The sequence below is a fragment of the Aythya fuligula genome, chromosome 1 (assembly GCF_009819795.1).
Source record: "Aythya fuligula isolate bAytFul2 chromosome 1, bAytFul2.pri, whole genome shotgun sequence".
Lineage (NCBI taxonomy): Eukaryota > Metazoa > Chordata > Aves > Anseriformes > Anatidae > Aythya > Aythya fuligula.
In genome coordinates, this window is record NC_045559.1 from 97,471,021 (window position 1) to 97,575,267 (window position 104,247).

At 47.8% G+C, this 104,247-nt stretch overlaps 3 protein-coding genes across 8 annotated transcripts; 1 reads left to right on the plus strand and 2 right to left on the minus strand.

Moving 5' to 3' along the window:
- Positions 1-880: 880 nt before the first annotated feature.
- On the plus strand, positions 881-29,379 carry BCL9 (BCL9 transcription coactivator). Of its 5 annotated transcripts, none has more exons than XM_032205066.1 (9): positions 881-924; positions 14,741-14,823; positions 17,840-18,146; positions 19,693-20,009; positions 20,932-21,121; positions 21,590-21,689; positions 22,126-24,355; positions 25,688-25,948; positions 27,192-29,379. In XM_032205066.1, exons 3-9 carry the CDS (start codon positions 18,094-18,096, stop codon positions 28,307-28,309), a joined length of 4,269 nt encoding a protein of 1,422 aa, XP_032060957.1. In that variant the 5' UTR covers positions 881-924; positions 14,741-14,823; positions 17,840-18,093; the 3' UTR covers positions 28,310-29,379. The 5 variants fall into 5 exon arrangements, with proteins under 5 accessions (XP_032060957.1, XP_032060949.1, XP_032060977.1 ...); XM_032205058.1 differs by lacking the exon at positions 881-924 and adding an exon at positions 1,640-2,006; XM_032205086.1 differs by lacking the exon at positions 881-924 and adding an exon at positions 1,640-2,006 and having other exon boundaries at positions 27,228-29,379.
- A 5,603-nt stretch (positions 29,380-34,982) lies between these two features.
- ACP6 (acid phosphatase 6, lysophosphatidic) lies at positions 34,983-42,123 on the minus strand. Its single transcript, XM_032208026.1, has 10 exons — positions 42,091-42,123; positions 41,645-41,773; positions 41,415-41,545; positions 40,703-40,782; positions 39,807-39,894; positions 38,147-38,279; positions 37,280-37,380; positions 35,830-35,925; positions 35,444-35,609; positions 34,983-35,156 (listed from the first exon to the last, which is right to left on the minus strand). Exons 3-10 carry the CDS (start codon positions 41,507-41,509, stop codon positions 35,016-35,018), a joined length of 900 nt encoding a protein of 299 aa, XP_032063917.1. The 5' UTR covers positions 41,510-41,545; positions 41,645-41,773; positions 42,091-42,123; the 3' UTR covers positions 34,983-35,015.
- Positions 42,124-57,962: 15,839 nt separating this feature from the next.
- On the minus strand, positions 57,963-76,241 carry GJA5 (gap junction protein alpha 5). Of its 2 annotated transcripts, none has more exons than XM_032180860.1 (2): positions 76,200-76,241; positions 57,963-60,184 (listed from the first exon to the last, which is right to left on the minus strand). In XM_032180860.1, exon 2 carries the CDS (start codon positions 60,139-60,141, stop codon positions 59,032-59,034), a length of 1,110 nt encoding a protein of 369 aa, XP_032036751.1. In that variant the 5' UTR covers positions 60,142-60,184; positions 76,200-76,241; the 3' UTR covers positions 57,963-59,031. The 2 variants fall into 2 exon arrangements, with proteins under 2 accessions (XP_032036751.1, XP_032036739.1); XM_032180848.1 differs by lacking the exon at positions 76,200-76,241 and adding an exon at positions 70,112-70,248.
- Positions 76,242-104,247: the final 28,006 nt, after the last annotated feature.

Here is a 104,247-nt window from a genome sequence, read left to right on the forward strand (position 1 = left end):
AGCCCGGCTCCTGCGGGGGCAGCACCGCACCTCGCCGCGCTACCCGCAGCCCTGAGGGGAGGGAGGGAGGAAGGAAGAGCCGTGAAGCCGTTGGGGGGGAGCGGCTGGCCGCGGTTATTTGAGCCCGCTGCCTGCCGAGTTGCACAGTCATTTATAACTGCTGCGAGCGCAGGGGGATGGGGCTGGGGCTGGGGGAGGGGAGGGGAGGGGAGCGGCAGCAACCGCAGCGCGGGGGAGCCGGGGGCCGCGCGGGCTCCCTGCGCCTCGCCGGGGCGAGAGGCGGCCGGGGGAGGAGGGAGGGAGGGGGGCGAGGGCGGCAGCCGCTGACGCCTCACGGCTCACGGCGCCTCGCTGCGGGTGCTCCGCGGCTCCTCGGGGCTGGGGCGCGGGCCGGGGCTTCCAGAGGCGCCTCGAGGAGCGGGGCGGCGGGTGCCCGGCTCCTGCGGGCCCCGGGAGGGTTCCCGGGCGGGCAGCGGGGGCTGGCGGCTGAGGGGAGCCGCCGAGGGGAGCCCCGCGCAGCAGCGCCCTGTCAGGGGGCTCGCGCCCCGGCCGTTGGGGCCGTTACGGGGCGGGCCCGCGCGCCGCCGGCAGGGGGCGTGGCCTCCTCACAGAAGGCGTGGCCTACACCGCGGGGCGTGGCCTCGCGGAGGGGGCGTGGTCTCGGCGGAGGGGCGTGGCTTGCCCAGCGCCTCCCCTGCGGCTGCGGGGGGCGCCGGCGGAGGCGGGCCTGTCTCTTTAAGAGCCCGGCCGCTACCACTGCGTAGGCGGCGGGGGGGGAAGGAGGGAGCTGAGGGGAGGGGGGGGGGGTCGGGTACGGCAGCGCCCGCCCCCTGTGTGGGGAGGGGCGGGGCGCGGGGCCGGGCGAGCCCACTGCCCGGCGCGGGGAGCGAGAGGCGGTCCCGCCGGCGGAGCGAGCCGGGGCCGGTACCACTGCCGGGGCGGGGCGCGGCGGGAGCGGGCCGGGAGCCGGGGGGGGGGGGAGGGAGCGAGCGAGCGAGGCGGGGGGGGGGGGAACGGGCAGGGAGAGAGGGAGGGAGAGGGGGGGCGGGGGGGGCTGCGGGGGGCGGTACCACGCGCGCGGCGGGCAGGGGGGGAGGCGCCGGCGGACAATGGAGCCTGTGTGCGTCTGCGGGCGGGGGAAGGACCCGGCGGCGGGGGCACCCGGCGCGCCGCCCCCGCCCGCCCGCCGCTGAGCCCGCCCGCGGCCCCCGGTGAGTGAGGGGAGGCGGCGCGCGGCCGCCCCCCCCGCCCCCCCCCCCAACCAACCGACCGCCCAACGGTCGCCCCCCCCCCCCCCCCAACCGTCCCCTCCTCAACCGCCGCCCGCCGAAAGTTTGAGCTGAGGGGGGCTGAGGGGGCCGGGGGGCGCGGGGAGCGCCTGGCCTCGGCTGCCCCGAGGGGCTGCGCCGGGACAGGTGGGCGCCGGGCGCCGCCGGGCTCTCCCCGAAGCCCCCGCGTGGACGCCAGGGCGAGGCCGCCGCCGGCCGGGATTCGGGGTGCAGGGGGGCGGCGGGGGCAGACAAAGCCCGGCGCGGGACGCGGCGCGCTCGGGGGGCGTCGGGGCGTGAGGCGCCGCGGGGGGATGGCGGCGTGCGCGGTGGCTTCGTAGTAAACACACCGGGGAGAGGGATCGGGCAGGGAGCTGGCACGCAGCGAGGGAACAAAGTGTGGGATAAGCAGCAGCGCTGGGGAGCTGGCTGGGGGGCGCGGTGAGAGGTGCTAGAGCTCGCCTCGGGTCCCAAAGTGGGCGAGGAGGAACCCAGAGCCTCGTCTTGGAGGGGAGCATCAGCACTGGCCATGGAGAGCAGCGGCTTCCCCCGGGCTGGGGCAGCTCCTCACCTCAGCGGCTCGGGGCAGAGGAGAACAGGAGGCTGTGCCGAGCCAGGCTCGTCTCGCTCAGCCCTGCTGCGGGTGACTGTCGCTCTCCTGTCAAAACAGAGTTGGAGGAAGCGGGGGAGACAGCTCTTCCAGTTCTGAGGGGTTCCAGGAACGGTTTTGTTTTCCTCGTAAGTATTTCGTCCTGGATTTCTCCATGAAAAGCCCACACAGGCAGCATAGGAGCCGTGCGTGAAGCATCCTTAAGTGTATCGAGCTTTAAAAAGGGAAAAAAAAAAAAAAAAAAAAAGCGAAGCGTATTTTTTTCCTTGTTTTGTTGGAGGTTAATATTCAGTCAGCGATTGCTCAATGCATTACAAAAACAAGTATCGGGAAGCTAGGCAATGCACTACATGGAATCAAATAAAAAAATCCCAGGGAACAGAGGGAGAGAATTAACATACCTAAAGAGCTTTAGCCCTGTCTTTTGGTTTACCTCTCTCCCGCTTCCCGCTAGGGCCATAAGGCCTGGTTGCTGCCCGTGGGGGTGCCACGGTGTGGGACTGGTGGAGCTGAGCAGGGCTGAGGGGCAGCAAGGGCTGGCAGGCAGTTGTGCCTTCACCCTGCGTGTTCCCATATCCCACTGCAGGCCCATTGGCCAGCTGCTGGAAAGCACGGGGGTAGCTTTGGTGTGATTCTGTAGCCATTTCGGACCGGTTGGGTGCTGGCTCTGGGGTTGGGTTGGGTTTGGTTTTTAACAGCGATCTCCAAACAGATTATTTTCAATGAATGTGGCCTTTTTTTCTTACTCGGAGCATAAAAATGGCTCAGGGGCTCATATTCTTTCCTTGTCTCCCTTGCTGGCTCCTCCTCAAACAACAAAAGAAAGGCAGCTTTCTTTTTTAAGTTGGAGTTAGCAGCGATGACAGTTTTGGGATTTGGGAATTTTCCCAGTAAGGTGGGGTTTCTGGTGTTTGTTTGTTTTTTTTTTTTCCTTGGGGGGGGGGGGCGGATTTTGTGGAGAAGGGGGTCTTGGGGTCTGCGGTCTCACTGCACTGTTGTGAACTCTTAACACCTTAATTGAAGGGGTGGAGATGCTGAAGCACTAACAAAGACCTCCTTTATCCAAAATGTTAATCAATCATTGACGTTAAATAAGTGTGAACAAAACCAACTAAAAAAAAAAAAAAAACGAAACAAGTTTTTGTCTAAGTCCCCCTCCCATTCAGTTGCTCGTCTTTGGTCAGGTTAACGTTGGGAATTCCTCTGGGGATGTATTTTGTGTGTACGTAGACGGACTTGGTTTTGGCAGCGTTTGGTAAAAGTTCTGTCGCTGACTTCCCAGGATACGTTTTTTTTTTTTTTTCCCAGGGCAGATTGTTCAGTTCATAGACGCAATAAAGATGTTTTGAGAGAAACCGTGATCTGCTGCGGAGCGAGGGAAGTAGGGAGAATATGACAATACTGTTGCAACCATCTTCGTGTGGGGCAGGGGTGTGTGTAGAGGGGTTTTGTGGCTTTTATTTTATTTTATTTTTTTGTGTTTTCTGGGGAGGCGTCTTGCTTTCGGCTCTTGTGATCAGTTAATTTGTTTATCGGTCAACACAGTCTTCTAAGCTAGGCAAGACCTGAATTTCAATGTGGAAGAAAATAAATAGGTGTCTGTGCGTACAACCAGAAACTTTGTGGATGTCTTCTGTATATTATGGATACAAAGAGCGCGAGCTCTTTCTTCCCCGTGCTTCCCTCGCTCTCTCCCTCCTTCCCCATCTTGCGTTTTCATCTTTGCAGTTTGTGCACTTGGATTGTTTTCAGTTAGGGTTAGGCCACAGCCAAAGAAACTGCATTTGTCACTGAACACCCAAATATAGAAAGTAAGGCGACTATAAGCCACACGGCTAAAATCTTCATATGCAGCGGCTTTTGTGAACAGTTGATGTGTTCGAGGGGGATAAGAATGGACTAACCTTTGATCCGCATTTCCTGGCGATTCAAAGACTCGCTGCTCTGTAATATGTTGAATTTCCATTCCTATTTCTATAGGATTTTTTCTAGAGGGTTTTTTTTTTTTTTTTGCCTCTCGAGTTCCTGACACACCGTGTTGCCTTGCTAACTGTGCGTGCGTCTTAGGAGTTTTGTTGGTCTTTAAAAATTCAGTGGAAGAAAAGAAAAACAAAACCTGACCCCCTTATCTCAGGGAGCAATTGACACTCAAGTGAGTATCGAAACTAATTCACATCCTAAATGTCAGCTGTGTTACTTAGCAGGGTTTGATCTCTCCCACTTTCTAGAAGTTTACCAGCATTTCTTCAGAGCAAGGCAGGCAGCCTTCGTAAAATCCTACTATCTGGTTTGCACGGCCTTGGACTTCACAGAAATCTCCGTGCCTCAGTGAGGTCTGTGGTCTGTTTGCATAGATATCAAGTCCTTTAACCCAGCGAGATTTGCTGTAGGCTAGGATTTCCTGCTTACAAGCTCTGCTGGAGTCCCTCTGGTCTTCCTGCTGGCAAAATGAAGGTGTTAACTTGGGTTTTGAGAGCATTTTGTGAATGGAAGGAGATCTTACTGCTGATCTGTTCTCTGAGCACTGCTGTGCCTACCCCATGTGAAATGGCTTTCCCCATACCTTTACTCCTCTGTCGGGTTTTTATGTCCCTGCTTTAATTCTCTTGGGGCTGGATCTCAGCTGTGGTAGGGACTGTGCCTGTGATCAGGGCTTGCAGGTGATCTTGACAAACTTGGGCAAAAAAGCCATTCTGTAAGGAAATTTTGGAAGAGTTGCCTCTAAGACCGCGCCATCTTACAAGCCCTGGTTAACTGTCACAACAGCAAAACAGAAGGTGATGTTTTACTGCCTGCTCAACCCCAATCTGCTGCTCCGATGTTGACTTCAAAATGAGCGTTGCTGGTGTTTTTGAAGAAACAGGGTTGCATCTGGTGGCTGTATCCTTAGCTGTAGGAGCTGCGATGCCCGCGAGCCTTTCTCTGATAGAGCTGGTTTTTGGGCGGTCCTCAGTGCGTCGTCCCCTCTTGGGCTCTGCAGCAGCCCTCCCTTTGTGCCGGTGCTGCTGCTCGAGCAGCTGTGTGCTGCAATGGATCAAGGGGCTGAGCTGGGTTATAAGTAGCCTGGCAAAAGAAAAGGTTATATTTAGCCTGGGTGGGTTTGCCAAACTCGTTCGCTGTTTGGCCACGCATGCGGTTGTACCGGCACATCAGACAGCGTGGTGCAGGGGTGGAAGTAAATATTGGTAGCAGCAGTCTCTTCAGCTGGCGTTTCTGCCAAGGGGAGTGCTCATCGAGCTGTACCTCTAAGAGTCTGCTAAACTTGCTAAATGTTTTTTACACCTATTTGTTACAGCTTCCCTTGCCTGAGAGCAGCTCCTTCGGTTTACCTTCTCCTTTTTGCCAACAGCGTTTCTCATCCCCGAACATGCGCGCGATGCACGAAAAGAGGAGCCCTCTTTAAGCAGCTTTATAGCGACTGCAAAAAGAGGAGCGTGCTTGTTGAGCTGTGGAAAAGTTTCTGCTTCTTCAGGACTGTCTGGTGATGCAGAACATGCAGTGTAAACTGATGGCAGAATATTTAGCGTGGTTGCAATTAAGCAGTGAAACTCATGCTGTGAGAATCATCAGGAGCAAGGATTCAACAAGAGTTAAAAAGGATCAGATGTCTGCAGGGATATGAAGAATATCCAATTATCCTAATCAGCGATAGTAGAAATTTTGGAAGGAGTATTAAGCCCGAGGTCTAAACCTTGATTTTATTGTGCTCTAACAGATGTGCTTCTGTGTTTGGGAAGGAGAGGGAGGGCGTAGCTTGTTTTACCTGCGTCTTCTGCAAGGGTCTTGCATGAACTTGACTGGGACTGGAGTTTGACATGTCCCCTTAAACTGCCCGGGCTTCTGCCTCGATCCTAGTGACCCGTCCTGAAATCCAGTCTGAGATCCTGAGCCGTGGCTGTGGTGCAAAGCGAGCTGCTGCTGCCCAAGTCCATTTGTGGGTTTTGCTCCTGCTTCTGTGCGTTGTTACCTGCGCCTCGGTGGTTGGATCTCAGCGATTCGGTTTTGATCTACCTTGACAACACTCGCTGAATTTATTTTAAAGGCTGTTACGAAATTGCAGTTTACTCTATCTGCAGAATGAGCGTTATCTCTTTGGGGTGGCTGAACACGCTCCAAGATCCCCCTTTTTTCAGGGAGACTTAAAAGCAGAGACGAGCTTTTCCTTGTTTGCCCTCTGAGGAGGAGCTGGTGGAACGGGGAAGGGAGATGAAAAGTGGCACAGTACGGTGGGCTGTTTGTTTGTTTGCTTGTTTCTAAAGGCTTGGCAGAATCAACGAAATGCTTTTGAAGCAGGAGAATGGCAAGTATGCTTTACATGTGACATAATTTCTTCCAACAAAGCAGGGCTGAGAGGTGCCGGAGTGATGTCCTCTGAGAGTTCACTGAAATTGGGTGCTGTAGCCTTGAAAACAATGCTGATTTTAAGTGCTCCTCAGTGGTGCAATCTGTGGCAAAAAGAGCGCGTGACGTATGCAGTGGTTTAACCGCATCCAGGATCGGGGGAGAGCTCGTCTCTCTCGGTATTCAGGTCAGCGTGCTTGTGATTCGGGCACCGAGAGCACTTGAGCAGTTCCTCTGGGCTGGGCATCTCCGTGCGCACCTTCTGAGCGGAGGGGGAGTGTGGGAACCTGCTCAACCCAGGCAGCTGGAGCCCACGGGGTTTTCTCCAACCAGGTCAGTTGGATCTGGTGGCGAATTTGGGAAGAGAACCCGGGTCTACAAGCAGCAGGCCCTTTTCCAGCTCGCTCAGCTGGGCTCTGCGTTTTGCTAAACTGCCTTCCTCAGGTGCCGCGGTAGCGCTGCTCCTGCGCCTATGAAATGGCAGTGCTTTATCTCCGCACCGATCTGCTGCGCTGTTTGAGGATTGATTAGAAGCGTATTTGCAGTGTAATATAAGCTGTGGCTGTCAAAGCGGAGTGGCCACAGCTTCTGCAACTGGAGCTGTTGCAGCAGGGAGTTGAGGCCATCGTAGGTGCGTGCAGAGGAGCTCTTCTCGCGCTGCTGGGATTGAATTTTTCTGCAGTGTTTTATGCGTATGGATGAGAAGGGAGCAAAGAACTTCAGGCCGAAACGGCTTGACAGCTTGTTAGTGAGGAAACACTCGCTGCTGTCTCAAAAAAAACACCCTTAACCTTCTTGTGGTTGGGGATGGCAAGTTGAAACTGTCAGGCAAATAGCCACTATCCAGAAGAAACGCTTCTGAATGTTCCCGTGAAAGGTAGCTTTGATTTGACAGTTACGAGGCTTTGAAAACAGCGCTCTGTTTATACAGCATGGTAAATAATCTGAGGTACTTTAGGCTTTGCTGTACATGCCCCGCTAACGAGAGAAGTATTAAACGTGTACGTCTTGTGTTGAGTGAGAGAGGATCCTGCAGCAGTTGGGATTGCAGGCGCCCAGTGCTTTTATGAGATCACGTCGAAGCGGCAGAGGACATAATAGGCCTGATCATGGAATTGCTTAATTTTGTGTCAAAATAAGAATTTTCCATGCGGTGTTTTGAGATCTTTTAGGTGACCTCGCGTTAGTTATCAAATGTCAGTTTTTCATCCCAGCGGCTTTGATACGATCATGTAGCATCCTGGAGTGCCGTGTACGCGCAGTCTTTGCTTGCTAGAGGTCTTTGAAGTGATTTCCTCCTCAGAAGAGTCAGTGCTCTGCTGACGATCCGACGTTTAGCAGCTAGGAAACCAGCTCACAGACACACAGCGCCAGGTCACCAAAGGCTGTGCCACCTGTGAGGCGCCTATCGTGGGCACAGCGGCACAGAAACGAGAGGCTGAGCGCAGCCAGCAGTAAGCTGCACGCGAGGGCTGGAGCATTTCTTCACTGCTGCCACAGGCACTCATGTTTTGCCTTGCCGACCTCCCAGAGTAGAGAGCCTGGCGTCAGAGAGCTGCAGCAGGGAGCAGAGCAGGGGGCAGCTGGTGGCGACGGTCCTGGGTGAGAAGTGGCACTGGCAGGCAGTGCCACGGGGTGCTGACGCTTAGGGGAGCTGCAACAAGCTGCTCGTTTGCCTGAGCGAGAGGCTGGGTGCCTGTTCGGCGAGGGGTAGGTGGAGGAAGCTGTGGGGTTGCCCCCAGCAGTTTTGGACCTGGCATGTGGTGCCCCCTCACAGCGTGCTGTGGGGTTAGGGCTCGCCGTAGCACTGGGCTTTCCGTGGGTCTGTCCGGTGCGGTCCCGTCCTGGCCCTGTTGAGCTTATGAAATCTGACAAGATTGCAGCCTGGGGTGCTTTGCCTGAGGACTGTTTGATACCTTTCATTCTGGAAGCCTCGTGAGGGGATGCCGAAAGAAAAAGAGAAGAAAAAAGAGAAGAAAAAGAAGGAAAAGAGAAGAAAAAGAAGGAAAAGAGAAGAAAAGTGCTTCTCCTTTTTCTCAGTTTTCCTCATGCTGAACTTTCTCCCAAGTCTTCTACTTAAGCAACATGGCGTTACTATATATTGAAGAGCAAACTGGGGTCTCTTCAGCCCTGTCTTCCTATCCACTGCGTCCTGTTTGTTCCCCCCACTGCTTCCACAGATTAGTTTGTGAAGAATGAGCTCCTGACAAGCTTTATACGGGCTTCTTTTACCTGTGGTTGTTGTTCATGCTGATGTCACTATTGAAATTTGTGAAAAAGTAAACCCAGAGGAGCAAGAGAAAGGAGATTGCCTCTGGCCCTGAACATGTTACCTGCTTCCCTAAAAAACAGAAGAAATTTTGACAGGAGGCAAAGCTATGAAGTGGGCTGGTCGGAAGCTCTAGCGTTATCCGCTGGACTCCTGCACGTAATGTTGACTGGTGCTGGGTCTGTTAACTGCTAACACGATGTAGAAAGCCGCAGAAGCCTGTCATATATTAGGGAAATAATGTTAAAACATTTCTTGAGAAATCCCTGATTGCTAAAGGCTTTTGATCTTTGCTGGCGCTCACAGTAGTGGGAACTCCAGAGCAGCCAGGCTGCTGCTAAGGTAAGTTACGCTCCACATAAAGTGCTAAAAGCCCTGGCCGTGAAGTACACCCGCTGCTCCTGGTGTCCCTAACGTAGGGGGAGCTGAGCTGGAAGACACTGAGGCCAAGCTGATGCTAGCGGGATGTCACGACACAACACGGCGACGTGACAGCAGCCTGGCCGACCTGCAGCTGTAAGTACCCCTCGTGTTGGTGTAGCTGAATTGGTGTTAGCAGCAGCAGGAATCGGTCAGCCTCTACAGAAGCAGGTAGCTGTAGCTTAGGCTTCGGTGCGTGCTTTTTTGGATTGGTTTATTCCCCCAAAAACTGGCTTCTGGAACTGTGTCAGAATATGCCAAGAGACTGTTCTGGTCCTATGTGTATCAAGTAGTTCAGTTTTATACATAGCAGAGGAGAAGTTGAAAGGGTCTCCAGGTGTCTGTGGACAACTCGAATCTGCTCACGAGTGTCCACAAGTGTCTGTCTCCTCTGCTAATTTGTGCAAGGAGTTGTGGAAAGAGTTGTATGAAACCAGTAACTGCCTAGGAAAGGCCATCATCCTCTTTGTACTAATGACACACTGAAGTACTGTTAGGGCACCAAAAATAAAGTTCAGTGGACTCACAGTAGTCTTCCAGACACAAAGTGTTTGCAGTGTTACAACTTGTAAAATTATGGTTACAAGTGTAGTGGGCCACATGTCTGTTGCAACAGAGTATTTTAGAATGATATTGTAATACCCCATGAGTAACTACTTAAACAGCCTTTACATCCCTGCTGCTGTTGGTTATCCTTCTGCTTGTCAGACGGAGGAGGGAAGTGAACAGTCAGAGGAGATCACACTGTATGAGGGCACGGGGTGGTTGTGTTGGGAGTGTCATGAAACACTTGATTCTCTGAGCCTTTGTGTCTCTCATCCTTTGTCACTGATTGTTTTGACTGCACTTTTTTAAGAGTGGAGAAGGGAAGGTAGGACTTGCCCAGAGCAGCTGTGGATGCCCCATCCCTGGAGGTGCTCAAGGCCAGGCTGGATGGGGCTTTGGGCAGCCTGGGCTGGTGGGAGGTGTCCCTGCCCATGGCAGGGGGGTGGAAATGGGGGGGCTTTAAGGCCCCTTCCAACCCAAACTATCCTATGGTTCTGTGACTTTCTGTGGCTGTCCCTGTTCTGAGTGGAGTTCAGGAGAGTCTGGTTATTTGAAAAATGTTCATGAGTGTGGTGGTCAGAGTTAGGGGGGAAAGTGTGGGAGGAAGAGTGTGAGTGCTGTTTTACCCAAAGTATGCGGGCACAGACACAGGCCCAGAAGAGTTGGATTTGTGTGACCACAGACACCACGTTCACATGGAGGTGGTTAGGTGTGTTCTTGTAATTTCAGGGATGTTCATCCCATGGTCTTAAATTCTTACATTAATCTGAGCTACTCAAAGGAACCTCTTTTCCTTGTAATGGCATAGTCTCGTGCCTGCATTTTCCGTGTCAGAGCTGTAAATTTTCCATGTACATTAAGTGTGTTTATCTTTGCTCAGCCCCTTTCTGTGTGCATGGAGTGAGTTCTGGGCAATAACCTGCCTGTGTTTTAGCAGGTAGTGGAGTGGTGGACGCACACTATGTGTATGAGGAAAGATTTCATCAGGCACTTAGTTGCAGTGAGCCTGGTGAAGATTGTTTGGGTCCCACATTCATGTAGTGAAATGAATTTAGGTGGCAAGTTTGGGATTCTTCTTTTGATTGAGAGTTGCTGCCAGCAGATTATCAGCAAAGCAGTAAGGCTAGGGAAACTTCTCTGACTTGTGCCTAAGGAGTTTCTTAAGGCTTTGGGAAGGCATGAGAACCTAGTGTATGGCATCTTTTTTATAGCCAGACATAAACACGGCAAAGTCTGTGCTGTTTCAGGGTAAGTGCTGGCCATCTAGAAACTGGTGGCTGGCTGTGTGTTGCTGTCCAGTCAGCCTTGTATTAGCAAGGTGGCTCAGTGATTCTGAACATCTTGAGTTGGAAGGGAGCCACAAGCACCATCGAGTCCAACTCCTGGCTCCACACAGAACCACCCCAAAATCAGACCCTATGTCTGAGAGCGTTGTCCAAACCCTTGTACTCCAGCAGGCTCAGTGCTGTGACCGCTGCCCTGGGGAGCCTGTCCCAGTGCCCAACCACGCTCAGGGTGCAGAACCTTTCCCTAACCCCCAGCCTGACCCTCCCCTTTCCCAGCCCCGTGCCATGCTGAGAAATTGATTTTTGCCTTTCTGGCAGGAGGAGCACATCAGCACGGCAGCTGGAAGGCTTTGGAGCGATGATGGTGTAGTTTGATTAGAGGAAGAGGCTCGCAATCTCTGCTATTGAAAAAGCCAGGGCAGTAACTGGTCAGGCCAGCTGCTGATTGCTTGCTTGGATGGGTGGTGTTATGCTGGGTCCACATGATGTGTATTGATCCCGTGTCTTCAGCCCCAGGGGTTCTTTAGGTATCCAGTGTGTTTTCTGCCTATGTTTAAGAAAAAGTGCAGAGGGAGCAGGCAGGGGAACAACAGCAGTGTATTTGAACAACCAGCTTGAGCCTGTCCACTCCTGTACCACCAGTCGCTGCTGCCTCCTTTATTGCAGCACCGGTGAGCGTGTGGCCACTGGGTGGCTGAAAAGTAATCCTCTCTTTTCCAGAGGCAGTTTTCAGCCTGGTCACAAGTGCTCATGGTGGCTGGAAGCGAAAGGCTTGGATGGCCTTAGGTTGGTGGCAGTTGGGTTCCTGGCTCTGGCATGTGCTGGGCCTGCGGAAGGTAAGGCAGCATTTTGACAAGCCCCTCTGAATGCTGGTGGGTTCACCACGAGTTGTGTTACAGGCACGTGCTTTACACTTTCCTGGGAGAGGATGAGGAGAACAGCCTTTTCTAGGAGGTAGGGGGCAGATATAAGGGTACAGTTACGAGCCCTGCGTATGGGCCATAGCTGGAAACTGGGGCTGGTTCAAGGGAATGAAGATTGCCCCGTGTCCCCATCTCCCCCAGCGTCACGGGGAGATGTGCGTGGTGTCGGAATACTCATGTCAACGTACACAGTCGCTTACACACGATCTTAAAGGCCTCTGACTGCTCAATAAAAGCGTTGAATAACACTTCCCGCGTCCTCCTTGTTTCCTGGTTGCACTCTTATCGATGAGGTGTGTGACCAAGCACCTTGTTAAGCAGCCGCTTATTAAAAAGTAACGCGTGCTGCTCGGCTGCAGGTGTGCAGCAAGGCAAAACTGGTCCAAGCTGCACGGGGCGAGCCCCTGTGGTAGCTCTGCGGCTGTCCCGGGTGCAGTGGGGTCACCCCCTGCCAGTGCTGCTGTTCTCCCTCACAAGCGGTCGAAGGAGGGTCGGGGAGATGGGACAGGCCCTTCCCAGCACAGTTGTGCTGAGGGAGCGCGCCAGTTGATTCACCGCCTCAGCCCACAACCCACTCACACGGGGAGCCCGCTGCTCCTGTTTGTGCCCTGCTGCCGGCACCACCGCTCTCCGTCCCTCCTGCAGCCGCTGCTCAGGGTCTCACTCCACCTGCTCCCTCCTCTCCTCATCCCGCTGCTGCAGCGCCGATTCAGGGTGCTGGCTCTCCTCGCCTTCAGAGTCACCGCCTGCTGTCTGTAGCAGCACATTTCGAGGCTTTTTTCTTTTTCCCTGCTGATGTTGGGCTCTTGCCACCCTCGGTCCGGCACAGACCGACAGTCTTGGAAAGGCTGTGGGGGGAAAAAAGAAGAAGCATGCTCTTTCTTGTACCCCAAGAAAGAGGTTTCTTGCCTTTAGTGCTTTGTGTCGCAGTAAGGCCAGAAGTTGGATACTTTTATCTACTTGGTCTGCCTTCATTTCATCTCTCCACATTCTCCTCCTCAAAGAGGGAGAAAAGACTGAAGCGAGTCAGTGCTAACTACGGCTGCTCCTGCTGAAGCAGCCCTAATGCTGTGCGCCTCCGTGTACCCGGCCACTTGTCACTGCCAAGCAGTGCGAGCGCCGCTTCTGTGGTGCAAGGGCATGGAGAGGGAATAAGCTAGTTTGGGTGGGCTTTTTTAATTTTTTTTGACTTGTTTGCATCACAGTAATAGGGTGGCTAGTTATAGGAGATGGCTCATGAGCAAGTTGCCAGTGGGTAAGCTCAGCTGAGCGTGTATCGGTATCTGCCTGTGTGCTGTGGGCCAAGACTGTGCGGGGGCAGCAAAGATGGAATAACATCGTGATAGCCGGGTCTGGGCCGCCACAGCGGTGCCTTGTGTCTGGTTGTGTCCCTCCTGTGGTCCATGTTTTTTTTTTTAAGGCCATCTTTCCCCAGTGCTTTGCCAACTGAACCTGACCATTCCCTCCGATGGGTTCTCCCCACTGCGCTGTGTGCTGGTGGTGGTGTTCACCCTCCCAAGGGAGCAGGCGAGTCTGTCACTGCCCGGCACAGGCACGCCAGTCTTGGCAGTGACATGGCACAGCCGGTGTCGTTTCGGTGGGTGGGGTGGGGGAAAGGGGAGAGGAGCTTGGCTGGGGAATCGGGCGCGGGGCTGATGGGGCCGCTGCGGGAGGTTGTGCCGGCTGAAGCAGCTTGTTGCGATGGGCGTTTGTTCCAGCAAGGGCTGCAGGTGTGACCTGGCTAGATAAGGACGGTCTATCACGATGAGTTCATTGTTTGATTTGGCTGGACTGGGTGGGGAACGGAGCTCCATTGTTTGGGCCTGGCTTTGTAGTTTGGTTTTGTTGAGGCGGATTACGCGGCGAGGTATTGCCCCACTGGTAAGGTGAAGCTGCAGGAGATAACAGTTGGAGAACGTCGGAGGGAAGAGAATACGCAGAGGGTTTCACAACGCGTAGCTAATTGAGCCTTCCAGCAGCTCCTGCCTCCCTGCTGGAGGGATCTGGTCAGCAGCAGGCACGGAGGCTGCACGGAAAGCCCCTGGCAGCGCTTGGGGAGCCATCCTCACAGTGTAAACAGCTGAGCGCTCGGGGACCGCGCCGGCCCCGACAGCCTGGATGCTGCCTGGGCTCTGGCTGCTCTCACAGCCTCACCAGTTTTCAGTGGATGAGGTAGAAGAAGCTGGCAGGTAGCTGCTCTTTCTTTCTCTCCTGACCTCAGATTTACCGCTGAGCCGTGCCTCAGTCTGCCTTTCCTGCTATTGCTAAGTTTTCAGGTGCTTGTGTCTTTCTTTTAAGATGTGACCGAAAGTTTTTGATGCAGGGCTGTCTCCAGTACTGAAAGTGTGGCTGATCCACTCATGGGCTACAAACTATTTTGGCCTTACAGGGAATAACTGTAGGATAAGGGGTCCTACTCACATCTGCAGCTCTCTCGTGAGCAAGCTCGCAGGCTGTCTCACTCAAGGTTTGCAGTTGGATTCCTTTCTCCCCGTAGCGTAGCACAGTGACGTGCAGTAGGGGCCGACAGAACAGCAAGGAGCCCGTCTTCCTTCCAAAACCTGCCTGGTTTTCCCCTAGATGCCACTGAGCAATTGCCTGGCTTTACCTGACGCTTGATGTTTTTATTTATAGCTTGTCTGGCTGTGGAGGAGGCTGTGTGTGGAGCACAGGGGTTTGGCAGATGTTGCTGGGCTCACAGCGAGGGGAAGGCGAGCCTTTGAAGAGGCATGGGCGCAGGGAAGGGGAGGTTGCTCGGGTGAGCTTCGTGCCAGCTTCTCAGAGCACAGATGAGCTCATGGGAATCCAGCAAGCTCAAATGTGGGAGTGCTAAAGCAGGTCTGAGCTACTTCCCCTCCGCACCTCCTCGCGCTGCCGACATCTTCAGACTGTTCTGGCCTGATGCTGGTGTTTTTGCTGCTGATGAACCTGGCCAGCCTAGGCAGAGGCTCCCTCCTGCCAGTGCTTCAGAACGAATTTTGACTCCTCTGCTCGCTCCTGGGGCTAGGAAGGAGGGGCGGCAGCTGGCTGGGCTGTGGTTCCTGCTGCTGAAGCTCTGCTTCTCTCCTTTTTTTCAGGTGATCATTGCTTGTGAGAGGAGTGGTTCGCACCTCATGGCCTCCACAATGAGTACTGCTGTGTCGTGACGCCAGGGGTCTCGGTAAGCTACTTGACGGGAAGGGGAGGGCCTGTCATGTCTCCATGAATGTGGGTCCGTCTCTCTTGTCTCTGAAACTGATGTTTAAAGCCATTCTGTGCCATCCAAACTGGGAGCAGCCACCGAGTTGGGTGAGGCTACTTTTCACCTGTTCTCACCTCCTCCTTTGAGCTTGCAGTGGCACTGATGTGGTTGCATCATCAACCAGATCAAGGGGACTGATCCAGCTGAACAGAGATTTCTCCTGTTTTCCTTGGGTTGGTTCCCGCTTGGATCTTCCCCTGATCTGGTCAGGAGAGGGATGGTGAGAATGAGCAGATTGCTGAACCACCCCTCTTTCTTTTCTCCTGTGTACCTTCAAGCAACCCTGCAAACACAGCCCCAGAGTCAGCTTGCCGAAATGCTTTGGGAAGTGGCTTGACCATTCATCGTCAACGAACCTCCCTCTAATTTCAACCCAATGATAAGGGCTGTGCTTTGGCAGGCAGGCTTCAGCTGCAAAAATACATTTCTCTGGAGATTTTCCATTATTGAACCCCAGATTTCCAGACAGACATACGTTAGAAGTGCATTTAGAAAAATCATGAGGCATCCCATTTCACATTATAAAAGACGGTGTGTTCCCAGTGTGCAGAAATGAGAAGCAGAGGAAGGTGAGTTGCTGTTCTTCCGATATATCCAATGAATATATTGATGTGTCCTTTATAGCTCTCTCTGTTAAGAAGAAATTTAAACTGAGATTGGAAAACAGAATTCCTTGCAGAACGTATCAATTCCAGCAGCTGGAAGATACGTGTATATATAGCATAAAATGCATGGCTAAAAAATGGGAGGTTTTTTAATTTGCTCTGTGAAGTACTTGGAAGTTTGGTGCTGTCGGAAGTCCCGTGCAGAGGGGGTGATCTCGGTTCTGTTCTTCATGTTTTCCCACGGCACTGTGCAGGACTGGGTGTCTGAGACAATTCTCATCTAGTAATTTGTGAAAGGTAGCATCATAAGGCATAAATAGCAAAAGTGGAAAAGCAGAGGAAGGAACAAGTAGAATACTGGAGTCTGTCACACAGGCGCCCACGCAGTGCTTTTAGCATTGAGCTCCACTCTTTAATGCTATTGTTCCTGTTCTCTGTTACCTGAAATTCACTCTGTTTTCAGTCACGCCTTCACCTGAAGTGAGGATTCTCTAGTCTCCCTGAGTTACACTGATTTTTACTGATGCCTGAGTGTATTTTGAAAAGTGTTGTAATTCAGTGCAGTCGATAATGTTACAGTTTTGTTGTCGAACAGACAGAGGAGTTGAATTTGCATGGAACGTTGGGACAATTTAGATGTTTAGGAAAATGTTCTTTTTTGTCCTCAATGTGTCTGTGCAGCACCAGCTCCAATTACAGCCTGATAGTGGTAACAATAGGAACCCAACATTGTTCTCGGAATCAATGGGATAACCAGCTCACAGCTCCAGCGAGATGTAGGGATCCTGTGGAGCGTGTGGCTGGGACTGGGGTTCACCTGATCGTGCCAAGTAAGAGGCAGGACAAATGAGGCTGTTACTGCAGAAACATTCCCCTCGTTAATGGGGTTGTGCAGCGCAGTGGAGGTGAGCATATGGAGCAGGATATTCCTCTGGCTTGCTGAGGAGGTACATGGTAGAGAGGAGGTGATGTTTGGGAGGTGATACGCTTCATAGAAGGGCTACAGAGGAAGGACTGTGGGGTGCTATCCTGTTAAAGTGCAGTGATACAAAGTCACTAAAATATGTAATGGCACCACAGCCTCGTAATATCATTTTGGGGAACCAGAGAACCAGCTGCTCGATAATGCAGGTTACTGAGAACTCTCCTTGGCCAGAGGTGGTCATAAAGTACACGAGTTTCTTAGTCCTCCGGTGTCAACACATAAGCAAAGCGCTTTTTCCTTTTTACAAACAATCCAAACAGTTGTCTATCCATAATATTCAAGGCGCTCCCAGTCCGATGAGATTTATTTTGTTTCATTTGATACAGACAGGAAGAAACTGCTTCTTCGGTGCTGAGGAGGAATACCAGGAATATTTACATTTGAATAATATTTAACTAGCATTGCTTAATACATTAACAATAAATCTTGGTTAGATTCTAAATTAAGTGGATTTGCATCTGAGTAGATGAGATGAGCAGAAGAGATTCTGTTGAAACATAAACAAGACAGAAATTTGTTCCAAAATAATTTAGCCCAAAGGACATAAACAGTAATGTTCAATAGTTTCTTCCCCCAGAAACACTTGTAAGTGTCGTGTTGCCTGCATCACACATATTTGTTTATTAGCAAGAAGCTGAAAAAAATGCTTATTTTGTTGTGCGTGTTTTTTTATTATTCTTATTTTTTTTAAGGTCTTGATAGTTTGTACAGTGTTGCTGAGCAAATTTAGAGGGGCAGCTCTCTAGCGATCTCTTGGCCTTTCTAATAGAAATAATGACTGACTAACCTCTCTGGTATTTACAGAGTAATCACAGCATAGCTGGTTGCTTACAGGTGGTCAGGAAGGCATTTTATTTTATTTTCCTCCCTCTGTGCAACTCTTAGCACACATCAATGAACTTATGTCTGGTTATATTGGACCAAGGAGACAGAAAAGATTTGAGCAGAGTTTATGTTCTTAGGAAATATCAGATTATGGCCGTTCACGGGGGAATTCTGGATAGCTAAGTCATGTGGGGGATTTGTCATTTTGGCTTCCTGCTGACTTGCTGTGAGGTGTCTTCAAGCTGAGCACAGACACGGAATCAAAGCTTCCAGGTATGAGAAGCTTCCCCACGCAATTTAAGTGGCTGAAGGGAAGCTTGGCCTCGCCGCCTGTAAACCGAGCGGCCAGCCGGGGCTGCCTCTGCTTTGAAATACGCAGCTGTGCGGAGCCATCTGAGAGCTCTTCTCCTGCGTCTTCGCAGTGACGGGCAAGGACTGCCATGTGCTGCTTCGCAGACGCGTCTGCTTGCAGAGTTCCTCACCAGATTTCTCTTCTCTTCTTGTGGGCTGGTTTTAACAGTGTGCCCTGGAGATGCGAGACTTCCCCTGGGCAGCAGGAGGCACGCGTCTAGAGAATGCTGGAGCTGCAGGAGGGAAGCGCCCCGTGCAAAACCAGAGAGGAGCAAAGAGAAAAAAGGCAAGCAGACAGACAGCGCTGAGAGAAGCGGGTGGCAGGAACTGCTTCAGAGCTGCCTCTGGTGGCACAGTCCCCAGAGGAACTTGACGAGAGCCCATCTGCCTGCGTGTGAGACTGTGAGCTCAGGATTTCTGTCAATGCATTCCAGTAACCCCAAAGTGAGGAACTCCCCGTCAGGCAACACACAGAGGTAAGGAAAAGAGCCAGCAGCGCGTGGTGCTGCCCCTGCTCTGCTGCGGTGCGAGCCGAGGACAGGTGCATGCGACTTACCGAGCTTCCTCTGCGCTCCTGTCGGGTGTGCTGGGTACCTGGGCGCTGGCTGCACGGTGTGGATGAGCCCCCATGTTCGTTAGGTTCGGGGTGAGCTGAAAGAGCTCTTAACCTGTGGGGTTTGGCCTCTCCGTTCCTCCTGCCCTCCTCCCTTCCACCAGGTGTCTAAGTAGGTTGGAGGAGAGCGAACGTGCCGTTTCTATCCGTTTGTGCTCTTCCCCTCAACCCCTTCTAATTATCTGTTTCCCCGAGGGGTAGTTGGGCAGCAGAAGGTCTCTGTCTGTACTTCCACACAAAATGCTTCCCTCCCGCTGTGTGCCGAAGCAGCCTGGAGAACTGATCAGCCGTGCCCCAAGATCATCCGGATCGTTCACCTGCCAGTGCAGCGGGTCAGCATCTCTCCTCCGCTAAGCTGGAAGGGGAAAAATCTGGAAGTGAAAAGCGTCCGGGGACGCGCAGTGGTCTGACTGACAGCATTCTCCAGTTCGATTATTTACTCCTAGAGGTCACCGGGAGCTGGGAGTGACTCAGAGGGAATGCCTCTGAGGCAGATGCCTGTCCAAAGGAGGAGCTGGCACGCGCCAGTCCCACAGCGAGGATGCTAGCGAGCACTGCCTGCTGGAAGCAGTGGTGATGGGAAAACAAAATGCAGGAGATCTGGTAGCAATGGAGTAACTGGATGCTGAGGAGGACAGGATGCCTGATGTGTGTGCAAAACCCAGGGGAGCGAAGTATTTTTAGGATGCAATCGGCTGAATGAAGGAGGGGAGGAAAGGATTTTGCATTTCCTTTGGCAAATGCAAGAAGCTTCATCTGCCCCATTTTGCAGGAGCGTGCAGGGAGATGGTATCCTTCCCTTTCCTTCTTCAGAGGCAGGTTGAAGCTGGTTTAATTGTTTTCACGGTCAGAGGTTTGTGTTTTCCTGGCAGCTCGCCCCAACGTATGATGAATGCCGCAGTAATGCTGGGTTTTCCTTGTGCTCCCTGTAGAACTGGATAGGGAGGAGCAGGGGGGGTCTGCTCAGATGGGAGCTGTGCTGTGTGATTTGGGTCCGGGAGAGTGGTGAGGTGAACTTTATTGTGCCGCCTCTGTTTACTCTGAGCTGCGCTTGGTGTGAGGCGCTTCTCTGTGCACATAGAAACCGTTGTCTTTATTGACAGAAGCCCCAGAGGTAGGTCCTCATGTGACAGCAGTTCCTGGGATCTGGCAGGTCCGCAGCCTGCCCTGGTGCCTTCTTGAGCAATGAGATCCCATCTTGGATAATAACCCTTTCAGGGCACGTTCAGAAAAGCACCTGGATGACTCCAAGCTTGCAGGCATTTCTTATTTGTCAGCAATTGTCTTCGCTTGCAGAGGTGGCACTGGTTGTTTCTGCTTTCTCTTCCCACAGGGTTGAATGAATCCATGGAATGATTTGTCACTTTCTTTTCTTTCCTTTTGTTTTTTTTTCCTCCCTCTGTCCCCAGTAGCCCCAAATCAAAGCAGGAGGTGATGGTCCGTCCCCCTACAGTGATGTCCCCGTCTGGCAACCCCCAGCTGGATTCCAAATTTTCCAACCAGGGCAAACAAGGGGGCTCCACCAGCCAATCCCAGCCCTCTCCCTGTGACCCCAAAAGTGGAGGTCACCCCCCCAAAGTGCTCCCCGGCCCAGGTGGGAGCATGGGGCTAAAGAATGGGGCTGGAAATGGTGCCAAGGGGAAGGGGAAGAGAGAGAGAAGCATTTCGGCAGACTCCTTTGAACAGAGGGAAGCCGGGACTCCTAATGACGACCCTGAAATCAAAGGTACGTTTGCTAGGGTACGGGCACAAATGCAGGCAATTAGTAGGTGTCCTCTGTGGGATGGAGAAGTGCTAGGCAAGCGTTAGCGAAATGTTTCTTTGCCTCTGGTTCTCTAAGTTCCAGCCAGCGATGTCCAAGGGTCTTGAGGGCAAGCAAAGAGGGGAGGTTGTCGTAGCTGGCATCGGTAAACGCGTCTGTTCTCATCATGTTCAGTGGACGTGCAGGCCTGGCTCTGGTGGGAAAGTTCCTTTGTAACTCTGAAACTCCCCCAGAGGATTTGAAAGTACAAATGCAACCTGTTGGTTTCCTTCTGGCCTTTGGCCTTTCAGGAACTGCTCTGTTGTAACTGGGGTTTTGAACAATACGCAAGCCTGTTTTGTCAACACAGATACATAACCCGGAGCACCCTGGCTGGTAGCACAAGGCAGAGAGTTGGGATTTCTGGGTTCTGTTCCTGGCTCCAATATTGCCCTTGTGAAGCGGTGGGAAAACAGATGAGGTGGGCAGTTGTCCATCTCTCGTTTATTGCCCATTTGCGAGGTCTCCTGGCTAAGGTGGCTGAAGAGGAGGGGAAAAAAGCTGGGTTTGGCCCAGTGTGTTCTCCTTAGATGCAGACACTTGTATATTTGGACGTCTCCGTGTCTAGTTCTCCTGCTATTCTGTGTGACCGTTAGAGAATGCAACGGGATCGGCTCTGGGAGCTGCCCCTTGTCTCCAAATGGGACAGGCTGAGCTTTCTGCCAGCAGGGCCTGTAGCAGCATGGAGGCACTGGGGGGAGGGTGCGTGGCGTAACGGAAGAATCGCTTTTAGCAGTGCGTGAGGGGGAAGCGGAGGAAAATCTCTGTTTCCAGATATGAACCAGGAATGGTTCCCAAAGAGCTCCCAGGATAGTGATTCCCCTCTTTCCCTCTTTCGCCCTTCCAGACTGCAATTCTGCCGATCACGTGAAGTCCCAGGATTCTCAGCACACCCCACACTCCATGACTCCTTCAAATGCTTCAGCCCCGAGGTCTTCCACACCTTCCCATGGCCTGACTGCTACTTTGGAGCCAGCAAGTGGCCAGAAGACTCCATCCAAAGTGGTTTACGTCTTTTCTACTGAGATGGCCAACAAGTAGGTAGATGCTTGAATGCCTTCAGAAAGCAAGGCTTAGACCTGTGCTCCCTTCTTATGAAATTCTTGTGTGCTCTTCCTCCATCCGGTGTGTTTTTGTAGCAAAAAGGCATTTTTAATTGTTTTGGAGATGCCGAAAGGGCTGGAGTGGGGAACATCACTGCCTCTTGCCCTCCAAAAAGTGATTATTTAGTCCTCGGAGGTGCAGTTTTGGCAAATGCTGATAAGATACTCGTTTGCAGTCCATGCAGCGAGTACAGCTGGGGTGACTTGAACCAAGACATGACCCCTAAATGGCGATGAGTTTGTAGATGTGAGCATTTTTCTCTTGCTACTCATCTGGAGTCAAAATATGTGTGGTTGAGTCTTTCTCCCTTCTGCCAGCTGAAGGATAGAAGGGAGGATGGTTAGGAAAATTTGGTTCTTAGCTTCACCTGGATATGTGCATCTGTCTGTCTGTCTTTGCAGGGCTGCAGAAGCTGTGCTGAAGGGACAGGTGGAAACCATTGTGTCCTTTCATATCCAGAACATCTCAAACAGCAAGGCGGAACGAAACACTGTACCCTTGGTAGGGAGTTACCTGCATGTGGGTGGGAAGGGAAATGGTAAATGTGCTTGTGCGTGTGTGATTCAGAGAGAGGGATGGTTGTTTATGCTCTGGGATAAATTGTAGGATGGAAAAGAGAGGGAGAGTTGGCCTAGCCTTCCTCAAATAAATGTCTTGGATTATCCAAAGAGGAGTTTGAGTCTCGCAGTATTTGGGTGGTGTATTTCCAACCCACTGCTCACGCAGAGCCTGCACAGAAGCAAGGGGTACCTGCTGTAATGTGTGTGCAAAATCTCTCTCGTATTGCCAAGATGCCGCTCCGTAAAGACTGCGTGGAAGCTACCCTTCCTTGCGGAGCGTGGGCTGGGGGGGTCGGGACAGGGCATTTCATTGGCACCTCTGCTTGTGTGGCACAGCCGTGAGAAGAGGAGTGATGGCGTGTGCCTTTCTCTTTCAGAACCCCCAGATCTCTGCACTTCGGACTGAACCCAAGCCCCTGCCGCAGCCGCAGCCCCCCGCCGCCCAGGACCAGAACCCTCCCCAGAACGCCAAAATGCAGCCGACTCCACCCGTGTCAGCACCGGTGTCCAAACCCACTGGTCCCCCGTGTCCCATAGATCAGGACAGCCCCAGCGTGGAAAGCAAAGTGATGTCGGTGGGCAGCCCCGCCAACTCCACCCCATTGCAGACGGAAGGATTTGGGCAGAGTTCAACCCCCAACAACCGTGCAGTGAGCCCGGTGTCCCAAGGTAGCAATAGCTCCGCTGCAGACCCCAAAGGTCCTCCCCAGCCGGTGTCCGGTGGGGACCCGTCCAGTCTGGGCGAGAATCCGGACGGGCTGTCGCAGGAGCAGCTGGAGCACCGGGAGCGCTCCTTGCAGACCCTGAGAGACATTCAGCGCATGCTCTTCCCCGACGAGAAGGAGTTTGCGGGAGGGCAGAGCGGGGGGCCGCCCCCCAACTCTGGGGTGCTGGATGGTCCCCAAAAGAAACCCGAAGGGCCGATACAGGCCATGATGGCTCAATCCCAAAGTTTAGGCAAAGGGTCAGGGTCTCGGACAGATGGAGGGGCTCCGTTTGGCCCTCAAGGACACAGGGACATGCCCTTTTCCCCAGACGAAATGGGGCCGCCACCAATGAACTCCCAGTCGGGACCCATCGGCCCCGACCACCTGGACCACATGACTCCCGAGCAGGTGGCCTGGCTCAAGCTGCAGCAGGAGTTCTACGAGGAGAAGAGAAGGAAGCAAGAGCAGGTGGTCGTGCAGCAGTGTTCCCTGCAGGACATGATGGTCCACCAGCACGGACCTCGCGGCGTCGTGCGAGGCCCTCCCCCCCCCTACCAGATGACCCCAGGGGAAGGCTGGGGGCCCGGGGGTCCCGAGCCCTTCCCCGAGGGCATGAACATGTCCCACTCGCTGCCCCCCAGGGGCATGGCCCCTCATCCCAACATGCCTGGGAGCCAGATGCGCCTGCCCGGTTTTGCGGGAATGATGAACCCTGACATGGAGGGCCCCAACGTCCCAAATCCCGCCTCCCGGCCGGGGCTTTCAGGGGTCAGTTGGCCAGACGACGTGCCAAAAATCCCAGACGGCCGCAACTTCCCTCCCGGCCAGGGCGTCTTCAGCGGCCCCGGCCGAGGGGAGCGGTTCCCCAACCCGCAGGGCCTGCCCGAAGAGATCTATCAGCAGCAGCTGGCCGAGAAGCAGATGGGCCTCCCCCCGGGCCTCAACATGGAGGGCATCCGGCCCGGCATGGAGATCAACAGGATGATTCCCTCCCAGAGACACATGGAGCCCGGGAATAACCCCATCTTCCCGCGCATGCCGGTGGAAGGGCCGATGAGCCCCTCCCGGGGGGACTTCCCCAAAGGAATCCCCCCCCAGATGGGCTCCAGCAGGGAGCTGGAGTTCGGGATGGGCCCCGGCGGCATGAAGGGGGACATGGGCATGAACGTCAGCATGGGCTCCAACCCACCCCTGGTACCTCAGAAGCTGAGGGAGGCGGGAGTCGGGCCGGAAGAGATGATGAAGCTGCGGCCCGGCGTCTCGGAGATGCTCTCCTCCCAGCAGAAGATGGTGCCGTTGCCGTTCGGGGAGCACCCGCAGCAGGAGTATGGCATGGGTCCCAGGCCTTTCCTTCCCATGTCTCAGGGCCCAGGAGTTGGCCTCCGAAATCTCAGAGAACAGATGGGGCCTGACCAAAGGACTAACAACCGGCTCAGCCACATGCCGCCACTACCTCTCAACCCCACCAGTAACCCCAACAGCCTCAACACTGCTCCCCCCGCACAGCGCAGCCTGGGCCGCAAGCCCCTGGATATCTCTGCAGCCGGTCAGGTGCATTCTCCGGGGATCAACCCCCTGAAGTCTCCCACCATGCGCCAGGTGCAGTCTCCCATGATGGGGTCTCCCTCGGGGAACCTCAAGTCCCCCCAGACGCCCTCCCAGCTGGCAGGAATGCTCGCGGGCCCCACTGCCGCAGCTGCCGCTGCCTCCATTAAGTCCCCCCCGGTCTTGGGGTCTGCTGCTGCTTCTCCTGTCCACCTCAAGTCTCCGTCTCTCCCCGCACCTTCTCCGGGATGGACTTCGTCTCCAAAGCCTCCTTTGCAGAGCCCCGGGATTCCCCCGAACCACAAGGCGTCTCTCACCATGTCGTCTCCGGCCATGCTGGGGAACGTGGAGTCGGGTGAGTGCCCCCTCCTCGTCCCAACTCTGTCTTGTGCCCTAGCTGCTGGGGGTGAGGGCTGGTGGCTGGGAGGACAGCGAAGTAACGGGTTGGGTGTAGAGGTACGAAATGCTTCGGAATAAAAAGTTCCGACAAAGACATGCAGAGCGTAGGGGCCAGTCGTGTGTCCAGGTGTGGTTACAGCTTTCCAGGTGTCCCAGCCCAGATGAGGAGATGTGCTAACGTTTGTTTGGGCTTTGAGCGCTTTGGAGAGAGCTGAGCAGCCAGCGGGTGCTGTATGATCCCCCTTTGCTAGCAAACCTGAGCCCTGCTGTGACCTGGGACCTTGGCACGGAGGTCTGAGAGCCCAGCCTGCTCCTGAACAGCTTGGGGCTGTTCACCGTGGGTCTCTCCCCACAGCCAGGCTCCAAGCTCCGGAGCTTTCCGGCCTGGGGAAACCTCTGAGCTGGGAGAGGTTTGCCCACGTTGCCCTCTAGTGCTGCTGCGGGTAACAGGCAGCGCTGGGGGGACGGCGCCTGCCTGCTGAGAGCAGGGGAATCCCAGCAGTGGTGCCGCAGGGAGGCTGACCCCTTGCAGTGCTGAGCAGGGTTGCTGGCCGGGCTGTGCCAGCACTTCAGCATTTTTTCTTCAAATGTGATGTGGAGATCGTGGCTGAAGGACAAAGGAGGCTGGAGGTGCAGTTACCTCTAGTTTGGGGAGAGAAGGATTATGGTAAGCTAGTAAGGGCAGAGAATTCTTCTTTAACTGGATGAAGCAGTAAATACATATATGTAAAAGCAGAAATGAAATTAAAACAAGGAGTTTTGCTTGTAGCTTCTCTGATATAGCTCGTCAGAAATCTGCCCACATGTCTCAGTGTAATATCTGCTCCAGCTTTTCATCGCACCGCACGCATCTTTTGTGTTCGCTTGGTGCTGCTTCAAGAAAAAGGGAAGGGAGTTGCAGTTGACATCTGGTGGGCGCAGGATCAGTTAACTGACTGTGTATTTATTTGGATTTTTATGGCTAGACGTAGCACGTATGTGTGTCTTCAGTGCGTGGAAAGTGAACTGTAGGGTTTTCAGACATACCTGGTGGTGTTTTCTGTAGATTTGTACAGGCTCCTGAGAGTTCCAGAAGTGCAGAATCCAGGATAACAAATGTTTACCAAATCTTGACCAACAGGCTTATTTTTCTGGTTACTTTTCACAGGCGTTGGCTGTATGAGTCAGATGGTCCCTTGTAATAAAAGGGTTTTAAAGTTTTTGAGATCTCCTAGGAGAAGAGGGTGTGATTTAAGGAGAAAAACGGTGAAAAAAATAAATAATTTCTCCTTCTTTTTCCCCCTCCAAGGTGGTCCACCTCCTTCCACAGTCAGCCAGTCTGCTCCTGCGACTCTCCCTGGAAATCTTCCCTCTAGCAGCCCTTACACAATGCCTCCGGAGCCAACCCTCTCCCAGAACCCTCTGTCCATCATGATGTCCAGGATGTCCAAATTTGCCATGCCCAGCTCAACACCGCTCTATCATGATGCCATCAAAACCGTGGCCAGCTCAGATGATGACTCCCCTCCGGCACGCTCCCCAAATTTGCCACCTATGAACAGTGTACCAGGTAAGAAACTCAAGGCAACGTAAGCCCAAGCTTTCGGGCAGTACAGTGAGAGTGATTGGTGTGGAAGCTTCATCAGATGAAGGTGGTGAGAGGGGAAACATTAAAGGATATATAGTCATGGGGTGTTTTATGCATGGGAGAGATTCCCACTCTTATTCCACAAGCGGGATAACTGGCGTGAGTGAAGGCTGTTCATGGGGATAATCATCAGACCTACAATGTGTTACCTAGAAGAAACCATTCTTCCCTTGTTTTCAGACAGTGTCATAGAAGCACCACGAGGTTTCTTTTTTTTATTGACACTGAATCATCTGGTCTTTTCTTCTCCACTATTTTTGTGTGTTGCCTTTCTTACAGAAGAATGTTAGCAGACTTTCTCAAAATGTACATTTTCTGGTAAAGGGAGGAGTGTGTAAAGGCAGGTGACCTCAACTGGGATTGAGGCAAACTGTCGTGGTCTCTACTTCAGAAAGTGGGAGGAAAGGCAAAATAAAATGCTGGTTTTTAGGGCTCTCTCACAGAAAAGTGTGCTCATACGATAAATCCAGTTTCTGCTGACAGTTTAACATTGATGGGTAGACCTGTATTTAATATAAAAGTAGGCTGTAGGCCCTCCGCCCGGTTGAATTAATAGTGGCAAGAGGGGATGACTAGATGTTTGAAGAGAGCAGCAACTGGTAATGAATTCTTGATGAGTTTACCTGTAGCTTCGCTATCTGTTTCGCACACTAATGATAAGAGTTGCTGAATATACCTGGGAAAGCTGACTAATTGAGTAAGTTGGATGCTAGCTCATTAACCTCGCCAATCGCCACCGCCTAGGCTTATCAGCGTTACCTGATTCATCGCTTCTTAGGTTTTGAAAGGAGATTCAGTCACCTCCCGGTGGACAAGTGTCCATGTGCTGATAATCTGCCACAGACTTGTTTGTCACTGACTGCCACGTCTAGACTGCCAGGAAAGTAGCAAAGGTATGAGCTGGGCTGAGATCCTACTTACAGAGCAGGCTTTAGGCCCTTTTTGCTAGAGCAGTGACGAGCTTAGGGAGGCTGCTGTGCAGGTGGCATCAGCTTTCTGGTTCAAATGGCGCTCTCCAGAGCCACTACTGTTGCTGTCTTTAACTAGCAGTAATTGAATTAATTTTTTTGGTGGATGTGGTAACCTTGCAGAAAGCTCTCTGCTGTTTTCCTTGTTTGCTTATGCTTGGCCGTTACCTAAATCCGATTCCTTGTCTCTTCCCTAGGAATGGGCATTAATTCTCAGAATCCTCGAATTTCAGGTCCAAACCCAGTGGGTCCAATGCCAACCCTTAGCCCAATGGGAATGACCCAGCCTCTTTCCCACAACAACCAGATGCCCTCTCCAAATGCTATGGGACCCAATATACCTCCTCACGGGGTCCCCGTGGGACCCGGCCTGATGTCACACAACCCGATGATGGGGCACGGTTCCCAAGAGTCTCCAATGGTACCTCAAGGACGCCTGGGCTTCCCGCAGGGGTTCCCTCCCGTACAGTCCCCTCCACAGCAGGTGCCATTTCCCCACAACGGGCCGAGCGGCGGGCAAGGCAACTTCCCGGCGGGAATGGGCTTCCACGGAGAAGGACCTCTGGGGCGTCCTACCAACCTGCCCCAAAGCTCGACAGATCCAGCACTTTGCAAGACTGGAGGCCCTGGCGGTCCGGACTCCTTCACTGTTCTTGGAAACAACATGCCTTCGGTTTTCACCGATCCGGAGCTGCAGGAGGTGATCCGTCCCGGAGCCACGGGAATACCCGAGTTCGACCTCTCCCGGATTATCCCGTCGGAGAAGCCGAGCCAGACACTACAGTATTTCCCTCGCGGGGAGGTGCCGGGCCGCAAGCAACCGCAGGGGCCCGGGCCCGGCTTCTCCCACATGCAGGGGATGATCGGAGAGCAGACCCCGCGGATGGGACTAACGTTGCCTGGCATGGGGGGCCCCGGGCCGGTGGGGACTCCGGATATCCCTCTCGGGACGGCCCCGTCCATGCCGGGCCACAACCCGATGAGACCGCCGGCCTTCCTGCAGCAGGGCATGATGGGGCCGCACCACCGCATGATGGCACCAGCACAGACGGCGATGCCCGGGCAGCCCGCGCTCATGAGCAACCCCGTGGCCGCCGTGGGCATGATCCCGGGCAAGGACCGAGCCCCCGCGGGGCTGTACAGCCACCCGGGCCCCGTCGGGTCGCCGGGCATGATGATGTCAATGCAGGGCATGATGGGACCCCAACAGAACATCATGATTCCCCCCCAGATGAGGCCCCGAGGCATGGCTGCTGACGTGGGCATGGGAGGATTTAGCCAAGGCCCTGGGAACCCAGGGAACATGATGTTTTAAGCTGCTACCGTAAGACTGGATGTTCTGATCCTTGTGAAGATGAGATTCCGAGTCCTGAGGGCTTTTTTGGGAGCTTCAGGAGTACAGTTTGGCCATGCAATAGGTGAAAAGAGACCAGAGGACGCTTTGGGAAATCTCGAATGTATGGAATTACCTGAAAAAAAAAATTATTCATTTTAACAGGTTGTTTTTTTTTAAGATTTATTTTTTAAAAATTATTTTTGTGGACTTGGGTATCCCGTGATGGCACCTGCTTTGAGAATCTGTAGCTGTATTTTGAGAATTGCCATTTGTCACAAGTTGCACCATTCTCTGTATGTTTACGTCCTTCGGACTGGCTTCTCCCAGGACTCTCGGTTATTTTTGGGGTTTTTTGTGTACTGTACTATATTGTAAAAGGGATTTTAGCAGAGACTTTAGTCTTTGGGGTGAGAGGAGAATGGGATTCTAGGCTGTTTACTTTAGGTGGAGAATCCATCTTCAGAACTTCGGACTATTTTCCTTCAACTCCAATGTATAGAAAAACCAAACTACGACCTCAGAGCAGAGTATTAATGAAAAGCACAAAAAGGAACTTAAGTTCAGTGAGGGGAATCTTTTAAAAGAAATAAATAATAAGTTAAGGACATATTTTTCAAATTATGGCGTGCTGTCCAGCACCTTCTGTCTCTCCCTCCCACTCTTTATTAAATAGGCTTCTCTCTCTCTCCGTCCCCCTTCTGTCTCCTCCTATGGCAGCTGCAATACATTGTGTTATTTTGGGGGGTAAACCTAGGAGCGCCTCTCCTCCTGTGGGGACTCTTCCCACTTTTAGGAAGGGGCTGGACTTGGACACTGTTACATTCTACAGTAGTCTCTCTCACTGTTTCCTATTCTCCTTTTCTTAGAAACCCCAAGTGATTTTATTAATGTGGGAGTGGAACAGACACTAAAAGTTATCCAGGATTTTTTTTGTGGTTATTTTTTTTTTCCTCCCCAGCGTAAAACGTTCTGTGTAACCTCCATTAAATTTGGTACAAAACCACTCGCCAGGGCTGTGGTGTCAGAAAAATAAAATATATTGTTTCTTACAAAGATGAACTGTCTTCTTTATCCAATGCAGCTGTTTCCTAAGTGCATCGGATGGCTGGCCAGATGACTCTTTGCTCCCAGAGATGATCACAGGCAGTCTAGAGGCCAGGTGGGGCAAGCTCCAGCAGCTCATAAAAATTGGCTCTGGAGGCAACCTTGCGAGGCGCTTCTCTTTGCTTACTGCTGGACAGAGCTTGGTTTTCCTCAGAGTGAGGTCTTGCTTCTGAACACCCCCGGGGATGGTGGTTATGATCTTTCTTCCTCAGTTTATCGAGGGTCAAGGAATAGCTGAAGCCCGTCGTCTCTGCCGCTTCCTCTTGGCGAGCGTTCGCAGCACTACAGGTACGTGGTTTGGAGCTTCCCCGCAGCAGCGACGTCTGCCTGCCGAGCGCTGGAATCTTGACACTGTGCAGGCTGCTGGGGCTGTGTGTCCCCCGGGGGCTGCGGGCTGGTGGGCAGGGTCTCTGACTTCTGTCGCTCGGAGGCTGAGGCAGCGGGGAGCGGATGAACTTAAATCACAAAGGTGAGGGAGAAGTCGTTGGTGAGATTTTTATCAAGACAGCCCTGCTGAGTAAATTGTTGCTTTGCTGCGGTTCTCATCGATTGCTTTCTAATCCCCTGTCTCTTCAAACTTGCCTTCTGAGAGAATTTCAGCAAGCAGGTTTTACGGTTTTGTCTATGAGGAGTGAAAGACTGGATGCTAGAACATCGATCGCGAGTTGAGCCCCGCTCCTGGAGAAGACCAGGAGGTGTCAGGTCTGCGGGGAAGGGAGTGGATGCCTGTGCATGAGAGCGTTTGGGAGTTAACTGATGTTTAACAGGTGGAAAAAGAATTGCTGTCCATGGCCAGCTTACCGAAGTTTTTGTTGCTAGTGTTACAAAATGAGGGAAGCCGTGCCCCTTTGGAGGCACTCAGTCCTCGAAGCATTCCCTTGGCTGCTTCTGAATTCACCTTTGTGCTGTCATGCAAATTTAAAATGATTTTGGGTGAGAATTACTCTTTTGACAAAGTGTAGGATGTGTGTTGTGGTGCTTCCCTCTAATAAGACAAGCAGCGTGCCTGAAGCACCGGCTTGTCAAGATATCAGAAAGAGCTGACAATGACACAGTAAGTGTTATTTCTGTACAGAGGAGTTACCTTTTCTTTAAATGGTTGCACAGCTCTCTTTTTAGCACCTTGCACGGGAACTGTCACAGTGCAACCTTTTTAAACGTTGCCGCTTCTGCCACCACATCTGACTATTTTTACCATGCTGAACAAAGCAAACTTGATTGACGTAGTAATAAGCTGGAGTTTTTTAAATAATCTTCCTGGCTGCTTCCTGTGCGTGTTGAGGTGTTCTGAATAGCAAAGGATTTGAGGTGTCTGCAGCTTAGTGGAGAAGAATTAGCATAGGAGGGTCACTGTCTCAAAGCCAGTTGATAGCGAAAGGATGCATTTTTAAGATGCTGGGTAATTGAAGTTCTTTTTCTTCCCATCTAACTTAAAATGCTGGCATTTAGTATCTTAGCTTTTTCCTGCAGAAAATGCAGAAGATTTGGGTTCTCCTGAATCCGTGTGGATGCGCTTAACCTCAGGGGTGTTGCCTGATTCACACCAGGTAACTGACAGGAGGTTCAAAGGCTTTAGCTGGATTCAGTTGGAAAAACAACTTGGTAGATGGAGGCTGAGCTGCTTGGCTTTTCTCCGATCCCACTTTTCCCCTTTTTGCTTCCCAAATGCAAAGGCTTTCTAGCTGCCCGCCTTGCAAATTCACCTTGGGATCTGTAAGTCAGGCTCTGCTCTCTCCTGCTCATTTATCTCCCATAGTAGCTGTGACTCAGCTCTGGTAGCCATGGTGCGCTTGTAGATGGAAAGTGGGGTTGCCATTTTTAGTTTTCTTCCTCTCCCCCTCCTCTCTCTTTCTTTTTTTTTTTTTTTTTTTAAACTTTCAAATCCTCCTCCTCCACCTTTGTTTGAAAGAATGAAATAGACTTTATTCATACATGCTTGGCTGCTCTTCCTCTCTAGTAGCATGGGAGGAAACAGTCTGCTGTTCAAATTATCTCATCCCAGATGGCTGCGCAGCCGGAGCGCGGAGAGACTTAAAAGGTAAAGCCAGCAGATGGTGAACTTCTGAAACGCAAAGTAATGTGCCTGCTAAATCAAAAGTTTAAAATATTTGAAATCTGCTTGTTTTAAAGTAGTAGACTGTTGCGAACCGGTCATCTGTGAAGTATGCTGGCAGTCTTAAGCACTGCCCAAATGAATTTGAGCTTTGTACCTGTGGTAGCTGGCTAGCTAATCTACCAAGGAACGTTACAAGCAAGTCGCTGGAATTACCAGTTAGTGCTGACCTCGTGGCGGTACCTAACAGGTAATGTTTCAGAAAACAGACCGATGCGTGGAGATCTGATCTGCATCAGTCTTGACTGGGATTTGAACGCTGGTGGTGCTTCTGGTACAGCCTACATATCCTGGCTTGGAGTAGATGTGAGTAACGGGCTCCTCCCGAGGAGGATAAACGTGCACCTGGAACGCTCCTCAGGCTATCAGATCTTAGCATTTGTTGTGCCAAAGTGTTTGGGCTCTTACAAATACGGTGTAGACACAACTTAATTTTGTAGTGGGTGCTATGTTGACTGTCTACTATGCTGGCTTTACTCTGATGGCAGAAAAGGCTACACTTGGTGGCTTTCTTCTGCACTCAAGGTGGTATATACATTCCTCACACAGCGTTGGCAGGGTATTGGCTGAAACCTGTTCCCTATTTTGCTATTTTTTGAGGAGAAATGAGCAATATTTGATGTAGGCCAGTGTTTAGTAGAGTGTGCTTCACTGTACTGATCGCATAGTAATCCTTAAGCTAAAGTCTTGCTTATGTGGGCTGGGTCATCTTCATGGTGGGGTGACCTCTTGGTGAAAGATTCTTCAGTCTTTAGGCAGTCCGTGTAGTTTTTGTTAACGCTGTTCGTTGTGATAGATGTGAAACACCTAGCTTTATCGTGCTGTTTCTGTTTAAGATTAAAGCACTTTAACTGGAGTGGTTTTTCAGGCCTTCTACTCCAAACCCAAAGTGCTAGCTTTGCTACGTTGGCCTTATTGACAAATGTACTGAGCTCGATATCCCCTTGATCTTGACTTTGAAGTAGCAAACCTTCAGTGCTCATGGTCCTTCACTGAGAGAATTTAGGTCCTCATGACTTGTTATACACTTAGGCTTTAACCTCATGGTTGGTTTTGTTCGAGTTGGAGCACGAGGCAGGAAAGAAAAGCAGCACTGTTTTGTCTGGAATACTGGAAACCTTGTGATAGGTTCTTTTACACGAAGTGAAAATAAAACCCTACCTTTAAGTTGCCAGCTTTGCTGCCAATTTCCCACTATACTAACCTGGCCTGAAGTGTAACATAGTACATGAGGATAAGTTTGCAGTGCAAAATGAAGAAAGGCCTTTGGTTTGAGTTGACTGACCTGAGGTAACTGCATTGGATTAAAGTAGCCAGGGAGGCCAACTAACTTGGGTTACTTCAGGTTTATAAGGGAACCCAAGGCTGAACATGTTAGCTCAGTTCAGCACTACTCTGAGGGAAGTAGGCCTGTTCCATAGAGATGCATTGGTTCCTTAGGAAATTATGGATTTCTTGATCGTAATATATATGTTATCATTATAACTCTAACTCTTGATAATTATATATATATATGTTTAATTCCATGTTTTCAGAAATGCCTTAGCTCTTCTGTACTTGCAGTTTGGCACTTGACCCTTAACTGTGTCCTGTGGTCTTTGAACTCTTCCATTGTCCCACCAATCCCACTTCCAAAATCATTACTTGGGCCTGCTTGGTCAGAAACGCGGCTCCTTCATACTGGGGACTGCTCAGCAGGCTTAGACCAATGCGTGGTCTGAGCAGTTTCACACCAAGGCCGAGGTGGGTGCAGAAGCAGCTATGAGGCAACTATGAAGGAACCTGTTCACAGAGAAGGCTTCTTCCTAGCCACTGCCAAGAAGCTGGCCTGTTTTTCTGAGATCTTCTGTTGGTACCAAAATGTACGTTATTCTGCCTAGAGCGATTAGATTATTTTAATGGGGTGAATGCAATGCCCTCTCATAATCTTGTTTGGGCTTGTGCTGCTCAGTTCAAGATCCTGAGTTTCTAGCCTGTTTGCTGTTCGGTGTTGCTGGGGTGTGCTTGTGGCTCTTGTTTCAGAAGGGATGTGAATTCCTGCTTCCTACTGATACAGCTGAAGCCTCTGGTGATGTTCCCCCATATCCCCGTTCCCAAGCCATCCACACCTTGCAAATAACTTCCAATTGTATACCTCATGTCTGCATCACGGCTCTTCAAATACTTTATACCATGCAAAAGAGAGAGCTTGACTAGAGCAGAACACGCTGTTCTTAAGCAAGGCCATTGATTTTTCTATAATGGCATTATGTTTTTAGGCTGCATAAAGAACTTGGTGGAAAATAACAATGTTTTGTTTGCTTTTTTGACAGTTTCTAATAGCAGTTCAGTGAGACCTCCAGTGATGTATTTAGTATTCAAATTATTCTGTTCATTGTGCACAGTGTCAACATGTAATTGTGGTGGGGGCAGTCTAATGAAAGAGTAGAGGTAAATCCAGCCCACGCTTCGCAGGGAGAAGGTAGTCTACTGCCTGCAGTCACATATCCATCAACGACTTGCGCTTAACATCGCTGCAGTCTGTTTTCTCTAAGCGAGAAGGGGTAGTGCAGAACAAAAACCGCAGCACCATTTTAATGAGTGGCCCCCCCATATTTTTAGCCTTTATAAATCCCACAAGTAGGATCCAAGTTTTATTTACTGTGAGGATTTTGGCAGCATCGTGGTCCTTAGTATTGTTTTATAGTATAAAGTGTTGGCATCTCAGCTAGAAGTACTTCTGTTGGCTCTGTTGGTAATATTCCTGTTTCACCAAGTGCAAAACAGACGCAGCACTGCCCAAAGCTGCAGACAGTAGCAGCTCCCTGGATTTTCTCTTTTAAAGCACTTTAAGCAGAGTTCACCCCAAGTGCATGTTCCTGCACTGAGCCCACTGTGGTTGTTTTGCATGTTCACAGCAGAATTTCCATAATTACAGGAGTGCAGGGAAGAGCTTTGGAGGCTTCCTGTCCCTTTGGAGAGGTTTTGTGTGCACAAAAATGCCTTTGAAAAGATGGGGTGGCTAAACGCTATGCAATTTGGGAGGTTCATCTGTATGCGGAGTAAATCTCCGATGTGACAAAGGGAAGGGAAAGGCAGAGCAGCTTCTGCAAACTGCAGAACCTTCTGTGAACTGTCACGTCAAAGCTCTTAAGTCTGGTAGCACAGAGTGAGCTGGGCTTCATCCCACAGTCCCTGCATATGAGGAGCAGTCGCTTTCTGGTACTCCTGAAGCAGCAGGGCAGTTTAAACAGGGCTGTTTTCAGACTCTGTGCCTTTGGATGGCTATTTCAGAAGTGAACTCGAGCCATTCTGTTATGCAGCTTCCTTCCTCTAGCTGCTAACGGTGAAAAGTGACACTGTGCCACCCTGTGCCTGGTCAGAAAAAGTTCCCTCATCTGAAATAGCTTTAGAATAGGGAAGGCTAGCAAGAATATAAGGAAAAACAGTCAAAGATTGTGACAATAAACCGTTTAATTTAAGAACTATTTACGAGTCACTTTGCTGATTCTCTTCCACTTGAGAGCACAGGTTATTGTATTCCTCTGGACTGACTGAATACTGTGAAAGTACTTCTAGAAATTCTTCCAGTGGGCAGAGACCTGCTCTACATCCTTTCACCACTTGCTCCTGCAAAGGCAAAGAGACAAAAATCACAGATCTTTTTTGTTGTTGATCCTGATGCATTCTTCAGCAGGGAAATATGCTAGCCAAGGCACGTCCGTGCATAAATTCGTATTGGATCTAGAGCCAGCTCACCAGAAGAGATGCCTTGGCTACTATGGATGAGCTGTAGGTGTCTTACTTTATCTGGCTCCATAGCATGACCAAAACAAGTCTCGTTTGACAGCTTTACACAGATGTGTGTGAAAACAAAAGCTAAGGACATGTACAATGGGCTTCCTGTGGGACCTTACCTCCCCGTGGTAAGACACGCGAACAAACCACTCTTTGGACTGCCGGTGCTGATACAGTTCCAGGGTCACATCCGCAGCGTAAGAGGGCCACTTGTGATCAAAGGTGCCCAGGGCCACCAGGAGAGGAATAAGGGTAACGTCATGAGAAGCATAGAGAATAAGCTTTCTGATAAAAAAAAAAAAAAAAAAAAAAAAAAGAGGAGGAAAAAAAGAAAAAAATCCTAAAAGGTTTGCTGTGTTTCTGTGGATAGCCAGTATTGCTCATGCTTTCCCTAGTCGAACACTCATTCTCTTTACTCACGCACTCAATATCTTTCTGAACCAGCTTTTCACACTGGCAGCAAGTTGGAATTTACAACGATTAGAGGGAGAGATCTGCCCTGTACCTGGCCTTTTCAGCTGGAGATGAGGAATCTGCTGCTTCTGTAATGTTCTTCTGTAAGGTATAGAAAAGGACACCAACACACATCTGAAGAACTTCTCTATAAAAGAAGCAGAAATAAATCTACTAGTTTTTTAACCTTTGAATTACTTAATTTCAAATGAACGCCTGGAAACCTGCTTTTCCCTCGCAAATTGTTAATGTGTATTGAATGTGGCTAAGAACTATTAAATGTGATTCCTACGGTTACTTTTTATTTCAGCAGTTGCTTAGTCACCACTGAGATTCCAGCGCGACTGCAGATTGGGAGGGGAGAAGTGCTAACAAGCCAGTCTCACAAGATGTGGTCCACATAAAGGAAAGGCCAGAAACTCCTTGATGTTCTCTATCCCATTTTGCTTCACCTAGTTGTGATCCTGGAAGCATGGATTTCAGCCAAGGAAGATGACTGTAGCTGACTGTGAGTGGCCAACCGAAGTGCCTGGAATCCTTGGGGTGGGAATAAGAAGAAAGCACCTACATTTACAAAATACGTATTTTTATCTCTGTATCAAACAAAGAGGAGATCTTTTTGACAACTTCTGGTGTGAAGAAACTCCCACTAATGAATAACAGAAACTAATGAATAACTTCCTAACTGGAAATGGAGTATGGTTGTGACTGTGGCTCTCTGGGCTGCTGTGGGACCAGGGGAAAATCAGTCATTCAGTACCTGAGGTCTCCAACACAAGTTAAAGAAAAGGCTAAGGCCAAGTGTCCTAACAGAAAGGGCAGTCCTGTGCCACCACCTGAGAAGCACATGTGACTATGGCAGCTGCGAATAAATCTGGAAAGCAAGCTGCTGCTAGGTTAGCAACTCAGCCACCTTTACAAATTACTGTGAAGTAATTAACTGCATGTAGCAGCAGATTCTTTTGCAAGTCATTACACGTGTGCAGGGCCTGGCATCACCTTTTCCACTAGCATCAACACTTCTCAGCCCAGCTGTGCAGGTGCCAGGCCTGGGATAAACGTACCTGGGTGGCGTTCAGACTGTAGTTGTGTGCCTGTAAGGACAGCCTTGCTTGTGCAGCCTCAGCACTCAGGCTCGAAGCATCTCCCATGCTCTTCTGCTTTTGCCTGACACAGGTTCACTTGAACAGCTTTGGCAACTGAGGCACTCGCTGCTTACCAGTGACTTCGTACTGTTCCTCGGGCATTACTCCTTCCACAGCTACCAGCAAAACGGGACATGAGCCCACATCTTGGCCTCCTCGCTGTGGACTTCCTGACTCAAGGCCTTGCACTGAGATGGCCAAGGCACAGACCTCACGAGGGAGCAATTACCTCTGGTGGGGAAATGGGGCAGACTGGGAAGGACTTCTGAGCTCTGCCACGGTAAGCTAGCGTAGCTCATCCACCCCGAGTATGCTAGGACAACCCCGCAGGCTGGAGGCACGGGTACAGGCAGTCACCTTGAACCGTCTTCCAGAAAGAAAAGCAGCGAGTCAACGGAGCGGCGCTCAACTGTCTGCTGGAAGCTCTTCAGCACAGGGCTGCTCGGCAAACCATGCGCCTGCAAGGAGAGGAGGTCATGTAACAACGGGCTCGCCCCTGTCTGAGCCAAGCCCGAAGCCACACCAATGACAGCCCGCAGACACTGGCTGTGCATGTCACAGCAGCTGTACCACTGCAGGCACTGCAGTATGTGTATCAGGAGTTCTTTTATGGTTTTTAAACACACGGACTCGCTCCACATACCAAAAGGACCCACATCTTTTCTTGAGGCTGTGTGAGGTGAGTAAAACAGGCCTTGAGCTATTCAGCTGACAGCTACACCAGCAAGCCCAATGACACGTTTTTGCTGGAGCTAATGGTATTAAGGGGAGGTACAAATATGCCCAGCTCCCTTCCAGTAGCAGAGGCAATCTGGCTCAGGGCCAGCATGCCAGAACCAGGATTAAGATGATCCTGTTAGGTGCCGACTGCCAAAAAAAGGGAAAGCACTTTGCCATTACAAGCGCTGTAATGGTGGTAACCAAGGCCCAGCCACCCTCTGAGCTCTACTGTGTTACACCTGAAAGAGATACTGGATTTCAAGGTAAGAACATAAACGCAGGAGGTAAGTCTTCAACCATCCTAGAAGAAGGCTGGCTCTGTATCTTGCCTTTTTAAAAAGGCTGTGCCAATTCTATAAACTTTCTGAATTAAATAGAAAGATACCGGGATACCCAATGGTATCAGTCGGCATTGACTCCTCCATTGTTCTCTCCATATGCACGGGGACAGGGCAAAAAAGGGTATTTCTTTCCGTAACAGCGTGACAATGCACCTCAGCTCACCTGCTCGGCATAAAGGTTATCAAGGAGAAGAAAAAAGTCCACAGACTTATCACAATCAATACCCATCTTCTCCTTAATTGTTTTCAAGTCATCGGAGATACCTGGCTGTAGCAGAGCATTCTTCAACTTCTGCCTGTCAGGGGATCAGGAAAAAACACAAACGAAACAAAAACTTTTCACACATCAGACTTCCTATCCCTCATTTTTTTAATAACCCCCAGTCCAGTGGAGATGTCTCACAGGGAGGAGTGGGAACACCGCTGGATACTGAGGGATTCCTGATGTTGGGAGTCTCCCTGGCAGAGGTCTGGGTTGGCCTCTGCTCTCATGGATGTGGGGGAACAAAAATTAAGATGAGATAGTAACATCTCCAGAGAGGAGGTTCCTGCAAGCAAAGGCTCTGTATTGGTTAACAACCTCTCCAAGGCGTAGCCTTTAACTGCCTCATGGAAGGAAAGAGCTGTGAAGCTTCGAGATGATTTCTGTATGGTGTGTGAAAAGGGAAACACCTAGGTACTCACTGGTAGCTTAAATTCATCCCTGACTTGGTTAGAAGCCACCTGCCCTCCTACACTGATTTGAATTTTATTTTTAAGTGTTTAGCTGAGACTAGCAATGCTAGCCAGATACTTCGAGTTAGGCATTTTGCATGTTTGTTTTTTTTGTCTGACTCTGGTCTGTTGGGGAAGAGGTGAGAGAAAGCATTTGTTTAGGAACAGCTTTAGTTTCTGTTTTGAAATCAAATTCGAAAAGATTCTGGCACAGGCAGACCTTTAGGCTGGGTCTGTGCTGCTTAATGCAGCTCAAGAAATCCACCACGACTTGGTTGCAAAATGTGCAGTCAGGGGGATGGAGGGAGGGAGCAGAAGAGCTGGCAGTTTACTCTCCTTTGGGCAAATCTGAATATCCTTTGGCTTCCCCAAGCTGCTTCTGTGGGCCGTCACCTCACTGCTGTCAAGAGCAACCTGTTGCCTGCAGTGTCGAGCACTATGTAATGAGCTTTTACAAAGGAATTCCGATAACCCTTAAATAACTTTGGACAAAAAGACACTAATGTATCATCCAACCGAACTGCAACACGTCTGTCTTGTCTGGTTTCCACCTGGTGCCCAACCTGGCATAAGCATTTATGGAGTGGCTGATTCCACAAACACGAGCGTCCTTTTTGTGGAGGATGTTTTTAATTTTATTTCAATAGTCTTTGTTAAAGGTGTCAAGGCTAAGTATATTCCTGTTTCTTGAAGGTATAAGCGTGGCAGGAATGTTATAATAATCCCCAGACGAGAAGATGAATTTAAAAAGGAGGCCCAGTGTGTTCACACATGAAAGGCATGGTAAAGGATGCAGATGACATTGATGCTGGCCTGCAGCAATGCCACAGAATAGCTGTACATTACCTAGTAATGAGTGTTTGCTAGTCGTACGCTAAATTAAATTACTCTTTCAAGAAAAAAATGTTTTTTTTCTTTCTTTCTGGTGCTACTGCTTGATATGTGACTCTGCTCACCTAGTGTTTTACACAACTGGCTAACCATTCCCAACAAACAGTAAGTGGCAGGGGAAGAAATTGAGAAATGAAAAGAAAATGTGCTGTTTTAAATTACTACTGCTCAAATGAAACAGCAGTGAAATCATACGGGGAGGCACGGCTGGCAATTACCTGCTCAAGCATTTCAGGCGCTGGCAGTTGTGGTAATTGGGGTAGAGGATTTCTGAGCTTGCATCATCAGTGACAATGACAACAGATCCTGTGGAACGAGAAGGAAGCTTCTGTGATCACTAGTGCATCTGCATGTCTTTAGACCGCTTTAATCACTCCCCCAGTCTTTCTGCTCAAGCCTACTGTTGTCAGCTAGCAATTCCCACTGAGCTATCACCTGCAGCACAATCCACTCTGCTGTTTCTGTTCACTTCGCGTTTATTTCCATAGGGCTGTCTGCTGTGTACCTTATAACACTTCCTAGTTGTGTGTTCATTTCTTTCCTAGTGTTTGCATGTGCCAAACATCAGTTCCTGTGTCACGAGGTGTAAGGATCTCTAGCAACATCACTTTTGGTATCTATTCCTGAGGGAGCAGAGTTCTTCAAAACCCAGAGTGTATTTCTAGGACATACAAGTAGTTGTCAACTGTTGCATACAGCTGAAAGTTACTCCACACACTAAACTTGTGAGGGATCCTGGTACTCCTATTGCCGAGATACTCTGATTTCTCTAAGAAACTTTCCTCAGATGTGGCAGTGCATCTTGTGAACACTGGGCCTGGACACTCTGCCCTCTTGATTCTGAAGTGCGGTTAACGCAAACCTCCTCAGCAGGTCTGAACTTGCAGCACAGATGGCAACAGATCCAAGCTGAGCATCGGCAGTAAGCTACGCAAAGAGAGGGAGCAAGTGACAAGTTGATAAAGAACACACAGGACAGCACGAGGAAGAGGGCCAGGAGCAAAGAGCTGATGAAGAAGCAACAACCGGGAGCCAGAGAGAGTCGGGATGTGAGAGGTGTGTGCATCTAGGGAAGACTGATTAAGGAAAGGTACTGGTCAGAAGTCTCCCCAACCTTCTTTCTGCTGTTGGTACAGCCCAGCCAGCAGGCACCGTGTGGACTCCAGGTTCCGGAAAATATTAGTGGAACGGACGCTGAAAGAGAGAAAGCAGCCTGTGAGGTAGCACTTTCTCCTTCGCGTGGACAGGGCTGCAGCTGGGGTGGACTTGCTGGAACTGAGAGTTCAGATTTCACTCTGGCTTTGGAAACCTGCGGTGGGATTCATCTCGCCCTGCTATGGATACCTTAAATACAGACACCTCTCTCTGAACTACCATTTAACTTCCCTTCAGAGACAGTGAAAATGATGAATGGGCACTTATCTGTGATTTTATCTCATCCTAATCCAGACACTCCCAGCATTACTGATGTGAGCAGCGGGGGTGCACTTGATCTCACTGAACTTTAGTTATTTCATCTACAGCGAGTTCAACTGCGCTCCAGAGATGTCTGTTCCTCTTCAGTCACCACAAAAGGACATAATGTCAGTGGCTAAACCTCGGTGCAATGAATCCATCCCTAGCTTCCCTCCCAGGACTGCCGGGAAATCAGATGCTTCGTGTCATGAGTGGGATCTCACGCTGGGCTCTGCAGACTGACCGGAGATGAAGGCCCAGTCTGCTATGCGAGGGAGAGATGTCCGCGGTCAGGAAGCTTCCCTAGCGGAGGGGTACTTGCCAGGAGGGAGGAAGCAAGGCGAGGTCCAGAAAGGTACCGAGAGACTCACAGGACTTCAGCAGGCTTAAAGGTCGGCGAGAGAAAGTTGGCTTCTTCCACGTAGCTCCTCCTCAGCCTCTCCCCCAGGGCAAACATCTGCTGCATCCCCACTGTCGTCAGCTGCCCCGCGATCGCGCCGCCCTAGGTACAAAAAAGAGGAAGGGTCGGCGTCGCAATGGGGAAATAAACGAGCCTGGGGCGGGTTGGAAATACACAGGGGGAGCACTCAGAAACCCTCACCTTGAACGTCGTCTTCTTGTAGTTCTCCTCGTAGGGCGAGGGCGGCCGCGGGCCCCCGCTCAGGTCGGTCACGGTGTAGTCCAGCCGGGTGCGGGCGGGCACCTCCAGCAGCCGGGGGTGCCACTCCACCTGCACGGGCACACAGCGCCTCAGCGGGGCCACCACGAGCCCCGGGACCACCACAGCCCCCGTGGGGGCCACCCCAAGCCCCCCCCGCTCGCCCCCTGCTCACCGGCGCCGCCCCCGGGAGGGGCCGCAGCGGGGTGCGGGCGCCGTGCCGGAAGAGCACCTGCACCAGCCGCAGCTCCAGGGCCCCGCTCTCGGCCCCCTGCCCCTCGGGTGCTGCCCCCTCGGGTGCCGCCCCTGCCCCCCGGCGCTGCTGCCGCGCCCAGAGCCCCAGCCCGCCCGCCAGCCCCAGCCCGCCCAGCAGCCCCAGCCGCCGGCACCAGCCCATGGCGCCGCTCTCCCGCCGCCGCCGCCGGCCGCCGCGGGGGGTGCCGGGAAGCCGAGTGCCCCGCCCAAGGCGGCGGGCGGCGGGGGAGCGGCGCGGGACTACAACTCCCAGCGGGCACCGCGCCACCCCGCTCCTCCCTCAGGGAACAGACCCCCCCCCCCCGCCTTATTTTTCCTTTATTTAAAATAAATAAATAAATAAATAAATCCTGTGAGCGTGTTGAAGTTCTCGTGTCCCCGTGGGCTGCCTCACCAACTGTAGGGAGCTGTGGGGACCACATCTGGGGACCACATCTGGGGACCGCCCGTGCATCCCCCTCGGCTCCATCACTGGCCGCCCCCTAACAGCACTGAGGGGAAGGGGGTTTGGGGCAGATGGTGCCTTGTGCTCAGGTCTCTGGTGGCAACGCTGGGGTCCTTCAGTCAGCTCATAGCGTGAATATAAGGGGAAAAGCCCCGCTGGTAGCGCTCCTCAAATGGAGGCACCTCACTGACAGAAGGGCTCGGTACCAATACTCCCTTGACCCCACAGCCTTGCCAGCTGAGGTCTGCGGGCAGTGCTAAAGATGATGCTCCCAGCTTGTTGGTGGTGCTGGTTAAAAGAAGGGATTTTTCCACAGTGAGGGTGGTAAACAAGTTCTCTTTAAGCATAGGTGCCCAGCTGGCACCAATCGAGGTACTCCTGGAAGAGAGCAGTGGTTGCTGAGGCAATCGGCTGTGCTACTTAGCATCTTTTTAGCACAGTAGCTAATAACTGGTAGATGTGGGAGCTAGACAGCTGTGTATCCACAACGCCTTTGTTGGGCTTTATAAAGCAGCAACCAACAAGTTTCTGTCTCCTCCATTCCTATGAATCTCCAAGTTCAAGTGTTTGTGGTGACATCACTCTGACATAAGTAATATTTCTACCAAGGAATAAGCTGTTTACCTGTTTCTTAGACCAGATCTATTTGGCTTTGACTCATTAAGGTTTACTGTGTTCCTCCTCATGCATCCGTCCTGCCTCTACATGTATGCTATGGGCCCTGATATTCCTTTCCCCTAGGCTTACTCTACTTTATCCCTACTTTACCCAGCTCCTCTTTCTTTCCCAACTTCTTTCACGCCTACGCTGATAGCTCTTGATGCCCTCCTTTTCCTGGTTGCCCTTCTCCTTTGTGTCTCTCCTCCCTGCTTCTCTTCCCTCTTTCAGGGTGCCAGCACTTTAAAACACCTTAGAGTTTTAAACTCCTTTTGGACTCTAAAGAGTTTTAAAATCAGGGATATTTAGGATCAGGAAAAGTTTTACAGAAATTTGTGATGTTCGTGAAAGCTATGAATCAGTTACTTTATTGTCTGTAAAGATCAGTTCTTTAACTTGTCCATAGGGAATTGCAGCCCTGATTACAGTGCGTTCACTATCTCCTTCTTTTAGATTTTCCCATTTGGAAACAGGCTTTGTCTGTGGGAATTGGTGGAATGTGGTCTTTGGAAGATCACACATGAAAAAAATGCTGTGAAGACTGGGCCAAAAAAGGTGTTTTCAGTAAACAAGGCCCTAGGGAAAGTTCCTGACTGGAGATTGATACCAGGAGGTGTTGGTGTCTCTGGGACCTCCTAAAGTGTCCATGGTTTTTGACAAGGGTAAAGGTGTTCCTTCTGTGCTCCACTGCTGCCCTCCCTTTCTTTGGGAAGAGTCTTGCCTCCTCTGTTTCCAACGCTTTCTATTTCTGCTTGGTCTGAAGTGATCTGTTGGCTTTCTGCTGTTTGCATGCTTTCTGCTGCTTTTCCTTTGTACTATTGCCAAGAGCATGCCCCAAAGGACACAGGGCAAACAGCATCAGAAAGCTATGCCTAACACTTAACATCAGGGCCATCATCGTGGCTGCTGACCAGGTCCATCTGACCGGGTTTGCTTGGCCACGTTGAGTTCAGAAGCTCAGCAGCTAGTGCAGGTGCTGCTTGTGTTGTCTGGGGCCAGCTAGGACTGTGAGGATGAGAGGACCCAGTGGACCTTCCTGCCCCAGCTACCTCTCCCTGGCTCCCAGCTGTCCCGCTCTCTGTTTTTCCCACTGAATGCAATTAAAGAAATCCTGGAAAGAGACACAAGATTGTTTCCCTTGGGGCTGACCCTGAAAGAAAGAGGAGCCGTGTGTGGATACACGTGGTATAGGCGCCAGGCTGGGAAAGAAGCTCAGTGCGGGCCGAAGGAGGGTGTCTGTCAATGTCTGCTTGGCAGGCCCGGCATTTCCTGCTCCCAGGGGGACCTGCTGGGAAATCGCATGTGGCCCCAGTCACCACCACAGCTCAGCGCTTGCCAGATTTTAAAAGCAAGTATCCTCAAACCAAATGACATGATTCAGATGGAAACCGAAGGCAAAGGCAAATAAATAATTTGGAAGAGCTGGGCATAGGAAATCCCCTGGGTGTGAATTCTGAGGATGCCTTTGTCAGTTCCTGGGGGTGATCCAGGCACAGCTCGCTGGCCTTCTCCTGGGCTGGAGACTGGCACATGCAGGGACTCACGCAGCTGGCACGTGCAGGGAGCAGGGCTAAGGAGCAGCAGGAGCGAGCGTGGAAACCTGCACAAAGGGCAGAGGGAGGAGGCGCTGCAGGCAGCGAGGGTGGCACAGCCACCAGCTCTGCCATCCCTCTGCAGGTGGGGGAATTGGGTGATCTTGGTGGTGTCTCAAAGCAGTGCTGTTCCTAAAGGGTTACCTGAGTTTCCAGAGTATGCAGCTTGTGAAGCAGAGGAGCATGGCCATAGCAGAGATGAAAAGATTACTGCAGAAGCCAATAAAATAACAAATGGAGAAATCAAGCCTGAATTGCGTGATGTGGGGGGTGAGGGAGGAAAAGATGCTGTGTGGAGAGGGAATAGAAAAGGTAGTTAAGAGGGGGGAAAGAGAGGGGAGAGAGAGAGATGACGTGATGTAAATGAGCAGAGGTGGAACAAGGGAAGAGGCTGGCAGTGCCTTTATTTGCATTCCCATTCTAACCTTACACTGGAAGAAAACCCCAGTTCCTGTGAAGCTGTGAAGACTGGGACTGCGGTGTCCCTCCTGGGGGGATTTGGCTGCTGCCAAGCAGCATTTCTGTAGAGATGTATTTTAGAATACACCATGCCACAGCAGGCGTGTGCAATTAGAGGAGAGCTCTCCAAAATAGCAGGCGGCTGTCGATTTTTTAGCAAATGGTGTTGCCCCCTCCCCTTTTTTTTTCTTTGTCCAACTGTGTAGAAATTTATTCTAAGATGCATCATCTTTACAGAAACATTTTCAAAGGACCTGTTATTTTTACCCTTCTGTTGCTTTTTGTGACCAGATGAGGAGCAGAAGGCTATTCCAATGACCACTGTGGGTGAGCTTCGTTTCTCTGGGGGAAGTTAATGAACTCTAACAAATAAGCAAGTTTCAGGAACTCGTGCTCTCTGAAAGCAGAGTGCAAATTTCCTCCTGGCTGGAATTTAACCAAATTATGATGATTGCTACCTTTGCAAAGTATTACTATTCCTTTCATTTGCCTTTTTATAGTGCTCCACAAATGGATCGCATCTCAGAACACTCCTGTGTGGTAAACTTGCATTTACATCCTCATTGTCTTGAAAATAAAAGTGATTCGTAGTGAGTTTCAGTTTGACCAAACCACACAGTCATTATGTGGCTGATACATGGATAAGTTATTTACTCTGTTGTTTGCTTAAAGTTCAAGACCAACAATCATGATTAGATTTTTTTTTTCTCCCACATTGTGCATTGAAATTAAGAAGTGTTTAAAAGATACCCACCAAAGAAACAATTTAGCCTGACAAGTTCCAGTGTTTCATTGTTTCTTGGTTTACTGAAAACCTGAACAAATGGCTAGAGCTGTTTGTGGTGTAAATCAGAGATACCACAAACAATCCTCATGGTAGAAACACAAAGAGAATTTGGACACCCCTCAGGTAGATGTTATTTCTTTCTTTTATTTTCTGAATGGTAAGGGTCAGAAAATAGTCTTGCATTGCCTCTGGCTTCTCTGCTTCCTTTCCAAGAGCTTTTTGCTCAGCAAGGGGAGCAAGCTGGAAAGGTTCCCCAGCAGCTGTGAGCAAGCACGGGCTGCAGCTGCACTGGGAGCGTGGCAGTGAAGCTGGCTGCCACAGGAGGGTGATGTACCCAGGCTCGTGTGAGTGTCCAAAGCCAACCACAAACAGCTAATGCCACGTGTGGTGTCCCCTGCCCCAGTTTTGTGGGGCACCAGGAGGATCTGTGTGCAGCAGAAAGGGTCAAATCTTACTGTGGGTGTTTTATTATCCTGCCCAATACGCCGTTCCAGCAAATGTTTGCATGGCTGGCTCTCCAATTGTGTACAGAAGCGCTAATTTTCTCTCTGGTGTCTTGAAATAACAGCAGCTAATCAGATCTCAGGTGCTGTGACCAGCAGGTCTCCTCTGTTGTAGACAATGATATGTGCAGTATTCATGTTCAAAATTACAAACCTCTCTTTACAATGCAGCCACAAGAGCCTTCACCATATGCAACGGTGGTGCTAATGGTGATATCTCTGTCCTGCGAGGATCAATGACCACAGCATCTATAATAAGCTAGTCAGTCTGGGCATGTAAGTCTGTTGCATTCAAAAAGAGGGGAAAAATATTTATAAATTGTTTGAGTATGCTATATTGCTTTCCGTGGAGCTATATCACTCTTGTCTCTGCTTCAGTCTGTCTGTTGTTGTAAACCTTGCAGCCAGCTGCTTGGTGAGCAAGGCAGCTCGGGAAATGGAAAGAATGTCTCCACTCCTCATTTCTGTGACCCTTTGGGGTGGAATTGGCAAAAATAAACTCCTAGATGCCGCCACAGACCGAGCCCTCCCCACAAGGCATGGTTCATAGTATAGCCAGACCCAGTACAAGCATATGGATCTATGCATCTCATCACTTTTCCTGCATGCTCTCACATCACCAGTTTACCTTCCTTGTTTTGGTCAGCAGTGAAATGGTGTGTGCTGATGTTTGCAGTCATTGCTTTAGTTCTGTATTTGGGTAGGTTGTTTGAGACACTCCTGAAAGCTGGAGTCACAGTATTTAGAGTCAGCATCATAAGGGCATTTTCAGAGTCGTTTTTTCTCTAGGTTCAACAAATAGCATGTCAGACAGTCAGTTTTTTCCATGTGCCTCTTGCACGGGACCATGTGATTTTTCCTCTCTTTTCCTTATAAGTTGCAGGCTCAGGCATTTGGTCATTACGAGCAGCAGAAGCCGACTATGCTGGGTGGCATGCTGGTTGTGGAGGGGCTTGTCCTCGGTTTCTGTAACCTAGTGCAAAAGATGCGCTCCCTGCCTTCTGTTTTTCTTTTGTTCGAACTTTGTCATCCTAAACTGGATGGCCTGCAGCCATCTGCTGCATTTGGTAGTCTGCGGGATCATGCAGACTCAATTATGCGCCTCTCTGGCATAACAGCAGGACAGTTTTCTCGTCAGCTTTAAAAGGGTGATTTCTCCATGGAAAATGAAGGCTTAGATAAGGAGGAACCTCCAGCAGCAGGCTCAATAAGCTGTTCCCAGCTGCATCAGATGAAGTCTCTGTGCTTGCATGGCAGAGCTGCCCTGGGTGTGGTGGGAGAGCTGCCAGGCACTCGCTGCTGCTGAGCTGCTGCATCCCGAGGCTCAGTGCTCTGGCACTGCAGCAGATGTGCTCTCCTGTGGCAGCACTGAACTGTTTGGCATTTTTAATCTTTGCCAGCTCCTTTGCTTTTTGTGAGTATATATTACATCAAAAGGTTGGGGATGATATGAAGTTAAAGGAGATGGTGTAAGTATAGATGGTTCTAGTTACTTTTTTTCTAAGCAACCAGAGGAGAGGGGCTACAAAGAGAACATTTTGAACCTTACAGTGCGTTCCTAGCAAGTTAAGCTGTTTTGTTACACTTTCATACTCATACAGAAGTGACCAAACAGTAGGATTTGTGTGTGTGATACAACCTGTGATGTGTCTTCCACCTCTTGCAGGGTGGAGAGACCTAACTGGAGCTGGGGTGAGATGTTACCCACTTGTAGTGCTGCAAGCTTAGGTTAAGTTTTGAGATTCAAGGGCAGCTTCCCGTTTTCTTCTTAACCTTCACTGCAGGTGGCAGACCTGCTGGGTTTCAACATGTGGTCATCCAGATTGGATGTCTGACTCCTTGTAGGTTGCCCATAGCACCCCAGTCTCTTTTCTCTTTTCAGATATGCTCCTCTTTGCTATCTGAGGATGGGGACCAGCTCAAGTGGTGGGTTTGTCAGCTACAAGAGGGGAAAAACCTCGTCTCAGGGACCCATGCTATTTACATTCAAGGCATTTCTGGTCCCACCAGCTGTTCTGTGTGTGTTATTTTCAGAAGGGCAACAATCTGTGGGAGGTCAGGAGGGTGGAATTGTGTGAATTCAGCGGGTGAAGGAGATCAAAACGCTTGGAAGTCCTCAGGCCTCATCGTGACAGAGAGTCAGGATCCCAGATGATGATGGCTTACAGACTGGGAGAATTTAAGGAGAGCTCTGAATGTGCTGCTTGTATGGCTAGCAAGGGCTGCCTCGCTGGGTGTTTTTTAGCTGTTTTCAAGAGTCATCTGTGTTTACACTGCTGGCAGGACCACCTGTTATTTATTGAACAATAATATATATGTGTGTGTGTATAAATTGCTGCATTTCTGCATTTATTTTTAGCCCTTTCTAAAAACCCCCAACAGGTTTCAAAGATGCTGTGGATTGTAAGTGGTGCCTGACAGCATTGCTCACATTGACGGTTGTCAGAATTTTCCGTGATAAATCTCTGCTTTGAAAGGCTTATAACTCATCCTTCTATTCTTGGTCTTGCAGCTCTCATATCCTGGGAAAACAAACCTTTTTTTAAACTGTGTTTTTCCACACAGGTTTGTGAAAATCTTTTTTTTTTTTTTTTTTTTTTTTTTAATTTGGCCTAAATGAGACCTTTTCCAAAGCAGATATCGTGTCTTGTCACTTTATTTCTCAGTGCCTAATTGCAACTGTGTGGCAGGTCTCTTTAATACATTTCATACGGTCAAATGGAAAACTATTTTGCGTATCAGACTGACATAGACATTTGATAGTGTCTATCAGTAAAGAGGCAGCAGCAGTAGGCTCCCCGCACCATCCCTAATCAAGCACAAAACCAGCTGCATTATGGCAGAGGCTGGGCAGCCTCTGGATGTGGTGTTGCAGAACTGTAGGGTGAATGCTCCTGGAGTACTAGCAGAGGGATGAGTTGTACCATGTTCTTTATATCCTTTAACAAAGGAGGTGCATACTACTTATTATTGGAAGAGAAATCCGGTAGGAATCAGCAGCTGATGACTTTAATGAAGAAATACTGTTATTCCTTATTAACTTTATGGTTCATATGTTCATAGTGTCTTCCACCCATGCAATGCAAAGCAGTTCTCAATTGTAAATCTGTACCATTCCCCAGTGAAGTCCTGTAATTATGAAGTGAAGTCTTATAATATGAAGTCATTATGATTTCTAGTGCACACATAGAAAAGACAGTGTTGTGAGGAGATCTAATGATTTGTCCTGGTGATGCAGCAAATCCATGGCAGACAGAGAACAGCACACAGGAACCTGAGTCATGCAACAGTGCTGGAAGGAGTGAATTGTATCTCTTGTGAGGGTGTTCACAGCTTTTTGAAAGCTGTTAAAATGTTAACTGCAAGTAATATATTTGCTTGAAGATTGTAGGTGATAATTCAAACCATGAAGGTAATGAACTTGAAACTGGGTCCTGACACATTAGGAGAATTGTGGAGGGAGCACTGGGAGCTTGAGCTGAATCAAAGTTGATGTAATTTCACATGGAGTGTTCAGTAGGCCATTCAAACACAGATTATTTTTTGGCACACAGCAAGGAAGGCTGTGAGGTAGTGAAGTACATGCAGAAGGGCTTGTATGTGCAAAGTCTCAGCTGTTTCTCCAAATATGTTATTAGGTATTTGAATTAGGGATACGATCTTTCTTCAGGTCTTGCCTGAAGATGGCCCATCATGGTTGCAAAAATGTTGCTATTACAAAATGGAAGTAGTGCTACACTGCTTTTGTGCAAAGTACACAAGTACCTGCACGGTGCCATATCTGTTTTTTATTGCAGCTCCAGACATGGGGTTTAACCTTGGACATTGTCCTATTTGTCCTGCTTCCCTTGTCCATCTTTCACCTATCTCAGGCCATTGCATTTCAGTAGGATCTCAGCATCTTCTTAGGGGTAGGCAAGGGCTGCATTTTCCAGATGGATTTCAGGCAAAGAAAGGTTTATTGTCTTGCTGGTTGTCACACACACACATCTTGATGGAGTAGGGACCGGAGGGTGCTCTCCAAAGTTTTAGCTGGGTGTCTGAGCCTCTTGTTTTGGCTCTGTGTTATCTCTTGTTGCCATTCTGATCCCATGTGGCTGTCAGCTGTACCAGTCACTGCTTCATGGGTATTTGCACTGCTACCAGTTCTCATGTCTCAATTGGGAGTCATTTGATGCGAGTGACTGAGATTCCTTGAAAGAAAGAATTTGAAGTATCCCAGACAATGGTATGGCTATGTCTTAAGACTTTTTCAGTACTTATTTTAAGGATTGTTGATATATATGAGTGTTTCTAGGGCTTTGGTATCTGTGGTTTCAGTCATTAAAGGGTCAGAAGCAAAGCAGCTTTTGTGCTGGAGTTTAATATCCTCCCCTTGTAAGATAGTAGGGTAAATGTGAAGAGAAGCTTTTGATTTAATAACTTCAGTGACAGTGAGATCATAAGGAAGGGCCAGCAGAACATTTTTCAAGAATTGTTCAGCGTTTCTGAAGAAAGATTCCTGGTAAAACATGACTGCAAGTTGACAGAGTCAACAAATGAGTCAGTGAGGGGAATGTGACAGGTCTCCCTTACTAAAAGACTTTATTACGCGATCTCTTCCTCTCAATTACCCTAATTTGAAGTGGGGAGCTAATGAATATTGCTAAATGGATTGAAACAAACAGCAGCGCTGTGGACAGAAAATAATCATTATGAACTGCAGTGCATTGACGGCAGTGAATTTGTCACAGACGTGTGGGCTGTGAGGCTGGCGTGACTACCCCGGCTCTCTGACTAGCGTGGGGAGCGGACCAGGCCCTGAGGGGCTGCGAGCGCATGGCGCCATGAGGCAGCGCTGGCCTGCGCGCCGAGGCCTACAGGCACGGGGTGGTGGCAGCCCCCATCCTGCTTGTGGGGAGGGCGCTTGGGGAAGCGGTGGGGTGTCTGTGCTGTAGGAACTGGGCTGGTCACCCCGCAGTGGGTGTGCATGGGGAGAAGAAAAGGGTTGTTGAGGTGTCGCCGTGTGGGCTTTTGAGGACCTTATCTGTCTGTCGGGTAGCTCCCTGTGTGGGGAGCCTGTGGTGTGTTTGCTCAGACAGAGATGCCTGACAGGAATTAGTGAGGGTTATTCTGAGTCCTTTTTAACATAAATAACTTCTTTATTGAGGACTTTGAAGTGGGTACTTCAATGAGCTTTTCAGAGAGTCCTCAAATTTGACACATTGGAAATGCCAGAGACAAAAGGAAGCATGGAGAAACTAGAAATGTGGAAAGGAACATATAGCTGTACCCTAAGAAAAGACAAGACCACAGAGGGGTAAAAATAATCCCAAGTCTCATTTCAGAGGGGAAGAAAAGCTGAGAAAAGAGGTCTAGTGATCTGGGAGGGGAAAGCTGATTGGAAAAATAGTCCGGTTTTCAGTGGAGTATCAGTTACAAACCACATGTGCCCTTGGGTTGTTAGTTCATGTTAGGCAGTGAAGGTGACAGCAATTTCTGCTGTACCTAAGGCTTTCTTGAATGTGGGATGAATTAGAAGAAAAGCCAGGTGGAAACTGAGCATTATTTAGCAGTGGCTAAGTTGAGACATTTGTTTCTGAGACTTGTTGCCCGTAACCTGGCACCCATCAAACCGGTTCTGTTAAGAGCACTTTTCAACCTCAAACCCTGTTCCCAGGCTGAACAGCTGGCATGGCATTTACTTAAAAAACAAACCCAAACAAATAGCAGCAAGTTTCTGACCTCAAGCTTGCCTCTCCCTGCTAATCTGATTCCTTTTAAGGGTAGGAGCTGGTGGGTAATGTAATTTTTAGTGAAAGCCTGTGTGTAGCTGAGTATGAGAGTGTCGGGTTTTACTGGGGGTGCTGTTAAAAATGGCATGTCCTAGCAGCACATATCCAGTTTCTGGAAAAATCACTAGATGTGACTTTTGCTCTCTTTATATTGTCATATAGCTGACCACCATGGACATGCCTTTTTAAGGTTAGGCTCATGTCCAACGTGAACAAGAAAATTTAACTCTCTCATGGGTCCCCAGCCGTGCATACTGATGTCTGGCTTGGCTGCATCTGCCCCTGCTGTCTAAATTAACCTTATGGTGAAGAGGAGCTACTGTGTGTGAACAGTGAGTCACAAGACCCCACTTGGAATAATCCCTGAGCGCTTCCCCACTTTGGTCCAGCCCTGTCAGATGGAGATATCCTCATGAAAAGTAACAGTGGTCCATGGAGAGCTCTTCTTGCCTAAGGATGCATGAGAACAGCAGGACAGCAGAGTACGTGGCCTGAGAGAGTGGGAAGAGGCAGGGTGTCTGCCAAATTCCCTGCCGCCCACTGCCCTGTTCCTGCAGACAGAGCCTCAGGGGAGCTCATTACGTGCCAACCGAGCAGGGGTTGAGGCCAGAGTAATACGGAAATGAAAAAAGAAAAGGATTGCCTAATCCACTAGTAAGATGTAGCCACTTTGAGGGAGGAACATGGCTTAATGTAGCAGTCCTACAGGCCTCGGTCCAGAAATAGGTTTAAAGGAGTAAGTAAATATATTGCAGCTGCTCAGAGTTTTGCTTCCCAGCTTGCTCTGGGGGAATACTTTTTGCTAGCAAACACAGCGTGATTACTTTTATTCATCCAGAGACCGCTGCCTTTGTGTGAATAGGTAGGCTATGAAGCCCTGCGTTAGCTTGGCAAATTGTGTTAGAGGCTGGGGAGTGTTTTTATGCCTGAGTGGCAGTGCTTTTGCAATGCTTCTGCTATATTTTGTGCTTGCCAAGTGTAGGGGCTTGCAAGGATGCTGTGAAGCCCTCTGTGCAGGATCACAAAGTGGAGAGAGTTGCTTGCATTAAGAAGCTGATGGAATATTCTAACCTTCTGGTAGGGACTTTGTGAGCAGACAAGAAAGTGGGGTCTTCTGCACCCCTTGTGCACACCCCTCCTTCACATGTGGGTCCCACACAACTCCCAGCCATGCCTCGGGCTGTGCCTAGGGCCCAGCGAAAGGCAGACAAATATGCGTTTGAGCTAACTTCTACTTCCACCAACAGAGTATTAGAGGATTACAGGTCTCTCAGATGTTTGCTCTGACTGGTATAACTGTCCTTAAAATGTGTTCCGGTGTGAATTCATGGCATGTACTCTACTGTGGAGGTGTGTTGTTTGGTTGGTTACACAATATTGTTTGTGCTTCCCAATGGCTCGAGGAACACACAGCTGCCTCTGGGGTGAATATTTGTACATACGAATTTAAAACTTAGTTTCCATGGCTGACATGCACTTTCTGAGAGCTCTATTGCCCGTCAAACTCAATCACTCAAATATCTGTGGGAAAACAGTGGTGGTATGTGAATGTGGCCTCAGCAAATCCATTTAAAAAAATGTAAAACAATGTTCACTGCAGGAAAAATGAACAATTTCTGCATTATTTGGCTGAAGTGGGTGTTATAAACTCATTTGATTTTCTTTCTTTTTCTGTCATCACATTTTCATGGTGATGTAGTATCTATCTATATGAGTGTGTGTGTGCTGCTACAATTCCTGTGGTCCCCAGAAAGATCTTTATTCATCTAGCCCATACAAGCAACAAACACTGAGGACAAAAGCAAAGCTATTAATTTCACATTTTGAAATCACAGTTTTTCCCCCTAAAATGTGTGTCTTAAGAAGCTGCCTCCTTCCATCCTCGTTCTCAGGCCGTCTGCACATCTGCTGCGGCTGGCAACCTAATCACCAAAACATTGTGCTTTATTCACATGTGTGCACGTGCGCAAAAACTGGCATAAGCTGTGGGTACCCTCCTGTAATCCCTACTGGGAGGAGGTTCCAGAAATCCTTGGGGGAGTTAGTGGTCCTACTGGGAGAGAGGGAGGAGGCTTTTCTTCCTGCAGCACAGCCTTCATCACAGCTGGAGGCTCCTCATAGCGCTGCCAGCTCTTTCAGCATTGAAAGCTGGATACGACATGAACTTGCTGCCCATGTATTGTGTTTTTTTGTTGTTGTTATTTGTTTGTTTTAAACATCTTGCAGGTTAGTAGTGTAGCCTTGCATAGGGCTGCCTGCTTTTTTTATTTTTTTTTTTTTTATTTGCTTATTTATTTTAAATGCCATTTGTAAAGACAGTGTTGCCCTTTTCTATCATTGTTTTTGCCACGGGGAGATTTCTGATTTCTGTGCACGTGATGGTAGTTCACCAGGTCAGAAGAACAGCACCAGATTTGCCTGTTAACTTTAGTGAGTGGAGGAAAACAGGAGTGGGATATAATTGAAACAGTGGCATTACGACCCTTCAGCTGCCTCTCAGCTTCATGCCAGTTTTTGAAGTCATTCTTCCTTGCTCGGATAAGTAGAAAATTGGGTGCCAGCTGCTCTTGGGGCCCAGAAGAAGAGAGACCACTAGCTGTCCATACCTTCATTCTGCTGAGCCCATGCTTATAAAGACTGGGCACCCTTTTGGCGAGACTGCGTTGTTGCTGAGAGGGAAGGGAGCAGTGGCAGCAGGGGCTCCTGAGGACAGTAGTTCCCTCCGGGGACAGCAGTTGCCTTCGTAGGCCCAGGCCAATGGCTGGGCAGCCTCCACCACTCCTGCTGGGGCTCTTTGCCATGTTACGCTGACTTCTGGGACAGTGCATTTCTATGGTCTTTGTGCTTGAGGCATCTGTGGTCCAGTCAAACATGTTCTCCTTCCTATGAGCATGCAGTGTGTTTATTTATTTATTTATTTGATCTTCCTAATGCCTTGGCCTCCACTATTTTGTGGAAAAGTGTTTGAAGGAGAATAGTGTAGTCTGGCATCTTTTCACCTGTTCTTTTTTAACAGTCTTAAACATTATCTTTGTGTTTGCATGAGGATTGCCTTGTGCACATATTCTGAAAGAAGAAAAAACTTGCTCAACCTGCATGCTGTGCATCAACCATTATTTTTAGGTATCTCTCTCCTTTGTCTCTTCCTTGACTCAACTGTCTCGCTGTGTTTTTTGGAGAGATGAGAAGGACTACAGGAGTGAACTTGTCTTGATTCATTACTTTGTTAGTTTTGGCATTCTATATATTTTTAAATATAGCTTTTCCATTAATAGGTTTAAGTCTTTCTGTTTTAAGAGCTTGGTGAAATGCACATTTTCTGTTTTCACATCTTAGACTCGACAGCTGATTAGCAAACAGCTGTAGGATAGAACTGGCTTCTGACTCTGAAAGACACCAGTTGGAGAAGGCAATGCTGGAATGGTTTGAGGTGTGCTCATGGAGGAAGATGGGGGACAGTATTTCTGTTAAATAGCAATTCCAGTGCTCATGGGGAAAAAGCAGTTTTCAGAGGCTGAGCTAACCCCAGCAGGTAAGGCTCTTGAGAAAAGAGGGATAAATGCCGAATAAAAAGTTCTTAGGTGTTTCCCTTTTTTCTCCCCAGAGCACTGTCTTTGTAATGATGCCATTTAAAGACTGACTGCCTATCCCAGTGCTGAATTTAATATATGATGTTGATTTAGGTCACAGCTAAAAGATTGTCCATCCATCCATCCACTGGGGACAAAGCAATAACTACAAACTCTGTCTGAAATGACAGGCCAGCCTCTCCGCTTACTGGCTGAAGTAAATATGCTCCTACTGTGGTGTGACAGCCTGGCTGGCCTTGGCAATGGATTCCACCAGTCATAAGTTTATGGTCTGTCAGCCAGTGCAAACATCCATCCATCAACTATTGGCCACTTGTTATACCCAGAAGACAGGTCCGGGGAAGCATTAAGGCAGGAGTGACAGAGGGAGACTACCTGCTTTGATGTGTGTGTAGAGCTGGGCTGGTGTGGTTGTCCTCCTCTGGTCTCAATGATCACCAAAACCCGATGTTTGGATCATGGAGGCCTGGAATAGTGTAGACTTTTTTAACCATCCCTTGCTCTCCAGCAAGGAGTTGCTACCCCTCTGAGTGCTTGCAGCACAGGGCTTTTAAAGTTTGTGCCACTGCGTGGCATAAACTGAGAATAATTTATTAAACAAGGCCTGTGTTAGTGCCTAAATGGCCCCACAAAGCAGCAATATCACTTAATAGCCAGGTTTTCCAAAGGGAAATCCATGAATATGCTTAAATAAGTTCCTGGCTTATTAAATACATCTCTCCCAGCAAGGTAGCACCCTAAGGGACAGGCACAACCGGAGGCTATACACATGCCAGTTAATGCTAGGACTGAGGACTAATCCTGCCTCCTTGCTGCATTGCGTGCCAATGGGGGCCTATGTGGTATCCTCCTTTCTGGGCTGAACACCCCCTGCTGCCCCCAAACAAGGTTCCTCTGATCCTAAAGGGTCCCTGCTGTTTCCACCAGTTAAAGGTCTTTGTGCTGGTGTCCTCGTGAAATTTCGGTTTGGTTCTTTATGCCCCTGCTGAGGCCTAGTACATTACTGGTCTCCAGCTTCCCAGTGTGTGGAGTCCCACGGGATGGGAGATCGTGAGGCGAGAGGAAGGAAGGGCACTTCCTCTGGGTGGACAGAGGGACCCGAGGTCAGAAAAAGGGAGCCTGTGAAAGCCAGAAAGTGGGAGCAAGAGATGAAGTTCAGGCTGGGCATGGGAAGGAGAGGCACAGGCTCTGGGTGTAAAGGTGTGCCGGGGGCCTTCCTGTCACAACAAAGCCAGACAGCTGCTCCCTGGCCAGCTCTTCCTGTTCTTCCTTGGTAGTGCAGAGGGAGCTGGAGGGGTTTTCTGCTAGCCAGTCAATCAATCATTTCCCAGTGTTCATTATTTATGCCCCTGGCTGAGCTCTCCCCTCATCCCTGCCACTCTGGGCAGTGGGAATCTTTGTGATCTCTGAGCAGCAGAGGCTGGCGGGCAGCCGGGTCAATGCTAGCGGCTCCTTCTCAGCCACATGAGAGGCAAAACACCAACACGAAGAGATGGAGTTAGAACTTTATTAGGAGAAACCTAGGCACAACGGACTAAAATCTCATGTTAGGGAGAGCGAGCACACAGGTCTTTTCAGGATTATAAAATACGTGTTTATAAAATACCTTACAAACAAAACAAAAACAAGTTCTCACCCCCCTCTCCCCCCAGTGTGTGGGTGTGTTTGTATACGTACAGAGAACTGTACCAAAGCTATCTGTGTAATGGGAGCAAGGATTCACAAACTTTTTCAGCAGCTGCTAAGAGAGGGAATGGCTCGGTCCCCTCACAAGCTGGTCCCAGGCCATTCATTCACACAGTCCAACAGCAGGGTAAATAACAAGGAGCAGTTTAGCTCTGTTTGGCATCCCTCTTTAAAAGGGGAAAGTCAGCTCTGCAGTGAGAAAATGTATCTAGGGTGGGAGCTGCCTGCAGACCTCACCCACCAGGCTCACTGTGCAGTGCTGGGAGCCAGTGGCTGCTTTGGGAGGCTGTGGTGGAGGAAAGAAGTGGTCCATCAGTGGTTCCTTACACCACGTGAACCAGAGGTGAAGAAGATGACCTCATGGCAGAACAGAGGTTTGCCAGGAGGACAGATATAATGGCTTGCAGTGGCTGGCAGGTTTGAGAGAGCAGCCAGGAGCTCACTGATGTGTGGGACCTGGAGGGGCCTCTTGCTCCTTGCAAAAGATGCTGAAGTGTCTTTTTTTTTTTTTTTTAGGGTAGTAGGGAGAAGACACAGGCCGTACCTCTTCTGCAGGTAAACAGAGGATGTTTTTCTCCCGAGTTGGCAGCTGTCAGCACCCTTTCAGCAGCATTCAGGTTGCTTGAAAGATGAGCATAAGAAGGGGAAAAATCACTTTGTTTCCACATGATGATTCCTCCTTTTTTACTAGGTGGACGTCTGTTCTCAGAGGAAAATCTCTATTTCTGTTAGTGGATGCCTTGCTTAAAATTGCTGACATAAGTATGTTGAGAAAATTCCCTAGTCTTCGTCCACTGATTGTCTGAGCGATATCCCAGGGGCCAGCCTGCTGTGCTGCCGTAGGAATGAGGAAGGGAATCCAAAGTTAGACACCAAGCAGCTGTGCATGGGGGGCCGTGGCTGTCCTTATCTATCTATGGGAACAGTTCTATGCACAGTGTCAAAAAAAAATTCAAGTAGAGTTTATCGTATAGGTAAACTGGTATAAAATATCCGGGCTCAGGTAGAGAAAGGGAAGGTTAAAAAGAGAGAGAACAAAGAAGAGAGAGTCTTTCTTTCAGAAGGCCCGCTGGTGTGTTTCTGCTCCCTGCCAGTGAGAGAAGCTTCAGCTCGGTATAATTGCCCGGCGCTGTAGCGAGTGTTGGGCAGACATCAAAGGAGATGCGAGGGGGCTGAGGGGATCGAGGTCCAGTCAGCCTGCTGGATGCAGTGTTGCAGTGGATGGCTGGCCTCATGTTTGGGGCAGCCAGGCAGCCTCAGGAGCCTGCTAGCCTGTGCTCTACCAGTCTGTGGCTAGGGATGGCGAGTCCCCAGTCCCTGCGGGTCCCGTGGTGAGAATATGGCTGAAAGCTTCACACCTCGAGATTGGTGCTTCTTCTCAGCCTCCAGGTGTGCGGCATCCAGTGGCTGCCCCTGCCGAAAGCTGTGAGAAGTGTCTGCAGTGTGACAATGACGTTCACCGAGAAGGAGCAAGAGGGCATTAAAAGAGAGAGAGGTTAGTGGCGAGAGTCTGCGGCCCACTTTGCAGAAGTTTTACGAAGTGCTGAGACCACTCCTTCTCCTCATCCCTCCCGGCAACGGGTCACACGGACAAATCATCCGACCTCGCCTTGCTGCTGGCGCGGCTGGTCTTGCTGAAGCGGCGTTTCTCGTTGAAGTAGCTCTCGGGGAAGGCAGGCGCCGCGCACTCGTTGGCCACCTCCGGGCTCTCCGTGTAGCTGGACTTCACGAAGGGCCCTTCACCAGCAGCATCCTCCTGGCCGTGGACCCTCTCGGTGGCGAAGTTGGCAGTGTTCTGCTGGGAGGCCATCTTGTTGCTGAAGGGGCTGATGAACTTCCCGTTGGGACTTGCCAAGCACTGATTAAAATCTGGCGGGGGAGTGTACATCTGGGCCCTTTCCACTTGCGGGGCGGACTCCAGTCTGCCAGGAGCTGTGCTGGGGCTGGGTTTGTAGGCCCGGGAGCACCTCTCTTTGGCTTTCTTCCAGCCCAAGTGGTACAGCTCAGCCAGGCTGAGGAACAGGGACAGCACGGCCACGGCCAGCATGAAGACGATGAAGACGTTCTTCTCTGTGGGACGGGAAACGTAGCAGTTGACAGGGTGGGGGCAAGGTGCCCGCTGGCAGATGTACAGGGTCTCCAGGAAGATCCCGTACAAGATGTACTGTCCCACAATGAAGGCCACTTCCATGGCAGTGCGAATCAAAATGCTGTAGACGTAGGTGTTCAGCAGACTGCCCCTGAGGATAATTTTGCCTCCCGATTCATCCCAGCAAGATAGCTCGGCCTTCTCTGCCGCGGGACACTTCTGCTGGTAGTAATTGTCACCGCTGTTCTTCATCTCCTGGGCCTCTCTTTCTGCCTCCTTCATCTTCCTCTTCTCCTCCATACGCACCGTGTGCATCGCATGGCCCATGTACACCAGGGACGGGGTGGAGACAAAGATGATCTGGAGGACCCAAAAACGGACGTGGGAGATGGGGAAGGCCTTGTCGTAGCAGACGTTCTCGCAGCCGGGCTGCTGGGTGTCGCACATGAAGTCAGACTGCTCATCCCCCCAGGAGGACTCGGCTGCGGTACCGAGCACCAGCATCCGGAAGATGAAGAGCACAGTCAGCCAGACCTTCCCCACCACTGTGGAGTGCTTGTGGACCTCCTCGAGGAACTCGCCCAAGAAACTCCAATCTCCCATTTCTGCTCACCAGGAGGCTTGAAGGCAGAACTGGAGACAGCCTCTGTGGGTGAAAATAGACAGAAGAGAGGGGTTCTAAGGAAGGTCAGGAAATGCCCAGCTGGGGATGCATGGAGTGGAATAATTTGGCTTGTGTCAAAGGAAACGTTTTGATTTGACTTGAAATGAATGAGTTTTGGCTTGCTGAAAACTTTGTTTCACATTTGCCAAACCCATTATTATTATTATTATTAATAATAATAATAATAATTTAGCACAATCAAACTACAACCTGTTAAATGGGCTGCTAAAATTTTGAGGGTGAACCATGTTTTTCCTTGGTTCAGGAAGTCCTTTCACTGTGGTCTGCATACTGCATCCTCTGAGGACTGTGTAGTTAAAGCAGTAGGCATCCATTTGCAAACTGCACTCTGGGGAACCCTTAAATGGATTGATCCTCTGGGATCTGGGGTGTACTGCTTGGTCCGGGCAGCGCCTTGGCCCGTTCACGTGCTGCCTTTGCGTAATATCTGCGCTGACACTTGGAAGGTGAAGTGCTTGCAGCTCTGAGCTTTGTGCCTGAGCTCAGTGTCACCACTGAAAGAAAGGCATGGAAAGCGTCCCTGTTGCCCACCTGCACCTTGCACATAGGTTTTGCTTTGGTTTTGCAGTATCACCACTTACAAGCATTTTATTTACATGTTTAAAATGTTTCAGGTGTGTAAAGACTTTGGTGAGCTGTGCCAGTCCTGTAAACCTAATCTGCTGCCACTCTGCCATACCTCTTAAAATGGGAACTGCTGCAAAATCTACATTTTTTGCAAGGATCTTGCTCTCACCTCTTTTCTTAAGCCCTGAGACAATATTCACTGCTCAAATGGCATGGGCAAAGGAAACAAGCCTCCGTTGAAATACCTCCCAAGGACCAGCAGCTCCTGGTAGGTGGTCTGCTGAGAGGAAAGGTTAGATGGGCTGGTAGTAAGACTGCAAGCTCAGGATGTAGGAGAACCTGCTTCAGTTTTGTTTCCAACTCTGGCAGACTGTTTCTGGCTAAGTCACTTAACCCTCTGGATAAAGGGAGAATGATGGGCTTAATTTGTGGGGCTCTGTGGGAGTACTTGGGCGATCATTTGATGCAGTTATGCTCGCCATACTGACCTTCCCAGGGCACTATCTTGTGCGTGGGTTAAGGGCTGGGCACTATGAAGTATGCGTTATTACCTTGGAGATAATGTTCTCCCACAGTCATTCCTTTTGAAAATGCCTTTTCAATAAATGTATGCAAAACTTAATAATCATCATAATGAAATACTAAAAGCACTAGACAAGGTAAATCCCAAAGCTGCAGGCACCAAAAGTGATAACTCTCCTCCCTTGTTTTCCCTCGTCTCCTCTTTAAAAGCCAATTGTTTTTACTGTGCAAAAATGCCTGTGGAGAGTAGATGCTGTTAAATGCTGAAAATTTACTGCATCGACGATGTGTACATTTCCTGTGAGCAAAGGCTGGAGACCATACGGTTGTTGAGGGAACAATACTCCCTCCTCCGGTTATGTAACTGATGTAATTTATTGTAGCAATGCACATGATGATTTTTTTTTTTTTTTTTTTTTTTTTACCATTACTTGTCTGTGTGCAGTGTCAATCTGTGTGGCTTAATGGGACAAGAATGAAAGTGGGATTCATTCTTAAGCTCCCAGTGCTGCTGAGGTCTGCCCCAAGGACAGGTGAGGATTTCCCAGGTGAGGAGATGGGGAGGTGATCTCTTGCTGCCCCACTGCCTGTTGGAAGCTGTGTGAGGAGGGAGAAGGGGCACGCCAGCAAGCCGAGGGTGGGCTTTGGCTCTTTCCTGGCAGGCATGCTGCAGTCGTGCTAATGTAGATCCTGGTGGCTGCTGGAGTATGCAGAAGCTGTTTCATCTGCTGCCAGCTGAGAATCAGAGAAGCAGCAACACAAAAAATTGTCTTTCTGATTCTCTCCATCCTTACGCTGGTAAAACTGAAAAATCAGAGGGTTTGTCTGCTGAAATGGCTTTGGTGCAGTTACTGCATTTGGGAGGAATTAACATATGGCTTTGTTTTGCGAGCACCAAGAATTAAATACAGGCAGTTAATTCAGTGATGGTTTTACAGTAAGCTGCACTGAAAACAGGATTTTTATTTTTCTTTTTTTTTTTCCAGAGTGGTGACAAAGCTGCCACCAACCTACAGTTCAGTGTACAGGTGTGTCCAAGGTCGCTAGGGTGTAGCACAACTGTACCACGTGGAATATCACTTCCCTGACAGCATGAAGGGCTGTGGGTGTCCTCATTTGTCCAGGTGAGTGTGCGTTGCTTGCAGGTGCCCCTATGGCTCCTGCTGTTGCTAGCTGACAGCCGCCTTTTCTTAATTCACCTTGCGTGTTAGAGTAAAAATTAAAACAGTTCTCCCTGGCTGTGCCAAGGCTGAGTTTTCTTTCCTGCTATGTGTATGTGCACTCACAATCTGAGCACCTCTTTGCATCAGTTCTACCATGTGCAGGTAGATTGAGGTTTTATTATGGTCCTCTATCCCCTGGTGAAGGCTACTACACCTAGATATTTGCAAACTTAAGATCAATGTGTACAGAAATGAAGTAGGCAAGTGTAAGTGCAAGAGGAGTCCAGGAAAAAAAAAAAAGGAACCAGATGTGAGAGTAACAGTCCCACAGCACTTTCCCAAAGGAGGTAGATCTGAATGATCCAAGGTTGGCAGCCACGAGGCTTGGACTAGACAGTAGGGCCACTCCTTCTGTCCCTCCCTGCTGGCTGCTCCCTGTGCAGGCTGTCTGATGGAGGGGCTGCCCAAGGAGCCCTACACCTCCTGCTGTGCCTGCTGCAGCCCCAGAGAGCCTGTGGCTGCTGCGAGGGGGTAGGAGGACATGGGTGCTGGATACCAAGAGAAGGGGGGGGGTCCTTCCTAGTGCAGCATTTTTGGCTTAGCTGGTTTTAGTTATCAGAGAGCTATTCTTGCCATGCCAGCCCAAGGACCTCCGAGAACAACAGAAGAAAGCATCTAGTTCTGTGCTGCCAGCGAGCAAAGAAGAATTTTTGTCACCTCCTGACAGCTTTTCCTGGCTATGCAGGACTGTCTCTGACACAGCCTGTCTCCCCAGGGCTTTACTATTCTTGGGAATTTTCCATATAGTTCCCCTTCCTCATTCCCAGACTGTTATCCCCACACACTTTGGCCTCTCAGCATGTGAGCATCTGTGGCCTTTTATACTCCTGCTTTGCACTTAATTGGACAAATCTCATCTCTCTCCAGTGTGACTCAGCGAAAAATACCTCTGGGTATCTTCCCGAGGTCTCGGCACCTGATAGCAGGCTGTCTTGACAGCCTTCGTGCATATTCATGCAGAGTCTCGGTCCGTGCCACCACGCTGCCCTGCTCTTGGCTGGCAGCTTTCTGCTGGAGCGGCAGAGGGGCTGTGTGCAGTCACGAGGTCTTGGCAAGAGGGAACGTGTATGTGACAAAGCCCAGTGCAGCCCAGCACGAACCCAGCGCCGTGGCTGCCCTGGCTTCATCATCACCTGGAACGCAGTTAAAGCTGGGAAAAAACAAGTAGCAAAACCGCAGCCCAAGCGTGGCTCCCACCCAGCTCAGGGCCTTGTGACTGCCAAATGCCGAGATAAAAATACCCCAGCAGGGATGGCACCTGCTAGTGCACCAGGCTGCCTCGCCAACAGAGTGCTGCTTTCCACCATCCCGTTCTTGTGCTACCTTTTTCTGTGGGAGGGGACGTGTTGGGAGCTCTCGGAGCAGCTTTGCCCTTCCTGTTTATGATGCCACGTGCTCTGAATGACAGGCAGGCACGCTGCATCCCTGCTTCTTGCTCTGCTGTGTGGTGTTGGCCTGGGCAGACTCGCTACAGCTGCGGGGAACTGCTAAGAAACTCACACCAAAGAGGCAGGAAGGTTGTTCCTGCAGGGTTTTCTTCTCGATGAGAGGCTGTTTCCCCAGGAGTTGCTAGGAATTCACTGGTTTTCCCCTCTTTAGCAGACAGGCAAGACTATCAGCAGTGATATAAATAGCCCAGCTCCACACTTCACACTAACTTTTCCCACAAGGAAGGTGACAGGAGGTCGACATCTCTGCAGGATGTTTCTAAAATAAAGTGGAGAGCCTGATTATAATACTGTTTCTGCTCTCCCTCTCTCAGCTCACCTCTTTCCCTTGGCAGGTCCCAGGCAGGCTCAGAGAGACTCTCTCAGCAGGGTGCGTTTGTGCAAGGGAAGTGAGGTTCCCAGGGAAGGGAGAGAGTAATGAATGCAAAGTCACTCTATTTTTGCCCAAGGCCATGCAGCAAGTCCCCCATTTCAAGCCACAGCCGTCTCCTCTATGCTCTGGGAAGTGTCAGCCCTGTTCAGGGGAGCATCCAGGTCAGCTGTGGCAAGGTCAATGCCTAGGAGTTGCTTGTGGCCTGCCTTCCTCTGGCTGTGTCACCTCCTTCCAGGCCCAGGCAACACAACACATAGCTACTGCTGAGGCATTCAAGCGAAGATCTTTTCCCCTGCAGTAACAACTGGCAGGCTGTGGCCTGAGCTGAGTGGTCCCAGCCTTGCAAAGCTGGCCGTTCACACCTGCAGACACTTCCAGCTCTGCACTGGAGGGTAGGGAATGCTCTCACCTGGGGGTCTCCAGCCCCCCAGCAGCAGTAATCCACTCTCTCAGCATCCCACTTAATACAGCTGCTGACATTTTCAGGCTGGCTTTTCAGAGCTTTGGGACATAAATCAATGCTAAAGCCCACCTCAGGATGTATCTTTTTATTCATTATTAGCTGGCATTGGCTCTTTCATGTGTATGTACAATGGATGAGCAGTGACACATCAGGCATTGCCATCCAAACACCATTCTCCCAGCTTCATATGCACACACACGTGCTTATGATAAGTTTCTGCCTGAAAGAGGCCAGTTCTTTAGCCAAGTTTGTAGCTCTGGTCTGTGCATGGATCTGCACTAAATAGGTTCATATTCCTTTCTGCTAGTTCCTTGAGTTCAAAGTCCTGTAAGCTGCAAGGAGATTGACTTTGACTTCTGTGCTCAAATCTCATGGCAGAGCTCTGTGTTAACAGCTCCTGTCCCAGAGGACAGCCGTCCAATGTTTCTCATCTCCCTGCTCCTCCTGAGTTCACTGCAATTTCTGGAAGGGTCATGCTGGTATCCAGACCACTGGCCCTGCTTGTAGTTGCAGACAGCTTGTTATTCCTTGATGAGGTGTGCTTTCCCCCTCTCCAACTGTGGAAAATCTCAGAGTTCACAAAAAAATGAGAGTGGGTGAGAAGATAAGGGAGCTGAATGACCTGTCACCTCCTGAACACACACACACCCTGACGCACACAGAGACACAGACAGAGGGAGCTCACTCAACACCTCCAAGTGTGTACATCAGGGATGTGTTACACACACAGATGACAGCATTACGGAGAATATTTTCATCTGAAGTGATGCTGGAAGCTGCAGACTTCCATCGTGCTGAACTGTTATTGCTTGTCTATACAGGACATCTATTTTTTTTTTATTTTTATTATTTTTTCCCTTGGCTAGGGTCAAATTGCGTTCTTATGTTCTTATATATCCAGACATTAGGGCCAAGCTCTGTCTGATGTGGATACAGGAGACCAAGAAGAGAGAAGACCTCGAACACATCTGAGTCAAGCTGAGGAATGATTTTGTCCCTCTGTGTTTGAAAAGCCTGCTTCAAATAGTTACGTGGTATTGGTATCCAGGCTTATAGTTAGCATGCAGGGAGCACCCTCTAATTCTCTTGGGATTCTCTCTGTGCATTGCAAACATCAGCCCTTAGCCAAACAAATGCAATAAAACCCTAGTCTTAGGATAAGCTAAACAAAGGCTCACATATGCTTTTTGCTCGAAAAATAAATCAATTCTCTCTCTGATGTAAATGCTACAAACAGGCTAATGGATATTATCCAGCCTATTCCTCAACTAACAGGTTGAAGAGCATCCGGTTCAGGATGACTGAGCTTGGTGCTCTTGACAGTATACTTACCTCTGTGGCGAGAAGCTAACCTAGGTGCATCTGCAGCTGGTGCTAAACTGGGCAGTGCTGTGTACAGGAGAGAGGACAGCCAAGCAGGGCAGAGGGAGCTCCAGAAGATAGAAACATGTCGATAAATTGACTGCCATAGTGAAGCAGTTCCTGAACTCTGCTGACAGAAATTGTTTTTAAGCACTGCTTAGACAGTGGGGGAGGCTGGTATAAGGAGACACAGAGGTGATAGTGGGCATCGCATTGGGCCTGATACAGCAGTAAAATACCTACTTGTGATTTTAGGCTGTTTCACAGGCTGCATGAGATGCAACTCAGAACAGCATCAAGATAAAACAGACTGGAGAGGTAACAGGAGAAGGAAAGGGCTCTAATTCAGATTTACCCTATCCTCTATTCCCCCTTCTCCCTCAATGTCTCTCTGCCTATCCCTTCTTTGTTGCTCTCCCACAGTCAAGCTCCACACTGACCCTTCTCTGGAGGGTCAGCTTTTGGGCTGTTTTGACCACTTAACTGTCTACAGTACCCAGGTTGCTAACGCTTTCAGCTTTAGAAAGGGGAAATTTTAAGCAACTGTCTACTTCCCACCTACTTATACCTCATCAAATCTCATTTCTTCTTTCTGTCCGAAGATCCTTAGGATTCTCTGCACACCCCAGCCTCAGTGTTGTAACCTTGCTTCTAAGTATTTAATTTCTCATCCAGGGCAAAGTTTGGCTATAGCTTGTGAGTGGATGATTCTTTATACTCAGCATATATTCATACATATACATATATACGCCCTCCTCCCCTTTAAAAACAACTAATATTAAATTTTCAAAACCGAGCAGTAGGGAGTTAGCAAATGCTAGAGTTACTTTCCTAAGCAATCTTAATTCAATCTCTTTGTGCCTGTGCCTCCTAGCTATGAGTCTTTAACCACATCCTCACATTGTCACCTCATTCTTTGCACAGGATGCCTGCCTTATTCCGTGCCAGCCTGGCTGGGGCTTTCTTGAGCAGCAGCTATTCAATGTTTTGTTTTCTCCTTATTGTTCAGTGGGTGGCCTGTGCCTCATTTACTGTACATTATTCAAGTCCTGTTCTAAAGACAGAATTATTAGTTTCCTCATGGGTTTTCCTATGGCTTTCATCACAACGGTATCTGATCGCTTCACAATTATTAATTTACTTATTTTCATTACCATGTGGAGGTGAGGAGATGGTATTACATGAATTTTGCAGCTGGGGAACTAAGGCAGAGGGAGATTAAGATTAAAAATGTTCGTTACTTTTGGAAGCTGTGTGGAGATGTTGCTAATCTGTTTTCTTCGGTGTGCTTAGCACTATGTAACATATGTTTGAAGCAGGGCTCTCCTCGGTTAGCGCTGGAGCAGGAGCATTTATCACTTCCACCAGTTAGACCACATCTAAGAGGCAGGCATCCAGAAGACAAGAGGCACCACCGAGGGGCCATTTGTGAACAAACATGGTTTAAGTGATTTGCCCCATCTCTGCATAGGAAATTGGAGTAAGTAGCAAGAACAAAAACCTGTCCTTTTGGACAGCTTTGTGTGATTTTAAATTGGAGACAGCTTTTCTCCCATGCTGCTATTCTCTCCCTTTCCCACCAGGCATCCAAATGCAGTGTAAGACCCTGGAGCTCTGGAACAGTTACCCTGGCTGGACTGCTCAGCTTCGTGAGCCACCGTGCCCTTACAGAGGCATCTGCCAGCTTTCCCACATCTAAGGGAGAAGAGCTTCATATGGAAATTCTGAGCCATTCTCAAGGCATGTCCATTATGACAAAGATAACGAAGAAAGACAGAAATGTAAGTGTAACACCCTTAGTTCTTACATTAAAAACCACTGACCCCACTTTAATGATACACTAGAGATACTTACAGGCATGAATCTCAGCTCATTACTTACTGTATGACATGAATATTTCTTTATTTCATGAAAAAGCTGGCATATTAGAGCATTGCTTATAGAAATCTATGCGTTGTTTATCAATAAGCATAAAATTGATTTCTTTTCCTCTTTAAGAATTCCTAGCACAAAGATTGAAGTTTCTCTTGTGCCTCCTGGGAACTATTTCTAATTTTAAGCCTCTGTTCACGTGCTTCATACAACAGCACCCGAGGTGTGGAGCAGTCTCTGAAATATGCTCCCTAATGACATGGTATAGTGCTGAGTTACTCATTCCTTCTTGTCTATTTTCAATGCTTTGAGATAAGTCAGAAAACAAGGACAAACGTGCAGAATGTGTGAAATCTCTCTGAAGGTCAAAAAGAGAAGAGAGGCTAGGGTAGGAAGATCTATATTTCCTGACAAGGTTTAAATTTTTCATGTGAAAGTCCAAAATACTGAAATAGTGTGATAATATAGAGTGTTGAGTGAAAAAAAAAAAAAAAAAAAAAAAAAAAAAAAAAAAAAAAAAGCCAAATACTTATAGTAGCAGGAATACTTAACATAGTTCCCAAGCAACCAGAGTCTGATGAGTATTTTAAATCCCGAACCCTCAGGAATTCTCCTAAACTAGTGTTCTGCTCTCAAGGAAAGGGGGAAGAAAGTCAGGAACATTCTGCTTTCTCAACAGAGTACATTTTGAAAAGACCAACAGACGCAGAGTTGTTTGGCGTCTGGTACAAATACAGCACCGGTGTGAGAATTTTGAGTAACATTTTAACCCACTCCTATCTGCACACACACATGCAAACATATATTACATGCATCAAGTTTTTTAGCCTTAAGGAGAGGTTCACATAGACAGCAGTAGGGGAAAACTTTCACATGTGCCTCCTCATCAAGGTTTTAGCATGAAGGAAGACTTCAGCAATTAAGGCTCATTTAGCCTGTTACTTTTTGTGCCTGAGGTTTATCCAGAAATGCTACTTACATAATCCTCTGGTGGTTTTTACAGTACTTCAGGGACAGAGGGACAGAGATACTGCCTCAGTTTATCTTAGCTGTTAAAATCAGAATGCCACAAAGCTCATTAGACACTGCAAATGACCACTAAAATGACCCTTTGGGAAATCAAAGGGGTTATCAAATAAACTACGCTGGATCAGAGGTAGCAATTACCAGACAACTGGACACTGTATTTTCAAGCTGGGCTACTCTTTAAAACATGCGGTTGCAATGCTGGAGATATTAAATTATGGAAATGTAATCGAGTAATTATTCCAAATGCAAATAGGGGAAAAAAATAGGAAGGCAAACAAGAAGAAGCTGCAAGCGGGAGTGGGTTTTTGTCCCTCTAGATCCGTGTGCCTCTTTGCTGAGGCTGCTCTGAGCAGTGCCGGGATGGAGAATAAAGGCATTCCACCCGCGGTGCGTGCTGCACATATGATTGGGGCACACGAGCAAGGCACTTCTCCACATTTGAGTTACGTTCCCAGGGTCCACATCACAAACTGGCCAGGATACAATACTCCCAAGGAAAAGAAATGGAGATACTTTGAAACTATTCTGCGTGCTTTGGAATATAGGCAGTTTACACAGACGCTTGATAAAGCACTTATACCTTGGCAGCTTCTCACAGGTAAGAGTTCCCTTCGCCACCCTCCCTAGGGCAGCCTGACAGCATGCAGAAATGGGATCCAGCAGAAACTACAATTTGCACATTATAATGTCTGAGGATACGTGTGGCTTCTATTCTGCCATCCGGTACATTGCAATCTATTGGTATCCATGTTTATTGCAGGGAGGTTCCCCTGTCAGTTCTGTGTAGCCACCCATGGTGAAAATGGTGTAATTTTTAAAATGCCCCAAACCCACCTTGTTACTAGTGGGAATGCTTTGGATAAAAATTGAAAGAAAAAGTAGAATTCTTAAGTTGTTTTTGGCTGTCCTTCTTTTCCTGCCTCACCAAGTCCATCTCTCCCCTCATGCTGTTTTACCCTTGAGTCTAACAGCTTGATCTCCCTGTTGATGCTCCTGCAGTTCTGTTATTTCCCTCTCATGGTTACTTACCTGATTTCCAGAGTCTTTTCTTCTCTCTCTCCTTTCTGTAATTGAGTTGGACTCTTCGTTCTTCTCAGTTGCTTGGTTTTATTCCTTTAGTATGGTTCTCTCTCTCTTCCCCTCTTTTTTTCTCCACCCCCTTTCTGTGTCACTTTCTGTCTTCCCCACTGCCACTCTGCCTTTCCCCCTCTTCTTTCTTCACCTACTTTTCTTGTCTCTCCCACCCCCTCCAGCTTAATCTTTCTATTTTCAAGCCTAGTTTCCTGTTGTTTTTCCTTTAAGGATCACGGGTCTTATTCCTCCCTCTCCATGCTCAGTCTCTCTCTGTGCCACCCTCCCCATACTGACAGGATGCACTCACTGCTGCCTTCTCCCTGTCCCTTCCAGTTGCTGCTGCCGCTGCTGCTGTTCCTTGCACCTCCTCCCCCAGATAACACGCCACGGTAAAAGTAACTCTTCCTTAATTGAAAAGAGACGGGGTCGCACCACAGCTACCCCAGCCAGACTCTGGGAAGGTTATTCCACACAAGACATCGATGAAGGATATTTTTCTGACTCATTCAGTATTAGGCAAAGCAGAATCCATGTGGAGCAGGGTCCTGCACCTCTCCAAGTAAGGCAGGACTTGCTCTGCTGGCTTGGACCAGGGCCCCAACATAGCTGTAGCCTAGTCCCAGGGGGCACTTGATGCTTCCCAGGACGGTGTCCCAGGCGCCCTTATGGATAAACAGAGAATAACCTGCCTGCCAGGCAAGGTGCGTTTTGACAACCTGTCCCCCTCCCATGCATGCACACACACTCACACAGTCTGATGCATGAACATTTGGGCCCTTCTTAAAAATGTTGCGTGAAGGTCTTATATTTTATGTATGTGTCACATTGAGACTCTCATTCTTGCACATTGGGCCAAGAGATGAGGGTGAATCAGAAAGGCCTTCCGGCTTTGATAAAGGCTGGTCTGAAAGAACCAGTGCCAGTAGAGTGAGATTTGCTTAAAAAGCTGTGGTTCCCTGAGAACTGGCTTGCTGCATACAAGCTTTGGCTGGTGTCCCTCCAGCAATCCTTCCTGGGCTAGTTATCTCTCATCCAGAACATAACTGTACAGTCTCTGTGCAGCAGCTAGTGTAGATCATGAAGCAAAAGTAGTCCAGAGACTAAAACACAGGGCTGGCAACTCTTCTAATCTAATCATTGTTCTACTAATTTAGTATCCCCTTTATTTAGAAGATACACAGTGCTGTGCAGAGGTTGCTCTGGAGTCATGTCCCATGTGGACACTTTCACGCTGAAGTTAAGAGTGCAGCTCCTTTTCAGGAGGGCTAATCTCCCACCCACTGAATCCTCACTGGTGATTAGTACAGGACATGCAGTACATTCCCATAGCAGCTCAGAAAACTCCTAGGATGGGGAAACCCATAATCATTTGCCACTTCATTTCTAACTTTATTGAAAGGCTTCCTTTGTCTTCAAAGAAAATGGGAATGTTTCTGGAGTTGTTTTTCTCTCCCCTGCCTTGCAGTTTTATGCCTGTGATGAAATTCCACAGGAAGGAGAATATCAATGTTTTCATTAGTCTTTCTGAAGAATTTTCCGCTAAACATTATTATTTAAAGTTCTGTTGATTTTATGCCAGTGAAATTGTCAAGAACTTCATCATAGAAGTGTCCAAGAAAAGGTGTTAGTAATACAGATCTAACTCACAGATGGCTTTGGGATAGGCTAGCTAAGGCTTGTCAAGTGTTTTTCATGTGCTACAGAGAGGCAATTCCTGCAAGTAAGCTGTCTGAAATGTAATATCCCCACCCTGTCTTACACTCACAGTGATCAGATCTGACTTTCCATGATCAATCCTTTGTGTTTCTTACCCCAGCATTGTCCCAGAGTGGTATACTCTTTCTCCTACAGAGTTTATCTCTGTATCCTGCAAATATGCTGGAGTTCTATTGAATGAATATGAGGAGAAGCTTTCAGCATCATGTACATGAGGTAACTGTTCTCAGCTCTCTCTTTTTTTTTGGCATTGAAGGAACTACTTGAATTTTGATGCACAGGAGGGAAATGGGTGAAGGCAGACTGGGAGGCAAAAGACGGGTGAACAGATGTGTTGCATGGATGCCTCAGCCATCCACTCAGTGTCTCCTTCCTCCTCTTCTCTATCATACTGCAGCCTCTTCTAGGGAAAACAAAGGTGTCATGGCAGCTTCTCCAGCTCCACAGCTAGAGAAATAGCTGCTTTGCCCACTAGTAAGCTGGGAAGAAGGATGTTTCCTCCCCTCCTCAAGAGACTGCTATGCAAAACTTTTATGACTTGAGTGAGGAGAGCAAGTGGAAGAGAATGCTCCCCCAGACAGTGGGAATGAGGAGAACAGCTGACAGCTTGCCATGTGCAGCTTGCAGATCTCAGCAGTTTGTGGTGCTGTAGAACAGATTTTGAAGGAAAGGAGAAATAAAGGAGGTAAGGGGAAAATAGGACAGCGTGCATCATCTTTTGATGAAAGGTAAGACTCCCGACCTTCTAGGTAAATGAAACATAGCAGACCATATCTACCTAGACCTCAGTGAGGCATAAGATCCCAGAAGAAGCTAATTATTTTAAAAAACTTGGCTGAATAAGACAGGGATTATTAGAAAAATCATCAAGTGGGTGAGAGACTGATGGAATTGAGACACAAGTTCCCTAATAGGTTGAAATAAAATTATCCATGAGGCTGCTCAAAGATTGCACTTAGGACTGATCTTTCTTAATATTTGCATTAATTACCTTGACACTGAAAGTAGAAATGCTAATGAAATCTGCTGATGGAACAGAGCCTATTATCAGGACAGGGGTGATTCCAGCACCAGGAGAACTGAAGGCTCTCCACAACTGGAGTGATCAAGGTGAGGTTAAATGGGAAAGTGCGAAGTCAGGCAGTAGGAATCTCTCCAAGCACTTGGAAGTTCCTAGTTGGCATGACAGAGAAGGGGAAAGTCCTGTGCGAAGGCTTCCAATGATGTGATGAGGTGAAAATGGCAGGTGAGCTTCCAGGCCAGAGCAGTATTTCCAGTTGTAGTGAGTAAGATTAATGTCTTCCAAGAGGATGCGAGCCCCCCCAAGGAATACTGTGTGCAGCGCTGCTCACCCATGTTCAAGACATTCAGCCTGGAACAGGTGCAAAGAAAGTCAACCCGGTGATTAGAGGAATGGAAAGTGTCTCCCGGCCAAGAGTGTGTTTACTTATCAGTCACAGAAGTGACTGCAAACAGATATCTGAACTGATTTGAAAATAGATGAGGTACCAGTACGACCTTTTCTGCACTAATTATTTCGCACTGAACTTCGTGATACTGCAGCTACTCGGAGTAATTAAAACATCGTGTGATGTGCCCGCAGGGCGAGTACTATAAGGGAGCTTAGTTACTTAGTCTGGCAGAGCAAAGGTTAAGAGAAGAGAGATTTGCTGCCTATAAATACTTTTTGGAACTGGGGGTTGGGCAAGTAAGTGCTAGGGAGAGAGAAGAGCTACATAAGCTAAAGGACAATGTGGCATAAGAATAAATAGATATAAATTGGCCATGAATGAATTTAGGTTGGAAACCAGAAGGTTTCTAAGCAACAGAGCAGGGAAGGAGGTGCTGGAACAGCATTCTAGTAACAGAAGTGAGGGTGGAAACCTAATGAGATTTAGGGTAGAGCTTAGTAAGTTTAGAAAAGGCCATTTGTTTTGTACTCGCCTGTTATTCAAAAGGATTGAACCTGATAAGCCAAGAGGTCCCTTTTTCATTCTATTTCCTGTACTTCCCTTATTGCCGTATCAGAGCTGCTCCCTTTCACACAGAAGCCAGGTAAATCCTGAAGAGAGTTTCAGTGTGATGAGTTTTTCAGCATTGATCCTGTGGTTATTTAATGGAGTATTTCTTCTGTGTCAGGGAGTTAAACAAATAAAAAAGGGCAAGCCAACACAATGCATGGAGAAGGTCTGCAAACATGCAGTAGTATAGATGAGAGCTCACATATGAATGAGCTTCTTCACATAAAGCAGATGTTCTTGCAGCATCTGGCTTTGCTGTAAGGGTGTTTCAAATGTCAGTAAATGTTCTCCTGAGATCTGAGAACTTCAAGGGATTGTCTGAAGGGTAAATAGCTTGTGCTTTCCTGCTGATACAGTGGACTTTCCTCATGAAACGTTTTATCCAAAATCCCCTGGCATGGATATGATTGAAAGAGAAGGAGGGAGATAGAGGTTCTCTGCTGTAGATTAAACCTCTGGAGACAGCTTGAAGGCATCCTCCAGCAGGAAGCAGATTCCCAAGGACAGACTGGGCCCAAGGGAACAGGAGTAGCATGTGATGATAGGTCCCTGAATGAGGGGGAATAGTTTTATAGTCACAATTCCTTCTTCAGTTAAAAAATAAATATATATAACCCCAATTGATTCCATTATTTATGTTATTTATTGGACATTTTGGCCTCAGTTTCTTTCCAGCCTGTATTTGGTTTACATGGCAAGGCTTTAGTAGCGTGGGGCTGCAGGGGTGGCCTCTGTGAGCAGAGCCCAGCAGCTGCCCCATGTGAGATCAGAGCCAGCTCCAGCCAGCTCCAAAAGGGACCCACTGCTGGCCAGCGCTGAGCCAGTGAGCGACACTGGTTGGGCCTCAAGGAGAGTGGATTTAAGGAAGGGAAACACTGCTGAGATGCAGCAGCTGGGAGAGAGGAGTGATGAAATGAGAGAAGCAGCCCTGCAGCCCCCAAGGTCGGTGCAGCAGGAGGGCAGGAGGTGCTCCAGGCAGGCAGCAGCAGTTCCCCTGTGGCCTGTGGAGAGGCTCCTTGTGGAGCAGGCTGTCCCCCTGCAGCCCATGGGTCCCACATGGAGCAGATCTCCACGCTGCAGCCCCCCCAGGGGTGTAGGAGCCCCCGGTGGAGCAGGTGGATGTGGCCTGGAGGAGGCTGTGGCCCATGGAGAGCCCCTGGTGGAGCAGGCCCCGGGCCGGAGCTGCAGCCCGTGGAGAGGAGCCCATGCAGGAGCAGGGGGTCTGGGGGGAGCTGCCGCCCACCCATGGGGGACACGTGCTGGAGCAGTTTGTTCCTGGGGGATGGACCCCATGGTATGGAGCCGTGTGGGAGCAGTTCCTGAAGAGCTGCTGCCTGTGGGCAGCCCCCGCAGGCTCAGTTCGGGAAGGATGGCATCCTATGGGAGGGACCCCACAGGGAGCAGGGGCAGAGAGGGACCATGAAAGAGTGGTGGAGATGAAGCGTCAGGGACTGACCACAGCCCCCATTCCCTGTTCCCCTGCGCCACTCGGGTGTGAGGAGGTGAAAGAGAGTGAATGGGGGGAAGGTGTTTTTAGTTAGCTTTCAGTTTCTCATTCCTTGGGTCTGTTAGTGATAGGCAATAAATTATATTTATCTTCCTATGCTGAAAAGATTTTGCCCATAACAGTAATTGGAAAGCAATATCCCTGTCCTTATCTCAACCCTTAAGCACTTTTTCATTGTGTTTTCTTCCCCTCTTCAAGGATAGAGAGAGAGAGAGAGCAGTGTGGTGGAGTTCAGCTGCCCATCAGTGTGAAAACACCACACAGACCAGAGTACCAAACCAGCAAAGAATGAGAAAAGAAGAAAAAAGAAACAACAAGGTGTGAAATATCACTGTGTCAATCTCATACGCCAATAAAGTTTTCAGCAAGAAAATCTGTAAGAGACTTTCATCTTACTGAGGAGAAATGACCATCTAAAATGACCACTAAAGCTTACTTGTCAACTTTATGTTACTGGAAATACGGTACTCTAACAGCTACTGCTTCCACCTCCCAACTCCTAAAACATCTCTGAGTAGCTGAGAAGTGCTTTGCAAATAATAATGTAATTACACCTCTCATAAACACTCTCCTTGATTTACAGGTGGAGGAACCAAACCATGGAGAGCCGAAGGATTTGTCCAAATGATTAGTAAGTCATTTTTAAGCAAGGAATCCTCATCTACTTAGCCACCAGACATTCACCTTGTCCTGTAGATTTTCAGCTAGATGAATTACTGCTTCACACAAATACGTGTGTATGCATATATACATACAGATATTTCACAAATTGAAAAGAGAAGAAAGAATAGACCTTTACCTCTTTTTGCAGAGCCAGAGGTAGGAGCAGGTGAAGCTGACCAAAGGGTTAGCTTTAGCACAGCCCCTTGGTCTTGCTGGAGCCCACCTCTCTCTCACTGTTCGGCTCCCAGAAGAGATCCGTGTCTGAGGTAGGACACTTTGGATAGGGGAAACAAACCCCGGTCAGCTCCCTGGGACTCAGCCTCCTGCTGTGGTCTGACACTGGCTCACTGGCTGGAGATTCCCTCAAGCCTGAAGGACCAATGCTGGGGGAGACTGGCTTCTGAGCTGTTCCTGACATGCACTGGCAGCTGTCTGCCTGCTATTCTTTTAAAGAGTCTTCGTGGATCAGGATAAAAATGTGATCTTACGCAGGCTGCATTGTAAGCACAACTTGGCTCACGTTCAGCTCTTCCTCTGGCTCCCAGCTACTCTATTTTTAATGAAGGAATTTGAGGCTATCAGAAAGGAAGTCAAATTGTTTTAGGAAAACAATAGAAAAGCAACTTAAAGTTTATTAGCTTCCTGTCCAGGGCCTGGGACCAACTTGTCAAACTTATTAGAGCGATGGCAGAGCTATTTATTTAAAAGGGCTAGCGACAAGACTCACAATTTCATTCCTGTTTAGGCCTCGGTGAAAAACAAAGGAAAGCCATAAAATAATATCTGACGGGAGCAGATGGCTAACTGGTAAATGGTGCAAGTGAGGTTGGCCTGTGAACCATTCATGGTGTTCACCAGTGGAATGGCTTTGGTGGGATTTTGTTATCAGGTGAATGCCCTGCATTCACAGTCCTACCCCAACTCCCCAAACCCCTCATTGTGGTCCAGATTTTCAAATCGAAATCTCACGCCTGAGATTACAGATATGGCAGGAAAAGGTCTTCATTTAGAGCTTCTGAAAGGAGTGAAACAATACAGCAGGTCTGTAGAAGAGCCAGGAAAAGAACCCAGGTGTCCTTGATCCTGTGGGGCTGCTTGAGCCCCCCAACTGTAAAAATATTTATATCTTCAGAAGCAGCTGCAGTCTGCTGCTCTGTTTAGCTGCCCCAAAGTAGCAGCGCCATTAAGTCACTGAACACATGCTGGCATGCAGCTATGGAGAAGAATGGACAACCACACTATTAGACTCTCAAGCCAAAAATGTCCATGCCATCTGACCCTTTCTAAGGCGTTCCATCATTTGCAAAGAAAGGAGAAGAGAATAGAACAAGTAACTGAGAAGCATTTACAAACTCTGCTTAATGCAAAATCATTCACTTTTTTTTGGAGGGCTCTCTGCTAATTGCGTTTTTAGCCTGCTTCCAGGGAAGCACGCTAGAACTCACCTTTTCTTTCAATAGTGTAGTAGGAGTCTCTAGAAAGTCACACGCTGCGAGGTACAGAGCGCACAGAGCTACGCACAAAAGCTTTGAACAACTCAGTAACCACTTTCCAGATGAAAGGAAGAGGAGCCCACCTCAAAAATTCTCTTCCTTCTTCTTCTCATTAGCTTAACTAAAAGCAGGAATGCATAACTACAGTGATCTCTGAGGCCTAGGGCAATAGCACATCTTGCATTGGCAAGTGGTAGAAGATCTTGGCTTATGTTTTCCTTTTAATTTAGACAGGTTAGATGCTTATATGAGGGTCAAAGGGAGTGCATGATCTCTGGAAAGACCTAGGAAATTGGGTCTTAAACTTCGTAGTTTTACTGTAAATGCAACCACCTCTCATTTACATTACATTTGCATTTACCTTGCTTGTAGGGTATTCTTACACTTTTTAGAATATTTTGCTAGTTTCTGTCCCTCTGAGATACTTCCTCGGTGAAAAAATCAGCCAAAAAAACTCAGAGAACCATGCAGTATCTGAGTTCACTACAGTCTATAAACGTTTATTTTAAGTACGTTCTTGAATTGCATTGATTTCAGTGAGACTTGATAGCCTGGAAGCTGACCACCCTGCACTGCTAACCAGGCCAGCTTTGCTAGGGGAATTCCGAGGCAGACAGCAGCTAGTCAATATACTTCTTGATTGCCTCTGCTGTAAGGGATACTACATGTGAATCACGAGATGGTGTTCTGGCAATGGGAAGTGTTTTATTTGCACTTATTGGAATCTGTGTCACCTACAACAGTATCGTTTAATTCACACTTTGTTCTAATAAGTAGGGACCCCAAGTGTATTCTGTGAGAGCCTTTTTGTTACTCACTCACCACTGTTGAACTCCCAGCAATCCCTGAGGCTGGGATCCTGCAAAGACTTGGTCATGTAAGTAACTTGATATAGTCACAGCTTGGGGCCATTCATGTGGGGAAAGGTCCCTCTCCGTACAAACATCATAGACTGGAAAATGTAGATTGTTGAAGCTCCTGTTTTTACTACCAGGACTCATACGGTTTCCCAGAAGCTTCTGGGATGGCAAAGGTTGCCAATCAGTTGGATGCATGGATGCTGAGGAACACCTTACCCTGGTAGGCTGCCACACACTGCCATGTGGTGCCAGTGCCAGCACACGGTTCCTGAGGCATGCTCTCCCATGCTGGGGTTAGATAGCTGTGGTGCTGTGAAGATGTCCCAGGTGTAAAGCTTGAGCTTAGAAAAAGGCTGCCTATATAAGATTGCCAGCATAGAAAGAATCACAGGCACATGTCTCATCATAAAGAAAACTAGGTTTGTTGTGGGGTAGAAGGACCTTGGTCTGCTCTATACGTTCTCTGTGGGGGTATAGAGAGATCAGGACTTGAATCTGCCCTGAAGGCCAAGATGTCCTTAGAACTTTCCCTGGAAGTGAGTTTCAAAGAAGAAACAGTAAAAGAATATGAGGAAAAAAAGACTTGCTTGGAAGTAGTGAGTGAAGATGAAAAGTAAACAGTCTGAGTTATGGAAAAAGTCTCATATGGTGCTTACTGCTCCCAAGCAGCTTGTTCTCTTTTTGATGGTCTGAAAGCATTTCAAGACATGACCTCCTGGGTACAATTAAGAACTTTATCAATTGCACAAATTTATGAGTAATGGTTCTTCTCACCAATTTTGTGATAAGTGTTGGCTGGATTCTGAAGCCTTCTGTGAACAATGAGAATAACAGCAAATGGAGGGGGCAGGAGGACACTGCTGGCCCAAGCAAAACAGAAAGGTACATTTATATTAGAAGACCAAATATCCACGTGCTACATGCGTGCACACACACACACACACACACACATACAAACATGGAATAAATTGTATTTCTTTTATTGGCAAGAGCTCACAAACTAGCCTAACTCCCAGCAATGCAGTGGTGCACAGCATGCAGGAAAATTCCATTACAAGGGGTTTCTCTTTCCAAAGTGTTGACATGAGGTCAACTCGAGCTGTGCAAGGGAAGCAGGTAGCCCTGGTAATCACACTGCACTTTCAGTGTGCATGCATGACGGCAAACAGACACACAGGGATCCATTAAGTATCTATACTTGTCAGCCTGGTGTCCTGAATATTTTTTAGAGGAAAGCTTGGAAGAGGTGTGTATTCAGTTTTGTTTACTGGAAGGGCAAAGGATTTGATCAATTCAAATCTCCTTAATTGTGTTGCTGGACACCTGGGTTTCCTGGTAAAATGCTGTCTGCTTGACATTCTGTAACAGCCCCCACTGCCCAGGAGAGGTGACAGCCTGCAAAGGAAGCAGGTGTGCATGTTAGTCACCTACAGGCCACAAAGACAAGGAAGTGACGGCCACTGCTTCTCCACCATGGCCGCTCAGAGCCATGCCAAAACACTGCAGGGCTCTGCAGATTGCCATGGGCAGCACCCACATTTAAAGCTATGAGGAGTGGCCTGGGGTTGGGGAATTCTCTGGGCACTGAAGTACTGCTGATGGACCCTCTCCACTTAGATTCCCATGTAATTTCATTTAAATTCTCTCTCCTTACTCCTCATACACAATGGGGTGCAGTCTGCTCTAATCCTAACTAGGGATCACTCCAAATAAAGACAGGCACTGCATTCTCACCAGTCCTCTGCATGCTGTATATTTGTGTTTTTTAATGCCAGCAGAGACAAAAATGAAAGGTGATCATGGGACACCTAGCTGAAAATCATATGCAAAATTGCTAGCCTATACTGAGATATATCCTTTGTGCCTTGCTGGTATTTCATCTCTCTGATTTTGTGATTGGCAGATGATACCAAAGTGTGCCTGCACCGTGCTAAAACTCCTGTATGAGCTTGTGCAGAAACCTGGTGATAAAACCTGACAAGTAAGTGGTATCAGACATGAATGTGTTAGTTTGCTGGTGTTTATTATTTTTCTTAAAATGGTGGAAAAGTAAGAGATATTTAAATCTGACTGAAGCAAGCTGAGGTAGCTATAAACTATTTTTTTTTTTTGAGCTAAATCTGGCAGTTCTCTATCCAAAATATAGAATTTGGTTGCTTTATGATACAAGTGATTTATTTTTTTAAAGAACAAAAACAAAAGGATGATAAAAATTATGACAAAAATATTAAAATCATGAATAAAGTTTTTCCTGGGCAGGGATGATGTTTTGTGGCTTTCAGTGTGCATGAGAAATGGAGATGCCTAAGTAATGCAGGCTAGTAAGATAGGTGGTTTTTGCATGTGACAGCCACATGAATGATACGGGTGCTTCTTGTAATTATCCTATGTCTATCTGAAGAAGAAAATAAATTGGTTCTTTCAGATCAAAAGGAATTGGAGATGGATTTTTAGACAATGTACTCAGTATTTAGGAGTGTTGTCTCCAAACCAGGAATGCCACGGAATGTGCCCTCTGAAAGAACCCTTCAGAGTTGCAGCAGTTAAAAACCAAGCAATATTGCTCACAAGAACCAGCGAACAGAAAAATGGGAAGCCTTGATGTTGTCTGCTGTTCCCACACTCTTCCCACACTTTCCTCTCAGGCCAGCTTTGTGAAGAAACAAGTTTCTCTCGCAGGGAAAGTAACAATTGAACACAGCAGGGAAGAAAGAGGTTTTCAATGTGCTGCATGAAATGATGCAGTATCACTCAACTAACATCTGCTAAAACGTTCTTAAATAGCCTCATCTTCTTGAGTCAGCATTTCTAACATCAATAATTTTATTGGTAATAATCAGTAAGGTCTGAGATTTGCTGGAAGAGGATGGATGGCTGCACTGGGGGAGGAAATCTAAAAAGCTTTGAAGTATGCTGATAGAAAAAATGCTGAGGCAACATCTCAGTTACTGAGTTGAGAAATCTTCACTTCTTTGCAGTTCCCAAATTGTTGGGAAAACATGAGGAATGCTGCCTTGAGAGGAATTACTGGTGTTTTTAATGCCATCAGGCTCTTAAAGCTGGAGCTCTCCACAAATGCTACAATCCAGTGTAAATCTAACAACAGACTTCAATGTTTCTCTTGAAGATTCTGCGGCTGGCCCATACCGCTAACATGAGTTTCTCTCTCTTGCACTCCCTACACTCTCATTCCAAAAAACCTTTGAGAAGAGGTCTCCCATTCCTGTCTAACAGGTCTGGGCAAATCCAAGCCAATCTTCCAGTCAAATCCCTTCTAATCCAGGACACACAACTTTCCTTCCACCCAGGCAATCCTTCCCATTTCTCCTCCTCTTCTCAGATGATTGCACTAAAAAAAACCTTGAGAAATTGTGTCATATGGTTAAAATAAATTATTTTCCACTTTGAAAAGTGGAACCACACAGAAATTCCAGCACAGGACTGACACAAGATTATCTTTCAGCTACTGAAGTGATGTGAAATAGTAGCCTGCAGCTGTGTAAGCAAATTGACCAGCATTACAGGAATCCACAAAGAGGTCGATTGTGATCTGTGGCTTGCTTTGTGCAGGTATTGAACTGGATGGGAACTCACATTTTGTTTCCAAGTGCAACAAAGCTGTGAGGTGGTTCACCTGAAAGACTGTGATTGGAAGACTAAATATTGATGAGAGACTGCTCTGCTCACAAACAGCACAGCGTATGTCTGCTTGCCTCTCCACTCCCTCTCTCAGACCCCAAGCAGGGTGCTTTTGTCCATGCTGCACTGTGGGAGCCGTTATTAGTCAGGCCGGCATCTGGTCCATTTTAGGAGAGCATCAGTGGCCTGGAGAGAAATTGCCAGAGAACATGCTGACAGTTAAACAGTACTGATGATAGCAGGATCATATTGGAGCCTGTGCCTTGGTCCCGTTAGCTTGTGAATTATAGATGTATATCCACTGTCTGAAAGCAAGTCAGGTTTGGAAGAGGAAGAAGGTCAGAAAGTAAGCAACGAAAATATGACTGCACCACTGAGCTCAAGGAGAGATGAGCTGTCCTTTAAATTGCAACCTGCTACATTTATTGGATTGCCTTTTGGACTGTGGAATAATGGGTAAGGTGATGGATTCTTCAACTCGTGACTGCCAAAATATGTGGATAAGGCCATAATCAACATCTTCACTAAGCTTATGAGCTGATGCAGAAGATGTTTTGTTTATGCCTGGACTGATGTGTGGGTCAGTGCTAGAGCTGGGGTTATTTTCACAGAGATGAGTGTCTACAGCCTGTAGTGTCTATGGTGTTTGTATGGGCAGAGCAAGCCAGCCTCTGGGCTTCAAGTTACCAGTCTGGGGCACAGCTTGCTCTCTACTAGGCACTGAGTCCAAGCTGGCATGGAGGCAGGAGGCAACCAAGGCAATAAATAACAGTATAAATAGTCCTGAGATAGCATCAGAGAAAGTCCATATTTGAAAAACAGTATTTTTGTGCTAACATGGTTCTTGCAGAAGGAGGGCTATCACCTGAAAATTAAAAAAATAAAAAAATTAAAAAAGCATTGTCCATTGGTTGTCTGTTTGTTACAGACTGAAGTAGGAGAATCTTGTCTGAATCCTGACTAGTTTTAAACCTTGGGAAAGTTAAAAATACTTGGAAAGAATGATACTGAATCATGAAAGCCTACAGAGAAAGTTGGTATGCTCCCACTTTGACCAAATTGTGCATGCTTACACAAACACATAGAGCAATGTTGTAGAGTGTTTCTAGATGCTGGAATACAAGTTTAGTGTCTACAAAGAACATGTCCTATGTCTGACAGTCCACTTTGCAGTGCCCCGTCTTTGAAGTGAATTCACATGTTGATATTTGTCTAGTCAGTGCCTGAAGGAGTTTCATTTTTATCTTAAGGGTGGATGAAAACAAAGACCCTCATATATATATATGACGTCACTTCTGAGCTTCTAATGCAAGTGAAGAACAAACCCACAGAGAATATAAAATCAGTAGCCAGCTGTACATCTCTGATGGGAGGCAGAAATACTTTGGCTGGCTGAAAACCTGCTTGGTGGTCACTGTTTGCCCTCTACTCAATCAAATTGGATGTTTTCAAGTACTGAAGTGTGTTGCTTTTTAGTGCATGCAGAATTACCAGGGAACCAAAGACTGGAGCTACCAGGAAATTGTATAATTGTCCATTAGTTCATTTGGTAGAAACTCGTGCTTTTCTGAATGGCAGGTTGCCAGCACGTGGACAGTTTAAACGGAAATGATGCAAGTGACCACATATTTGTCTGGTTCTGTTGAATTCTTGTGGTAGCCATTGCAGGCTGGAGCCCAACCTGGCTTGCAAAAACCTGCTCACACATGTTAAAGAAGCTTGGTCGATGATAAGCCTGTTCTCTGTGCTGTGCTACACCGTTTACTGAACCTAACGGCTTATTTATAACTTGGGTAAGTAAGTATGTAGGAGCTGCCATCCTAGCAGCTACTGGGGCTCAAAGAAAAATCCAAGAATTTTTAGTGGCAGAGGTGTTTTCTTTCTGCACCTCTCTGAACTCACTGGAACCTGAACACAACTCAAAAGAAATGCAGGATTGGCCCTAGAGATCTCAGAATAAGGCTCTTGGTTTGAATGCCTTTCCTTCACTATCAGACACACCATCTCTGGTTCCCAGAGACCTCTCTACTCAGCTCAGTGATAAAAGCACTTTTTAACACCAAAGCTGCTGTGTTCCCACGCCTGTTGCTGTCATGAGGGAGCCCATGCTTAAACAATAGCAGAGGAATAAAGAATAGCCTCGCTAATCAATATCCTGCCTAGACGCTGAGTCAGGTGGCAGCCTGGGCCTCTTTAAAATTCCTGCATTGTTCCTGATTTTTCATTTGACTCGTGTAAATTTTTATCTTTAAGGAAAGAAAACACATGGGACCAACTGTCTCTGCCTGCTGTGCTATTCCCTTCCCATTCACCCCCACTCAGTTTCAGTGTCTTTGTCCTGTGGTAGCCTCTACCAGAGGGGGATGGAAATAGGATTTGCCGGTCTGGACTTTTTACTGAGCATGATATCCTGTGGTTAGAAGAAGGTGGCAGTGGTCTAAGCGGGATTCCCATAGTCACATACCTCTACAGGCCTTTGGAGAACTAAATCTTTGACACCTATATTTCCATGTGGGCTGCTGTTTATGTGATTGGTCTTAAAATGGTCACAAGGACAGGCAAGAATGCAAGCAGCTTCCTAGTAAGTTTTTTCACAGATGAATGTTTGGAGCCCTGGCAAGGTACTAGGACAGTCTGTGTGTGAACAGACATTTGGAAAATTGACAACAACAGTATTTGCTAAAACAAACTGTGCAAGATCCTGTAGCTCAAGCTCTTGAATCCACCTCAGCTGTACTACAAGCACTTTCCAGAAGGAGAAGGAGGCTGGAGTGGCTTTATGTAATCTCTCAATCTCACGGGGCCTGCAGGCCAGTGAAGGCTTTACTCAGCTCCTGTCATAGCTCCGAGTCACCCTTGGGCTACACTGGCCAGCCTGAAACAGGGAGCCGGTGGCCCTGTGCTTTCTCCTTGCCCTGAGCCCTGCATCAAAGGCTGCCAAGGAGGAAGGCCATAGATGCCCCCAGGATTTTCCTTAAAGCTGGAGAGTCTCTAAGAAATCTTTGTGGCTCTTTGGCACTGCTTGACTCCTGATGAAAGGCCCCAGCACAGAGGGAAAGTGTGGTCCTCACTGCGACGCCAGGCAGGAACTCTTGGAGCTGTAAAGGGAACTGGTAAGGGTTACACTTGCACATGCAGATACCAGATAAGAGCTGACCTACCCTTCACCCCAAACTGAACTCCCTGAAGCTCAAACAAAGTTGGGCGACTGCTTGGGAAAACACTGGGGGAAACCTGCCAGACCAGCAAACTTGCAGGTCTTGTCCAGGGCTGGGAGCAGACATGCTGTGAGCAACCCAACCTGAGGTGCTTCTGCTCCAGACAAAACCAGGAAGGAGCAGGATTTTTACAAAGCCATGTGCTCTCAAGGGCTTGCTAGGTCACAGACTAAATCACTTGAAGACCACTGACAAGGACAAAAGGGAGTTGAGAGAGCCCACCAGGAGCCCTAAGTCAGGACAAGGGCAGCAAATCCCAGCTCCCTGTGGCCAGCACCATAAGACCACTGCCAGGGACTGAACAGCCGGTGCAGGGGCACCCAGACCAGACTTTCCCTTAGCAGTGAGCAGGGCTAGCTGGCAAGCTAACACCATATTTGTGTCAACCAGCAACCTCTCTGCTTTTCCAGCAGCCAAGAGCCTCCCAGAGCTCACCGCTTGCCTGTGCAAGCCATACCCTGCCCACAGAGAGGCCATAGAAAATGGCTGCCAGACACAAGATGGCGGGGAGGGTCAAGTAGGGAGGAGGCAGACTGCCATGGCAAGGCACAAGCCACCGCCAGCTTGCCTTGGCAGCGGGGAGATAAACTGTTCTCAATAAATTCTTCTTCCCTTATATATATATATTTGCTTTTGAAATTGCTAAATTCTGGAGCAATTCTGGGACATTGATAACATTGAAGGGAGGGAGAAAGTCCAGACAGCGAAGGCTCATTGCACAGGATGCACAGCACTGTCAGGTGTCAGGGGAAGCCTGGCTGGTGGCTCGCTCCTGCAGGCAGGCTTGCATTCAGAGACAGGGAGGATGGAGGGCATGGCATTTACATCCCTCACAGAGAATGCACCAGGGGACCTCGCAGCCACCTGCCCTACCCTTGCTGTAGGCTGGAACATCTACAGCCATGGCTGGTGGCCTTAGACGGAGTTCCCAGTGAATTCTGACTTTCTGTATTGGAAATCTGTTTCTCCTGGGAAAGAAAGATTCCCAGTTAGCAATATGCTTTGATCTGTAACTCTTTTGGGAGTATCCAGGGAGCGGTGCCTACCACTGTCTTCCCTCCAGCTTCTGGGAGGACCAGGGCTCCCAGTTGGTAGCATTGTGTAGTGTGGTGAGAGCTGTCCCTGACATTGAGCACTCACCACTAATCTGTGTGCCTGCTCTCCTGGCAGTGAGCAGGGAAAGATCAGGAAAAGGGGGCTCTGCTGTGCTGCTGTGCTTCCTACTGTTTGCAAGGTGAAATACACATTTGTATCAATTCTTGAGGAATAGTGAAAGACTCTTCTTGCCCCTAGCATCTAAGAAACAGAAAGCATGGATGTCTCAGAAGGCATTTTCCAGCAAAGACACACCAAGAAGAAACATCTCTCTTCTACCTGTGAATGTAAATTCAGAATGTCAAAGAACTGGCAAGATACAGCATTCCTTGTATCTACTCAGTTTTCTTCAGCCTCACAAAGGCAGGGCCTCCTCAGGGAGGTCAGCTGAGGATTTCTTTGAGACCTTGGCCTCTACACTGAGGCTGCTGGTAAGGATTTCATTGGTACCAGCTGGGAAGGGGGCTGTTTGTGGCAACCACACCTGTCCCACAGGAATATAATGGAGTCCTTTAGCTCACTGTAATGGCTGTTGGTGCTTGCTGTGTGCTAGTGTGTTTGTATTATTTCTGCAAATTGGTTGTTTCCCCAGAGCACTATTGCTTGAGCTTCTGCATATCAGCTGCGGCAGTTCTGGTGGAGGTGCCCTTGGTATTTGAGTGGCTCCTTGTTACATGGCTTTGTGGGAGAGATTGCTGAGTTTCAAGTTGTTCTGAAATACTTTGACCCAACCATGGCTACTTAGGCCAACTCTGTTGTCATGCTGCAGAGACTATGGTCACCATGGCAAGAATGGGGCTGTTTTTTTTTTTTTTTTTTTTGGCTCTAACATTGTGTGTTGCTGCATGGTGTGATTAAGCCTATGGCTTGCTGGCTGTTTGCACAGTTTGCAGCTTGGGGATTGTGCCAATAGTTGCACAATAGAAATTAATTTCTTATGAGCTTCTTCAACTGCTCCTGAAAATCTGGAGGAAAAAGTCTTAGGTCCCAATCAAGCCGTTAGTCACAGCAGGTTTCCTAAGCCTTGGGGCTCGCTTGTGCATGGGGTTAATCTCTGTGGGTTGAATGCCAGGCATGCTGCTGGAGGTTCTGCTCAGCTCCAGGCAGAGCATGTGAATGCTTGCCTGGGAAAGCAGATCTCTCAAAGGGAAGCTTCCATTCTGGGAGGGTGTGGTGGAGAGGGGCTAAAGCAACTGGCTTATCCTTTTATCTGCATATTTAAATAATGAAAATTCTCTTTATTGCTCACCAGTGAACCTGTATGGGTTTCTTAAGAAAGGATTTGTTCCCTACAGGCCTGACGCAGTGACCACTTCCAGTGGAGTTGAGCTGGCTGACTCGGCAGGAGGTTGCGTACCAAAAAGAGAAGGTGAAATGTGCTGCCTGCCAAAGCAGCAGCTGGTGAGAAGGCGACTAGACTGCACAACATCAGCACACACATGATTGGTGGGGAAGCGCGAGCCCAGCTTCAATCCTTGTCAATGGCACCTCGTTGACTTTTAACACTTCCTTATCATGTCTGCACTCACCTCGTAGCAGTACTGATAAAATGCCATCGCTGGTGTAATCTCCTGAGCAGCTCTGCAGAAAACGCTGCAGAGCATGAGAGCCTGAATTGCCTGCAGCCGACAACTGGTGTGGGACTCCGATCCAGACCACGGTAATAAAGCAAAGGCTCTAACCTGAAGCAAGACTCGGGCAGAATAACTTCCAAGATGTATTGAACACCAGATGTGTTGACCTGCTGATATGATTGGCATGGCAGCACAGGAATTTTGTGTTAGAATAGGGGTTTGATGAAGTTGGAATAGCTATTGCTTTTCAGTACCTCGTGGAGTTGGAAGTGTAAGCTGTTTGAAGTGATTGCAGTATGGTAGTGCTTAGAGTTATAAACACCATGACAGTGGGAAGGAATGCATGGGGTTTTCTGCTTTTCTTTTCCAGAAATTCTGTATTTCTCTCTTGGGGCATCAAGTAGTTTTTATACTACTATGAATTATTGCTAAAAGTGTGTATTAGTTTTGAATATCTAATTTCTACATGCAGACCTTCAGCAATCTTATATATATATTATTTTCTACAGGCAAGCAATGAACAGGGATTCTTCTGCGACACTTCTCCTTATGGGTTTTACGAAGGACCCCTGAATATAAAACCACAAGCAACTACTGAGCAGGTATGTCACTTTGGAGTTTTTAACGAGTGCCAGGCTGCTGTACAGTTTCTCACCACAAGAGGAGAACAATGAAAACTGTAATGCAATTGTCTGCAAAGAAGAATTCCCCTTCTGAGTGGGAAACTTGAATGTTTTTAAAACAATAATAATTGTAGACTTATTGCCCTTCTCTCTGAATTGGAGAGAAATCACAGTACTAAAATTCCTGAAGAAAAAATTATGAAAATAAAATGAAATTGTGCTGAGAACATTATCAAAGAACTTGGGGCCAAAGTCCTTCATGTCTTTCATGGCTGAATATGCTATTTTGGCTTCACTGGACCAACTTTTTAAAATGAGGAAGATTAGACTTCCTTCTCTAGAGGAAGGGATCAACACTGACAACAGAGGTTTCATTTCCAGTAGAAGTCAATGAAAAACTTGAATTTGACTTGCCCTCTTACTCTTCCATCTTATTAAGAAAATCTTGTTTGGTGCTCAGCATATTCTTCTTGGACTACAGTTCTACTCTGTACTGTTATCCAGTGGTTTATAATTATGTATCTTTTACATATCACTAGTCCTACAATCATCCCTGTAATCATTTCCACATGCTGCAGTCTATGCAGGATGGAACAACTCCTTCCGCATTTTCTGCATTCACATTATCTTTGGCAAGTTCTTCTGCTCCAATACTTGCTTGAATACCTTGAAGTTTACTTTCAATATCATAATCCCAAAGCCATTCTCACAAGAATATCTAGTGTTGTCCCATCCACCTCTAGGAGTCTCTTATTTTTTTTTCCCATCAGCTTTGATCTTTCCTAATCCATCCACATAAGACCAAGAGTCTTCCCTACCACACAATTTTGCAAAATATACTAATTGATGGTCTGTTGGGTCATGTCACCACCAGTGTACTTATTGTGGTGCGTGTGTTTGTTTTTTTTGCAATCACACACTTATGCTAGGAAAGAAAACAAGATAGTGAGTCCTACTTTGAGATGGATATCTCTCCTACAGGTAGGTGTGAGATGTCCATGTCCTTCTGAAGTCATGAACTCCATCAGTGTTTACTGATGGACAGCCTATGTGTAGCTTCTTTTCAGGTTTCTGGTGTCTGCTGGGTTTGTTCTGGGGCACCCAACACCAATCACCTCCACTCTGTCCAGTGTGCAACACTGAGGGGATGTGGGCTACTAGCTGAGCTGTTGCTGTGCTCAGCACGAAGCAGCTTAGTTCTGCTGTAGACCTAGTGTAACAGTTCACATCGTACCAGTGAAAATGAAAGGAGGAGAAGGAAAAGGGAACAGAGAAAACAAAAAGCAGGACATGGAGATAATGGAAGTGGGGGGTATTCCTGATGTTGTAATGCCATGAGATTTAGAGGTTTCCCTAGCTCCTGCTGTGCTTTGCTAAAAATGAGGCTAGTTAGAAGCAGATGTGAATGTAACAACTGAGAGGGGAATGAGAGGAGCTATGAAAAATGCATGAAACAAGTGGATTCTCTTACAAGTTTTTAGGAGGATTTAGAAGTGGTAGTCTTCAGGTTGTGGCCTAGTGCTTGCTCACGTCAAGTGATTGGGATGCTGCAGAAGGTGAGAGGAGGGTACAGTACATGGCCATGTCATTAACCAGAAAAAGGAGAACACTTGGGTAATCAGTTACTGGAACTGCTGAGAGATGATGGTGTAGCTGAGAGGAAGATGTAGCTTAGGAGTAGAAGCTGGTGTCCCAGAAATGGGGATGGGGATTCATGTAGCTAAGAATAAATGGATTTATGGAAAGGATACTGGTAGTTATTTAGTAACCAAAAGCTTAAATGATCAAAGAGTTTAGTAAGCCCTTGTGACTTTGCCTTGCCCTTCCAAAAATATATCATGGCTGTGTGGAAGATCGCTTCCCATCCATTCTTAGACGTTAATCACCCTCTTCAATATAGGTGGCCTATCAGATTGCATAGGCTGGGCAAACACTGGGATATATGATAGCACATTTGCTGAGCTGCAGGATCTAAAGGTAAGGCTGATATCTGGAAGGCCAAGATATCTGTGAGGGGAGGCAGGATTCCTAGTCTCTTCAGCTGTTTGCCCTGAAAATGGAAGGAGAAAGGATTTCAAATTCCAGAAGTCCTTGCGGGCTGAAGGCTATAAACAGGCTCTTCCTGTATGAAGCAGTAAGGATCAAACAGTAACTAGAATGTCTGCTTTTCCACACAGGCCTAATCTACTGGGATATACTTTGTGAGGGGTATGAACCCCATCAGTCAGAGAAGGGACAGGAGAACCCAGTGCTACTGGCATGGTTTATTCAAGAAGATCAGCCTTGAAGAAAGAAACACGGAGTGAAGAAGAAATGAAAGGCCCAGTAAAACTGAAGTAGAGGGAGACAGAAAGGGGAAGGAGTCAAAAAGAGAAAAAGATGGAGAGGGAGACAAACAGTGAGTGAGGGGTCAGAGGAAAAAAATAGGGTTTTGCGCAATGGAGAAATGTCCCAGCCATTGAATATATACTATATTTTTTTCAACTAGCTAGGCTAAGGGTGTCTGTGGGGGGCATGTGCATCAAATGATGGGTCCCTGAGACCTGTTACTTTCTCCAAACTCAGTGAAATCATATTTTATCCCCTAAGTAGCTATCCTTAATTTGTGTGTGTAGGAATAAGAGACAGTGATGAATGTGGCTCTGGCATGGTCTGGATACTCTGTATCAAGTCTCTGTCAGTAAGGCTGTACTCATCCTATTACTTTTGGGGAATATATGACCAAAAGAATATACCTGCTATTTTACTTTGTGATTTACAGGGTATAAAGTACATGCAGTAGCCATGGATGTTCTGTATATCCCTGTCCCTCTTGCTATCTTGAATGCAGTGGTACTGCAGCTTGGGTCTCTGAAATTCTTGGCATGTAGGCTCTTTGTGTTAGAAATCTTCATGGGCCTGTTCCCATAGGCCTCTCTTACGCCTTGGGGTACAAAATGTGCAAGATGCTGGTATTTGAAAGTGTTTGTAAGACACTGCTCTGTTTCCTGGTCCCAATCAAGCGACTAAAGTGAATGTTAATAAAGGTTTAATATCTACTAGCATGTTGCAAGGGTTGGTGTTTTGTGACCATGACTGCTGCTTTACTCTATAACTACACCTGTCCTCCCAGTCAGAAGCACCAAACTTGAGCAGCATGTAGTGTGCTAGCTTCTCTGGTGCGTGGTCTGACAGAAATGGACAAGCTGCTTGGATGATGTGGAAACCAAAGTGTTCCTTGCACCTCAAATGAAATCTTCTAGCAGGTGAGTTGTTCTTGCACTAGTCAGCTCAGATGGAGGGAGTGGGGGCTTTCCAGGAAGGAAATCTGTCACTTGGACCCTTAGTTTACACTGATCAAAGCCACTGGATTTCACTCCTTATACAGTGATCCCATAATAAACTGGGGAAGAGTAGACATTGCTGTAGATACAGGCTCCTGGAAGGAACTCTGCTGTATATGGGAGACCTGCACACTGAGATTCCAGACCTGCAAGTCCTTTTCCATGGATGGAATAACCCATTTTTTTTTCCCCTTGTGGATCTCACCAGCCAAGGGTGTTGCCTCACCTCATTTGTTAGCCAGTCAGCAAAGGTATAATTAGGGGTTAGTAATTAATCTTCAAAAAAAAAAAAAAAAAAGCCCCTTGGAAGTAAGGGAATTACTTACTTGTAATTTGTGTACTGCACCTGAGGCAATCAGGCAGTGGGAATTCAGACTCATATTTGTGTATGCAATAGCTGAAAAGATTTGAGAAAGGTCTGTACTTACAACGGAATAGAGAAAAGCTTCCATTGTCTAATCTTCTGTTTTGCCTTCCCTTTTGCCTATTCCTGGGCCCCAGTTCCGTTAAAAACTGAAACCCTGTGTTTTGCTGTGCATTGTGACTAGCTCCTCTGACACAGAGTGAAGTTAATCATGTGTGCAAACTTTGCCAGACAAGGGACTAGCACTGCAGACACTTTGAGAACAAGCTATTTGTGTTCCTGTGTTCTGGTGAGAAATTTTGTCACTGACAGGCAAGATCTTAGCAGCAGTTCAAGAATCATAAATCATTTGCTTTTTGTCCCAGCTGGAAAGGGAAAACTGACGTTTCTTAAGTGGAGGCACTATGGAAATGTGGATCAGATGGTAACTTTTACTTTGAAGCACTTGCACCAGATTAAAAAAAGGCAGACTCAACTAGGAATAGGTAGTGATGGTGTAGTGTTTTCAGTGCTTTTGTGGTAGTGGTTCTTGCAAGGCAGGCATTAGAACTTTACAGGAAACATGTCACTTCCCAAATGGATGGAGGCGTTTAATTGTAAGGGGGAATTAGCTTTGCAAAGCTGGTCGCTTATTGCTGTGTGCTGTTGAACTTTACTGCCAATCATCTAAAAGACAGCAAAAGTCATTGACCGGTAGGAATGACTGAAAAATAACTAAAGCAGTGGGAAAAAGGGCATTACTGCTATAGTCTGGATCACTTGGAAAGATGTGGCCAAGCATAACATTAGCTGTTGCAAGTCACATGCCAAAGAATAAGGAATAGAGGCTATGCTTATCAGTTAGCAAGTTTGTCTTGGGAAGCAGTGGCAAGAAAGGAGTCGGGGCTGGAGCAGCTCACTGGCTGACAACAGAATTACAGGATGATGCTGTAGCTGGGGGAAAGCGTGCAGCTTTCGGTAAATAGCTTCAAGATGAATAGCTCTAGGAGAAGCCGGGTGTGTGTATCAATTAGTACTAACATTGTCACTTCCCATGTATTCTTTTTAGTGCTTTTGTCGGTGGTTCCTGGATGGGAGAGGTTTCAGGGAAAATGCCTGAATGTTAGAGTTGGAAGTGTGCCTTCCAGTGAGAGAGGTCAAAGAATTGAAGGGAAAAGAAAGCTGAAGGCTAACTTCTCTATTGTCTGTATCTATCTACATGAGGAACAAACTTGTGTTCTTGCAGAATGAAGTATAGTAAGGTCCAATAACTGAAATTTGAAACTGTTAAAAAAAAAAAAAAAGGCATGAAAAGAGTACTGTGTTTTTTTTAACTCTGTAGTTAATCACTGGAGAAACTTACTGAGGGCTGTGGAGGATTCTGCACAGGTGGCTTTTAAATTCTGGCTGGATTCTTGTCAGAAAGTAGACCCTCATGGAGATGGGAAAGATTTCTTCTGACCCAAATTTCTAAGGTGTGAGTCTCATGGTAGTGCTTTCTGGAGTTACAGTCTGAGGCTGGCTCTCTGCTAGCAGGTAAGGGATTGTGAGTTGGGATTCAGAGCAAGAGCGGAAGGCATTCCCTCTCAACCCAAGCTGTTACTCCTTTTCACCCTGCCTTGTGCAAGCAGCCTGCAAACAGTCAAGCCCCATTGCTCTCCCTCTCTACTGAAGCAAAAATCTTCATTTACTTGAAGCTTAAGTAGCTTTCTCTGTTTGTTCCTTCTTCCTGTATAAGCACCTACCTTGATCCCACTCCCTGGGATCTGCAGCCACCTCTGCCCCTGAGGATGGTGAAGGTAAGCACCAACACTTCAAAGAGGAGCTGCCACTGCCACCAGCTCCTCATCTTCAGAGCCCCATTCCACCATCGTGGTGGCACCTGTGGGTTTGGGTCTGTGTTGCTGTGCAGGGTGGGAGGAGACAGTGTCCCCAGCAGGAGCAACCAGGCCCCTTCTTTACTGGGAGAAGGGGGCATGGGCTAGATGTGGGAAAGACTGACACACTCCCTGCTGCAACTGCTTTTCAGGTAGTTAGTGATGAGGTCTCCCCTCAGCCTCCTTTTCTCCACTAAATGATCCCAGCTCCCTCAGGCGCTCCTCATGTGTCTTGTTTTCTAGTCCCTGCACCAGCTTCCTTGCTCTTCTCTGAATGCGCTCCAGCAGCTCAACATCCTTCTTGCAGTGAGGGGCCCAAAACTTAATATTTGAGGTGTGGCCTCACCGGAGCTGAGTATGGGGAACGATTGCTTCCATGGCCCTGCTGGCCGCACCGTTTCTGGTGCGGGCCAGGATGCCATTGGCCTACTTGGCCACCTGAGCACGCTGCTGGCTTGTGTTTAGCCAGCTGTTAACCAGGACCTCCAGGTCCTTTTCTGTTGGGCAACTTTCCAGCCACTCTTCCCCAGGCCTATACGGCTGCATAGGGTTGTTACGAGCCAAGTGCAGTGCCTGGCATTTAGCCTTGTCGAATGTCGTCCGATTGGATTTGGCCTGTTGATCTAGCCTATCCAGATCTCTATCTATATTCCCATGATTTCAGGGTTTTGCTTTATTTCTTACTTTTCTCTTCACAGATTTAAACTGTGACATTGGTGTGTGTGTGGAAAAGTTGATGTAGCAATGTAGCTGTTATGATCTTCTGAGAGAAGTGCTGGGAAGATGAATGCTGTCACAGATGGAGGTTGGGGCAACAATAATACATCTCTGTGGAGGCTCTAGGCCTTCATGTGCAGCACGAGCAGGTACTAGCTGTAGTGGTATTTCCTAAGAAAATACAATGGCTGCTTTTGAGCCAGTGCTACTCCAACCTAGTGGAAGAAAGCCAGGCAGGGCAAAGTGTTCCCTCGGGTGCAGGGGAGTGCTGGGTGGAGCCTGGTGAGGGATGGTGAGCAGGCGAGGAGCTGTGAACGTGACCACAGAGGCACATGGGGTGGGAAGCGTTTCCACTTGTGATTTCACCTGGACTGCATGCCAACCTCGGCGCACAATGTTATCACTGCAAGCCAGCACATGGTCAGGGTGGTTGTGCTCATGCAGCTGGGGTCCCGGGAGACTTTCTTCAGTCCTTATAGCTTTCTGCCTTGGAGGCTCCTGTCAGAAACATGTCATGGCCTTGCTCTCTGTGTTTATTTCCACTTCTACTGGGTCTGCCTCTGGCTGTTGATAACCTGTGCCACTGAGGCAGCTATCTTGTGGTGGGGAGTAAAAGTGAACCACTTTGTCAGGAACTGAAACAGGGACCTCTGCTCTACCCCACCCCTCTCTGGCAACCTGTGCTGCTCTTGGCTGTTCCCTTATCTAGGCTTTATTGCTGTGCAAAATAGCCATGTTAATGACTCGGAAGGGACACTCGGTCCCTACTGCGCAATGGCTATGCTGTTCAGATAGAAACCCATTCCCCTTTCTGTAGCCCATGCAGTAGTTGAACCCATATGTGCTCTTGGATAGATACACTTCTTTGGGTCTCTGGCTCAGTTCCGTGGCAGTGTGTTTTGTGGGTCAGGGATGTGTGGTCTGTATGTGGCTGTCTCTAATTTGCCAGTGTTAAATATCTTGCCTAAAAGGGACATCATCAGAAGCACTTGACATTTTTGCAGCTCTCCTTCCATGGCAGTCTATGGAAATTTTATCTTCTCTCTTTCCAGGGCATGAGCTAGGTCAGCGCTGCCTCTAGAACTTGCAGTCTGAGCCTACTGTCTTCTCTCCACTAGCAGAAAGCCTGCTTTTTTTTTTTTTTTTTTTTTTTTTTTTTTTTTTTTTTTTTTTGAATAAGACTTTTATTGCCCCTTGCTTGCCTTTTTGCCCAGGCTTGTGCTCCACGCATCCTTTCATGAAAAGAAAGTCAGAAATCAATACCCCTTCCTGAATTCCTTGGCAGCTTTACTTTTCCCAGGACAGATGTTTCTATGACAGTTCCAGGTTTCCCTTGCTTTGGCAGGATAGGCAATACATCCAAAGAGTGTAGCTCTTTGGACTGGCTTGCAGGAAATGAAGTGGTTCCAACCTCTGACATCTGAGATTCATCAGTGACTGAAGTCTTTAGCATTGAGGAGACCTGTTAACCCAAGTGCCAATTCCCAGCTTAGTTAAAATCTACTTGTAGGAGCATCATGCAGCTCTCAACAGGTGTGCCAATGTATATACTAAATAGCATTCAAGAGAATTTGCAAGAGGTTTTTTGTGTCTGTTTTAGATACATGATTAGTGGCTGGCTATTCATCAGTCTTTGCAGGGCTGTCTGCAGGTTTACTGACAGCTTGCCAAGACAAGAATTTGTACTCCAATAGAGCTGAAACAGTACAGTAACAAGCAGGAGGTTGCTGGCATCTTCATGCTAGACAGATACAAGTCTGTTATGGGCGGCTCAGGTGCTGATACATGATACCCTTTCATACAAATGCCCCTAAAAGCTTTGTGGGGCATCTTCTGTGTTAAACTTGAAGGATGCAAGGTCTACATTCAAGCTGTCTCTAAGCTGTACTTTGGCATATGTATTGTCCTTGGGCAGCATGTTTATTCCTTTATTTCTTTTCTGCTGAGTGTTCTTTGATGTTCTTATTTTACTTTCCAGTAATTCTAGTCTTCTCACTTTCCATTTGCTTCTCACATGGTCTTGCTTTTGTCCTTCATGCTGTTTCTCTTGTATGGATAGCAAAGACAGGCACTAGCTTTCCAGAACGGAGAAATGAGACATGGCTTGCAGATGAGACCAGCTTTTGAAATGCATGAGCAAAAATCCCCAGGATAATGCTTCCTGGAGTTCCTCATGGATCATAAATTATTTCTGGGAGATGCACTAAAGAAGAGTAGAGCTCAGATATCAAATGATCAGTACAAGGTGAGAAGACAATCCTGGAAGGTACATTCTTTGTTCAAACCAGCTTTAGCAGGTAGTCATAAAAAAAAAAAAAAAAAAAAAGCTGATTTTGAATCAGAAAATAAGCACTTTTTTTTCTAATTTGCTGAGTTTTGGGGTCATGGAGAAGGGATAATGGTGACATAAAATAAAAATAATTTTGATTTTGGAAGACCGTTATGAAAACTGGAGGTTAAACCAGGAACAGTATTGAGGTGATACACACACCTACATGTACATCCAAGGGTCGCATTAGCTCTTTCAAGCACAGAGTTTTACTGTGAGCTCATGTGCAGCTCCTCAGCTGCCCTGAGATCGGAGTCCTCTGCAGAGTCATTGCTTCCCTGGACAAAGTTCTTCGTTGCAGAGCTACAGCTCTTCTCCTTGTGGATGTGCAAGACATGACCTTCCTTCCCCTAAAGCGAGCCCTCTCTGCGTGTTTCCAGCTAACTGTGTCATCCGGGATGCACTAGATCAGCTGTCCCCCTTTTCATGATATATCTGTTTTCTGGGCTTAACAAATATTTTGCAAATGTCACTGTTTTCTTCCAGGTTATGGACTAAAAATATTATGAGGGCAAAGACCAAAGCCGTACAGGATTTTGGTACAAACATACTGTAAACTTAACCACTTCTGCTTCTCAGTTGTATTTTGGGACCAGTCCGATAGGCCATTTATAGCCCATTTAATGACTGTTATCTTATTTTTATGTCAAGCAAGTTCTTTAATCAAATTGCCATGAGATAGAAGGGAAACTGCCCTCCAGGATCTTAAGCATACTGTACCAGCTTTGCTATATTTAACAATGATATGTGCAGTTTCCTCAGAGAAAAATATCAACACTGTTGAATGGCATGAATTTTCTATAAAGCCAGGGGTGCTTGTCCCCAGTTATATTTCTCTCCTTTTTGTCTTTACTCTGTGTTAGCCATTTAATTATTTAGTTTAGGACTGAGATCATATCACAGGTCTGTAGTTAGCTATGAATAATTACAGTTACGACATAATTATACCACAGTTATGCCTCTCTATGTAGACTTTACAACATGCCAGATTACAGGCTTTCTTCTCCTTTGCACCAAGAGGTACAGATCAATACAAATAGTGCAAGACTTCCTGTGCAGTTTTTTTTTTTTTTTTTTATTAAAGAAAGTTTTAGTGTAAAGTATCCCATCCTGCTGATTTTAAAATACCTGGTTTTAGTAGCTGGTATTTAATTCTTCTGATAAGTTATAGGAATAGACAAGTCATCAAAAATGTTGTCTTCATCTACTTTTTTTTCCTGGCAGTTGGACAGAAGTTTTTATTGACTTCATCTGTCTTGTCTGCATTATTATTGAACAATCTAACATTTCCAACTGATAAAGGATCAATACCTTGATTAGGACTCATTTCATTCTTAATTTACTTTAAAAAAAAAAAATAAATGCTTTATTAGTCTTTTTTCCCATTTCACTTCCATCATCAGTTTTTTGTAATTTCTGTCTTCTGGTTTATATTCAGCCTCTCCTTTATTTGCTATACAAGTTTGACTTATTTTAAAGCCACCACCACTTCCTTTTTACATCTGATTGTAGTTTTTTAATCATTACGCTGTTCTTTACTGGGGGTTGTGTATTTTTGGTGACTAGTAAATTCTTTTAAGCAGTTCTCAATCGTTATTCATATTTTCTTATTTAAATCCCAATTCTCTTCAGGGCTAGGAAACAGACCTTTTTAAAGCATTATGCCCTTGAAGGCATTGCATTACCATTTTGGACCTCTTTTGCTTTCATTTAACAATGCAGTTAAGCTGTAAGCCTGTTACTGGTCTCTCATTTCTACCAGTACTTTAGCCACTTGGATGAGGTGAAACACAAGTTTTGAATGTTTTGGACTTAAGATTTGTAAAATCACAAAACTGCTTAGAACATTTAAAAATCCCTAGAGCTATTTTTAAGTCAGCAACATCAGCATGTGTTAAACTAAATAATCACTTAGCTTTCTTTTTTCTTTAGGTAAGACTTGAATAACCAATGCTCCCATATGTCAGTGTTGCTCAGCTGTCTGTTGCAGATCCAAGTCATTGCAGCAGTTATTTGAATACTGATATTCAGTATTGTTAATTAGAAAATCAGAATTCAAAATCACAAGCAAGAGACCAGGTAATACCTTTTCTTTTTCTAGCCTGCTTCTGCTATCTCAATCTTTGTTAGGGCTATAGACATTGATTTTAACACTCAGTCACACAAGCCATCCCAGAATCTTTTACAATTTCTTATAGCTGTAGGATCCTGGGCAGGCAAAGCCTCAATGAATATAAAATGGAAAGGGATGCCATGACTGTATACAGCTGAAGATGATATATTAGAATAGACTTGACTTCTATATTGTGCTTCTGTAAAGAAGGACATACTTTTGAAAGGAAAAGCTGGGGCTGCAGCTGAATATACCTGACACCACTCAGCAGAGCTGATGTACAGCAGCAGGATTAGAAAGCCAGACATGCTGCTTCCTGGGCTGGAGCAGGGTGACAACTTATTACTGTTTGCATCCTCTCTTCAGAGCTTCAGGGACGCTCTTCCTCTCTTAAGGGACCGGAGTCACAAACCATTAAAATACATGCTTGTGTTTTGCTGAGGAACCATCTGTAGTAATACCATGCATTCACTGTAATGGTATTTATCGATCAGACAAGAATGGGGGCGTGTGGTGCTGAGAAAGTAGAAGAGTTATTGACAGCTGCTGTTCCAAAGTGGGACTCGTCAAAGTAGTAGCTGCTGAAAGTTTGCCAGGTCTGACACAGAATGAGGGATACCCAAAGAGTTTTAATGCTCCTTGTACAAGGATCCTAATAATGCTTTTAACCATATTACTGTTAATATTTATTCTGAGTAGTAACAGGACTCTAAGGGATTGCAGTTTGCTGGAAATAATGGGGAAAAAAAAAAAAGGTTTCTTCAAACTGGAAGCCCTTCAGCCCTAGCATCTATATTTTCTACATATTCTTCCTGCCTCCCTCCACCTTGCTGTTTATTAATTTGAAGACAAATTATCTCAGGGAATGCCCAAGACCTTTGGATGGATGATTTATCTGGATGAGTGGGTTATCTTCTTAATCAGGAAAAGAGAACGACTGGCTCAACAGTTTCCAAGTTCAATAACATCCTTCTTAATAAATTGCTGAGGCATGAGAGGTTTCCGTTCCTTGCTGGCATCTTTACACTGTGCCCAAAGAAACAATCATATCAGGTTCAGGAAGGCAAATGACTGAAAGGGCAGGGAAACAGGAACCGTCCCCACGGATGTCCTCCCCAGAGAGGCTGGGAACGTACTCTGCTGTGGGAAATGGGACGCTGAGGTCAGCCAGAGTGCACGGCAGGTATGCTCATCTCTTGGGACAGGGAGAAATAGGGATGGTGGCCTGCTCTGCCATTCCTCCCACTGCCCTGTCCTGCTTATGAGCTTTCCTGAGCCACCTCCATGCCTTGTGTGCATGGGGTACCTCCATTTCAGAATGATGTGGTGTGGAAATGAAGGCAGGGAGATAAAGGTGGAGAGTGGGTGGTGACAACGCTCCTGAGAGCCCTGAGCCTACCACTCAGCAAGGCAGGCCTTGGTGGTGTTAGGATTGCCCAGAAGAAGGGAGAAATGACTAGGGAACGAGCCCCCAGCAGAAACTGAAAGGCAACAAACCTTGTGGACAGGGAGGTAACACAAGAAGTTTCCAGACGTGCCCTCTTGTTCAGGTCCTTCAGAAGCTTGGTCCCTTCCAGCATCTTGTGCCTGAGAATGTTAAGGGATTGTACAAAAAGCCTTGATAAAACAAACACACGGATCTCTGCAAGGGTTGGGGAAATATGAGCCCCTATTTTACTGGCAGGCCTGGAGCAATTATTACCAGAAGTGTTATCAGGTACATGTTCCTCCCGTCCCTGGATCCGCTTTATGTAGTACAGATTGGCGGTAAGCAATGTGTTCCCTGAGTGCTCTGATACCTCACAACAGTTAACCCGTCTCTCTGAGGAGGATCTCAACAGCAGTGGAAAGGACATAATGTAGAAAATATGTAGAGAGAAATTTGAGTCCAGGGGCCACCTAAGTATGCAGCTGCCAGTCTTCTCAGTGATGCCCTCCAGCTCATGTGCTGCATCTCCATGTCTGACCAGGGCAGGTTCAGGGCAAGAGAAGGGGCTAGGTAAGAGGACACATGGGGACCCAGGAAAAGTATTTTCTCTATGATGGCTCTGTAATGCACATGCTACACCTTGTCTACAAGCTCTGTGCCCTGTCCCAGCGCACCTGTTCAGAAATAACATCTGCTTTAGCGTGAGAACATGGAATTTCTAACCTGGGCACTGTTGTAAAGTCTGTGAAGTTCAGTCAAGTTCTAAGTGAAGTCATGCTGAGCAGTGAAATCACGTGTCTAAGATTATTCTTCTCTTCCTAGTGCTGTTTGTGCTTCTGCTGCAGTACACCTACCTTTGACCATTGACAGCGTATCTCCTTTGCCTTACAGTTACTTTGTGAGCTTAGTTCAGATTTTATTATTAACTGTGCTGTTATTAAAGGGGAAATCGTGCAGGTCAGTTGGTATACATCACAAATGTTTGTTGGGTAAGGGATACAGATTCAAGAGAAAACACAGACTATACTATCAAAAGGAATGCTTTGTCAATAAAGTCGACACTGTTTACATAGGCAAAATCAATGCCATAAAAAAGTGATCTTCACATCAGCTTATCTACATCTATTTAACCATTAAAAAGGTACTATAAAAATTGTATTCCAAGCATATCATCTTAAGATCAACTGCATCATCTTAACTTTCCTGTGCTCGCCTTAGTTTTGTATCTGCAGAAAAGGTTTAAGACATGAGGGAAGAGAAAGGTAGGGTGCAGACATAGCATAACAGACACCTTGTGCCGCCTTTCTCAGCCATTGCATCCCTCGGTTTCCCCTGGTGCTGTGCAGTGCATGAGTGAGAAAACACCGCCCGCTAGTGGTTTAGGCTGTGGGAGCCCGAGAGACCGCTTGGCAGAGGCTGTTTTCCTATTTTTGCTTTGTTGATGCCGCTCCAGCGGTTCTGCCGAGATGAGGTGGGTGGCTATTATTGCTCCAAAGATAAAATCAGCATCTCTGGAAAAGGTCAGCGCTAAACTGTGCGAGAAGAAGAGGTTCTTACTGGCAGTGCCGTGGGTCACTCGCATGCTGTTTTTCATGGTTAGCTTTAATGTCCAGATGAAATGCTCTAAATAAGGCACGGCATTTAATCTCACATTTGCGATAGTAGGAGAACGAATTGTGGTTACGAAATGTGGTTACGTTAAGCATGAAGCTCTAAATCCACAGCACATTCAGAGCAATCACTGCTTACTGAAGTGAAGTATAAAGCAGTGACCATCCCAAAGCTTCCTCGAGGACAGCCCTCCTTGCAGGGCAGGCAGAGGGTGTGGAGACACCTCTGCTAGCCTGGCACGAGCTAGCCCCAGCATGGGAAGCAGCATAGCACCAGTGTGCTTCACACTGCCCCAGCTCATTAGCCCCACTCTGGAGAGGAGATAATTAGCTCAAGTGGAACACGTTGCTGACACAGCAGACCTGCTTTCAGACCTGAGCTGATATCTGCCCAGCTCAGCATTGCGCTGTGTGGTGTAGGCAACTCAGGATGTCCAGGCTGAGTTTTCAGGGTGGGTGGCAAGATACTTTTTATTTACTGAAGATATTTCTTGGAGACAAGTGCCAAGAAATCATAAAACTGTAGGGCCGAAGACCTCAGAAAGCCTCCCCCTTCCCTTCCAATTGTTTTCCTTTTTATGAGATAAGATCATTCTTAACAGATGTTTGTTTACCTCTTCATAAAAACCTCCTGTGATTCTACAGCCTCCCCAAGCAGTGTGCTGCAGTGCTTTGCTGTTCTTACCGCTGCAAAGTGTTTTTCTAATGTTTAGCTATATCATCTTTATTGCAAATTAAGCTGATTATTTCTTCTTCTACTTCTGGTGAATGTGGAGGACAACTGCTTAGTCTTTCTACCCATTATAACAAATGTTTATGTGCTGGAAGACTGTTACCATGCTTCCCCTCCTGTTGTTCTTTTCCTAGAGAAAACAAACCCAGTTCTTTTATCCATTCCTTATAAGTCATGTTTTTTTTTCTTTTTTTTTTCCTTTTTTTTTCTTTTTTTTTTTTTTTTTTTCATCTCTTATCTTTTTTCTTTTGGACTTTCTCCAATTCGTCAACATCTTCTGTAAAATGTAGTGCCTGGAACTGGACATACTGTTCCTGCTGAGAGCTCAGCACTACCCAGTAAATGCACAGAATAATTGCTTCCTTTGTCTTATACACAAAACTCCCCTTAAAGCACTTCAGAATGAGATTTGTCTTTTTCTGTGGGAATCTCACTTAACAGACTTGTATTCGGTCCCACCCCAGCCCTTTCTGTGCTGCACTGCTGTCAAAATGGTCATGATCTACTTTGGACCAGTGTGTTTGGTGTCTATGCCCTCATCATTTCTGAATTATACCTTGATGCAATCACCTCTGCAGGCCAGCTCTCCAGTGTCTCCTGTTCATTTCAACTTCTGATCTCTCCCATCCCTCTGTCTTCAGAAGGGATGGCAGACCCCAACCCAGCTGACATCCTTTCCCTTTTGTCCTCCGTTTTGTTGTCTGAATCACTCAAGGAAACACAGACCAGCCCTGGGGCCAGAACTTCAGGGAGGTGATCCTCCCAGCTGGCAAAGCGAAGCCCTGATAATTACCCTTTATTATGGTACTTCAACATGTGTAGATGCTGCACAGTGGTCTGCTTGCTGCTCTGGGGGAGTCTGTGATCTAGATATTTCTGAAATGCTCACTAAAGTCAACATAGTTGATATCTACCATTTCCTTCTCATCTACCAGACCTATTAGTCAAAGAAGAACATTAGCCTGGTTTGACAAGGTTTGTTCTTCAGAATTCCCTGCTGGTTGTTTCTTATCACCTTATTGTCCTTTAAATACTTATAAATTGATTGTTTCATAATTGGCTCCAGTATCTTTCTAGGTATCACAGGCTGACTGGCCTGTAATTCCCCAGGTCCTCTTATAACAGTAATTTTCAGAGCAGAACTGCATTTAAGTTAAAGAGATATTGAAAGGCATTCCACTTTTGCTCTGTTTATCTTTATTCGTTGT

What these genes read in the sequence shown, in the direction of transcription:
- BCL9 (XM_032205066.1), top strand. Translation starts at nt 18,094, where the DNA reads ATGCATTCCAGTAACCCCAAAGTGAGGAACTCCCCGTCAGGCAACACA. An exon ending in CCGTCAGGCAACACACAGAG is followed by an intron (nt 18,147 to 19,692) that starts GTAAGGAAAAGA and finishes CTCTGTCCCCAG; the next exon opens with TAGCCCCAAATCAAAGCAGG. An exon ending in AACGAAACACTGTACCCTTG is followed by an intron (nt 21,690 to 22,125) that starts GTAGGGAGTTAC and finishes TTTCTCTTTCAG; the next exon opens with AACCCCCAGATCTCTGCACT.
- ACP6 (XM_032208026.1), bottom strand. Translation starts at nt 41,509, where the DNA reads ATGCAGCAGATGTTTGCCCTGGGGGAGAGGCTGAGGAGGAGCTACGTG. An exon ending in GTACCAACAGCAGAAAGAAG is followed by an intron (nt 39,895 to 40,702) that starts GTTGGGGAGACT and finishes CTCGTTCCACAG; the next exon opens with GATCTGTTGTCATTGTCACT. An exon ending in TCTCCAGCTGAAAAGGCCAG is followed by an intron (nt 35,610 to 35,829) that starts GTACAGGGCAGA and finishes TTTTTTTATCAG; the next exon opens with AAAGCTTATTCTCTATGCTT.
- GJA5 (XM_032180860.1), bottom strand. Translation starts at nt 60,141, where the DNA reads ATGGGAGATTGGAGTTTCTTGGGCGAGTTCCTCGAGGAGGTCCACAAG.